Here is a 143,042-nt window from a genome sequence, read left to right as displayed (position 1 = left end):
TCCAAATTAAATGATAATTGTGATAATTAGTTGGTCTGAAAATGGTTACAAACGTTAAAACACAACCTCACAAACCCCAAGGAGATGTTTTCGAAAAGCTTGTTTTGTCCAAAAACAATCCAGTGCCCACTGATATCCAGGACTCTGGTAAAGTTGGGCATTTTATGTTTTAGTGAAATCACATAAATGATTAATGAATCAACAAATTCGCTTGCCTCATAATCATTTGTTGATTGATTAACTAATACATTTAATTTATAAAGCAAAACTAAGTATATCTAAAATGTCGTAAAAATGTTCAGGATTCTTTTGACTCAAAACCTGGTAACAAAGCTGAGCTGAGATTTCAAGGGTTCAACTGAATGCATAACATTCATGGTTGTTTTTCTCTCTAACTTTAACTTTGATTGTTTTTTTCATTTAATTATCAATATTTAATGCTCTAGAGTAACATGGAGAAAAGTGGAGTTGGAGATAAGATATGAAGTTGCAGGTTCTCTTGTGCTTTACTGCTGCATCGAGAATAAGAGCTGCTCAGATGCTCTGAATCAATTAGCATGTTTACGGCCTTGGGATGAATATTTATTCGGGATGCGTGTGAATTATTTAACCGTCTTCAAACTTTATCCTGTGCGATTCTTTCAAACCACTTGAGCTTGTGAAGTCCAAACAAAAATCAACAACATGTCCAGAACGCGGCACGTGTTGCTGCTGCACATGAAACTCACGTGGACATTACTCGCCGAGTGACACGAGAGGAGACGGACCCCACAAAAAAAGTTTGTGGGGTCAGAGCAAAGAGCGATCGTTCACACACACACACACCCACTCCACATGTCTCCTGTCAGTCAGCTTTTGGAGGCTTCTGATGGTGTACATAAAAAAAAAAAATCAGCTGTGGAATCAGCAGGGGGCAATGTTCTCACATCAAAGAATCCTAGGCATGCAGCATGAAGGCAGCACTGGAGTCAAGGACACATGAGCTCAGAATCGCTGGCTTGGCTCAATCCGATGGCAGCAATGCAAATATTATTCACATCCAGCACGGCGGTCATCATTGGTCATTTCTCTGCTGTAATATTTACTGCAACATCTTGTGCAAATGGTCATATTGTTATAAAGGGCTTGTGCAACCTAAATATTTTACAAAGGGCCAGACTCGACATCAGCTACACACACAGTCAGCTGAGTTTATGGAGCAAAATGCATCTGAGATCATGTAATCATGAATGATTAACGCTATTCTATCCTTCCCACTGTGAGTGTAGCCTGGAAATATTGTCAGTGTAAAAGCCTGTGACGGAGATGGGAGATGGCGATTTCGCAAAAACTATTTGTAATTCCCTCTGCGTAGAAGTGTCGGTTAAACTTAAAAGAAAAACGCATCGGACAGAAACGTCAAGATTTAACGATCCGCTCCACGTCTACTGGCGGAAAGCACACTGTGGCGACACTTCACTGTACAGGCTGCCTCTGCAGAGATACAGCAAAGGCCTGATATAATCTGAAATGGATAAAAGAGAATAGATTAATACATTAAGCAAATGAAAGTGGTGAGAAAGAGGAGAGGAGTCAGACGGGGAGAAGGGTTTGCCGGCTGAATTCTATGGGAAATTCAGACAAAATGTGCAGAACATTTTCTAGAATTTATTGTCTTAACGTACATTTGTTGCTAAAAACGTTTTATACAAGTCAACATGGAAACCTTTACGACCCAGCTCTGTGCTATTAATAAAGCGTGAACTGATAGGTCTCCCATACTGTGTGATACAGCCGAGCGTAAGGCAGAAACATCAGACATTTTAAATTCAATGAGATTTAGGGATTGGTTTCACAGACAGACAGCCCAAGTTCTCTTTTTCAGTGTATTAGACCAGGATTAGTTTAATCCATGTCTGTGAATGTCTTCAGTGCACTAGGTATCCACTTCTTCTTCCTCACTTTTCCTCGTACTTGCTGAGGAGAAGCGGGAAAAGGGGACAACACGAGTCCTTATGTGATGTTTTTTTAGCAGTCTGTTTTTCTAAATAAATGTTTTCCGGCATGTTTACTGATTCGGCGCATTGTCGAGAGAGGACGGGAAGAGAATAAAAGATCAAATGAATAGAAGGAGAATAAAAGAGGCAAACAGAAGGAGGAGAATAGAGCGAAACATCTGACATGCAGAGGAAGTCAGAAAATGGAGGCGAGGGGTAGCAAAGCCTCTGAAGGAGGAAAAAAAACTCAGTGAAGTTTTGCAGATTTGATTAAAAACTGTTTATGTGAGTGATTAAAGCGGGATGGAGCAGGAACCGATTTTATCTGGAGAGCGGAGAAGACAAAAACAATGCTAATTTTTTCTAAGGTGGAACAGGAGGTTTTTTTAGATACTGCACCTGTTTTCTCCCCACAAGCCCCTCAGACTGCACGCAGGGTGTAGATATTGGTAAACAGAATTTCCACTCTGGTCTAGATTCCTCTCACACTCAGGCTATTTTATAAAGTATACATCCAGCCTGCTCCGCATCACACTCCCTTTACTGAAGCTCAGTACGATCGCAGGCCGAGCTGATGGGATTTTCCTCACTGTTGTTTTCAGTATTTTTACCAAATTATGTAGTTATCTATAAATTATTGTTTGTGTTTATATTTCTTCCATTGTCTTCTCTCTTATTGAAGTCTTGTCTGGGGTTCGCCTTCAAAATCTACGATTGTTTACATCTGTCTGTTGCATACCAAGTGGTTTCAGAAAAAAACAACGTCTCGAAGGCAAATGAAGACGGAGTTTTCTTCAAAGACACAGAGGGAAATGTGACATCCTCCTCCACACACTGTTATTTGTAAGTTGTATTGGCAGTTGCATAAACTGGTGTTTGTGTGTGTTTGTGTGTGTGTGTGTGTGTGTGTGTGTGTGTGTGTGTGTGTTTACTTACGGTGTGACATTTACATTATGGAATAGTCTCCATGACAACACATTATAAGTAACAAGCTTTTTTAATTATGTATTCATTTGACTTAAAATGAGAATTGAAATGTCCTTCATTATTATTACTATTATAATTAGTAGTAGTAGTAGTAGAAGTAGTAATTCAAATTTTTGGAGAATTAGCACATATTTCTGCAATTACCCACCAGGTATTTCCCATTTTCCTCAAAATATTCCCAGATTTTCCTAAAGCGTAAGAGTATGTGTAACTGAAATTAGCCTTAGCCTTAAATTAGTGCGTGTGCGTGTGCGTGTGCGTGTGCGTGTGCGTGTGCGTGTGGGTGTGTGTGTACTTGCAGTCTTTTTCCGAGTAGTCTTTTACAGTTATTGTCTCCTTGACAACCTGTTATAAGTAGCAGGTTGAAAAAGTCCTGAATTCCAAATGTCTCTAATGTAAAATATCCAGCTGAAAAATTACCAAAAGTACCTAAACTCAAGTACTACTTAAACAGAATAACTTCTGTCAGATACACAAGATACAACTGGATTATAACTATTGATGCATTAATGTGTTGGTAAAGATGAGTCTACTTTGAACCACTTTGAAGCATCATCTGAAGGAATACATTTATACATACATGAATATAAAACATACATATATATATATATATATACTTTTTTTGTTGCAACATCTTCATGGTGTAACAAAAGCTGTGGAATAAAGGTAGTGGAGTAATATGTTTTCCTAAAAATGCAAATATTTAGAAATTTGTACTTAAATACAATACTTTTCTACTTTAAATGTCTGGATGTTTGAGTGAAAAACTGTTTCAGAGGAGTTATATGTTTTGCACAAAAAAAATGTGTTTGCAAATAGGTGTATGTTTTTATTAACTGCTTTGTTAGAGATTAGAGATTCAACTGAATACTTCGCCCTCGTAAATTATTCAGCTAATGAAAACATAATTAATAATTCTACGAAAGCCAACACAAAATGTAAACTGTAAGTGTGGGAATTCAGAAAGCTAGACTCATTCATGGTATCTGAGTTCTGGCTGTTAAATTGCTCTTTTCATTGACAAAGACTTTACACATGTGGAGTTTGAACGGACAAGAACATCTGCTCAGTGTTAATGCAGCCTGCACCTGACTGGAGGAATCGAGCGGGTTTCACAGAAAATAATGGTCTAATCATATCCATGCACACGCTCATGGAATAATTTCTGTCTGATTATAGTATTTAAGCTCTAATTGTGAATTATTTTGCTCATTGTGAGAGAGAAATGAGGCCAGTCCACCAGCCCGAGTTTCTTCCTGGGTAGACAAATGGAAAAGCGGCAAAAACAGATTTTAGTTTTGCCTTCGTAGTTTCTGAAACTGATACAGATGTGTTTGGAAAAGATTGAAAAAAAATATCCTTTTTAAGCGTGTATCCGACATCGTGCTGTTCCTGCATGTCAATGCCTCACTGTGCGGTTATTTGCTCGTTTGTGGTCTGCCCGTTCGCTCGCCCGATCCCTGCAAGTCTCCCTCTGTCTCGGCCATTTATGAGCTGCCGCTTTTTCCCCCTTAGAGCCATTGTTGACTGGAGGCTTGTGGGATGTCCAATGCATGAAAAGTGCAGGAGGGTCGTCTGTTTACGAGACACTGGAGCCATCATGCCTAGCAAGGACAATCACAGTAGCACCCTCTGTGCCGCTTGTTCCTGCAAAGCATCGGCTCTGCCTGCTTTCTTTTGCAAACCACAGCCACGTGCCTCTGATTCACAGTCTGTACATTCACTTTCATGAATGTTGTAAGGCGTCTAATGATATTCTCGTAACACTTTTATTGCGTTCAGTAAGGGTGTGCCCCAGTTACGAAAAATTACGTTTTTATTGTGGATAATGCAGATGAAACAAAAATAAAATAGTTATGTACGATCGTAATTTTCCATCCATCGCATGCTAAATCAAATTAGCTTCTTCCTCATGTTGAGGTGCAGGCAGCGCTGTTTAGGCTCTTTGTGCTTGGCTGTATTCACCCACTGTCAAGCTGTGGTTGATCTGCAATTCTCTTTGTAGCAGATCCTCTCCCAGCAACTACGATCCATACGCACAAGGGAGAAACCTTGACGAGGCGCATGAGAAGGAAACCAGCACATTGGGGTATGACTAAAACCTTCAAAGCATTCTCCATCAGCCAGATCTTTCTCTTTTTTTTGTGTGATGCAGCCTATGGTACAGATGAGTAGCACATGGGAAAGGATTGTCTTTATTTTCTGCAGCATGTGTTATTTGCGTTTCTCCGGACCATGAGGTTCACGGAGCCCCCGCAGAATGAAGTGCGAGCGCGCATGCAGCTGCCAGACGGCGTGGAGAGGAGAAATACTGGCTCCTCTGATGAGGTCGAGAGGAAAAGACACATTTTTGAAAGGAGAAAAGGAAATAAGAGGATTAGGCCCGATAATGTGTGTGCGACCTCCCACTAGGACAAAGTGTGCCCTGTTGCAGAATACCTGTGGTTCGTGAGGGGGGTTGTTTGCAATGCATTCACAGTCACAAGACAAAAGAGGAGGATTTCAATTGGTTTGTGGAGGTTGAGCTCGTGGCAGATGTGCTGATCTTCATTAGACGCACTCTTATTGCACGGACGGTCGTTGGCAGTCTGTAGTTTACAAAACATGAGTGACATCTGCTCATGTTTCCTTTCTTTTCTGTAGTAAATGCATATCCTGAAAGATACTGTCATTTAAAAAGAATTAAAGAAAAAATCATTACTACTGAATTGGTTACAATTCAAAGTGAATGTTGAAACCTAAACCTTGAACGCAGCTTGGCTGTTAAAACAGTTTAAAAAAAAGAGGAGATTTAATCGCCTAATTCAATAGCCAGCAAGTGTGAAAACTGATCTGAGAACTGTTGTTATCAAAGACGACTTCTTTCAGCTCTAAATCCCAGTGCTCGTCGCCATGTGCAAAGAATTTACTTCAAACCTTGTGTTTGGACTCCTTTCCAACAAAAAATCTCAATCTGTTAGTCTCAAGGTTAACTTGGTCCAAATTTGTGCAATTGAAGTAATTAGCAAACTTTGCGAACCACATGTTTATTTGCTTTAAAAGACAGAGTAGCCAAATGTAGTGGAGGTGAGCCAAGAAATCCTAACTATCTCCACATTTTGCGCTATTATGAAATCCAGGTAATAAAAGGTCTGATTGATGAAGACGTTGGCAGAGCAGTGCAATTTTCTCTCTTGCCATATTTACATTCGATAAATCACCGGCCGCGGAATGAGTGATTTAGCGTTTGTGCAGTTTACAAATAGTAATAAGACATAAATAAATAAAATGAGGGAAAGGTGATTATGAATGTCTGTTTGGATTTTGTAGCAGGAAGACTCTGTCAAAAAGATTCCAGCATTTGGTGTGAGCTCCCCGTGGCCAAGCCTCTATCTAAGTCATATCAGATGTTTGGGTTTTATTGGGACTTAAAATAGTTATTAGCCTGAGCACAAACTCTGCTGGATTTATCTCCCGCTAAATACAGAGCCACACAATAATGAGAGAATCTGCTCCTTCCATTAACCGCCTCTCCGTCTTTAAATCGAGAACTCTCCCTTTTCGATTTACGACTAGCAGGTGACATGGTCGTCAATATAAGACGCAGAATATCTCTTGAAACGATTTGTATCCTTGGATTTCAGCAGAGATACGATGTAAAGAAAATAGTTTACGGAGCCAGTTTTACTCAAACTGAGCTGTTAAAGTGTCTTCTCCAGTGGATTATAAGAAAATGAACAATACAGACACGGCAGCTCCCCCACTGCTGTGAATCGGTGCAGACGATTCGCTCAGACTCGACTGACAATCTCCAGCAAGAGGGATTATGGGGGAAGGCGGAGAATTCATGGCGTCTACTGCGTTTTTCCTAAATTACACCATGCGGGTCATTTCCATAGGGGACAGAAATCAGGCCTCCAGTGTATCTAATTTGAAAAGCACCAGAAATAGACCACCGCTGTCAGGCAGAACCCCAACTGCTGCCTTTGGTGGACATCCTCTGCTGCTATCGGAAAAACTCTGACAATGTCTCAATGTGAAATCTCTTAATGGAGATACAGTATGTATTCATTCTCCATCGCGGAATCGTTTCATTTAGAGCTGCAATGATTGGTTGATCAATAAGAAATGAATCGGCAGCTTTTTCATAATTGATTAATCGTTGTGAGTCTGTCTGTTCCTGGTTCCAGCGTCTCCAATGTCCCAGCTGTTCTACCTTTCTCTGCTTTATATGATTATGAACTAAACTTCTGTGAGCTCAGGACTGTTGGTTCAGATGAAACACGGCATTTGACAGGACGTCGACTTGGAAATTCAGATGAATATTTGTTTAACCCAATCATCAGTCAAGTTTTATATATACAGCCCATGTTCACGAATCACTCTTGGCCTCGTAGATCTTCAAAAGGTGCAACAGACTCCGCCTTTGACCCTTAATAAGGGAGAGGAAGAACTACCCCCCCAAAAGACGTATATAAAATGGGGGGAAATGTTTTAGTAACCTCTGTTTTCTGACGTTTGCTAAATGAATAATCAAACAGATTATCAATAATTTGATCAAATGAGAAGGATTTCTAGTTCTAATTTAATAATAATCATTTCTTCATGAATTTTGACTATACAGTATTTGTATCGCTGGCAGGGAATGAGAAATGTAGTATTCCCATTATTTTTCCATCCATTAGCAGAAAATGTCTTTAACATTTACAAAACAAATTAATCATGAAGGTTTTTCAAGACCTGATGGACAAAAACAGACGATCCATCCATTCATCATCTACAAGGCTTGAAGGGGCTGCACCCTGTACAGTGAAATACTGACACACAGTGAAAACAGTGAATATGAACGACAGTGAGGAGAAGATGTAGGTGTGTGAGTTAATATAGAAAAATATGTGGCGGAGATCCGCTGAACAGATCATTGCATGTGTGTTCAAGGATGGGTTAATAAAACAAAGAAAGCTGCTGTAGGAGCTTTCTTAAACTTTATTCGTCCCCTAGGAATTTTTGGTGTTACTTTTACATTCTATATGAAATACTATATGAAATAAACTCTCGGTAAAATGCTTTCGACGTACACATATATTTTATTCAAGGGCAAGCGTTGATAAATTGGATTACACTATAAATAAGTGACAGGAGCTCAGTTAAATGGTCTCTCTGCAGCCGCAGTGTTTACATCTCTGTGTTAAGTCTGATTGTATGAAAACATGCTCCTCCATTGTTGTGTGAACTAAAGGCTCCAAACATGTGCACATTTCTTTTGGTGTTTTTTTCACCTTCTGTATTCCTGCAATTGGCACAATGCCCAAGAGTCAAACACAAGGAACCTTGGACTCCATGGAAATTCCAAACAACAGAGAGAGAGAGGGAGAGAGCGAGAGAGAGAGAGAGAGAGAGAGAGAGAGAGACTCCTTAGGGTGAGGAATAAAAAAAAAAATTCAATTCATCACAGCTACAACAGTGTTAAGCATTAATCTGTCTTGTGTTTCACAATCACGGCCATGATGTTCACTGTCTCTGTGCTGTTGTCATGTGGGTGAGAAGTGACAAAAGAAGTTGGCAAAGCAAGTGAAATCTTCCTCCGAGTCTCAAACTGGATTTGAATCAAACTGCTGCAGCTGAGAGGCGTTCACCATTCAGGTGTTGGTCACAGGGTTCGGATGTGCCTGACGGTTGCAAACTGATTACAGGGTGAAGGAATGGCCTAACCTAAATTTAGGAAAAGCTTTCACGAGAGAGATCTGACATTTTATACTTTTTCTTTTAAGGTACAGGCTGCAGTCAGACGGCTCCCTGTCACACAGGGTTATGAGCTGCCTCTCTGCTAGTGTTGTAGTCGCAGATCACAGCTAATAGAAATCGACACGAAAGCCACGAGAATGTCAAACTTTTCTTCTCCTTAACGTCAAGTTTTTGCATTTTCTGCAATTTTGCCAGCTATGTTTAATAATCAGCGATGGTGCAGTTTTCTCTCATAACCTCCTTTTAGCCACAGATGAAGGTTAACCTTTGCGTGATGAGACATAAGACGGAACAGAGTTAAGACGTTTTTCTTTTTCTTTTTTCTATTTCCTTTGTGATAGTTAACATTTATATTATAATAAAAATAACCTTTGGCCTTTCACAGGTAAAAGAGTTAAACACATCAAACGCCTCTAGCAGACTTCTTTCATGCTGTTGTATTAGTCCTGGTATTAATAGCAGTTGGTACATTTGACATAACAAAAAAATGCCAATCTGCAAATCTTCTGATCTGAGAAGGGATAACTGTATTTCTACACTAAAATAAAAATGAAAAATAGTGTTATTATATTTTATTGCTGAGATTTTATTGCATTACTCATTTATAAATGTAGTTTGTGAGACAGTATCAAAGCTTATGTACATAACTCTATAACGACACATTGTTTTATTAGGTACATCGAGCTAAAACAGAAACTATACCAATAAAATCATCTTTTATGAAAGTTATGTTACATTTTGGTTCAAATTGTGTCGAATCCACTGAATGGCCCTGGATTGAATGGATGGATTTCATAATATATCACTAATATTATAGGATACATGTTATTTTTTTTGATCAGAAAAGTGCCTCATTGTCCACGTCTCATTTGTAGATGAGAGTTAAGTTGACAAAAAATTGTAATGCCATACCAAAAGTACAAAATATTGCAATATTGCAGTTACGTTTTATCTGCAAAAATTCTGAGAAAATTCGTAGTTCTTCTTAATTGTGAAAGGAGGTGTGGATAATTACTTATTGATCCAAATAATCACAAACCAGAGCGTCTAATAAGTTGGAATTCATAATAGCTTTAACAAAAACACGATTATTGTGACTGAAATATCTTTTGACACTTATGCCGGCGCTCCCCAGGACTCTGCAACATGATTCCTGCCCTGCTTATCATCCTAAATGTCGCTCTGCTTGTATAATTCACACCGTGCCACCTCCGTGCTACATGCCACGCTGATAATGACACAACGCATTCATCAGTTCACACCCTCCAGATCGTCCCTCCACCATCCTGTGTTTGGGCAAACATTGGGGCACTTAGAGACTGAGCTGTCAGTGGGTGTAAACCATACAGCCTATGGTGTAAACTGTCTTCTGATACTTGTATGCAATGTGCACTATGCCGCTTAACTTTGTTTAGCAAGTCGGGGGAGGGGGTTCGCTTTGGCCACATGATCAGTACAACACAACATCGCCCCAATTGATTGATATTAGTGTCAGGTATCTGGTTAAGGCAACTGTGGAGGTCTGTTACCCGCAGTGAGTGCACGCCCCAATGTTAAAATCCATACCGCTGCATGTTGTCACCACCTGTCATATTCCCAGTAACACAATTCCTGTAATGGGTGTCGTGTGACTCTCGGTGTTTACTGTATAATCAGTGCAGAAGCGGCCCTGGGTGCTCAGTTTGTCGTATACACTGAAATTCACATTGACGGGTCAATCTGGAGAAGTCCAACTAGGCAGTGTATCTGTTCAGATGTGCTGCTGGTGTTCATACTTACTTTCTGCGGATCACTTCGCTGTGGATTTGTGGAGTGGATTTCGTCACAGTGTGTGCTGCTCCAAAATGAGAGTTTAGGAAAAAAACTAAACCCGTCTGTCTTGGGCGATATGTTGTGGAAGGACTTCTGCTAATACCCGGGGCAAGAAAATCCATACAGGTGGAACATATCAGCCGCAAGAATCTGTGCCGGTGGGCGAAAAAATATCACATATTGGTGAGTGTGTTTCTGTGGCATGCGCACAACAGAGACAGACGAGAACACATAATGCCTAATCAGATAATTGTGTCCAGAAATTGACAAAATGAATTACCCGTCTGTGTTTGTCACAGCTGGTGATAACCGTGCGATTTGGATTTTGAAAATGTAATAACATTTTAATGCAGGGCTGCAAAGTGCTATCAGATGGGGACAAGCCAGCCATCGTCCGTGCACCACATTAGTTAACATAATAGATAACCCAGGAAGGGAGTGTCCTGCTCAAGTGGCCACTCTCGGCCAATGTTGAGTCATTTTTTATATTTTTGTCAATTTGCCAGAACACTAAAGCTTCTGATCAAATGTAGTAAACAGTTTTTCAAACAAAAAATAAAAAAATAAATGCATTAATAACCAGTTCAAAGTTTTATTAAATTAAAATTTTTCTCCACTAAAAATGTGATAAAAGTAATGGTATTTTATATTTGGTTTTATTCCTCTATTTATTTTGCTAGTGGCATACGTAGATTATTTCCCCATGAAGTATTTTCCAATCTACCTCAACACATTCCTAATGTTCTCATAGAATTCATTATATGTTCATGAGATGACCCATGTATCCAGAGTAGTGATTGGACCAGAGAGTGTGTGTGTGGGTAGGTGTGTGTTTTTATAATACTAGTTGTAAGCAAACACATGTTTATTAATGTATTTGTGAACAATTATATCACCTGGAAGAGAAAATGAACGACAATATATTACAATAGACACAATTACGCTAAAGTCGGTCTAAATTGGATAGGTGACATTTTAAAGACTAAAATTGTACAATCATTAATAAACGCTTAAAATATCCTGGTTATAAATATCAACTTGGCGGACTTAATGTTGATCGTTACTGTTAAACACATTGAACTCTTTGTTCCTGTCGTGGTCCTCAATAAGAAACCAGACACAAGCACCTGAGGATAAAGATTATTCCTCGAAGACAGACGCATGGTGTAGAACTTAGTAACGGGCTAATTGGGGAATATTGTCGCGTCTGATAAGCTCTTAAACTACATGATGCTCCACATCCCCCCCGATCCAAAGCTTGATGCGATAAAAACAATTAAAGCTAATAAAATATTTAACAGAACATACTTTTTAATTAAGTCTTTAATCAACCACTCAATATATGCAGTTGTGCCCATATCTGTTCGTTGATCTTAATGTGAAATTATATTTAAATTTAAAATCCACTCACGTAATTTTTTTCCAATTGTCTGCCTAAAATTCAAAACCCTGAAAAACACAACAAATGGTTGAATCCTGTTTCTGTGTTGTCAGACGTTCGTGCAGCAGTTGTCAACAGCAACGTTTTAATGCCGTGTGGAAATCTAATCTTGGACTGAAACTCTTCACTGGCTGCACTCTGATGCAGATTCATCCAATTATTTCCTTTGCTGTTTATTAATGAATTATGCTATGTTCAATATTGTACAGGGGGGAATGTGAAAGAGGGATTCAGCTGGCCGTGTCATTATATACGGCAGGGAGGATCGCTCGCAGACCGAAAACTTGCATCTCTGCACAAACCTCTGGGCATTTACATGGGGAGAGATTAACCCTGTCCTCTTCGGTTTGATGCGGCTGGCTGATGTAAAGCGGCACAGCCGAGTGTGTAAAGACACGAACCACGATCCTTGTTAACGCCCGGAGTTATGTGTGAGGCACTGGAACATGGTATATGAAGCATGCTCTCTGCTAGCCCTCCTCCTAACAGCCTCCAGCCAGGGATGATGTCACTTCTTGCCCTGCGGAGGAGTAATCAGTCTCCTGCATGCCCGAAGGGCCCCTCAGGAGTTATCAGTCTTTGATAGTTGTCTCTATTGCAGCTGATTCAATCTGTAACACCACTTCGGGCCCTGCGTGAGCATGGAACAAACATACTAAATCATTTCTGTCGTAAGAAGTGGTGAAATTCCTCTGCCAGCCTCCCTAGTTATGTTCTAGTTGGAGAGTATTAATATCAGAGCAGACAAAGTGCTACGCCTTGCAAGCGGTATGATTACATACATACACATGACAGAGGGAGACACAGAGCGACAGGGAACACACAAAGATTCACACACACACACACTCGCGGGCTAATACAAGGGCACAGAGACTCTCACACACACATGCTCAGTGTGTCACTTCCTCATCTCCTGCTGCTCTGTCCTTAAACCTCTTCACCCTCCGTGCAGGGAGCAGGCACTGTGCTCTTTTCTCTTTGTCATGGTAATAACACTAAGCCTAACTGTCCCCCACTTTGCCTGTCAACTTGCGTTTATTTTGTTTTCCTTTTTTCTTTTCTTTCTCCGGCATGTCCTGTCAGGTTTCTGGGGGTACGTTTAAGTCCCTCCCTGCATCACTCACCGCTCCTGGAACCAATTATATTATCCGGCCAGCCCTTCCAATTCCATCAGAGGGAATGACAGAGGGAATCTGCGTTTATTCTCTGCTCCAGCAGCATCACACCTTTACTAACCTATTCTTAAGATCCCACTCAAGAGATTTTCATCCCCCGCTCTGCGTTCCTCTTCCCCCTCTCAGACTCTTCTACGCGCAGTTTCTCATTCTTTCCATGACACCTCCCCTGACAGTGAGAATAAGGATCTTGTTGTTTGCTACACCAACATACTGCTGTGTGACACATTATCCGGTGTAGTCTGCCTTTGCTGCAGGATGCTTGCCTCACAGCCTCACCACACCATTGTCTGAGCTTTCACCTCACCCCTGGCTATCTGCTGTGCTGTGGCTTAGGGCTTATCCCTAGGCCTCTACAGAGCTGCCGGGCCAATGAACACTAACAACTTTCCCTTTGTTTGCTCTGTGAACCTCTCTACAACCGCACCGGCACATTTACGACTGTTATCCACCTCTAATACTGAGATTATTCTGTCTGTCTATTACGGGCCGATCAATACATTGCATTCTACCAGATTGTTTAGTGCAAGCCTCAACATTCAATGCGCGAGCTGCTCTAAACAATTCACCACGCGTATCTCCTGCAGAAAACACTTGTATCTGACACAGCACCTGCTGTTTCTGTTGTGCTATGAAGCGCTGCATTACGTTTTGTTGGATTTGCTGCTGAGCAACCATGTGAAATGAGTCACATCTGTTGTATACAAAATGATCAGCTGATTATGGTTAATGTAGCCAACAGCATTGTTTCAAAAGTAGCCTCGCCTCGACCAATGCTCATCTAAACTGACAAAGGATCCCTTCATCCCTCCACCCTTGCTTTCGAGCCTGGCTGCATTCAAGAGCATTGGTGAGTGGTGTTGAACGATATGTTTCTGGTTCCAGTCCATCTCAAACCTACTGGATGGTGTGAAGACGTCAGGGCCAGTTGGACTCTTACTCAGCAAACGCAACCATGATCTTCCCCCAAGCGGTTGCCTCAAAGATAGAAACAAATCCCCAGACCATCAAAACAAACATCTATACCAGGCTGTCGCATATAAGATGAAAACCAAAATGCCAGAGAGGAATCTACTTCTGACATGATGGAATCGAGCCACATCTTCGAGCCATCCTCCACGCCTCACCTCTACCACCAACCACTGACACAGGCATGATCAGCTTGTGAACAAAATGGTGAAAGAACAAGTGCATCTCTTCCCCTCCTCGGGTCTGTATACAGTATGGTATAAATTAATTAGAGGCAAGATGAAAAGGGACTCTTTGGGGTTGTCCACATATAGTTCAGCTCTTGGGATTAGTGCAGTCGACTCTACCGTCTCTGAAACAAGCCCCCCTCTCATTAGTGCCTGCACTGTTATCGATATTAAACCAACTGTTCATAAGATAGTAACATAACCTGAGCCCTGTAAATAACATAAATAGTTGGAATAGTTTGAACCAAACAGAACAGAATACAAACTGATAATAAGACATAACGATTGATGAGAAACTATGAGAAAAGGAAGAATCCATCAAATTAGATCACGTGGAGATGGGACAACATAAACAATAAAAAACAACCTTTTCTTACATTATTCCTACAGGATTCGGACAAACTATATGAGCAGATTTTTTCAACGATTGAAAAAAAAAAAAGAAGTATGATTTAAACCTGCCTTCCTTTATGACGTCACCAGGACATAGATGCTGAAACACAGCAGCCCTGAGCTGAGACCGACCCTGCTCCAGTTCTTCCTCCGTCAGGTGGCTTCCCTTTGATCTGCAGCCGGGGGCTTATTCCCCCTGTAACACGTAAGGGGAGATAAATTAGACCCCGATAATTACCGCGGCATTTGTGCGAGCAGAAACCTGGTGAAAGTGTTTTTCTGCAGCATTCCTTCTCCATGGAACACAATGCCCTGAGTAAAAGGCACATTTTCTTTTTACAAAATCATCCACCTGACCACGTTTGCATGCTACACAGCAATTAAGCATCGCCTACCCCAGGAAAGGAGGGGTAAAATATTTACATGATTTAGTGATTTAAAAAAATTCCGGCACGGTATTATATAAAAAATTCTCAAAATGTGTGAAGGAGATAAACTTTATATCGGATATATGTAGACGTATGAATGTCAGTAATATATTTAAAGGGAAAAAGGCAACAGCGCTGCACATCTCTTTGCTCAAGAGAGAGGGGGCTTATCTCCAGCTCGATTTAAAGCGCCCACATTTTACACTTAACCTGTTTTTCATTCCACTTTTTGACATCAATAAGAAGATGTATTTAAGGTTTACAGCACCAAAACCCATTTCCCATCGGTTTCACATCTCCTCGCTCCCACTTCTGAGTCGAGCTCTACAGCGAGAACCGGTCGCTCAGTCGATCTGCTGATTTTCATTATTTTCTGATGTGATGCACAGCCAGACCGACCACAGGCAGCAGACCTGCTGAAACCTGCTGAAACTCACCGGCAAACACAATTGGCAGCGGTCAGTCACAGCTCAAATGAGCCCACAACACATGGTCAAATTCAGACTAAAGTGCTCTGGCTGGAGCGTTGGGCCTGGTTTGTAGTGCAGAGCCCCGGGATCATCTGGCAGTGATGGGGTGGCTGTCTCTGTGGGTGAGGGGGTCCAGGTCCAAAGCAGGATTGGCAGAGTCCACTGCCCCTACCTCCAGCTCACTCCCCTCAATGTTAGCTGTTAGCCACACTGATTCTAAGCAATATAAAGGAACATTTATGTTTTTCTTACATCTAACCGAGTTTCATCTGTCAGCGGCTCTTGATCAAATCAAATCCAATACCCTCACTCCAGCAGTGCTTTCCAAACCACCAGCGAGAGTAAACCGACACTGATTGAATGAACAAAAGATGAGTATCTTCTCATCTGAGACACTGGATGAATCAAACCCTAACCCTTTAAAACAAATCACACAGTATCTCCTGAGAAATTATGACACAGCATGTCCCTGGTTATACCAACAAAAGTCTGTGGTCACTGCATGACAGGTGATGTAGAAACACGAGATGCACTTCCTCTCAAAACGTGACAAATGTTATATTATCCAAGTGAAATACTTTAAATAAATTGGATTTGCTAATCCCTAATATCGTGGAGCAGGATGACAGTGAAAAGCAACTGACTCTATGGGGACATTGACGTGCAGCACTCGCCTCACTTAGTCTCATTTTCGTCTCTTCTTTTCAATTCAATTAAAATGTGCTTTAGTGCCATGTCCTCTTTCTGATTTATTTCCAGTTGCAGTCGAGAATAACAGAGAACAGGAGACTGATAAATCCATAGCGATGGAAACAAAGGATGATTTTGTCCTTTTAATCCAGGGCTGAGGTCAAAGAGTCAAAAATCTCCTTTCCCAACCATTATCCCTTAACCCCAATGGAAATAAGTCATGAAATCAGTGAAAGATGTTAAGGGGAATTCATAAGGAGTTGATAGAAGAGAGCTGTGGTGCTAAGAGAATCTGACTGCTCTTACACTAAGCCCTAATTTTTCTTTTAAACCAACGAAAAGATAACAAACTACAATTCAGGTCCAAAACAGAAGGGGCCACTGAAACAGCATTCATCCATATAGTATTTTGTTATTGATGATGATGGTTGGAACAAGAAATTCAATATGCCTGCTCTTCAACATTGCTTCTAACTGGACAGATATGAAAGAGGAGAAATCTGTATTTATGGTTTGGAGCTCAGCCAATCGTGCGAGGATTTCCATAAGTTTTGGATCGTGCCACAAGCATAAAACAGCTGCTTGGTTGTTTTTACATTTAAATGGGTCTGCCTTCGTGCAACTATGGTGTTGCATCACTCTAAATGTTGGAATTATCCACTTTTTCTTTTTGTAAAGAAGGCTCCAGTGCTTCCTAAAGGAGATGGGAAGCACCAAAGCCACTTTCCTCAGAGAATCCCACCGGTTCTAACACTGAGCATTGGATCAACATAAAAAAAATATTCAATCATATAAAGTATTCAACTTTAACTCCATGCAAATAATGCATTTCCTGTTTAATTCATATTTTCTGAAGTTGGAGCAAATCCATTATTTCTAGTTTTCCTAAATTTAAAAGAATAGTTTTCTTTCTTAACTTAATGGGAATATTCTACCCAGTTCAACCTGAGATGTTTAAAAGTTATTAATCAACAGCCATCGTCATATCATACATCATTGTCCAGAGAATTCCAAACTTTCACTGCAGAAAACCACCCATATGCTTTAATGTAGTGCTTGCATATGGCCGTTTGAAATTATACTTGATCTATGATCCTTGTCAGTGGATATTAATGTCAACAGCTTCTGTAGATTTTTCGGTATAAAACTCTCATAACCAATTAAATATAAGCCAACGAATTCTTTAAGAACCACAAGAATAAGTGAACAATACCAAAATATGAAGTGACGTTACATCTAAAGTCTCCTTTGCTTTGCCCAGCTTTGCATCTGTCTCCTTACCTCCCTCCCTATATATACCAGTTAACTTTGCAGTCTTGCCCAGTGGGAGTTAATTTGCTACCTGACTGATGCCATAACGTCCTGTTTGACTCCCTGTCTCACATTCTTTGACACCACTTAAAGGCGAAGGCTATCGACCTCACATATCACATGCAATGTTTCAATGCGTTTTCAAAGACAGGTAGGTAGGCTTCACATGGTAAACCGGACTTTCATCTCCTCTCTGGCTGCTATTGCAATCGGACAAGGCTTTGCCCATATAATCATTTGCTTTGATATGGATGTGGCTCCACAGAGATTTGTGTATCATCAATTCTTTTTATGTTGTATTGCTCTGCTGCTTGACATGGGTTTACTCTGACTGCTAACATGATGCCTAGCTTCACACAAATTTCATAATAAAGTTTCTTATTTTCTCTTTCAAAGTTTCTGACGTATGATTCCATAAGCCTGACTGATGTTTAATGTTGTGTTCAGTTTCTGCTGAAGGCTGGTCCTATGTAATTAGCCCAATCACACTCTTAAGAGCGAGGGAGCTGTCAAATACATCCACGCAGGATAATGCACATATTGGCTAGAAAGGAGCCCTCTATTGTTGTTCGGTGACACCTGCGATTACCTTTTTAAAGACCGGATATAATTAGTTACTCAAAGAACGACAAAGAAGGGAAATATTCATAATTTCTTATTTTTGATTTATTTATTCTGGCTTATTATCTATTATTCTTCTAAGTTGTTGTTGTGTTGGTGCTGTCTGCAGTTGTTGTTCGGCACGTTAGAATAAAATGAAACAAAGCAGATAAATTCATCTAGCAGAGAAAGATGAAGAAATTCAATGTGGAATGAAAAGCAATGGAGGGGTGATGCAGAATACCCCAATCAAGCAATGCTAACCTCATATATAAACATACTGTAATGCCATTTCATAATGACGCCCTTACGATATAATTTATCCTATGTGATGGCTAATGATGGTTAATCTAAATAAGATATAGATCATGTGTCTAGTTGCAAAAGTGAAGGTATAACCGCACCTGATGAGGTCATTCCTACACCATATTATCACAAACATAAGCTTTAGATCGTGTGTAGTGTCGTATAGGTTCCAGAGATGCCTGAAAAACAATTTTGAATTAATTTTTTTTCATTTTTGAACAATTCATGATTTGTTGAATAATTTAATTTATCCTATTATCACATCTAGCTTTTTTTTGTTGAGATATCTTGACATTTTTTTTGTCAGACCTTATTTTTGTTGACCTTGACTTTGCCCTTTGACCAATCACCAGCGAAAGATAATCATCTTGAGATATCCTGCAGACACACACACACACACACACAACACTCACACACTTTCACACACACACACTAGCACACACACCTCTGTGAAAAAATACCCACTTGTGCAACTCCGTTGATGCGCAGGGGGATAGAACCAGTCTTAAGTTCTTGAAGACATATTTACATATTTATTTCTGAATGTTAGAAGAGTGTTATTCATTTCACAACACCCCGGATAAAAAGCAGAAAGAGAACCAGCCACCCAGCAGCTCTGCGGCAACAATCCTCCTGTTTCTGGAGTTTCACTCAACTGAAGCTTTTCTGGGACGACGTTAAAGCAGCGTTTGGGCTGTGATGTATCTATGAGACATGGAGGAGACAAAGCGTAGAAGAAGAAAATCGCTCTCTTACAGCAAGTAAATGAGCTCCCGGCTCCAGGTAGGAAACCATCTACACGTGTTGCTTAGATACGTTCCCATGGTTGTTTCATTTATTTTTGTATGCGGCAACTAAATGGTGTTTTTTTTTGTATCTTGAACGTTTCTCCTGACGAGTTAAAACAACAAGTCAACCTGCTTGAAGCACAGGTCTGCACCACACGCAGACATTTGGGAATAGTGCGCATCAGCCCATCTACCAGGCTGCAGGCACAACCGCCCTCCCTCAATACCACTGCTGAGACATTTACATGAGTCATTAGTCAAAAACCCGCCCCCTGGTGATGGAGCAGTGGTTCGAGACTGTTTCTGATTCTAATCAGGTGAAATACTGACCTACCTGCTGAGAGTTAAAGGAAATATTTAACTCTTTAAATCTTTGTATGCACATCATTTAGTCTAACGCAGATCCCATACGTCTTATTCTACGCATCATGCTGCTACACAAACGTTAATTAAATGATATGTTATTGCGTTGAATCTGTTTAATTCCATAGTTTGCACTCATGTGTGTAAATAAGGGCTATAACTATAATATCAGTAATAAGAATATATTGAATTTGCACAGCTCCATCAACACAAACTAAATATTACGAGCTTCGTAGCGTTTAAGAGCTCATGCTGTTGTACTGAGTTGCAGCAGATTGCGCAGACGTAGTTAATAAAATGTTGACAGACTGTTTTTATATCAACATCTCTGTCTGTAGCAATGATTTCCTAACTGAATGTGATTGAGCCGTTTAATTTCGGGATCAGATTTAATGGGGAGCAGGGCCGATGACGGTTGTGCGCTAGGTGTTGACTGAAGCTGGCTTGCTCCGGCGGCGCGGTGCTGCTTGTTGCACAGCAGCCGATTGTGTATTGATCATGAAGCGAAAAGCTTGTTGGTGGTTGGTGTTGTCATGACAAGTTCAGAGCCAGCTGTCCTGACAGCATGTGGCAAAACAGGATCCTGGTGAGACTTACAAGTCTGATGTAAACACACACAGATACACACAAACGCTCCCAGATTCAGCAGGAGCCGCTCGCTGCTCAGGTCACTGACAGTTCAGGCTCCCGGATTTCTGTTGCAGCAGCGTGAAGAGTCTGCTTCCGCTGAGAGAGGAGATGCAGATCGACACTACAGAGCGCGGCAGGAGCAGCCTTATTTATATTCAGTGTATAGATTTACCCTGAGTCATCACGGTGGAGGAGGAAGTATTAAAGAGCGCCGCTGCATATCACTGGAGAGAAGAAAAAAAAAATCATCCATTCTGTCAACAATAAGCAAATCAATTATTTTACATAAGACAGTTCCAAACAGAAACCTGTTTGTTTGTATACAGACTTGACACACTGCTTACATTTATATTCATCTTTTCAAACGCATCCACATGAAATGTCGATCTGATGTCAGCGAGCACGGCTGCATATGTGCATTATATTTCTTTAACAACCACACGAAAACAAACGCAAGGTCACCAGCTCCGTACAGAACAATGTGGTTTCTTCATTGACTTTGCATACGGCCCTGTCTGTCTGCTGTCTTGTTCTCGGTGAGATGAAATAACGCGGCCACACCAGCAGTTTTTTCTTGATGCCGCAGTGGAAGAAAAAAAGATTCACAGCTGTGTGTGTTTAAGTGTCTATTAATTCCAGCCATGACTGCTGCTGGAAGATGAAACATCTGGCCCCAGACGCTCCTGACTAACGTGTATGTAGTGAGAAAGAAGGGAAAGGAAGGACAGCCGTGCTCAGATGCTCTTTGTGCCAGTGATTTTTTATTTCCTCTATCATCGCCGGTGCTACATTTCCCCCAATTCTGCCAGAAACATCACATCTTAAGAGGAAGGGCAGAGAACATATTTCATGTCTGAACAGTCCACTTAGGACTGTTTCCTGGGATTCCTCAAGGACTTCACAGGTAGTCCGTTTCTTTCTGGGGTTTAGTGCTCGGTCTTTGGCTGACATGAAAAATTAAAGGAACGGATCCTGCATAAAATAGCTGTGACTTACAATATGTTGAACCTCTTGTGGAGATCCTTTTTCCAGGAGCCGTAACTCACAACGCGACGCCGTTGAAGCCTGGGTTTAATAACTCGGGTCTCATCAGCCAAAGCAGACTTAGAGCAACATATGAGCCATTAGTGATGTATTTGAAGATTAGCCTTGAAGATGCTTCCCAGTTCCTGCCTGTGAAGCCAGCTCCTCTGGGGGGCAGTAGAGGCATCAACACTCCCTTTCATGGCATCCTGCAGCAGGAAAGGGGCAAGGTCAGAGGGGATTTGAGCTTGGCTCGCCAACACATGTTTCTTTGCTTGCCCAGTCTCGCTCAAGGCACAGATTATCACCATTCACCAGTTCCTGTTACAGGCTGTGGCCCGCGTGCCACGCCAGATCTTGATTGGCGTATCAGGAGACTCTCCTTTCCCTACCTGTCCTTCCGTATTTATGCAACCGAAGCCCCGGCTCCACTTCACTTCGCTGGCAGAAATATACACAAACATCAAGACATGGCTGTTGGAGGATTTACACTCAAAATATACATCCGCAAAGCAGAGCTGGAAGACATTTAAAGAGCTTGAGCTTGAAATGCTTCACCTGTGTAGGCTGCACGATTATTCTTTACCTCCTATTTTGTTGTGCTATTTCAGCAACTCAAATCAAAATGCCAGTGTCTTTTGTTTACATCTTAATTCTGCTCTTTCGGGAGCCATTTTCTCCCTGTTCATTATGTGATGTCAAGCTTGGCCTTCATGCGGACACTGCTTTAAGGACACTGTGCGTGATGAAAGATTAATAAAGCTTTGGGATTCCTTGCAGTTTCCCTTTAGCGGCGCATCCTCTACATGGCCCACATTTGTTTCGATTGAACAGTTGTATCATAAACACAATGAGGGCTCTCTGTAAACTGGTGGCGTGTGGCTCGGCTGGGCTGATGATTTGGGAAAGAGAGGAAGCGTCAGGCAGAGCGTGACTGAGAGAGAAATCTTCCAGTGAGTGGAAAATAAAAAGGAATTGAATTACGTTTCTGGGGAGTGCACACTGTGAATAGAAAAATATGTGGAATGGAAATGTCACCACTGATTTGCAAAATTAGGTTTTTCCACATATTTGAAACAAAGTACATTTTTACGATTGTGAGATATTTTATTTTACGCGGCATATCAAAGTAAAATATAGCACTTTATATTTTTTACTAAACTACATTTATTTGATAGCTGACGGTGACAATTTAAAAGCCTATGAAAAACAAAGCATTGTTATACGATTAAGCCGTCTGAATTAACTCGGCTATAATACATAATATATTTGTGATTTCATGTTTATACACAACAATAAAACCACAATATTATAACATTAATACAGATAACAATGACAGAGTCCATTACTTGTGTGTTTTTTGCTAATACTTGTTTTGCTTAAGAAATATTTGAATGCAGGTAAGTCTTGTTTTTAATTACCAATTTTATGAATATTAATTCCACAACTTTTCTCTGTAAAAACAAACTAACATGTGAACTCCATTGATACACACACACACACACAGACAGTGTCCCTCGCACAACTCTCCCCTAGTAGATACAAAACAAAAACGCATCAAACAGTCATAGTTTTATACATTTGCCCGAGTCTCTGGAGGCCTCGGGACGACTTTGCTCGGAGTCCCAGTATGGCGAGGTCGAAGTCATCCGGCAGTGGCCTCCGTCTGGCATTTTACCCAGAGCACATCCTGTGGGAGCAGGAGCTTTGGAGCCGGCTGCGCGACCACATCAAACAATGGCTTTTTGTTGTAAACAAAGCCAGGGCAGCTTGCCGGGGGCCCTCTCGCTCTCCCTCTCTCTCTTTCCCCCTGCCCGGATCCAGTGTGCATACTATAATTCCGGACCGTCGGAGAAACGTGTGCCAACACTCGCAATTCCATTTGTGCTTGTACACAGGGACCATGAACCTGGCGGCGCGGTGGAGAGGTTCAGATTCATCGAAAACAGTAAAGCAAGACGAAACACAGAACTAAAGGATAGTTAAGACTAAATCACCTGAACAGTTTGACTGCATGGCATTAAACACAATGTCTGCATGGTTGTTTACTGGTGGATGTGTCCACTGCTGTAGCTGCTTTGTCTGAAGGACAGTAAATAAAGCAGTTTAGGTGCATTTGTTTTCCATCAAACATGCACATATCACTTACATATGCGCATACATCTGTAGCTTAAGTGTATGATATGATTAAAACTCAATTTAAAGTCAATTATCATATGCGATATTGCTGGAACAGATAGTCTCAGGTCTCAGTTTGAACCAGATATGTTGAAGGCGTGTTTAGGACAGAGCGGATGTCTAGCATGGCACGCTGTGTTGGCACTTTGACCGGTCGAGCTAACAAGCCGCGCTCACCATGAAATTACACTTCCCAGGTACCCAGACGTGCTGCACCACGGTGTCACATTACATTGAAGCCCTGTTTCGGGATCAGGAGTGATTCAAAACGCTACCAAATGCTGCAATCCGCTGCAACCCCTGCTGTTTCATGTTAGCTCCGTTACCCCTCACGCATTCGGCCGCACTTGATCAAAGGTGACAACGCAGAATGTTTGCACAGTCGGGCCCGAGCTCTCCCCGGTGATTCACACCACGTTGTCGTCAGAGGAGGGTCCCTCGGCGGGGACCAGTGATCACACTTTAGCTATGATAATGAAAGATTTAAAACACCCAGCTAATTGAAATTCTGGTGCAGGGCAGCAGCTGGGATGCATGCTTAGCTATTATCACTATTAATAGTTTCGATCAGTAAGGGAAACAAGAAAAGGGAAGGGAGGCCCGTCCCTGTGTCCCCGGAGCCCCAGAGACCATCTGAGGCTATTAGCGTCTGTGTTTTTCTATTATGGCACCTATGTGTATTTTACTCAAAATGATATTCTTTCAGGAACTCATGCAGAGGAGAATGGGGAGAGCTGGTTAATTGCGAGGTTTGTCGATAATTGTTTCATTAATTCTCGCTGTCTCTCATTGTCCCTGGCCAGGCACATGGGTCCAAGCCTACGCAGAGCTTGGCAGTAGTTTTTAAACGAAGGGGAAATGGAACAACCTGCTTCACTGCCCCCGCCGATCCCTCGGGTTTCAGCTAGTTTTTCTTTCTTCTCTCATACCTCCTGTGTCAAGGGCATTCCCTGTTTCCAGGCTACTGGAAACCTGCAGAGGTCAATCATTGTAAAAGCCAGTGGAGGGGCACAGCAGGGGACCAGATTTACGCTCTCGCTCCATATTATCTTTGACAGAATGGCCACTGACTTTATTTTGAATAAATACTGCAGCTTTTACAGTCCTGTCGAAAATTTTCCACAAAGCAAATGTACGTGCCAAAGGTTCAGGAATCATTTGTTTGGTCTTTGGCAAAAAGGGGGATTAGCATCCTGTTATCATTTATATCCTGAATCTGTTTCATATGAATATAATGGACTGAATTCTAACCAAGTATATGTGCATGCTAATCACACGGCTTTGCTATTTGAAATCCACATGCTGCCTGCTGAAGGGGAAAGAGGCTCCTATTGACTCTATTTGAATCCATTGGTGAGCACATGTTTCAATCCAAACCCTGAGAGCTGGGGTTATAAAGGGTGGAGATAGGAAGTTACCATAGGGCAGAGGCCAGTGGCTGTATTGCTATTTGGGGCACTGCTGTGTGTCTCAGAGGTTTGAAAAGTTTGAATTAGATTTGCTTCAGCACCTCTCAAGCTGGGAACTCTGTAAATTGACAGAAAGGAACCTTATCTGTACAATCGAAAGAAAAGTTAAAGCCTCCAGCATCAGCTCTACAGCCGCAGGTAGGTTCCATATCCTCAGCACTGGATGACTAGTCTATACATTGTCATTGACCACCGACTGAATAGGCTCCTCTTCTTATCCTGTAGCCATCAAGAGCAAGAATGTAACCATATGAGCGTATCCTGCTGATAAAATCTATTTCTAGTCCTGTTCTTAGGGACTGTACTTTTTTCATTTGAGGGAATTGGCCCATCATGAAAAAACAATTTCCAGTATCTTTTTGTTCTCGCAAGAAAAACAGGATGTCGAAGCTCTTCAATTCATGTGCAGTTTCTCAAAATAAAAGAAGAATCCGATCCGTTCACTGTGAAGCTTTGAAGAATTACATTTCAGCTTTGAACCACAGTGTAAATTGTGTGTGCTGCTGCTGTTGCTGCTGGCTTCGTGGTCGTCTGAGGAGTGGTGTGGCCTGTGGACCCTGGGCAGGGCTTTACAGTGAGAGACAACAATCCCCCATCAGGGCCGGTGGCCATTATTTTCCTTGAACTACAAAAACATGTGAGGAGCCGAAACGCCTCTCCCACTCTCTGTGTAGCGGAGGGAAAAAAAGTCTAAAAAAAAAAGTCTATCATTTATTATTCAAATGAAATGAGGTCCGGCAGATGGTGGAAGAGGGGCTGCGGGCTCGCGGCAGAAAACCTCCTGCTCTCTACCTCTGTGATTTCAGTCAGCCCGTGACGAAATAAAAAGTTCAAAGGGAATCAGCAATCGTGACGGATCTCATTAGCATATTTCCAATGAGCAACATTGGAGGCAGAGTTTGGTTCCCATGCAGGAACTAATCAATGTGTGCCGATGTATACCAGATTCTGCTTGCTTCTCTTACATATTATGCACATGTACTGTATGACGAGTACACTAGAGGAGTCTGTACAAGTCCTGTTTCAAAAACACTTTGAGTTCAGACAAAGATTTTTTTTTCAAAATGTTATGTTTCGTTTTTTTCTATTCACATTTAGTTTACAATAAAACACTTTAGTCTTGAATGGGTTGATATGGAACAAAAAGGGACTTGATGGATTTCTCAAAATTTCACAATTTTCTGTTTAGCTACTTCCCATTGTACATAATGTGTTGTGTGAAAACGTGGTTTCAGGGGGTTGCAGCTTCCAGGGTCTGATTATGTAATGAAAATATACAAAATTAAAAAAAAAAGCTGAATAGAGCCAAAAGTAGAGTGTATACACAGCTCGGGTTTTGACATGGATTTGCTTTTTAGCATTCTGAGAAATGCGCACATTGGCTTTCTTGCAGAGAGTGAGATGACAGGGTTGATACCACAAACATCGGTTCATTAAATATGAAGCTACAGCCAAGAAACTGTTAGCTTAGCTTAACACGGAGACTGGAAACATGGGGAAACAGCTAGCTGGATGTATCTGTAACAAAGTCAACCTACCACTATGAGACGTTTTGTGTAGTTTCATCCATTCAAGCAAACTTTTGAAATTGCTGAAAGGTTAAACCACAACTTTTCATTATAACCCTGTTATGTGTTAGTGAGCGTTAGAGGTGCTGGTACTTTCAGACAGACCCAGGTTTGTGTTCTCCCCCTATTTCCATCATTTATGCTAAGCTAAGTTAAGCCGCAGCAGGTTCCAGCTACATGTTTAGCCTGCTGTGCACGAGAGTGGTATTGATCTCCCCGTCTAACTCCGGGCGAGAAACCAAAGAAGGCTGTTTTTCTGCATGTACACTACTTTAAAAAGCCATTTTTTTTATTTCAGGATTGACTGGATCGCACCTGGAGGGTTGAGCCCTCCTGCAGTGACCGCACGTTCAATTTCGACCCGGTCCTTTGCCGCGTGCCTTCCTCATTCTCTCTCCCCATTTCATGCTTATGAATAAAGGACGAGATCAACTTCAGTTTCAGTGTCCTTTAAGGTTTATTACTAGTTCTCCAGAACATACATAAACACTTGCTTAACGCAAAACTTCAACCCCCCCCCCCCATTTTTTTTTAAATACAATATAGTGTACTGTACAATATGCTGTAAGTGATTATATATATATCCAAACATCCAACGCGGCTCTGTTCACCCTGTTGACACTGTGGCAGTATGGATTGCAGTCGTGTCTCGCCATTTGCCTAAGCACTGTAAAACACTGCCATGTGTGGGGTGAACACACCAAGGCTGGGCTTGTAAAAAGGCAGAAAACTCTTAAGCTGCCCTTCAGAGACATAAGACTTTAGCACCTGTCAAGGGGTTACTGGAGTGTCAGCCGGTAACCATGTGCACCCACTAACACGCAGCCGGGCCTATCGTACGCGGGGGCTCCGTGTTATTTAGTGCTTTATTCCATGGGAGGTGATTCCCCCTTCTTTCCACAGCAGAGTACCACTCCATCTCTGATTTGAAATATAGGGCTGGGAGATGCTGTCCTCTCCCCCCCACCCCAGGCCAGACTGTATTTAAAAAACCTGAAATGTGAGTGAGTTTTTGTGAAGTTCCCCGCGGTGCTGTTCTTTTGGACCACATCGGGCCGCAAAACTGGCAGCAGCAGCTTTTTCTCAGCGAAAATACTGAGGATCGTAACCCATTAAAGCACAAGGGGAATTTGGTCATCGCAGGAATGCAATAAAAGGGCATGTAAAAGAAAGCCAAATTTGACTTTACAGAGAGGATCTAAGAAAGTCGCGGAACCGACCGAGGGACGTAAAGGAACAAATAGATCACAATCTTTTTATTTATGGCATATACAGAAAGCAGCGGTCACATCATGCAGCAGAGTTTGGGTTATCACACAACTTAGGAATGTTCTGTCTGCAGAGTAGAAAGAAAACCGTACAACTTGTAAGTTCTAATTTGGAACAGACTGTGGAGACAGCCCTATGTTGGCAGTTTTACTACTTGTTATTTGCATAGGAATTAATCGTGTATATTTATAACATAATATTCTCATGTTTGAAAATGTGTTGCATTAAAAACTGAAATAATCACAATAGAAGTCTTTAAACAGAAACATTTGGACTTTTGGACTTGGCGTCTCTTCGCTCCTTTGTTTAGCGTGGATGAAAAATGGCTCAACATAGATTAATATAACAATAATCCCACTGCTGGGAAAACACCCAAATCTTGCTTTATTGGCAACAATCTTGGTTGTGAATGTCTGATTTAATGATAAATGACTAAGGCATTTCTAAACAGACAAAGACATAACAATAGTGTGGTAATCTGTTCATCTAGATCCAGGAGGGAGATAAGCTTTGGAGGCTGCCACGTCCTTGTGGCCACTTCCTCCTGCCAGATAGCCAGATGCTCCACTGAGGCTTTTTGCGGCTCACACTTGACCCTTGTGCAAAAATCAGTTCCTGAATACCACCCGTCAAACGGAATCGATTTGCGGCATCACCTTGTAAATTCTTCTGCGCCTGCTTCGAATGCACTCCAGCGCTCTGAAAACGAAGAGACCACCATGGGCCTTGAACATACCTTTGTTCGCAACAGGTTCATTTTCTTTTTTAACTCCCACCAAAACCCTCAGCCACTTACTCCTCTTCACCCTGAGACCAGAATAGAAGCAGCGAAGCGACATTGATGAGCCCAGGGGGCCTGCAGGACGACGTGAGCCCACCCTGCGATGGGGCTGGTGCAGGACCACCCCAGCAGGCTGCCCAGCCCAGTGTGCTTTGGCCAGTTTATGACACCTACAGGGGGAGATTGCACTGTAAACACTTCAGAAGGCAAGTGACTGAGTCATACACCTGCTCCACCATTTCCTGCTTCCATTTAGGGCTGCGCTTTTCACCGCTTATTACACCTCAAGTCAGCCTGTCTTTCTTAGAATTGCAATCTTGCAACAGTCACTTGTATATCGCATAATAATAATTATTATAATATCAATGATATATCTGAATAATATTATCATCACACACTGACTCATCATAAAGAATGTATAGGTTATAAGTTATATTTTGCATTAACCATTCAGTCCCATTGGGTTTTTTTTATCAGCAAGTGTATAGCCTACAGTATCAAATGTGTTCTTATTTCAAATTATTCATACATTGCATTCTTATAATATTACTATTACTGTTATTGTTACTATTATTATTGTTATCATTATTATTATTATTATTATTATTATTATTATTGGTTTTGGACCGAGCCTTCAAAGGAACAGACAGTAATCAGAAGCACCCCTGCAGTCTGACTGCACAAAAGCAGTCAAATTAAGACCAGACCGGGCTGTGGACAGGGCTTAATCCACAGCAGATTCTCCCCTCAGCTTGAATAAAGATTTGCAGCGTGGCTCTCCACCATGTCGGCTCGCTCTGGTAACAAGCCTCTTCTGTGGCCGAGGTAGAAGAAAAAAAAAAACTCATAAGTGAGGCATGGTAGGGGTATACCCTCTACCCCCTTCCTCTTCAAATCGAGGCATGCTGAGCTTCACTGAGAGGGTGGCAGTGGGAGGGCATGGGGGAGAATTCAGGCTCCTCTCCCACTCATGCTCAGTTTTTAACCATATCTTTTCCACGACCCAGTGTGCACGCATGGCAAGCCAAAATAGATAATGAGGAATGTCCGCCTAGAAACAGAAAATCACCTCTACCAAGACCAAGCTGTTCCAGAGGACTGGCTTACATTCCACAGCAACTCTGAGTGATTTATTGCCACCCCCCCCCCCCCAAAAAAAAAAGTCTCCCGAAAAGACATTCAGCTACACAGCTGGTTAATGCCAACTGGTTGTGACTTGTGATGAGTAATGACAACCCTTTGAGTCAGTAGCTTTGTTCTGCTGTGTCTAGATGATGGATCATTCTTATAAATCTGTTTTCAAGATGTGCAGATTATCTCTTTCATAATTATTATTTTTTTCTTTATTATTATCAGAAGTCCTTCTCCTTCCCGGGGCCTGGTCCGTTGTGTTATCACATTTTCTGCAGAGCCCGAGTCGAAGCAGGAGATGTCCACTTTTCACAGTGCTCATCAACAGTAGATCCAAAGTCCATACAAACCCAATTAGGAATCAATTTGAGCCAGTGTCAGACAGGCTGGCGCCCGGAGAGGGGTAAATGCTTTTAATATGAACATTTTATCGTTGTCTCACAGTCTTCTATCGTCTAACAGTCTGGCATGTGTAAAGTATCTGTCATGATGCCTTGTTCCTGTCTCCTGGCACAGTAGTGCCTCCACAGACCTCCACACATGGCATGGTTTGGAGAGAGATGGAAACACTCCCATCCGTAACATCAAAAGATACATGACAAAACAAAAATCTTTTTAGGGGGTATTTTTATAGAGCTTTTCTAGTCTTGCTGACTACTTAAAGTGCTTTACAGTACAGTTTTGCCATTCACACAGTGCATCTATTAGCAGTACTTTTTTGCTCTATATTGGGCAATTTGGGGGTCAGCATCTTGTCCAAGGACAGTTGCATATGGGGAAGATTGGGGATCGATCTGCCGACCTTCTGGTTGGAGGAGGACCGCTCCACCTCTCAGCCACAGCAACTATCTGCTTGTTCTTTAGATAAGGACTTAAATTCGAACTTTCATAACATGCAAATATTTCAGTAGCCAATGATGCTAACTCATTAGCTTCCACTCAAATGCTTTGCTATGAAAGTAGCTACAATTAAATAACAAGACTTAACTACAACAGCAAAGGCGTTTTGTAGAAAACGTTAATGCAAACAGATAAACATAGATTACACAGATTTTATGTTTTTTGTTTATTTATTTGGCAAATCACAAATATGTTGATACTTATCAGTAAAATGCTTTCAGTCAAAATATCCGATCAAACAACATAATATCCACTTTTAGTATTATTCAATACATTTGACACTGAGGGAGGGATGGGCTGGTGTTATGGAGTTTGCAGCAATTTTGGACACAACGTGTTTATTTACAACGTGTTTACCTTAATCAAGACTAAACAAGATTCCAACCCCTGGTGTGTCAGTTGTTCGCTCTGCACGCTAACCCATCCCCCCCACACTGTGCCTTAACGCATGCTAACTACCCCCTGGTGTCTGCATAGAATGTAACGCTTCCCTCATAAAAAAAAAAAAAAAACATAATCCAGCCAGCGAAAACTTTTCCAACAAAACATATTTGATGTTGCACTTGTATTAAAAACATAACTTTCTTTGAAGCATGGTTAATATAAGGTGCCCCAACCATGTTCCCTTCACATATGCCATTAATAACGGAGCTATCAAATCAATATCATGCTGTACCTCTGCCGCCGCTCGCACCAGGTAGCACAGTGTACCTGTATTTTCCATCAATTTGTAGCATTTCAGATAACAAGAGCCTGCACTTAGAGCACACACCGCCTGAAACCTGCGTGGCAACAGCCTCTTTTTGGCCACTCTCTGCACGCTGACATACCTGCGGCTGTGAAATGCTATCATTATCATTTGTGTCAACGCAGAAAGGAGCAGTGCAGAGCTGATGGCTTGTAACCACTGAGTGGCAGGCAAGAAATGAGTCCCCCCAGTTCCCCTCGACACATTCACTTGAGCATGAAGGTGCTTTCTACACAAAGGTTGTCAAAGTCGGTGGATGACAGTGACGTGTCGTGCTGTTCTAGATTAAACAATTAGCTCACTTATTGTTTGGGTGGATGCACTTTGGAACAACAAAGGTGGAAAGTGTTGGTGACAGTTGTGACTATGTCCTAGAAAATCTTAGCTGTCTCACTGCTGCTGCCTCTGATGATATTATTTTTGATTACACCTTTTCTGGTTGATAGGTCTTCTTCTCATGTCAAAGCTGCATGACGCTTGGTCGGGAGTAGGCCTTTGTCACGGTACTTATGTTGACTCATGGGAGAAAAAATGGAGGAGAATAGATGTTCATACTTGCATCTTATCCTCTGAGGGTCGCAGGGGGGATGGACCTAACCCCAGCTGATATTGGGCAAGAGGGATGGATGGATGGATGGATGGATGGATGGATGGATGGATGGATGGATGGATGGATGGATGGATGGATGGATGGATGGATGGATAAACAACCATTCACAACTATGAACAATTTACGGTCTCCGGTTAACCCAATGTGAATGAATCAACGTAAAACAGGGAGAACACGCAAATGTTATGCAGAAAAGTCCCCAGTCGCTCGCCAGGTTCAAACATGGAACCTTTTTTCTGCGAGGCAACTAAGAGAGTGCTCTATTCATTATATTTCAGTGCCCAAATTCTGAAAGGGAAATCAATGCTCAGCAAGGCCACCTCCAAATGTTTCTGCAAGTGAAACAAAGTGTGATATCTGTGGTTTGTACGCCAAACACTTACATCACACCGGTCAGTGGTGGTGGTTTAGAAATGTCCCAAAATGTCTTATTTACTTCCCACCACAGAATAAACAACGGAGTATCTGTTACATAAGTCACAGTGAAGGAGTAAACAAGGGCATGATTTCTGATGTGGCCATAGAGTCTGTGCACGCACTCTAATTGAGTATAATAAGTGAAAACACATGTGTTGTTGTGCCAAAGGTTTCCAGGCCCTTTACACCTCGTATCATTTAATCTTGATTACGATGACAAGGTGTTTTTATCGAGAGCAATAGCTTATCTCCAAAAATTTAATAAAGCCCCATTTGTTTTAGGCTTCGGCTTTCTAGACAGAGATCTAACCAAGAGTATATCATGAGAACTGTAAGATGAGGTTATCCTAGAAAGGAGGTAGACATCCCACCTCGATTCTGTGTTTCTGCTTTAAGGGTTTATTTCACCCCATTTTCCTTGTGAGGTGCTTTGCAAATTAATTACTTCCAACCAACCCATGAGAGGATAATATCTCCCTGTTTGGCGGATTTATTATTTATCGCGTCTGTGTTTGTGTCAGAGCTAAACTGTATGGTATGCGTCTGAGCTGGAGGTACTATAAATAGAGGCAGTCCCAGAACTCCGGCCTGACTGACAGGATTCCTTTTGCTGGCACGCCAAGATGACCCATTTCTTTTTTTATTTCCTACAAAGTTAACCACCCTCTTTATGTTGTTGTTTCAACAAATTTACTGCTTTATTCCGCTACAGTATTTTCTGCCAGGGTAATTATTTATAAGATGTTTTTAGTGGTATATAGATTTATTCCGCTGTGTGTATTTTTTCTTGAAAAAAAAGGTTTGACTTGGCGAGTGAACAGAACAACAGTGTGAAGAAAACCTAACCATCAGCTTCCAGTGAGTGGAATCACTAAACGCTGTAAATCAGTTTTTTTTCCTCCTGTCCCTTTTTTCGCTGCCTTTTCACACTGAAACAATGAGCATCTGTTTCCATTTTTCGGTGTTTGAGCCTATACGTGGAGGAGGGTAGACTCGCTGCACAACAACAACGTTTAAAACTACACCCTAAGATAAACATTCACCATTGGAAACTGCGTTGAAACAAATGTTCCGAGTGCTTTAAAATGCTCCTGCATGGATTGAGATGCGTCCTTCAGATAAGCGTTTTTTTGGGCTGAGACGCACCGATATTTTTGGAGCAAATCACACAGTTGGGAAGCGGCGACTCTGGTGCATTACATTTATTTGTTCGGTTCTTTTTACCCATATAAGAGCATTTTCACAGCCGTCCCAAGAACGGAGGAAAAACACGGTTTGGTGAGCCGAAAAGATCTAGAGAGCAGACAAGTCTGGATCCATGTTGCTTGTCAGATTTTCTGCTTGATATAACTTCTGTCAGCAAAGTCTGCAGCCGACACAAGTCTCATGGGGGGGAAAATGGAGGACTGCATACCTTCCAGAATGGAGAATATATCGTATGGTCCTGAAAACTAAAGCATCCTCCACAGGAACTTTAAAGGCCTAAATTAATAATTGAGCAAGCTATTTATACTATGGCTGACAGTTTATACTGTGGCTGTTCACGTTGTATTGAGGGAATTTTGCAAAGAATAAAAAATATGTGTTTCCCTGCTCGGGATATTGAATTTATACATTTTGAATGAAGTATATCTTCTAGTTAATTGTCTCACAGACAAACACGGATTGTGGTTGTGCCAGGCTTAGCCTGCTAATATGCAAATGTAAGCATTTAGGGAGATTTATAAATCACTTAATTAAAACAGGTTGTGCGGAGCAATTACTTTAACAACTAGTTCTTACATAAAGATAATTAAAAGAGATTTTTTAAAGTGGCCTAGATATTTACAACAAGTGTAGCCAACTGTTGAAGAGCTAATGTTAGCTAAAACTAGCATTAGCTAACACATGCTGACATATTAATACTTTTATCACCTATTCATTCAGGAGAAGAAAAACATGGTCAACACATGTAAGCTGACATGTGATTAGAATCCCTGTCACCTAGCTTAGCATAACAATAATTGGATAATTTTCCCTAATTTTAAACTGCACAACTTAGAAACAACTCTCTCTCAATGCATGTATTGGTAAAATAAGTAATACTCAGAATTGGTTGGCAATTATCTATTTAGCTTGTTTCCTAAATCTGCTATTCTTGGAATTTACAATGCATATGTTGAACTCTTCTGATTGGATGTTGGATACTAGAGATTTTTCCTTACAACAGTTTTAGTTTAGATGGTGAAGCCTGATTTAGTAAATATGTTTGAAACTATAGCTCCAGTAATAACTGAGGATGTATAGATGGGACTGTACAAACAATCTAAGGATTTGAAGAGCTGGTGCAAACCATTTCTCCAGGCCCTCATTGAATTAAGGCATCGTCTTATCATGACTGTGGTGGAGTACACTTGCAGCTGAGCCTTGTAATCGAGCCTGGTCCTTCATGGGAACCAGCATGTCATGACTATAAAGATCATGATACTTCCCACCCTTTTTCAGGCTTCCCTATGATTACAAAACTTTAGAAAACTGCTCTAACCAACAGGCTGGGAAATCGTTGCAGCCAACAATCGGCTCCCGTTTGGTGCAGGAAAAAAACTTTGAATTTGTTTGTCTGCGTAAGAGTAGACATCAAATCCCAGAGAAAATCCTCAGGAAACCCGGTCTAATTCCTTTTGATTTTTTTTTTCTCCCTCCAATAAATGGCTTCTCCCCTTGAAGGTCTGAGATTGCCTTTGAATTTGCGGCTTTTGATCTTAATGAGCAAAACCACCTAATAATGACTCAGGACTTACAGTATTTACCACAGCAATCCCAGCTACCCTCTTATTTACCGCATGAATGTTTGTTGAAACACCACACGTTATTACATGAGGTTTTTTGTCCGTAATCTGAATGGCACATTTGGTGGGGGAACACACACAAAGCACGAGAGGACTAGAATCAAAGGCACCATGTAGAGAGGTGAAGGAATTTGAATGCTGAGGCCGTGTCTGTCTGTGGGGTCGCTGTGGCTGCAAAAAAAAAACTCTGCCATCAAAAAGAAAATCTAATTATCACTCCCATAATCCATCGTAACGTTTGAAGTCTGGATTCAGAAGAAATGGAAATGACGTTGCGTTTAAATGCATGTGGCCTGTCGTCGTCTGGAGATGCTGTTGCGAAGAACAAGCAGCATGAATATATCAAATCATTGTGTGTAGCATTGCCATGTATGAGACACTGTAATAGATGAATAACTAATGAAGCTAACATAAATCTTCACGTGGTGCTGAACAGGATAAACCAGTATATGAGGTTTCATTTTGTCTTTGTCTAAAACTGGGCGCAAAGAAAAACATAGCAATCATTGTCAATTGTAGGTGACGTAGTTTACATACATGGTCATTATCTAATTAACACAAATTAAAAAAGCAAGCACAATGGTCAAATGTGGGATTTAAGTGTGAGGGAGAAGAAACAAGGGAGCATGCTGTTTCGTCACTGCTATAACTTCAACATGGCTTAAACCGTAGCTTCATAAAGAACTATAATTTACGGCATGAAGTTTCCTCTTTCAATAAAGTCTGATCTCACGCGGTAAAATGTATCTATACTCTCTACACGAGTCAGCAGCAGAAACTGCATATCACTTTTAGTCCTTGCGTGCTGTCACTGCTGGGTTTTGATTGCACGGCTGAACACAGGCAGGAATGACAGGCTGCTGCGAAAGAGCAGAGCCAAGCGTTTTCTGAGAACTTCATCAGTCCCTCAAAAAAACAGAGACAAGGGCCGGCTGTGTGTGTTTACATATACACTGAACTGACCACAGTGAACAAAACCCCAGCGAGCCAGGCCCTCCTGGGTCAGTTCGAGTGAAACAGAGAGTTTACACTTTCAGTGGTAGGCCATACATAAACATTGTTTTTCTAAATAGGAATATGTGCCAGTGGATCAGCATCATTACATCTGTTTTCTTTTACTTGGATATTCTTTATTATGTAAAACTACGCCACGGAAAGCAGGCGAGCTCTGCACTATAATGCTCTCGCTTTCCACCTGGTGAATTTGACCCAAATTCACATTTCCCCTGTGCGGCCAGGGGACTGTTTTTTATTGAAGCCACGTGTAACAGAGACCACTGACCTGGCTATGTGCTTTGGCTCATGAAGGGACGAAAAGTGAAGTGATATTTAAGATATTAATATTTCCAAAGTGTTTGTTCTTAGATGGACTTTTCTCAGGCAAATATGTCCTTCGCCTGCATTTGCTCCACCGAGGTGGATCTTTTATTACAGCGCTGAAAAGTAAGGATCTAAAAATAGGTGTTGTGTTGGGGAAGAGTGAAAGCTCCGACTAACAGTAAAATATCATGTTCAAAAGAAAGCTGCATGGGGCTGAACTTACAAAAAAACGGAGGAAAATGTTGCCATAAACCTGCTTCCAGCTGAGCAGATCATTTTCCTTCCAGTGGGTTGATTGTCGACAAATGACGACAGAAAGTTCGCAGGATATTTAGAGGCTTAATGACGGAGCCCAGACAGCTCGTCAAAAATGTCCTGTTTCCCGAGCAGAAAGGTGGCTGTGCTAAGATCCCTCTGCTCACAATAGGGACACAGCTGGTAGCTCAGCACAGGTTGACATTACACATCTCATAAAGCATTAGTGTGCGGCGCGGCGATGGCATATCAGAGGTCTAATGATTTCTAATGATAGCCTGTGCGTAGTGACACATAAATCAGAACACTGAAGTACATTTTTTTTCTCTTGTTGCTGTATTTGTGAGACAGAAGTACCGCATGTAGCCCGCAGCTGTCGACAGTCAACAAATCATGACTGAATTATTAAAGATCTTTACACAAACATGTTGTTGTCCACTTTGTCATTAAGATTTTATCATATTTGTTCAAAAATGCCAATTTGATGCTAATGTTTTGCAGCTTACACTAAAAAATCCTAAGGGGCTTTTTGCAGCTTTGAAGTGTAATTTTATCGACAGAAGCCGAATCTCAGCCAGTAATCTCAGTTTTGGTTTTTATATTTTTTTGGGGGGAGGTTTCGAGTCAGTCGCCGATCGGGTCTCCATTCACGACCGTAAAATCAGGATTCACTTTGCCCCCTTTCCATTGTCACCGACAAAGGAGCCATGGTGGGCTTCAATAGAAAGAAGGAGGCCGCGTCAGTGCAACAGAAAATTCCTTTTTTTGCATCTGGATAATTTTTCTCACTTAAAGCCAAGAGCCTGTGGAAACTGTGGCAATACCTTATACGAAGATATTTTGCATAACAGTGTTGTTTGTGTTCAGTAAAAACACAACGACCGAAGATAAAGACCATGTGGTTTGAAAAATGTGTGTGTCATTTTCCAAATATTCTTATAAGGACTTTTGTAGCAGGAGATGGTGACTTCGTTTTGGCCTCAACACACAAACGCACACATGCACAGCCTTTTTATCCCCCGTCAAAATCTTGGAATTTTCCAGTGGGACATTAAGCAGTTTATGATTTATTTCCTTTTGCCTCACAAATATCAACTAGGCAACATAATCCAGCTTCAAGGATGACTAATGCAGATTGTTTCACAGAATATTCACAGCACTAAAAAGATCATATGAGGATATAAGCCAGAGTTTTGAGCAACAAATGTGAAATCAATGTTGTTTTTCATTTTATAGCCCATTTGCTGCAAAAGGTTTATACAAGCTATTCAATTTGCAACCCACTCTGCAGAATCCAATAGTTAGAAGACAGGAACAAAATAATGTTGAATTTAGGTCAAACATGTTTTAACAGTTTGTCTATTGATTTTCATACCACACAGAGATTAAAAGAAATCTGCTGCTTGGAACACGAGGAAAACCACAAATCTACATTGGGACAAAAAAATCGGTGAAATGTTTAAATAGAAGTGATTGTAGGAGATAAAACTTGCTAACGCTCTGAAGGTTTTTTTAAGTTTTCATACGTGAAATATAAAGTCATATATATACATTAAAATATCCATACATTGCAGGTGGGTTGTGACAGAAAGTCTTTTCTATAAGAAATATATATTATAATGTATAGAAATGTGTTCACATGCATGCTGTGAAATCAAAGAGAGGTTTTAACATGTGACACTTTTACAAGGGCGTAAATGAAATTACCCATATTTAAATATATCAATGACTATGTTATAAGCAGTATTATCCAGGGGTTCAGGGAAGGATTGTAATGCGCCGCAGTTTAAGTCCCGCTGCAGATGCTTTTCCATGTCAACAGGAGTAAATTTCAAAGGGAGGCGGTGAATATTGCAATATCTTTGCCACGAACATATGGATGGATGTTTACACGAAACGTGTGTCAGCATCTGCTCTGATGAACTGATTATACTGGGACTTTAGGTGCATGTGTCTGATTATAGGACTTCTGGATTTATTTATTTTTTTACAAGGTTGAGGTTGAGGGTTAATCCCTGCCATGTTCCTCCCCAGGAATTATATTACAGTGAACATATTACATACTCGCTTGGCAGTTATACTGTACATGACATAGCCGCTGTAAACACCATTCATCGGCTCTTTCCATGATATCACACGTAAGTCACTGACGTACATCCGCATTAAGTCCTTCTGCACATATTGTAGCCTTTATTACAATACTACATACTATACCTCACCACTTCTTTATTCTTCATTCTTACTTTCATTAGTAATGAATGGTTTTTGACCAATAGATTCATAGATTGATCTATAAAAGACTAGAAAGTGCACATCATTTAAAGCTAAATGTGACATCTTCAGCGTATCTAAAAATATTCAGTCTATTGTCAAATAAGACAGGAAGTAAATCCTCCCAATTAAAAAGCTGGAACTGGACAATATTTGCATTTTTTTCTTAAACAATGACAAAATATTGATAAATCATAATAACTTGTTAAAAATAGATGCAGCAACGTTTGCAGGGTTTTCAGGAACAAGCGATCCTTTTTAGTAATAGACGTTTTGTTTGCCCTACACTTTTTATTCAGTTATCTTTACATGCGTTTATATTCACTTTGTTGCCGTTTGCGCAATGGCACTAAAGTTGATTCTAATTTATTAGAATGAGTTTCAAGTTTCCCCTCTGTGTTAACCCGGCCTTGTTATACAGAGTTCCTCTTATTTGAAAAAAGTAATAAAAGACGAGTTTCTCATCGTTAGGAGGCATTTTTGCATTTATTACTTTATCCACAAAGACTTTGGAGTCACCCGATTAAAACAAATCTTCTTTCTGCCCCAGTACTTTGTTTTGTTTGTTCTCAGTATTATATTACAGTAATTGTCCACATACAAACTACTGGCTGCACTACTGATAAGAGAATTAGAATAAGTGTGTCTTTTATATGAGCTGCTTTCAGTAACACGTTTTTGCTAATGAGCGCTCTCGCTCTCTTTACACTGTTCTCCTGATTAATCAGCTGGGGATTCAGATTTCACGACGATCAAACATGGATTGTTAAAGTCCAGAAGCTTGGTTTTAGATAAAGGATAAAGGTTTTAAAGGTTCAGTTAGTAGAAGTTGCATGTTGCAGCTGAACACCTCTCACCTCCCCCTCCCCTTCCAAACATGACAGAGAACCTTTGGTAGCCTTCTGTTGTCATTAAAACTCAAAGTGTTTAGTTTGTCCAGTCTGGCCTACTGTAGAAATCATTGTGGCCTCAGTAGAAAGGACCCACACCCAAATTAATTGTAAGTATTTAAATATAAAAGGGGCCTTTCGAGGGTAAAGAAAACAACAATTAGTACACCTTAGATAAAACACAATAATGAAACATCACAAGGATTATTTTATATTCAATTTCTGCCAATAGATCCAATCCACCTAGATCTTACACACTAAACCTTGAATATCAGGGCTTAAAGGGACAGTTAACCCAAAAATGAAAATTCACTTATTATCTGCTCACTGCTATGGCGATGGAGAGGTGAGTGAAGTGTTTGAGTCCACACATTTTTTGGGGAGTTTCAGGGGTAAACATCGTTGCAGCCAAATCAAATACAATTGAAGTAACTGGGGACTCATGAATGCCTCCAGACTGCTCATGTGGTGTCACCCAAGTGTCTGTAAGCCCCGACATTCATATTCGACTGGAAACGGCATCATTTACACCATGTCTGCCCGTCCGTCCACTGGTATCCTCCTCTGGAGCCGCGGTCACGTACGCACGAACACAATGCACACCAGCTCTCGCCCAGGGGCATTTACGTTAGCATCTCTACTTCTGGTAGAGGACATTCAGGCTTAAGTCATGTTGAAAATAAAGCCGTTTTTTTCGATTCAAATTTGAATGTTGGGGCTCACAGACACTTGGATGACACCACAGGAGCAGTATGGGGTGGGAAGTAAGAAGTGGTCCCCATTTACATCAACTGTACTGGATTCGGCTGCAACGCTGAAACTCCTAAAGTATTAAGAGGACTCAAACACCTCCCCCCCAGTCCCCCTTCGGCATAGTGATGATCAGATAATGGGTGAATCTTCACTTTTGGGTGAACTATCCCTTTACTGGGGAGCTGTCATAATTAGCACCCAGAGGCTCCGGTCCGCGCCCTGCTAGACGATCCGCTCCGGGTTTTGCGAGCAGCTCCACAGCCAGCTGCTGCAGAGCAGGGGACCGGTGCGCCGCTTCTCTCCGCCTCGCTCGCCTCCAGTCCCGGCTGTAGCTCCGACTGTCTGCACGGCGTGTGGAGGAGGCGCGGAGGGAACCAGCAGGAGCGCAGCTCGGAAAAAAGGGCCGACCAAACAAGTCCTATCACACCTCGGTGTGAGCCAGGCCGCCGGAGACTCGGGCAGACTTGACAGTGTGTGTCTGTCTGTGTGTGTGTTTAGGAGACGTGCTCGGAGTTTTTTCGCAGGGGCGCATCTCGTCTCCTTGAAGTGATCCCGTGTTTTTATGCAGTCTGCGCGTATCGCTCCCGTCGGAAGGAGCCCGGGCGCACGCACACATTGAGGAGAGGAGGAGGAGGAGGAGGCACCGAGCGTTACTTTTGAACAGATCCACCTCGACATGGAGCTATCGGCCCGGTGTCGGACGTGCCGGCTGGAAGAAGCCCAGATACCTGCCACGGGAAACCCCGCCATCCGTGCGCAGTGAGGAACGTGGAGCATGCAGCCGAGCCCCAGCCGTCTTTGTGCGACCCGCCGCTTAGTTTCTGGGGGCCTCTTCTGAAAAGGAGGAGAGGAGACCGGAGGAGGGGGGCTCCTGGTGTTGATCTAAAATTCACACTGCGAGCCGGCATCCATATTTTGGCACGGAGCACCCGCGGTAAGTAGCCTTTAAAAAAGCGGATGTTTTGAGTGTTTCCAGAGATGCTGGCTTCTACCTCTGCGGAATCGATAACATTTATTTACACTCCCGAGAAAGGACGAGGCAAAATGTCAGGGAGCGGGCCCACGGACTTCTCCAGCAGTTTAAAACTGTTGCGAGGGAATCGATCCACAGCCCTGTAGTGTATAATGTTATGTCTGGGTCTTTAGCCTGCAGACTTTTAATTAACATGAAGTTGCATTGGCCACAAGGATCACCCCAATGTAGAGTTGAGTTAATCTGTCTGATGCAATTTTAATTGAAAGCCTTGGAAAAAAAGTGCATTTTCTTCCACATGGCAAATTTAGTCGCTATTCTCCAGATTTCATGTGTTTGCAAGGGACTCAAATGGGATTATGATTTATTGAAGTTGTGCAGCTCCTGGATGTGAATCTAAAGCCTGTGCAACCGAACGGGACTTGATTTGTGAGCGATTCCAGCATGATGATGATGATCAGCGTGATAACATCGGGCGAGAAATCCAGAACTCACACAAACAACCTCCACCCAGCCCAGGACCAGACCAGGAGCTAAGTAGCTGCACGTCAGTTGCTGTCTCCATTTAGTGCTCCATTTTGCGGCTATAAAATAAGATCATTTCACAGAGCATGTATAATTCACAGACCTGAGCCAGCCATGTGTGATGATGGGACTAACACACACACACACACACACACACACACACACATATACACACACACACACACACACACACATATACACACACACACACAGTTTTTACAGGCTGAGGGAGCCATATCTCACTCTCACGTGAGGCTTTTAGAAATAGGGCCACATACACTTCACCTTAAAAAAATAGGAGGCCCAGGACAGCAGTGCACGGCTCGTGTTGGACGGAAATATCAAGTTTAAATATCATTAGCACATAATCCATACTGTCAGAGCCAAGGCAGTACAGTGCTGCATCATTATATAAGTCATATACTGACAAGTTTGGAGACTGGGAGCATCTTGGACCCGTCCTTATATAACAGGCTTCACGCAGGGAGGTACAGGCGACGGCTTCCCCAGCTAGTTTTTTGATCATGAAAGCAAACGAGCACCATTGTAATGACCGAAAGCTGCAGCATTATATAAGGCGCAATATGCAGGTCGTGACAAATTTGTCTCGCTGCCATATTTTCCAACAGCGGCGAGCAAGTTTCTGTGTCAGAAGGCAGAAGGACCAGAAAGTGCTCCTCGGCCGGGGATGCTGGTGAATGTGTGTGTGTTTTTTTTTTGGGTTGTTGAAATCCTGACATACCCATCAGTGGTTCCCGAGGAGAAAAGGTCACTTCCTCCCCTGCCTGCAGTTTATAATGGGATGTGTTTTTTTTTTTTTTTTGGGGGGGGGGGGGGGGGGGGGGAATTTAGATGTTGGTATTTGAAAAACCCTGCGTTTCAGCTCAGGCAGCTTGTCGACACAACTGCTGGGACGGTTGGATGGTAGAAATTCGAAGAGAGAGAGAGAGAGAGAAAGAGAGACGGGTGGAAGGAGGAGGGGGGGGGGGTCGCAAATGTTCTGTTGCCTCCCACCCCTCTCCCTCTCTCCCTCTCTCCCTCTCTACCTCCGCTCCATCTCTCGCCCGCACCCCCCAGAAGTGCTGCCTTGGTCCATTTGTCTGCGTTGTCTTGAGAGGAAGTGCCATCACATCTCACATTGCGCAAATGGTTTCAATGCGAGCCAGTGTGAATTCTCGCAGGTTTTTTGAACTGCCAATTTCCATATCAAAGTGTCTGCATTTCAATGGGGAGAACTTGAGCTACCAGCCCCCTTCCTCTGAGCAGTTTTGTTCTGATGGGGAGATGCTGCTAATGCTGCTGGTGGAGGCTAGTCACAGGATTGCTGGATACTGCAGTTAACAGTGTGTGTGTGTGTGTGTGTGTGTGTGTGAAGCAAGTGTTTGTGTTGGAAGCAGATTTAGTGTGGATGGGGAGAATTTGTTGGCCATAATCTAGCACCAGAAGCTGTGTGTTTAGTGGAGATGTAGGACGCCACTCAGACGTGGTCATGTTAAAAAAGATTTCTCGTCCGTTTAAAACATCCCCCCCCCCCCCAACAGTTTTTCCCGGGGTGAGCTCAGCGTAAAACATCAACCAGGTTCTGCATCTCTCCAGCGTCTGTGTCCTGAGGAAAAAGAAAAAGCATAAATAAGTTGCTGAATTTAAAAAAAAATCTGTTTACACATTTTGACTGGTAATTTTGACCGCATGCAGCACTCCTCCTCTAAAAATGCTTAAAAAATAATTTGTTTTTCGAGGCTGTTTGCCCGCAGAAAAATTAAATGCTTGAATTCCACATTCAGTGAGTGCATTATGTAAAGACGCAGAGGATCCGAGCCCCGTGGAGAGAGCGCCGACTACCTACTGGTGTCTGATTGTTTTTTCTGTCGCAGAGATAATATTTATTTCCCATTTTGTGCAGCTGTTGTTTGTCAGAGAAAGAATGCGACAAGATGCTGTTTATGTTGATGGATCTTTTTTTTGTTGTCTTCTTCTTCTTGTGATGCATGACCCTAAGGTTCCTTGCAGTCTTCAGTTTGATAGAAAAAATAGTAAACACTTGCACACATTTTTAATGAGCGCAAAGAGAAACAAAAAAAGAGAAGCACTTTCTTACTGTGTTTTTCGCCCCGTGTTCGTGCCCTCACTTTGAAAATAGGAGCAGGATAGGTTAATAGTGAAAGAAAGTGCAGCGTGTGACATGTTATTACACAGACACAGGGAATGTAAATGCCAATGGGAGCGCAGGAGGGGTCGGTGGCCCCTTCATGGTCATCCCGCTCCTGGGTAATAACACGAGCCAACTGCTCCCCAACCTGCCAGAGCGGCCAGCTCGCTCCTTCCCCGTCTCTCTTCCCTTTGTTCCGTCAAAATAACGTCACGAAACTTAGGGAAAGAGGGTGGGAGAGCAGGGAGGAGAGAGAGAGAGAGGGAGAGAGAGATAGAGAGAGAGAGGGAGAGAGGAAAAAAAAACAGGACCTCACCTGCCATCTTCACTCACGACGGGCGGGTTTGACAGCTGTCTTGTTCAATTCCTCTGACACGCTCGCTGTGAAAAAAGTTGGACAAACAAATGGACAGAAGGGGGGGATGGATGGAGGGAGGGAGGGATGAGTAATGGTACACGGGGCAGTTCTGATTGGGTTTGGTCTTAGCAGAGAAATACTCTTTACATCTGTTAGAGGTATTCCGATGTTAAGTGCATTTTCAGATGAACGGCGCGATTCTTCTTCTTTTTTTTCCTCCTGTTGTGCTGACCTGACATCAGTCGACGGTTTCCTGTGTTTCTTACAACACCACCTGACACAAGCCCAGGTAACCGGGCTCTTTGCATCGTGTATGAGGAGGAGGGGAGAGCAGGGGCGATTCAAAATGGAGAAAAAAAGCAACCCCAAAAAAAAGAAGCAAGTGCAGTAAGTTTGTCGAGTCAAGGAAAAGTGCAGAGGGGAGTGGAGAGCATGCTGTGGTGTGCTGAGGCGAGGCCTGGTTGTTCAGATTATTAAAAGGCTGCTGAAGAGGAGAGGTACATGCATTCTGCTCTGCTGAGGCCACTATCCCTGGAGAAATTGGCATCGGGGCTCCTTCCAGGATGAGTTACTTCCTGGGTAAGAGCTGCTTCTACAAAATGGTCTAGAGTCTGGAAAGGAGTATCTGATACGGAGGGGCTGACACCAAACCCTGACATTTCCCACTGAAGCTGAGGAGAGGCCTCCACCAAACAGACTCTGAATGGAAGCTGCACTCTTGTCGTTGTCATTTGGCCCGTTAACCAGAGGAGGAAGAGGGAAAAGCAGGAAAAAGACCAAGAGAGGAGTGGGAAAAAAAAGAGGAAAAGGCCATTTTGTTTATTTAACAAAGTACTTTGGAGCGAGTATCTCATTTAACTCCAAAAAAACCCATCGTAGCTCTTTTGTGGCTCGCCTCAAAAATAAAGAGACAGATGACTGAAACGAATGATTATGCGTTAGGGTAGTTAACCCCGATGGATGGATATATGGTCGCGCTCCTTTTCACTGAGATAAACCATCTGAGGGAGGAAAAAAAAAAAATCCTCTCCCATCCCACCACCTTCTGTGTTTAAAATGACAGTCTACTTTCCCCCACTGGTTTAAAATGGATGTTTAATGATCAACAGAGACTGGGAGCTCTGGTCTAGCACTCACGCTGGCTCCTTGCGGCCGAGCCTTCGCTAAAGAAAGCTACCAACGGTGTTGTTAAAGGACGCTCTGCTCAAAGGGAGGCTGGTTTCTTGAGTGATGGATCATCAGAGGTCTCTTTGGGGGTGTGTGTTAACCCTTTGGTGCGTGCAGATCTCTCCCAGTTGGGGAGCCGTCGGCGGCGTGTGATGGATGTGTCCCGGGTCTTTAGGCTCCATATATCAGAAGATTAGCACTGACCTGTGAGCTGTCTGGGCCGCCCTCGCAGCTTCTCCTCCAACACTGGCGGACATTAGCATATGAGGACACTGCTCCGTCTCGGGGGGATTCGGAGATAGTGTGCTTTATTTGGTTCTGTCACAGTCCAGGTCAGAGGAAGTGTGCAGATTAAAGGCTGACGGCTTTGTGTTGGTATTAGGTGTATCGGACAGGTCATCAGTCTTCAGCTTGGAAATGCTTCTCTCCTCTTCAAATTCCTAAATAGTATCATATAATTATCCCACAAATGGAGGCCGGGGCCATGCTTCACTGCGGAGAAACCGATCCCTGTCCTCATGAATCGTATAAAAATGTAAATCACCTTTTTTCTGATTTCATGTAACGTTGTTATTTTTCATTTTGCACGGCATAGAGGGAAATGGGAACAGGTACTCACTGACACCCATTTCCAAATAAGTAATGTACAGGGCGTCCACATGTGACAGGCAGCTTGAACTCTGAGAGCTTCCTCATGAGAAACTAGTTACTTAGTGCATTGAAAGGCTAAATTAAATATATTTATATATTTTTAAGTACATTTACTTACTTCGGCTTTGCTGCAAATTCTTTTAAAGGATCATAACAGCCCTCCACATTTAGTGCTCCTCTCTTGCAGTACTCTTTTTCTCTCCAACATTTAAATGTCACCTCCCACGGCATTGCTGGCATTTGTGGTTCCTGTTGTTGTTGTTGTTGTTGTCGTCGTCGTTTCTTCACGTAAAGAAAGAATACTTTAAAAGCCAATCTTCAGGGAGCTGCACTAGCTGCACCTGTAGCCTGCCAGTTATTCGAGTGCCTCGTCTAATGGCTTTTCTTGATGCCTACTTGGTGTAACTTGGTGTCTTGTGATGAAGTCAATGTGTTTTCAAGGTGAGGAGATATTGTCAAAGCCCTTGAACATTCCCCGGGCTTTGATTGGCAGGCGTTGTCACAGAAGATGCGAAGCGGTGGGAGTCGCGCGGCAAAGAGAATCTATTACCTAGGCTGGCGAGGCACGCTTTCAAAATGTGTCAGTGCAGTCAGCCATCTTGCTCTCTCTGCGCGTCTGTGGAGCGGTCCCTCCTCGACGCAATGAGGGAGCGGCTTTCAACTTCCATTTCTGCGGCTGCCATAAGTAACTGTTCCTGATATTTTATACTCGGGGCTCATGCTATGACGAATTATCATTGTACAACCCAAAAAATTGAAGTTTTCATCATTGGTGGTGTGTAATCTGTTTCATGATTGCTGGCGCTCGGCGATTAGAAAAAAAACAACAAATAAATGACATCCTGGCAAAAAAAAACAGAAATTATGAGATATAGAAAATTCAGCCGAACCCTTTCTCATGGAGTTGTGCTGACCCCCCCCCCCCCCCCCCCCCATTTCAGGGGCCTTATTAATATACACACACACATACACGCTGAGAGAGAGAGAGTGACTGCGGACCCTGTGAGATGCGGCGAGAGAAGGACGGTTGTTGTGGATCAGCCAAGCAAATCAGATCGTGATATTTGAAGAGTGCAGTTGTGATTGCTAATCACTTCACCGCTGAGTTTTAATTAGGAGACCCATAAGCATCCTGTCATTTCTCAGCAGAGCATAATCAGAAATCAGAGGTACTTTAGAGAACAAATAATTCGTTTTCGTTGTAGTTGAGGTCCACCAAAAACAAGCACAGGTTTTCCTTTGTGTTGTTAGATGGCGAACGCTTTATAATTGTACTATAACGGTTATTGTATTTCTTGTGAGCCTGTGCACTTTGCACATTATATAAAATAATATCCTGATCTTATAAGGGGATTTAAAAGCATTATTGGTGAGCACAGCAGCCACGCTCGGACACCTTTTGTGCTTATTGCTGCAGAAAGCCTGAATTCAATCTCAAACTATTTTCCTGGAGATGGTGCTATAGATTGGACTGAGCTTATTTTCAATGGGCAGGTTTCTGTCCTGTGCTCCTAAGACCTTTGTTGGGACATTTTAATTACAGCAGAGCTGGGTGTAATTGATCCAGGCTTAGAGGGATTTCACTGTCAATGAGAATGAGCCTGGGCGTTAATACAGCCAAGCAAACGCTTCCACCTCTGTGTGCCGCACAGTCGCACACACACACACAGTCGCACACACACACACACAGTCGCACGTACACACACACACACACACACACACCCACACACAGTCGTACACACCCACACACACACACGGTGGAGTGCAGATGTGTCTTCCCATTGACTATCACTTGTTTCAGAGAGGAGTCTGTCTTTCTTGTGCACTGGTGAAATCAGCCTTGCAGACGAGTCTCCCTCTGCCTCCACTTAAACATATCCGTTGCCACCTGGCGTGGAGCACTTTCTTTCTGGTTCTATATTGTCACCCACAAACTTTAAAATTTTCATAAGGCCGTTAGATAATGCTTCCCGATGAGGGGTGAATTATTGATGGTCTTGTTTGTGTGAGTGGGACAGGGCAGGCTTTTAACTCTCTGAGCTGGTGGGTCTCTTATCCGGTAACTAAGGGACACTGCACAAACACCCAAAGGAATGATGTAGTGGAGGAGAAGGAGGCAGGGGGCTGAAAATAAAATGAAAGAAGCATGCATCCTCTACAACACTGTTGGGTTTTAGCCACAGCACAAGGGAAAGTTGGCAGCAGAGAAAAGCGATGCATCCACAGAAGCCTTTTCTGTGTTTTCAAGCCCTGAGAAGTGCAGTGGTGGCTGTGTATTTGTTGTATGAGTACACACAGCACTCTGACTTTTTTTTATATGAATATATTTTGTAGAAACAATTGTTTCAAGTCAGGTACTTTTATTAAAACAGGATTTGATGCTAGTTCAGCTGTCGGGTGAAGGAACAGAAAGTTATTTTGCCGGAGTTTGAGCGAACGCTTAAACTTTGTCGACAATAGAGCTGAAATGAAATGAACCTGGAATGGTTTTGACAATCAATTAATTGTCTGTATTCTCTGATTTGTGGATGGATTTAATTTGATTTCTTTTTTATGCCTTAATCTGAACATCTGAGTTTTGGACTGTTGGTCGGACTAATAAAACAATATGTAGATTTAATGATTGATCAGGTAAACTTCTCTACAATTAACTGGATGAGTAATGCACAGCACTCATAGTCAGATTTTATATTTTGATCGTTTAACAAAACTTAAATAGATTTCTCAGATATATGAAGCCTCTGCAGTGGCGGATCTAGGATTTTTCTAAATCTGGGGACACAGTTTACACCGGGGGGGGGGGGGGGGGGGGGGGGGGCAATTATACAAACCAACATTCATGCACAATCCCTGATTCAGAAAGGTGCATATTTAAGCCATTTCTTGTTTTGAATATATTTTCTAAAATTGTTCAAGCACATTGTGTCACCACACCTTACAATATGTAAATTCTGCCCCAATTCTTGGCCCAAGGCAGGGGTGGTCTATAGGGGTGGCACATGGGGGGCACCAGGGGGAGGCACCTGGCTGCTGTCAGTCTGACATTGTCTAACACTTTTGGATCACAGGGCTGTATGATTTGTGATGTGGAATCAGAGGAGAGACACTCCTCGCCACAGACCACACGTCGCTCCTCTTGCTATCAACACATTCAGTTATATATATTTTGAAGTATAAGCACATGGGATGTTGTCTGTAGCAATAATAGAAGTCGTGAAAGGCTGAAGACAACCCCTCGCAGGGCCCCTGGTCCCCCCCCCCCCCCCCCCCCCCCCCGAGCCGCCTCATTGTAGAAAAACAAAAAATACTAGACTCGCCCCTGTTTCCTGAAGGAAGAAACCACGCAGCCACAAGCCCAATCTGTTTCTAAAGGGAGGAATGGAGGTTTGAGCTGCCCCTCTGACCCTGAATGACAAACTGTATCACATGCTGCAGACAGAACGAGTGTCTGTGTCTCTGTCTGCTGCACACATAGCTGCATTTCATTAAAATCTCTCCCCTTAACTGCTAAATGTACACCCTGACAGCTGTCCTGATTCTTACAGCGGGCACTTTCATCATTGTTCCAATCCATTCTCTATGCGCTCGTATGGCCCTCCAGTTTGCATTACAATGGAGCGAGCAGAACCAACTCATTGAAATGAGGGTAAAGCGTATAATTTGGTGTGCCCGAATTGTCCTTTAGGCTTCATTTTAGGTTCCATTTTAACATTCATTTAGAGATGTGGACGCCGTTGGCTGAGATTCACCGTATTGGATTGAGAGAACTGTTCGTCTTTGGCAAAATCGCACAGAATTGTTGTATTGATGGGTTAGGGTTGGCCAATTTTACCTCCTGGGATTGGACTTCATTATCTGGGAAATTGTGTAGACGTTAGAGATATGTTGTGACATTATGTTGTAAGTTTTGATTATTCTGGCTGGTTACAGCTTGCGAATATTTTTTTTTTTTTTTCGGGACGCAGAGCGGATGAGTGTGTCTGTTGTGAAGGAAGAAGAAGACATTTCGGGCCCACCAGTGCAGTGGTCCATCTTTGAAAATGAAAACGGAGTGGTTTACAGCCGGATCATGGGTAGTAAATCTAAAGTAATAACCCTGAGTCTGTGTCAGTGAGGACAGGAACAGAACAAAAAAAAAGTAATTATGTGCAATGGAACAAGAAAAACAAGTCCAGCCAGCTGCCATTTCCCACTGGAAACGCTGCAGATTGATGCCAGTGTTTTCAGTTTCCAGAGGAACAGACAGAGTGGGTGGACAAATTAATAGAAACCGATACTCGGGGAAAAAAAAGCACTTTGAATTGAAAACGAGTATGAAACCCATCCAGGCCTGCAGCATGTGTGTGCATATTAAGTCCATGCCTTATTTCCAAATCACCACGGCCAAATGGTAAAACTCTCAATATGGCTAGGAGATGTTAGCTTGATATTTAGCGCTGTGGCGAAATGCTGTATCTCTACAGAGGGATTTTTCTAATCAGAGCAATGATTCCGAATAATCAGCCTTTAATTTGTGTTTTTTTGGATTTGAACAGCATCAACATTATTAAGCGTTTCAATAATGTTTTAGATAAATTGAATTATAGAACAGTTTGAGTTGAAATAGTTGAAATAATCAGACACTCTTGGGGTTTTACACACACACACACACACACACACACACAAACTGCAAAAATGTCACCAATCACACCTTATTTTCTTCTATTTTTTACTTAATGAAGTTGAACTAATTTTCATTTGCCTCTGTAATAAATGATATCTGCCTAAATGATCAGTCGTGGGTCAGTGTCTAATCACGACATTATATTAGTTTTTTTGCTTGAATCGCTCTGTCTTGGCCACAGAAACTAAAATAATTACAATTAGAGGGAACTGTCTTAAAAATCGCGACAACATGTCAATCATAGCGCTGGGTATTGTTAATTATTTCATAGTGATGGCTTCGCAACAGCAGGTTGTGGGTACTAATACTGTTTTTGGACATGTAAAAATACTTTTTTACCACTGCGTAAATCAGGTTTTTAATATAAAACTGCATAACATCAGCAAATCTGCAATCTCCTAGAGCTCTAAGAAAATCCCGACAGACAGGCCCAGTTAGCAAGTAGCTGGTCAACACTCATTAAGCATTTAGCAGCTGAAGAGCGAAGTGCATTGTCAGACGTGAAGCTCTCAAATCTTAGTCTTTCACCTCTTTTTTTCATCCTGAGATACTTGCGTTCTTTTGGGGGGAGTTTTTTTCCGCCTGCCTCTGACTGACTCGGACATTTACTCTCTCACATACGGTCCTTTGGATAATTACTGGAGAATATCCGGAGTTCCGTTCATGTCTGGAAGCGGCTCTAGACTAAACCCTCAGGAGAAGAAAGTGAAAAGTAGAGGGAAAAGTAATATATAAAACCACCAATGGAAACTGCATTAAATCACAAACTTTCCAATCCAATAACTTAGGATGAGTGTGAATCTTTCAGTAATTGACAGCTGTTGACAGCTGTGCACTCCGCGCCACAGACACATTTCGATTAGTTGGAAAAAGTCTCAAAAGTTCCAAAAATAACAGCGGATGAGACTCAAAGCTCAGCAGTGCATATTCACACAAACCTGTGAGGACGAGCAGGTAAACACAATGAAACGCTGACCTCAGAGTCGAGCCACATTTGAAGTAACACTGTAAAACCTCCTCAGCTAAATATATATTCCCGATCACAAAGCAGGAATTGATAATGCAGGCAGCCTCAGGATCACTTATATCCAGGGCCTAGTCCCAAGCTGAAGTAGGTGACCCGACGTGAGAAGCAAGAGCCTGAGAAGTGGAAAATGAATAAAAAGCCTTTCTCACTCTCCTGCGTCCTGATGGTTTTACCTGCCGAGAACACAGGAAGACGCCTGCTGCCGACGGTTAAACGTGGCGGTGGGTCCTTAATAGAACTGGCAGCCCCCTCGCGGGACTCATTAGGTTTGATGATTACTTCACACGATTGTGTAATGGCTGAGGTATATATGAGGCAATTTTTTTTGAACGGGCCCACTACTCTGGTGCTGCTGCGGTTTTCGCAAATTAAATCAGATTCCTGGTGAGGTTTCCCCCTTCGCCAGATTTGAACATCATTTAACATGGCTGGGAATCCTGCAGGGTGGAGGTTGGAGTCGATTTCCAGCTCCTGAACCCCTCACACAAACCGAGACTTAAGTTGTCAAGGAAAATCATGCTCCTCAAGACTGAACCACCGCTTCTTAGTTTATTATTAATTATATTATACTCACTTTAGCCAATCACCAAATCAATTTATGGTGACACTCCTTTAAGGGATTTACAATTTTGTGTGGTGTTTGTCATGTATTGTGAGTGTGAAGTGGAAAGTAGTTACTGATTATAAGGCACAGCACTAGAACACAGCTAATTGACTTTGCCTACGGGTTGCAAGATTTTTTTTATTATCGATGTTTTTAGATTTTTTTTTTTTTTTAAGTTAATTGGTAAATTATTTGTTTTAATTAAAGTTACAAAATAGGGAAAAGGTCCAAATTCAAAGATTTAGTTTTCAAATATATTGCGTTGTCATTGTAAATTATTAATTATTATCAATAGCTGACATGGATCTAAGACAGATTAAATTATTAAACCAACACACTTACACGTATTCAAACACACGCTATATCATGATATAAACTAAGACTGGGCGACAGCACTGTTCAAGGAACACTCAAGAGAACACTCAAATTCACAGTGTTTTATTGTCATATATACATCAGTATATCGATAATTTTCACGATAAATGTCCCATTATCATTTAATTTTTGTTCAAAGTCAGATTTGTTCCTTCTGAGTCAAAGGTTTCGGTTTTAAACTCTTATGATCAGAGACACACTTCACGAACAACAGTACAAATCTGAGGTAGATCAGTTATGTGTTAAACCTCACTGTGTTTCCGCACTGCATAAGCAATATAGTGAACTTTTGTTAGATCCCTGCAGATGAAATTATATTGTAGAATATTTAAATTTTTAATTTCTGAGCCCTAACATAAACTTAGTAACCAATTAAGTGAGTATGTAAACATAGCTGTATATACATTGGCCCTGCAATGGTCATAACGTTTATATTTTGAGTTTTATGTTGAAGGAGCGGTTACTTCAACTCTGTGGTCATTATGGAGTCTGTAGTTCATCGTCCAGAGTTCAGTCCCAATGCGAAGTGATGCGTGCCTTGGCGTCACGCACCAAACATGTGCTGATGTCATTTAACAAATGGTCCCCTGATGATCTGTGAAGAAATGCGACACTCGATAGCCTCTGCCTCCGAGGACACGTTACAGCCCAGAATCAAGGCGCCTTAATGCGTGTCCGTCACCTCGGACACCGAATGAATAGAGACCACACAAACCGCCCATAGTGGGAAAGCAGCCCATTTACTTATCGTGCATCGGTAATGTGAAGTTAAATGAAGCCGCTTTTCTGAAGGTGAAAACCAGCAGGATGAATGTATCCGTGTATGTGAAGGGAACCGTGCAGTTGTGTCTTTGCTTAACAGGCACTGCATTCAAATGAAAGCGATAGGAAAACACAGCGAGCAGGGAGAGTAAATCGGGACGTCAGGACGGACGCTGGATGATGTAAATTATCTGGTTAACAGCTCATGTTCCTCCAATAAAAATAATTTCTCACTACACGACACAAGACACATTGACTGGTAACCTAACAGCTGTGTGGCTGAAATACAAGGAGGGAATGGAGATGCTTATATTACTGGCAGATGTGAATACACAAGAGTTAGTGTTACAGGAGTTTGGTCCAACGATGATTTGAGCGAACTTTAGGAACGGTCTAATTTATGTCTGTGGCGTAATCACTCTGCCAATAAAATGTCAGACACTTATGAAAACGCACAATTTCCTTGAGCCCACGCTGACGTGCTCAGATGGCCTTTGTCCAACACACCAAAAAAATAGTCACTTTAGATATTCACATGAGAAAAGGAGAAGCAGCCAGTCCTCACGTGTTAAAAGCTCAATCAGAATCCATTTGGCATTTTCACAATTTCACAATTTTATGCGGTGTTATGTTTAACGCCGATATAAACATATAAAGAGAGGAAGCAGCTCCTCTGACTTCATGTTCCTCCCCACTCCTAAAAACCAAATCTACACTGGGCTGCTTATACAATTCAAATATGTTTCTCTGTGTCGACTACTTACCCCTCACTCGGATTAATGGTGTTTTGCTCAATTTGCATATATTTCTGAGTGAAAAGTCTTTGCTTTTGGCAAAAAAAGTGGCACTTTGCCTATTATGTCATGAGCCCTATTTGGATGGGATTAGTTTTTTTAGGGGGGGGGCAGATGTGAACAGATGTAATTGAAAATTGGGGCCATGTAAATTTTAGCCCCGTCGGAATCTTGCCGTGTCAGTTCCCGGGTCCAAATCGGAAGACCTCCTGCTTCCCATCAGAAATGATAAAAACCCACAGCCAGTCCCAATCGACAACCCTGAGATAGTTTACAAATAACGTGTCATTTTCCCTCAGGGGCGGAAAAAAGGGAAAAAAGACTTTCTGGCTTTCAACCCGACCTGAGATCGCTGCGGTCCAGATGCAACGTTTCATCTGCTGTTTTGTCTTTGTTTGAACAAGTCGCTGTCAGATGCGGGAATTATGTTTGATTATTACGATACATCTTTTTCTGTTGCGATGGCAGCACATGAATGGATTCCTGTAACGCTGGAGACTCGATTGCACGGATTTCTCCTCGTGGGCATGTTGTTCATTAACATCCCAGATGTTATGTATTAGCAGTTGCTTTATGTACATCTCGCCGGAAAGGCCTGTGCCCTGTGAAAGGGGCTATACAGTGAGTAAAAAGTTTTATATGGTGTCGATACAATTTCCGCCCCAGAAGGTGTGAACATCTACAAATTTGTTGTGTGCATGTGTGTGTGTGTGTGTGAGTTAATGCGGGGTAAATGTTGCCTGGCCAATTGTGGGTTTTCTCCTTGTAAAAATAAAAGCATAGTGCCTTAACGACAGAGCGAGCTGGAGGTGAGCAGTGTGTGCGTGGGCGTGTTTGTGGACAAAGAGCGTGGGGGGGGGGGGGCTGGAATTATGCGCAGCGGAGGCGAGAAGTGCGGCTTTCAGTCGATTTATGAAGAGGCTGATTGAAAGGAGAAACCAACGCTTTCCTGTGTCAGTGTCGAGCTGCTCTCTGCTCCTCTCCGGTGACCCCACTGCTCGACCAACTGCTCTGAGGTCAGCCTATTCATTTCAATGCCAAGCACAAACGGCGACTCGGCTCGGGTGAGGCATGCAGCTTGAATATTACCGAGTGACATCTCAGCCCCTCTCCCCTTCATTCGGCAGATTCTGTGTATTTGAATTTATTACAGGCTCCAACAAGGTATCGTCTATTACAATAATTCAGCTGAAATGATTAGTTGATTAGCCGGCGGAAAATTAATCCTCAACCACTTTGAACCGGTATTAGTCGCTCGAATCAAAATGCCAAACATTTTCAGCGTCTCTAACAGTGATTATGATGAAATAAGCAGCGCACACTGACTCATTTGAAGCATTTTCCACTAAAATCATGCACAAATACCCCTCCCTAATCAGAAACATGTATACTGGGCCGCTCTGGATGTTGCTCTGCTCTTACGACTGCTCTTAACTCTGATTAGAAATGTAGAAATCTCTGTTTCATCATGTGCAGCGCCAAGCAAACCACACAACCGCCTGCTCTCTGTTTTATAGGACTGACTGTTGGTCGGACAGAAACAGGCCTTTTGAGGATGTCAGTGTAAATTGAAAACTCGAATTCAAAATTGAAAAACTCAATTATTCATTAGTTTTTGCTTTTGGCAGATGATACATGTTGAGTCTTTTTAGGCAGATTTCATTAACTTCAACCATCTACACAAACAACTTTTACTTCTCTTTTCAACTTGTCTGCTCCTGGACTGGGCTCCTTCTGAAGCCTCCACACCTCCGCCGCCTCATTCTGCTTGACACTAACCTGGTTGTTCAGCAGGAGTCTTCTTTGTTCTTTGTTCCCTTCACTTAACTGAGGCTCTCTGCTCGTCCCTCTCCGTCTCTCCATGTCCATCTGCCCGCTGGCACTATCTTATCTCCAGCCTCAATCTTTTGGCCAGGAGCCGCTGAACACACCAACTGTTGTGTGTACTCAACTAGATAGCTTCGCACCTTTTCAGGGCTTACTGTTCTTTTTGGGCCCTTTGAGCTGCACTGAAGAACATTTCAACTTAAAAGCATGTTTTTTTTTCCCCAAGGTCTCCTTTTAAGTTTGTGCCATTAAAAGATAATAGAAGATTCTATAAGAAGTTATATTAATCCATCAACCCTCTTCTGAAAAAGGACCTGTTGACATTTGGCGCTTTCATTCACACGCTGCGACCCTGAACTCATCGTAACGTCACACGGACGAACTGCACGTGTGGACGCAAATGCCTGACTCAGTGGGACAGGACATTAAACAGACGTTACCGGTCTGTTGATTGTCTGGTGCAACTGGTCCAACTGTTGATGAAGCTGGTCATTGTCCAGATAATTCAAAGAGAGAGAGTTGATGTGTTGATGGTGTTTCCATCCTGCCTCCTGCTCGCTTTACCCCATCAACACATTGTAGTATTCCCAGTAGCTGAGAGCACGTCTGTTGTGAAAGGGGCTTTATGAAATATGTTTTAGGAAGTGAATCAAGCCGTAAGTGTGATGTAGTAGCTAACACTGGCTTATAGGAAGTAATCCAATGCTATCTTTCCCTAAAAGTCTGCAGAAAATATTACAAACTTTCAGTAAACTGCAGCTCGGTAATAATTCAGCAACTATTTTTCAGTCAGTTGTTCTTTTTGAAAGCTAAGAAGCAAAAAAACTCATAGACTAAAGCCTTGTTCTGATTCCAAATGCGAATATTAATGGTTCCACTGTGAGAAAAGCAAATTAATTTAGGTGGTGCACATTTAAATTTTGAAGATGTCTCTTTCGACTCTTTGAAGCAAATGTTTTATTTTTTACTATCTAATGACATTTGACCAAACTTTTCTTTTAGAAATATATTGATCATGAATGCTAGTGTTGTAGGGCTGCAAATAATTACAATTAATGAATTGCTTCAGGTTACTGTTTTGTTCTTAAAAGTAAAAACAGTTTTTACTTCTGGTCAACACATAAATCATATATAATATATTGTAAAATGTCCATCAAATCATACATTTATTTAGTCAGTTGTCATTTATGCCCAACCAAGAGTCTTAAACCCCAAATTATACATTTTACCATCACAGAAGAGCAATAGACAAAGAAAAATTCCCAATTGAACACAGTGGTTTTTGTGTCTTTAAAGGAAATTACCCTCTTTCAATCATCAGATCTTATTGATGAATAGTTTTAGCTGAAACACGTGTGTATAGTTGTAAAGCTCAGTTAAACTCTTAAATCCTGATAGTCGTACATCCCATCAGTTGATGAAACGCTGTCTGTTTGCTGCATGTGGTGTCGGCCCATCACCGTTTCTGGCTGTTGATGGCAACTCCTCTGCAACACTGGTGGAGCCAAGGAAATGACATCATGTCCCTGTTGGGCGGGAAAGCCCTGACAGGACCGACATGACAAAAGACTTCCTTGGGAACATCAGGGTGCACGAGGACAGAAGAAGAGTCTGGGGGCTGTATTTTCTGAGTTCCTGTAGATCCCGTCTCCCCCTTCTTACCCATCAACCATTTTCTGATGGTTGAAATTCTCACTCTGCCAAATGCAGGGCGTGGAGGCGGAGCAGAAAGTTCTCCAAATTGGTGGTTATTCAAAGGCGAATCATTGTGCTGGCGAGATGCGGCTCAACAGATCCACATCTCTATTTCACTTGTGGGTTTTCAGCAAACACTTGGACTTGGGCATTAGTTTTGTTTCAGTCTTACTTGATATGTATGTATGCGCTCTTTATCTCTCGCCTCTCTCTGTGTTGACAATTGAAAATAAATTAACATTCCTGGGCTTTATTTTTGTCTTCTCTAAGCCTGTGGAGAAAACTTGGAGGCGAACCCAGGAGGTCAGGCCATACTCACAGGCTGTCAATCCTCCGCGGTGACCCTCCCGCCCCCTTCCTTTCTCCCCCTCCCATTCTTCTCCTCCTCTTCTCTCCCTCTCCCTTCTATTTAGTCCCACTCGGCTTACAAACTCCCCAACTCCCCAACTCCCCCCCGTCTCCCACTCTCTCTTTCACCGGACTCCTCTCCAGCTTGAGTTGGGCAGACACAAGCTTTGTCAAAGGAGCCTCACATTCATTTTGCCGGCTGTTGCACTCAGCCTTGTATTTCATGTGAAGACATGTGGGCTGTCTCCGTCTATCCATTTATTTTAATTATGTTTTAATTGCTTGCCATCCTCCTCTAAATGCTTGCTTATTATTTCTATCAGGCTGATGTGAAAAATTTGCTGTGGACTGTGATTTTCTCCATTATCTTAACTGATGATAGATTTCTCTCCTCGGGTTTCCACCATGTACACGTTGGAGACAAAAGAAAAACAGATGTCGTGAATGTTTGCGTATCATTTTTCATTTCATTGCTCGATTTTTTTTTTTTCTCGCCTTGTTTCCAGAAAGACGTACTGTTAATAGGGAGAGAGAAAAATGAGCGAATATATATGTACTTTGCATTTTTTTTTTTCCGGGAGAGGAGCAGATGGAAAAGGGAAAAACTTTCTAAACGTCTGCGGTCTTCTCATGTATGTTACATGTTGCTGCACATTAGATGGAGTGTAGGTGGTGACAGTCATAGCTGCGTACTCTTTTTTTTGTACACGTCTGCGTCAGTGGAACATGATGATCATTTTGTGAAAATCGCTGGACGCGTTACAAGTGACCTCGATTCCCAGGCTCGAGGAGGGTGGAGGCTCGGTGTACATATCTCTGGAGGGGCCTCACTTTCCTCTTCAAATCATTTTCTGCTTGAGAACATCTTAGTTCCCCTCCCACAACAATCCTCTCCCCCATTTGTCCCCTGATGTGAAATTAAGATTTATGTGATAGTTCTTGTGCAAAAGCATCTTCATCTTAATCACATAATCCCTTTATCTCAAGTCCGGACCAATTCAGTGCAGAAAGTCCACCAAACAAAACAGTGATTTTAGGAAGATGAGCACGGCTGTGTCCTCCAGCGGCTTAGGAGAGAAAGGAGACGTGTTACTCAGCGGGGCGACGGCCCATCAGGAGAAAGAACCCTGGGGTGGCGAGGGCAGGACTTCCTCTGAGAGGCCTGGCAGGCTCTCGCCCCCTGGTGTCCGAGGGGGCTGAGTGGTTCAGAGGGCCCAGCAGGCCACAGGGGCCAGGGGATGTGCCCCCAACAGTTTCCAATCTCCTCCTGTCAACCACCATTATGGTTACCCCATGGCCCCCGTGGATGATAAATGGCTGAGGAAGAAGTCATATGTGTCTCTGGAGATTTGGTGCTCTGCCCAATATTGAACTGGTCAAAGTCTTGTTAGAAGACTTAAGAGCATGTGCAGCCTCAGTGGATGAGGTGTGAGGCTTCCCATAGAGGAGAGTACGAGAGCCCCCCCCCCTACAGTTCCCTCTTATCTGATCTGGTCAGGCGCCACTGGCAGATAAACAACTGGAAGACAAATAAAACCACGATTCCTATAAAGCCACCCAAGTTCAAGTGATAAATTATAAATAAGCCGTATGTGTGTTTCCTTGGCACAAACTGTGCTGCACGACCGCTCGACCAGAGTGACCTCAAATGAAAATAAATACTCCCAGGCTGCGTCAGACTCGCTGGAGATCCAGTGGGCTTTTATTCTAATGTTATGTCCCGGCCAGCCACTGGTTACGTATAGAATGAATCCAACAGTGACTTAAATTATTACTCAGCATGCTAATGTGGAAGCTTCCCATGTTTTGTGGGTTTTTCGTGTTGCCAAAAATATCCAAGCACATTAGTGAGGCCCGGAGAGTGATCAGAGCGGACTGCTCTGCTGCTCAGAGTTAGGTTCATTATAAAATAATCAGGGTGGCTGACGAGAGCTGCATTCAGAAACTGGAAACATTCACTCTCCGCTGCATAGCGGTGGCTACCAAGTGACTGATCCTGTGGACAGTGGGAATATGTGTGTGTCGCTGTGAGTGTGTGTGTGTGTGTTTATTGAGGAGATGCTGGATGGCAACCACAAGGGAATAAACAAAATGCAATATATCTGTGTGTGAGTGTGTGTGTGTGTGTGTGTGTGCTCGTGAGCCTCCTTTCTCTGCACATGTGTGTCCATGCCGTCAGGAGTGTGCATGTCCTGGCTATATGTCTGTGCAGGCATGCATATGAGAGTATTATGTGTGTTTGTGTGTGTGTGTTTGTGTGTGTTTTTGTGTGGCATTTCACATATGACACAACACATCCCTCCTCTGTGTTTGACTTTGGTAAGCAGCTTATCTGTCTGGGGTGCTAGTCTGTCCCAGGCTCTAACCTTTTGCAGCTTTCCGCAGACAAAGGACTGTTTTGCCATCCCTTGATAAGGAAGGAGACAAAAGTAGCTCACAAAGCAGCCGTGTCTCTAATGGCGTCCTGCGTGAACGTGTTGCCGGAGCGACAAGCTTTCTCCCGCGGGGATCTGGGAGTAAATGGGGAAGGTGGAACAGGGACGTGTGGAAGAACGAGGCAGAGTAAACACTCAGAGTGCTGAATAAGTGCCGAGGAGCAGGCACGCTATCTGCTTTGTTTTCGGTGCCCTCATAAACCTTTGAGGGGAATTTTTGGGGGATATTTGGGTGAAAAAATGCTTTTGTTTAGTCAATCAAACGGCAGCCAGGAGTTTTTGTTCTCATGGTGTTCAGATTTACACATGATTTATTTTATTGCAATGCACACAGCCAGAGGAGAAACAGAATCAGCAGCAGCAGGGGTCTAATGATTCTCCAAATCCACGGTTTGGTTCAGACCTTGATTTTGTGCCGGGGTTTGGTTTATACCTCGTTTTTTTCTTCTTATTTTACACTGCTCACTTGAATTTCGGGGTGATGATCCATCTGGAGCTCAGGAATCTGGCCAAATTAATTTTTTAATTTTTTGTGAACCGAGTCAAGCTTCACGACCTTTGAATAAACAGGTGAACATCTGTTTGTGCAGCTTCAGGGAGTCTGTGGACCGAGTCCTGCAGTGGGTCTTAAGTGGCACAGCTCAATAACTGCAGGTCACTTCTACAGTGTCAGAATGAAAAGCTGCAACCGGCACAACCAACTTCAAACAGGGGCTCTGCAATAGTATTTACCAAATAATATAGAATCAACTTATTATATCATATGTTCTAGTATAGACTGTGAAATGTATCTTGTGAGGGTTGTGTCGACAGTTTTGATCTCAGCTTCAGAATTGTTAGACTTCTAAACTGCAGCAAAGCTTCAGCTACGATGATGCAAATGATGTGCGTCCGTTTTCTAAATTTGTACACCCTCTCCTCTCTCTTTCTTCCAGATGAGAAGATGACTGGTGATGCTTCTCCAAGAACTACTGATCGTTGACACCGCTCCAGCGTTCTGCTCGCCCTCTGCAACACACTGAACGACTATTATTAGCCAACAGGCTCCAGGACTGTTTGCACGCAGCACACAATGGCCTCCGCACAGGGGAGGTGTCCAGTGCTCCACTGCCTCCTGCTCCTTCTCGTTTGCTTTCACTGTTCTCAAGGTGAGTTACCATGGAGGTGCTCAGCAGAAGTAGTTTTCATGTAATTTTGGTCCACCTTTCAAGAAGCCACTTATTATTCAGCTTTATAAATGCTGGGAATTTATAAGCAAATATTGTCGCTGCCACAAAAGAAGTGAAGAGCTGTTATGCAGCAAGGCTGCTGAGTTCTTCTTCTATGGGTTTACCCTTGGAGTTTGAAAAAGGTATTTCCATCAGGAGAAACTTCAGGGGTAAACAAATGAGAATCAGCGAATTAGAACAAAACTCATTTTATTATCAACAAGATGAATAGATTTCTGCACCTAGACCCTGGCGAGGAAAGCAGAAAATGAAGGAGACTTCCAGGACTAGCGCTGGTGGTGGTGATGAAGAGTTAGGACGTTTAACAAAAAGCATCTGGTCGGCGGGTGTGATGCGAGATGCAGATGTTCTGGTCCGGTGGTGCAGGGGTGGAGGTGGCTCATGCAGCGATCACAGGCTTGAACTGACAGCTGAATGACAGGGGAGAGAGGGCTTTTAAAAGTTAGACAGCTTGCAGGTGATTGGCTCAAGGCTTATGTGTCAGATTGTGATTGGATGAAAATGAGAATAAGCTGGTGAAGCCTAGAGACAGCAGGAACCGTGCTTAGGATTGAGGAGGCATGCGCAAGAATCCAAACTTTTGCCAAGCTTAATTTCAAATGAGATCATTGTTCTTGGTGATCCGATGAGAAAATGTCTTCAAATCCAGAGCAACACACATTGTTTCAGTATCCTTCCTCTAAAGCAGGAGCAGTGGCCCTTTCACTATCTGCAGTTTTAAACTGTACACCATTTTTTTAAGGCAATACTTAACTTTTGTGCACGTATATGACCCTAACCTCTCTTATGTGGTGGCTGTTACTGGGAAATAGTAGGTAGTTTTCCCAAAGTCATTATTGTCCAGGGCTGACGGTGGTATTGCCAGTCATGGTTTGCAAAGACCGCAAATCCTCCCTTCTGTTAAATTAATTAGGAAAATATGGCTGGTTGGGTGGTTTTTGTTTTGGTCGATCACAGGCAAGGGAGAAAAACTGACAATTTCTGTCTTTTCAATATCTTGTGCCATATCAATTATTCACTTTGAGATTGTTCTTCAAGACAAACACTTTGAGACAATTGTACTTTGTCTCATGCAAGCAGCTCTGGAGTAACAACAAAGGACTCCTTCAAATTTCCCTGCTAAATTAGGCTTCAGCTTTTCATGTATTAGCTCTCTCAACACAAAACTTCCTCTCAGACTTTATCTCATCCTCATTGTCAGAATATAGTCCTGTGAAGGCTGTTTGTTTGGCCATCAAACTCCACACAGGAGCGATACTTTCATCCAATCACAATCCTGCAACTCCTTCGAGGTTTAGCTGCATGTGGTCTCTGTCATTCCTGCAAGAAGATCCCTGCAAACTAGGAACATTGGTTTGTCGTCAACAAACAGTAATCACCTTGACCGTCAGCTGGACAGGCAGGCAGCTGGAGGGCACATCCTTGAAGGACGTTAGTCTATTATTTTTGTTACTTTCTTTTATCACAGCAAAATATAATTGCCCCCAATCTGTTTTTTTTCTTTCTCGTATTTCTGTGCTGCTATTTTTGTATTTATGAATTACCTTGTGGGCAGGATCACAGTGTATCGCAGGCTGCGTACGGCCCACAGGCCAGGTGTTCTGTTCCCCATCCCCACGCGAGAGGAACTTTGCTGCACCTTTTCTGCAAAGTGAGGTTTTTCTAACAGATTTCCTCTGTGCACTTAGAAGCACTGGAGCCGCAGAGAATTTATGCATTTTTTATTTGCGCCTAAATCTGATCCTTCTGATCAGTCAGCACCTGAAAGCATCAAAGGCAGGGCACTTGATTCAGTTCCAGACTGAGGCCCTGGGAAGGAACTTGGCGCCGCTTTTAATTGTCTGCAACGACATCCCAGAGCTCTTTTTTGTTTCCCTCCCTCGCTTTGGATTAGTACATTTGGCTATAATTACAAGTATTGTCACAAAACACTCCCGTCTGTTAAGGGCCCATCAAAACCACTGATGTTGGTATGTCTGCTTAATGATGATTATTACATTTTTCCCCTTTCAGTCCCATTGTACCAGAGAAACAAAGTAACCCCAAATCACATGCTAGTGTGCCAAGCATTGATTACAGATAGATGTTGAAGCACATCATTTTGCGGCGGGTGTAGTGCGGCTTCTTTTCAGTTTGAGTTTTGTCTTTTTCGCTCTCTCTCGCTGTTTTGTTCTGTGATAGATTTCTCCTCCAGTTTTATTCTAGGTCGGGATGCAGTGTACAATTTGTTAACAAAGACAGATTGCCATGGAACAGGCTATCGCAGCATTCTTTCAAGCTGAGATGCGTTGTTTTTTTGTAGATTAGCAATTTTAGATAATATAGAAGAGTCTTGCCGAGGCATTTGAAGAATAGCCCTCTGATTTACTGTGGCTCCGAAACTCAGTTGAATAGTCTTGCTGGCTTTCTTTAAGATGAATACTGCTTTGGTATGCAGAAAGTCCAGGTTTTGGGTTTCAGTTGATGTGAGGGCTCTCAGAATGCATATTTGCACATCCATCAATAAAGGAATGTGTGTGTGTGTGTGTGTGTGTGTCAGTCTGAAAACAATATCTGGTTCTATCCACACGCCACTCACCTTCAGCCTGTCCAGCCCTGAGGGCCTGCATGGCAGTGCTTATGATCTGCGTTTCCATCCGAGTCCCCGCAAGGAAAGCTCCCTACTTGATAATTACCTTCTGTCCCTCACCAGGAAAGAGTATAATCAGGTTATCATCCCCCCCACCCCCACACATTCCTCACATTTGAAATGCTAATTGACATGGCTAAAAAGAAAGTGATTTTTCTCTCTCCTGGTATTGACTTTCCCTTCAGTGGTAAGAATGAACTCCAGTCGGGTCTCTGTTTTGACAAACTTCATCGATCGGTGCAAAATGGAATGGAGGGAACTGCTGTATCGCGAAAAATTATACTTCAAGGACATAGTGGAATCAAGTCATCTTTTCTCATTAACTTAATGTAATTTGTAAGTTGTGTTGATTTCATGTTAATTCAACTGGCCTCATTTCATTTGTTAGATGACCTTAGAACTGCTGAGGTCTGTTGACTGGAAATAATGAATGAAGAACTTGTGAAGGATTCATGAGTTCATTGGATATACAAATTAATTTTCCCCAGGAATTGGGAGAGAGCTAAAAGAGGGTAAAAAGGAAGACAGAATTTTGTACGCACATTTGATAGGTGGTCAGAAACATGAATTAATGTGGATAGCACTGCTGCTCCATCCAGCTGCTGATGTGTAAATAAGTGTTTGCTATAGGTTTCATCGTATCGATTTTGAAAGGTTGATAAAAGATCACTAATTTGGTCTGAATGTCTCCAAGTGGCCAGGAATGGCCATTTTTTACAAGTTGAATTAAAGTTAATTAACTATTCTTTTTCCAATTACATGAGCAGCTGTAATCTCATTTCTCGCTGCACATGGCGCAGCAGCAGGGCACAATTAAGTTGGATATCAGTGACGTGTGATTACTTTTACACAAGGAGAGCTGCACACACACAGGCACCTTCAGCTTTCTTCACTTTTCCTGTCCATAGAAGGATTAGAATTATTCTTTTAAACCAGAAAAAAAAGAGATTTATTATAATCTTCTAAATATTTACCATTAACTTATAATGACACTCCTGTGAGATCTCAATAATCTCTTCAAAACCTCCTACAGATCTGTGCACAGAGAACCCTCCACTTTAATTAGCAGAGAGGAATAAGATTAATGTGATAACTACGCAGAAGACGTGGATTAAAAGACCGGGTATTTTAAATTCAGAGAAGGTTTAATTAAGTCCAGACCTTATAGAGTATCTAACAGAGGTGATACAGACGAGTGAAACACTTATGATAACATATATATATATATATATATATATATAATATACTGTATATAATGTCACTTTCATATGATGGGTTAAAGCTAGCAGTACTGAGTAAAGGAAGGATTTCACTTTAACTTCTTGGCATTTTGTCACCGCCATATTTGACAGCAGTTGTTGATGATGGACCGTAGTATGTGAGGGCAATTATTCTGTAGCCATGGTATATATGAGCAGTGTTGCAGACGAGGGCGTCTGACAGCAGTGAGAGTATGGGGTGCTTGGTTTTGTTCTTGAGGAGTTGTAGGATTTCTTTACTGACAAACCGCCCAAACTGCACATATATATTCACTGGTATTTCCAAGCCATACTGGTAACTCTCCAGTCGCCGGCCCCAGCATCACACTCCTTTTCTCTCGCTCACTTTCTATGCTCACAATTTACGCTCGGAACTGTCTCTCAAAGCTGCTGCACGACTCAAACTCCCCAAGCCGACTGCAGATCTTGCACACAGATGAGAAAACCAAACCGGATTTGTTTATTAACCTGCCACTGCTGCAACTTACCACCTAAGAAGAAAGTACTTTCTTTTTAATGAGAACATTTTCCGCACTGTACTTGTACTACATGAAATATCATATAATACAAAGGAAGCTTGACAAGCACACTTGTCTGCAGCTACCTATAGCTAATCACTTGTCAGAGCTTTCAGAGACAATGGCTGGCTGTCAAGTCGGAAGTAAATTGCTAAATACAAACAGGCAATATCCTATTCAGTAGGAGAGATAGAATGTGAGATCAGATGTAAGGAGAGATGTCATTTCCACCTTAATATCGTCTAATTGATGTCTATTTTGGGCTTTAAAGGGTCATCACGCTCGCCCTGACTGCACGCCACTGTCAGATACCTCGCTGAGGCGTCGCAGATTCAAAAATGACTGTTTTCTAGTTTTGTAGATGTATTTTTTTTTTGTGTTAATTAACAGTCGCAGTTAGTGCTACTACCAGTGACAAATGTGTTGCATTTATATCATGACTGCTGCATTATTGAAGTCAGCCTGTGTATCCTCGGTTAAGCACATCTAATAGAAAGCGGCAGCAGCAGTAGTTTGGGAGAGTAAACACTAAATGCAGAAATAGAATGAACAACAGTAACGCTGGATTGCCCGATTCATCATTTCCTGTGAACTTCTCGTTTGTAGAATGGGTTTGTGTTAATGAACATCTTAGGATATAATATACCTTTTAAATTAATACTGAGAAGCAGCAGAGGCCTCACGCTGGCATGTTCTGTATATGCTCCGTACATTCATTATTTTTATTCCATTTCTTCCACATCCTTGCGTCGTTACATAACACTTCATATAAAGTTATTCCCCTGCTAGGATAAAGTAGGTCACGTAGGTATCAGGTTTGTTTTAGATGTCTCAGACCGCCCAGTCTGCAGATCTGAAAGCAGATGACCCGATTCAAAGGCAGCGTCCACAAAGGCGGGCCAAGTGCACGGACGCCTACCTGCTGGGACAGAATGAGAGCTGTTATCATGATCCTTCAAAGTAAAGAGAGCCAGATTTAGGGGGCATTATATCGTGCAGTCAATGTCAACACTTTCAGTTGGCTGTTGTGTTGAAAGGATGGCGGGCACCTCGCTCCTCATATCTAAATATTGCACAAGGGGGGGGGGGGATGTAAAAGATTAAGTGGTTGGTGTTTGATGGCTGTGTCATATCTGCAGAGACGGGGATCAGAGTGAAGAGGCTGTGTTTGTTTAGGCACCACCAAGTGTTCCAGCGTGAGCAGACTGTGTGAATAAGAGACATTCAAATGCAGTTTTTATTAATGATCTAGTCAGACGACACGAGAATCACGTTTGAGGAAAGCGCAAAAAGCAGCGTGAGATTTCCTGAAAGATGTTCTCGTCTTCTTTTCCTGCTGCTCTGCAACACTTTGTAGGTTTTTTCGCTAATTCATGTTTGATTGTGAAATCTTCCCTGCTCCAGCGCACCAGCAGCAAAGGTTAACCACACGTCCCAGCACAACATTTGTCTCAAGAAAATGCCATACATTGTGCAATGGAAGACCCTCCCTTGTGCCACACTGGTATTTCCAGTCCTGTGGTTGAATGAATGGTTTGTGTGGGGGGGGAGCTTTTGTGCTCTAACTCCTCTCTGGCCCCGGGCCATACACATCCAGTCTGTCATCCATTGATATGCTTGGCTTGCCATTTTATAATTCATATTGAAAGCTGCGGGTCCACTGCAGTGAGATCATGAATTATCAGCTAAACCATGGGAGATTCACAGATGACTGGTCAGACTGGGAGCGGACAACAAGCACAAAGGAAGGGAAAACATCGGATACATCAGTCTTGCATGGAAATTCTGCCCAACTGAAACTATGTCGACAAATAAGGCAGTGGGTTCATCATCTGGATTGAATAGACTTCACCATTTAATTCCCCTACTGCTTATTTACTAATACAGTTTTGTCCCAATCCCTGAAGTTAGCGTGCGGCCATTCAATTTGTGTTAACGCATTGCCGCAGATATCTTTCTGTACATCGTCCCGGTACAATATGCTCTTTTAATAATATCCGAGGACCTGGGAAGTTTTGAATCATAAGAGAACTTGAAATTGAAATGAGCCAGTCCCATGAATCTCCGGGATCAGTTTTCACTCAGAGGAAATGAAATACAATATCACCCTTGATAGGCTCATCCCAGATTTATTGCAATAGCGATTTCCTGAGTGCATTTTTTTGGTAAAGCAAAAGCAGCAAGAAGACGTATCTGTCGAACATGCACACGTTAGAAAAACCTGTTTCCCCTTTAGGAGAGAGAGGGTGCTTCAGTGTGTGCTTGGCTGTGATTGTAAAAGTCGCTGTTATATGTCCAGCTGATGAACAATCACTTCATTTAATGGGCTAGGAGTTCCTGACAGTTTGATTTCTTTTTTGTTAAGCATGCTTTAAGTCTCACTCGCCCGCAGCATCTCAGAGCCGTTCGATTCACACCCCTTATGGTAACAAGTTGTATAAACACAGCACCAGAGGCCTACCTCACTCTTTCCTTTCTTAAAGGCTGTCTGCACTTGCTTTCTTTCTCCGGGGCAGCCTAATTCAAATAATAGATGAGTCCAGCGTGCGACCACAGAGTAGTTTACACCAGAATCTAAACTTTTGGATTTGCTCGGTGTAAGTCACTGCTTCACAGGAGGGTTCAGCTGTCATAACAAAGTAATGCGTTTAATCTTGAGAGGAAGCAGGAGGGTTTCAAATAAAATCAAGTCTGCACTTTAAAAAGATGTGGATTTTTTTTTTTTTTCTTCTTTTCTTCCTTTCCCTGTGTGTGGGAAGGTGAAGCCGACAGTATAAATCTGGTTTGCAGCAGGGACAAAATTATTTACAGGGTCAACAAGAACCTGTTAAGTTTTTGTGCGGTTAAGTGTTCACCAAGAACTTTAAAAATAGCTTGAAGGGCATGCCAGAGCTAATTTAATTTGACCAAAAAGCACAAGAGCTAAACAAACACGCAAAAACAAAAGCAGGCATATAATATTTAACACCAAAGGGAAGCTGGGCGGAGGCGATCAAAGCGAACTGTAGCTCTGGAAAAAGCACCTGAGGCCAGAGTGAAGCCAGACTTTGAAACACAAATGTCCGGGACTGACTGATGGATACGGTTTCACCATTGATCAGCTGGATGCCGCATAACTGAGCGATACAGCTGCACGATTGGCTGGCCAGGTGCTGGGGCACGATAGTCGCCTGCCCAATACCTCATCACCGCTTCCAGAGTGTGGGCAGTGCAGGAAGCAATGCACCTAGAAACAACTGTGTTTGGATAGAATCCGTCCACTTCTCATAAAAGAGAGTCAGCAGTAGAGCCGAGCAAACACGAGATTCAGCGTTCCCCTCAGGAGGCTCACTCTTTAATACATCTTATTCACTTGACCACATGGCAGCTGACATAGAAGGGAATGAGCTTGTAACTGTCTCGGTGAGTGGTCATTTTACTTGTAAATATAGCTGAAATCCCAGACCAGCCACTCGCTTTAAATTTATGTGTATGGGGATCTTCTCAGATGACGTTGTGGTAATAAAATCAGGATTGCATCCGTGCCGAGCAGCAGCCTGGAAAGAGTCGTCTAGCCTGTTATTTTTATACCTCATATTACAGAAACAGAGAAATGTGTAAATATGAACAGCTTTATTGGGAATTTGCTTGATTTAATATAATGTATATGTGAGCACAGAGTGCAGCAGAGGAGCTAACAGATAAAGGGCTGAAACCGGCTGACACCAGGCAGAATGAAAAGCCGATTTGAAGCCATGAATATTCTTATTAGCTTGTTGCGTCATCCAGCGACTTCTAGCGACTTCTTGAGCCAGCTTTAGCTAATTTCCATTAAAGGTACTTTGCGACTGTTTTCGACGACATGCTCTATATCACACATTAAACCTACACAGAAAAGCCATATACTAGCTCCTGCTATTTCCTCTCTCATTATGACTCTCTTTATAAATCTCTGGTGGTTTATCTTTTATGTCAGCTGGTGTCAAAGCTATTGCTGACAGTTGGCAGTGGCTGGCAATCCATAAAATAAATCATGATGCATTTGGTAAATGGGCTTTTGTGCGCTTTCTTTGACTCGTGAGCATTTTAGCGTGTGCACAGACATGTCTGTTCGGACAGAGAGGGACTGACGTGTAAATATAAAGTAAGACTGGTTCCACTTTGTTTCGTCTGCCAATGCTTTCTTGTTCATTTCACTCACTTTTGCATGGCTAGTGCTCATATACGATTCAAATCAGTGTAATGATGTGTGCTGGGTCTCTCTCTCTCTCTTTCTGTGCCTGCAGGCCAGCTCTCGCCACAGGCAATGAATGCAGGTCTGTTGCGTTCACTGTATTAGTAATCTCCTCAGGCTGAGCCTGTGCCATAGAGCATGACCGCACATTTTTTTGTGCAGGAATTAAATGTCACCTCAGGGCGGGTCACCTGCAAACAAAAGGCCACCAGGCGATTTGCAGGTATAAACAGTCCAAGATAAGGAAGCCCTCTCCTGCCGTGCAGGAAATTAAATAAGTGTGCAGAAAGAGGAAAGTCAGTAAAATAGCAAAGCACAAAGAACTCTTTTGTTTGTTTTACACTATCGACATCCCCCCCACCCCTCCCCCTGTACTGCATATTCCCGCTGGGTGTGTGAGGCACAATGGTCTCATCGAAGATGAGGGGCAGGAAACTGTCTGTCATCAACATCTCTCCATCTGTGCATCTCTTATCAGCGCTCCTGCTTTCTGCCTCGCATTGACCAGAATTCTGGTGGAAGGGGACGGGGCAAGGTCATCGCACTTGAGTCAATCAAAGTGGCCGGTGCTCCAGAGATAGCAGCAGGCTACTGCGAAGGAATGTGCCTGGGTGCTATTTTTCACCGGCCTTCCTGGTTCGTCTCCGAGACACTCCAGACAGAGCTGTATAACAGATCCAAATGCTTCCCCCTGACAGACTATACAGCATGTGTGTTTAATGAGAGGCTAAATCTTTGCATGAATGGGGGATTCTCCACGGACCACCGCGGCCTGAGAGGCGAGCTTACATGTTCGATGGAGACAGCCACCAGCAGGCATCTGTCAGCTGTTTCACGGTAGCATTGCAACCGTGCCTGCCACTGTAGAGGAGCAGCATAGTGCACTTCAACTGTGCCACAAAACTACCAGGGGAAAAGTGCTGTAAAGTTTGTTAACTTAATTCTTTCACCTGTATACATTCTTGACCTTTTGAAACAATTCAATCACATGATAAATAACAGAGAAACAAATGAAAGGCTCATATTAGAAAGTCAAGTTCAGTGAGAATCCTTTCAAAATAAAGTCACAGATTTTCTAGAATCCTTTAATGTGAGGTTATGTGGCCAAACCAAAGAATTCCACCAGCATTGTTCAAGAAAAACCCATGAAAGTAAATGACACTGGCTCACACAGGCAACAGTAATCACATGTAAGCAGATTCATTTGTCAGTGGTAATGCTCACTCAGCTTCTCCTGTCATGCAACATTCCTTGAAGGTTGAAGCAGTCTCTGTAAAGTCTCCCCCGTCTCCAGAAAACCTTTATTTTCCTAAAGTTGCGACCGAGAAACGTTTTTAAATGGAGGGTCCCGATTTAAAAGTCAAGTCCTGGTGCCTGAATTCTAAAAAAAAAAAAAAAGGGATGCCGAGGGATGGACATTGTTAGCAGGAGTTCAGGATGTGTCCTGAAGACATCCCTGATAAGAATCTCCCGTTAATGTAAGCCAGCAAAGAGTCTTCCTTAATTGAATAAAAAAATAAACATTTAAATGTTCACTGAAATGTGCGCTAGATTAAAAACGTATGTCAGAATGAAAGAGGAAAAACTAAATCATTAATTTTTGGGTTCTTCCGTGCACCGAGTAGAATCAAGAAAATGTCTCTTCCTCCAAATGTTTAACCAAAACCGGGCTGACCCTCCTCATCTGCATAAAAAAACAAAACCACATCTGTATCACTCCAACCTCTTCGGCACAAGTGGGTTTGTTTAGACCAGGTTTAGAAGGCACGAAAGCACCAGCATGATTATTGGTGCCTGTGGCTAGTGATAGCACCATTGTGTTAAAGGTTACTGCTGGCCTTGCACGAAGATAAACCCCCTTATCAGAATTGTCTCAAGGCCTCGATCTCCGTTCCCAGTCATCCCGAGTCTCCAGCTCATTATTCATGTAATCCATGTTCCAGCTGCAGCTCTTCCCTGACACCCTGTCTATGTGACGCACTGAGTAAGCCCGGGCTCAGCTCTGTTTGGGCAGGGTTGGGTGGAGGAGATGCGGGGTTGATTAGGAGGGTGAAATGGGGAGGCTTTGCCCCAGCAAACAAGAACAGAGGCACAGGCATGTGATGGAGACGCATCCACGTCTACTCCCCCCCACCCCCTTTCTCCCCTTCATCCTCCTCCTCTTTTCTTCTTCATCCCCGCCCTTGGGGAGCCACCTGACTTATTTCGAGACGTTTTCCCTGAGCGGAAGATCGAGACGGTGTTTCGGTGCAGGGGTAAAATATAGGCTTTATGGGGGGTTAAGCATCACTCAGGGTAGATCAAACCTGTGAAACTGTGCCCCTGCTGCACACAAGAGAGTTTTTTTTAAACTCCCCTCTTTCTGCCTGTTTCATCAACTCCCCTGCAAAAAAAACAAAAAACGAGAAGCAACAGCAAGTTATACATTGAACGAGCAATGATCTAATTCTGTCAAAATGGCACTCCCCCGGGAGCATATATGTTCGTTTCATCTTCCAAGTTGAACATTTTTTTTTCTTTCAAATGTTTAGCCCCTGTTGACAGTTATTTGTATCACTGGGAAAGGGTTGTTTCCTAAGTAGACTATACAAGGTGTTGCATTATACTATTGCTTTAATCCGAGTGATGTGTCCATGGACCAAACAAATGATGTAATTTCATCGAGTAATGTCTCCTCAACTGAATTATTCCTGTCGTGACTTATATATTAACCACCCGCCCCCTTTACATCCAGAGGATTATACGTATCAGTAATATAATGATGCCCCTCTCTCTCTCCGTGCTGGCTTTCTTTGAAGTGCGCGCACAAGGGTCAACGATCATCCAACCAACTTACGCAGAATAAAACCTTGATTCCTTTGGTCGAATTAAGACCCAGTCATTACAGCCTCCACTGTCTGTTTTCTTTTTTCCCTTTGGTTCTTCCTCCCATGGGAGAAATTCTTCATCTACAGTCTCATGCAGCTGAGCGGGTGTTTTGGATGGAGTCGCCAGCCCTGTTGTAGCAATTCGAGGAAACAAGACTCCTGCTAAACAGATTAGGGCAAATATCTTCATTCTTTCTAAATAAATGTTGATCTTACGTTAGTATTTTCAAAACCTTGTCGTTTAGCAGAAAAGCGGCATGGTTAGCCCAAATGCCTATGTTGTTAGTGACATACAGTTTGCAGTTTACAGGGATAAAGGTGGAAGATCTACCACATGTCATTTTTTCATTCCCCTGACAACTATGGAATTTTGGGAAAATAAATGGTGTTACTACTGTGAACTAATACTGTTGCTAAAGATTCATGAGATGGTGTGATATTTAATATTCCCATGAAGGCTGCATATTCGATTTAATGCAAAAAGGCTGAGGCTTAATGTCAAAAAGTCCAACATCCTCACCAACTGATGACCTTTAGAGCTAATGTGCCCACATTTAAATTTATGAATTCTTTAAACCTTTGCTCTGGAGTAACAACAACAAAAAAGACACCACTTCCCCAAAAAAACTCTTAAAATGCCAAGTATTGCATTTATTAGAGAGAGAACTACTAAATGCAACCATTTACTGTTGAGGGGAGGGTTTTTAGAGGAACTGCAATTATGAGAATAAGGTGGGAAATATTTATATTTTCCCTTTTAAATTCACGCTGCTTCTCAAAAAGAGAAAACATTACATGCCTGCATCTGGCATGATAGGATCTGGCTTCCTCTCCATGGACCCACCTGAGGAGTTAAGAGGCAGCGACAGGGCCGATCACACTCAGTCTCGGCAAAATGACGAATGTTTCCCCTTAAACCCGTTCAACGAGACATGCTTCAACCCGTCACTTGTGGTTCCCTCCTCCCACCGTGTTTTTATTTTAATAAATGAAATAAACAGGAGGTGAAATACAGAACAGTCCTCCGCCGTGAATACAAATGATAGGTTTGGAATTCGAGGTGGCAACACTGGATTCATACATCACCAGATAGAAGGAAACGGATACGACTTAGAGCGCTTTGTCTAACCACAAATGGACTCGGCCCTGTATTGCCAGTTTCTATTTTAGCATCCTTCTATCGGAATCAAGAGTCTCTGATAGCAGCTGTCTGGGAAAGGCGGGTGTAGCCCCGGGGTTTGTGGTTATGTCTGACACTGTCTTTAGAAACACTTCCCAGCAAGGTAGACCAGAGCTGGGACTAAAGTGTCATGGGGAAACGGTGCCATATGTCAGGGTAGATTTTTTTGTCAGTGTTTCGCCCGCGCTCCGGCCGTTGATATGAAACCGGAGCCGTTGTGGCATAGTGAGGAGCTTCGGGGTGTTGTCTGTGTTTGAATAGAAGGTGTTATTTTGTGAATCCCAAATCTCCTTTTCTCATCTCCCACCTTGCCTCCTGTGTGTCTCACATCTGATGGGCAGTCAGGTAGCGCACGTGTCGCACGTTCTTTCGGCTGCAGCACTGAACTCCCTTGCACATGTAGGGATGTGGAGCTGTGTGTGTGTGTGTGTGTGTGTGTGTGTGTGTGTGTGTGTGTGTGTGTGTGTGTGTGTGTGTGTGTGTGTGTGTGTGTGTGTGTGTGTGTGTGTGTGTGTGTGTGTGTGTGTGTGTGTGTGTGTGTGTGTGTGTGTGTGTGTGTGTGTGTGTGTGTGTGTGTGTGTGTGTGTGTGTGTGTGTGTGTGTTGTGAATTAGTCCAGTCCAGTCCGTCATTTTAGAAATATGTGCATAGACATTTAAAGAGTCCCTTTGTCTTATTTTCCACATGAAAACTTTACCGCAGTGGTCTCTTGAAATTTATTTTTAAGGCCTTTTTTTGTTCCTTTGGCCGGCAATCAAAGTGTCTCATGGAACAGATTAGAAATACTGCAGTAAAGAACAAAGGGACTGGGGGGAAAGAAAGAGGCACAACAATTATGAAGCTGTTCCCTATATTGGGTATTATATATGTTTTCATTTTTTAATATTTTTTTTTCCCACTCCATAAATTCCCATTGAAAATCTTTACTCCACCCGAGCAAAACATCCTATATGGCCTCTCTGTCAGTCCGGATATTGGATTATGGAAGCATCCCCTGCTGTTGGAGGAAAAGCTTGACTCTAAGATCTTCTCTTTCTTCCGAAGATGTTGGCTACCAGTAATATAAGGAATAAAACAACACAAAAAGACAACAATCCTGAAGTACTCCTGCTGTGACCACGGTGGGGGCACTCTTATTTGACTAAAGGCTACACCCTCCTTTATGCTGCAGAGAAAGCGTCCCTGTCAGACCCAAGCCCAGAACAATGGGGGCCAGCCCTGGGCAAACAGGGCCATTTGCATGCAGCTGTTTGCCGTTTCCAGAACCACAAAGGCCAATCAAAGGAACCTTAATGGAGGATGACAAGCGTCAAGCAACGCCTTGGCTCTCTGTCTGTTCCAGCCCTCTCCACTCTGTCTACCCTCCAAAAGTGGCCCAGTTTTTTTCTTTCTTTTTAAACACTGATCAAACATTCCTCCACTCCCCCCCCCCCCTGTTTTATGTCCTTTACAATTTTAAGGGTTAAAGGTTGATAAGGACGCAGACCGGCAGAGATTAACCCAAATCTATGTGTACCGGTCTGGCACGGCCACACAATTAGAAATATCTCACCACAAAAACAAAAAGAACTCTTTTTCTTTTGGTTTCATCTCCAGGGTTTCGAAAAGGCACCAAGTGTAACTCTGGATGTTTTCAGATGTGTCCACATGAGCCGCAGTGTCACTTTCCAATTTCGAGGGTGTTGATAGAAAACAAAATATGCACGATGAGGGATTGGAGGGGCGGGGGTGTGGTGATTGGGAGTGAATTAAAGGCTGCCAACTGTAGAAGACGGGAAAAACTCCCAGAATGCAACATATTGAGAAGTGGTCCTGGCCTTTGCTTTGCTCTCTTGAGCTCAATAGACGGCTTAGCAGGCAGGTCAGGGGGAGGAATCTGAAAAGCTACTTTCCCTCGCAGTCACTCACTGACCAGAATACATGATAAGGCTCCGTGTCAACAAGACCAGGAATAGGGATCACAGCCAATTATGACTTAGTCCAAGTGGTTACCATGGCAATTTTGAGTAAATGCTCTCAATAACGCATTATTCAATTCCCTGACGGATCGTGCAATTTCATGTTAATCTGAGGCACAGACACGGAGAGAGCAGCTCATTTTCTTTCTTTCTTGAATACATATACACACACACACAAGCATCTTGTTGGGGCCTATTTTTCCCTCTCCCAGTTTTCTTGACACTGTTTTCCCTGCAGCTGGTGCCCTTCTGTCGCAGTATTCAACTGCTGCAAAGTTGAGCAGTCAAACAAAGCGCCGAACGTGAGATGAAAAGCTTTTCATACTTCCTTAAGACACTGACACTTGTGCACACAAACAATCATCCCCTATTTTCCCGAGATCTCTCGCAAAACTTGTCTAAACCCAGAAAATCAGCACCTACATCCAGAAACCTTTTGTTGTCGCAAGGCATTTCCTCCATAGCTGCGCTTCAATCCGAAGATCTCAAGCAATATCCAGTTAAGCCGACCAAGAGTACATTCCCTTGAATTCAGCTCCCCTCCTCTTCCCCCTGCACGGCATGAAAAACCCCTTTATACTTATACATATATATATATATATTTGAAATTTCTCGACAGATTTGTCATCACTTGCACGATTACAAGCTGACAAGACAGTCATTAATGAGACGGAGACTATATGCAGTTTGGAGAAGAGGCAATTTGTTCTTAAGGCCGCCAGTACAGTCCAGATACTCCCCCTAATTGATGTAGTGTTAGCCTATGACCAGAGAGATCTATGCAGGCGAGGGAGGAGGAGGCCAGCGAGGCACAATCCTAATCAATCGCTTGGTCTGTGTTGACAGCAGCATGCCATCATGCCATAGCGAGCTGATAGATAGGCAGAGTCGGGAGTGGACAGCCAGGGAAAGAAGGTTATGGAGGCAGATGGCGTGTGTCTGTGTCTGTGAGGGTGTTTTAGCCGTACGACGGTCTCTCTTCTCAGAATAAAAAAAAAACTAAAAACTCCATGAAATGCATTCTTTCTGTCTGCTCTCTGTAGCTGCCGTGATAAACCCGTCACTCCCTCCATGAGGAATGGCAGGCGGAACAATCATTAGTCTTCGCGGTAAAGCCGGCGACTTCACTCTGTGTTTTATCATCCGCCACCCCGGACAGGTTTCCTGAAAGGTGCGGGTAATTGTACGGGTTATTGGAATAGATGGAGTGACCCCACAGCCCTCCACTTATGGCGCGGCTACACAGCGTCTCCTAATGAGGTGATAAACAGTCCGGCTAAGCAGAATCTACTGGCCATTAGATAGATCATGGTATTATAATGAAATGTCTTGTGGCCGGGTGCCAGGGAATTTATACCATTAGATTCATATTTTGTTACGCTGCCACCAGGACTAGTGTGTGCAGAAGCGTCTCCTAATATGCGATGACTTCAACCTTGTATTTCACAGATGTCTGTGTCTGTGTTTCCTGCGTGTGACGTGCAGACTGACACACGCTATCATTACAAGTGAGCCAGGCACAGCGGGCCGAAATGACCAGCAGCCATGTGGGTCGGGGGGGTTTCAGGGTACGAATTTCAAGTCCGAATCACTTCAGCTCGGAGCGGCTCAAACAATGCTAATTGCGTAAGGCCCCCGGCTGTCAAAAGTGTGAGCATAATTAGAGTGAGGGGGCAAAGTGAACCCGGGGTGGTAAGTGTTTCGAACATGACAATGCTCGGCAGCCAATGGGAGCAGGGAAAAGGTAACCGGCTGAAAGGAGGGCTAATTAGGAGAGAGCAGTGCAGCAAATACAAATGGTTGCTATCCCCTCAGGGACCCGCGATTGCTCCAAACAATGGCGATTATTGGCGGTTCATGCCGTGCTCTGCTTGCACTTCTCAAATGGAACACATTTGCATGTTGTACTTTTCACTAATTGTTTTCTCCGATTCTCCACGGCTCCTTTCTTTAAATGTTAGATCACTTTAACCTCAGATGATGGATTTCTCCTTCCATCACTCTTTTGGGGTTTTTTAATGACATTTTTCTCTCTCGCCCCCGAAATCTCCACATCCATCTGTGACAAGACATTTTATTGCTTAGGGGTCAGATTTGTGTGAAATAAGTAATTTTCCCCCCCAAGAGGAGCGATTTGGCTGCACTCCCATCTGCTGCGCCCCGTGTATAGATTTTTCCCGTGTGGACTCCAGACTGTCCCCTCTTCGATCGCCGACACTGTAAAATAGATTATATTACACTCCATTGTGCCAGGATTCTTTTTTTTCTCTCTCTTACTTTCCAGAGCGAGTGAAGCAAGAAGAAGCGAAGGGCACGTCTGAACAAACTATTCTCAGTCCACATAGGTTTGGGCCCTCCGTGGATGTTCTCTAGGTGGAGGCCTTCCTGGTGCTCTGTAGCTTTTTTCTAGTTGCTCAAGAATTTATGAGGTTACCACTGGTCTCCAGTGACTTCCGATTTGATGTCTTAGCCAACATCCGAGACCACAGAGAGATGGAGAGTTGAATTGTTTCGTCTTTCCCCATTCCTGTATCGCGTGTAATGGCCCGTCTGTTTAAAACTGTGGTAAACATTGGACTGCTGCTGCCTATTTACTTTTTGCCAGTGGATTTTTTTTACTGCATGATGTGTGGCCTTATTGTCTCGAAGCAGTCATCCTTCAAACCGATTAATTTCCTTTTTTTATTTATGTGCCTAATGATTTTTCTCCGTCTCTTGTGTACGTCAGGGTTCAGCCGTGCAGCCCTGCCTTTCGGGCTGGTCAGGAGAGAGCTCTCGTGTGAAGGATATGCAATCGACCTCCGCTGCCCGGGGAGTGACGTCATCATGATCGAGACGGCCAACTACGGCCGCACCGACGACAAGATCTGTGACGCCGACCCGTTCCAGATGGAGAACGTCAACTGCTACCTCCCCGATGCCTACAAGATTATATCACAAAGGTAAAAAACACGCAGGGGAGGGATCTTATTTCAAAAACACGACCAGAGGCCGAGGAGCAGTCGTGTGTTTGCTTTCCCTCTGCGACCAACATTTCTGCACACAAATTAGAAATGTTGAAACCATCGGCCTGCCCTTGTGTCCGCCCACACGCCGGACAATGAATCAACCACTCGCCACTTTTCACGTTTTTTTTTCACGTTTTTTTTCTTTCATTGACTAGATTATGTAGGTGGCATTTTGAAATTCAGAAAACTAGGCCACAGATTAATCCTTGACAGGCAGGAATCGACGTCCTTGTGGCAGAGCTCTTCACACCAGCTGCGCGTTGTTGCTGCTGTTTGAGTCATAATCAGCATAGCTCGGAGACACAAGTCACATAGACACCCTCTTAATTCCCTATATGGAATATCGGGCTTACTTTGTTCAAACACTTGTACCGCAATTGAAGTGGCTTTGCCTCAGGTAGTGAGCAGTGCCCATCATCGTGCCTTTTATGCCGGTTACCATCTCGAAGGATGCTGCCTCTTCAGCTCGACTGCTGCATGCCCCTTGAGGTGTGTGTGTGTGTGTGTGTGTTTGTGTGTGTGTGCGTGTGTTTGAAGGGCACTGGATGAACTATTCATGAATAGTAACCACTGCAGTTCATCTTCTAATGCACTGCTCTGTCCTAACATAGCCCCGAACCCCTTTCAGCTAACTTTTGAGCATCATCACCTACCATCATACTCCTGTGGGGGTTTCCCTCCTCGATTCCCTTCTTTACTCCCATGATGAGGTGCAGCACCACCGAGTAGCTCAGGAAAAAACAAGATCCAGCCCCACTGTCTCACCCTGGGTTTCTGAATTCACAGCCCGGTCCCAGTACACTCATACAGCAACGCGCCGCTGACTGTGCCCATGTCCTTCAGTTTCACTGCAACCTGCTGTTGACGAGTCTCACTCTGTCTCGCTGGAGCCGCACTTCAAACTCATCTCCACAGAAGATTCCCTGGAGGCAGTGTGCGAGCGAAACCAGCTTTGAGAAGACTCTGCACCACGAGCTGCAGCGCAAGCCCTTAATCATTGGAATTATTCTAATGAGTCAGATCAGAGGAAGCCGATTCCTGACCGTAATGAGGGTTGATGTGATAGCCGGGGCTGTCAGAGCAGTCACAAAGTTTTCGGGGGAGACCCCAGTCCCTCTTCCTTCAGGCTGAAGTCAACTAAAACAAGGGGTTTATTTAAAGTGCACCACAATGCCCTGTGAAGATCGACAAAATTCAAAAGCACTGCAGGCAGATACAGTAAACACACATATTAACCAGGATTGGGGGAGATAGGCACAGTGGGGGGTCAGCCGCACACAGTGGCAGCTTTGTTGGTTTGGAAATTGCGACAAAAAAAATATTAATCAGCCGCCAGTTTCTCCACATCAAAAACAAGCAGACTGGAATCAAGCTGCTTGATTTTCTACAATGTCGTCATCAAAGTGTTTATTTCAAGTCAAACATTTGGTTGTTAACAAAAACGTGGCGGGATTAAAACTACATGTAGGGACTGCAGTCACTGGTCCTTCTTCACATTCAGCTGGTCTCTCGCCCTCAGACATGGACTGTAAATGGAATCTATGTATGACCTCTCTCTCTCTCTCTCTCTCTGCTAGCCTTGATGTTTTGTGTCGGAACGCAAAACTATTCACTCACAGAACGCTCCAAAGAAGATTGCTTTGCTCACTTGCATCGCCTTATTGAGATGGCCACCTGTCCCCTGACCCAGTGAAACTAGCAGAATACTGTTGCAGTTTTTAGACAGAAAAAGAGAAGGAACCTGACACTTTAGCACCTTGAGATTGTGCTAAAGTGTTGAAGCGCTTTGCAACGACACTTCACTTTTCTCCAAGGCAGGAGTACATGAAAAATTACTGTAGAATAAATGCCAGAGTGAATTGTTACAACTTAGGAAGCCAGTGTCGGAGTCTGTGGATCTTTTAGATCCTTTTATATTTACCACAGATCAAAAGAGGTGCTCTGATCAAAAGAGACACTTCCCACAGAAAACCAACTCCAAACTCTTGCGGATCTTTGAAATGTTCTAGCGTCTTTCAGCTGGTTGTTTCGGTTGGAGTTACTTCAAGTTTCAAGTAAAAGGAAATGCTCAGTCAAAATAAGCTTTTCATAGTTTTACTTAAGTAAATAAAATTACTGTGCTATGGTTTACTGAAATGAATTTTACCCCTTCAAATTATATTATTCTGTGTAATTCATTATTGGATCATTGTCAGTGAGTGTGATATAAGGTGTGAAGCAAATACACTTGGGCACTTAAATCCATGACAACGTTGTAAATAAAATCGTATAATCATAGCTTGTATGTGAAATGTAACTTTAGCCGTCAGGGAGATGTGGGGGGGGGCAGAGAACATTGTTTTCGTCAGAAATGACGTGAGCAGAAGCACAAACTGGGATGAAATGAAATATTTAAGTGAGCGACAGGTATCGCAAAATTATTCATGAGTACATATCTTGAGTAGATGTGCTTTCCATAACTGGGGACTAGTGTCCGTCAGAAGAATAAACTCAAAAAATAATCAATAAAATAATGAAATAGCATATCTCTCTCCGTGCATTTAAAGCGATGCCATCAACTGGTTTCAGCCGGTTCACATTGTCATGCGGTGGCCTTCCTCCCTCGCAGCGGCTCTGCCTGTAGTGAAGCCATAACAGAGAGTCTCTTAAGTGCAGCTGGCACACTATTGTCAGTGATGCTTAAACCAACACTGATGATGCTAATGCTATTTGTTAACTTCATAATGCACTCTGCACCTTTTTATTCATATTTAATGGGAAATAATCCATTAGTTGCGAAGGATGGGTTTTTCTGACTAAAATGCAAAGCAGGATTTTGAATGTGGCTCTGCCTAATGTACACACATTTCCCTTTTTATCCTTTACCTTAAAAAAACCTGCACGGTGTAAAGTACGCGGTCGAGCTTTTGTGTTGTTGTTGTGAGGCACGAACCCATTTTGCAGCCACAGAAAGCCTCTTAAATTACTAATGTTTCTTTGAATGTCATGTCCGATGTTAAAATGTATGTCCAACTTGCATGAATGCTACTGACCTTCTGAAATATTTATCTCAAGCTTGCAAATTGTTGAATGTCCTATTTCGGTGTCCGTTTTCTCCTTGTTTGCCTCTGCTTCTGCCGACTCTATCCTCAATCCCTCGGCTTCGAGAGAGCGTGATTGAAGCGAAGCCAATTTCACCCTATACAGTATTTACACAAACTCAGTCCTCTGCTGTTCCCCCCCCCCCCCCCCCCATCTCCCTCTTTACTTGAACCTGTTTTAGCACCCTGAAACATCTGCAAACACACACGCACACGCTCTGACTTTCCAGTTCACCTGTCAGACCGCTTAATCGCTGAGGGAAAACATTTCAAACTGGAAAAGACGAATAACTTCATGGAAACTACACATTCACGCCGCTGTTTGTCGCGCACACGCAGCGGAGCCGCTCCGTCTCAGCGGAGGTCACTCATTCCAGTCCACTGCACGTCACCGCCACCTGTCGTGTGTGTTTTAATGAATGTCTTCCCTTTCAATAGCGGCATAAGGACGCTGTTAAAGGAAATACCATCGCTAATGCCCAACATGCCTTTAGCTGCTCTCTCACCTTGGTTATTCGTTATCATTCCCATGCACATCCATCTACTCTGCCTTAATGTTTTCATTCCTCTCTCTGTTTACCAAGGTTTAGACTAGAATGCATATGTGACAGGCCCCGGCCACAGCGATGAACTTTCCCCCCCAGCCCTGTGTTGTTAATGTTGTCTTTGTCGAGCTCCCTTTGCTGTGGGTAGTCATGATGAAATCTCTGGTCAATCTTTTCTAGGTGCAACAACCGTACGCAGTGTGTGGTTGTCACTGGCTCTGATGTCTTTCCTGATCCATGCCCTGGCACCTACAAGTACTTAGAGGTCCAGTATGAGTGTGTTCCCTATAGTAAGTATCACCATCCTAATCACACTCTGAACTCTGACTGTCTGCTATTGAAGTGTCTGTAGAATAGACGGATATGTGCTATAACTGCCGCCTCTGCAAATACACTGTACTGTATGCCTGCTTTGTTTTACAGATGACGTTTCAACTCGTGGGAGTGTTTGGAAGGACACTGTAGCAATGTTAATTATACATTAAGTTGTAATATAAAGTTACATTTAAATCCATTCACCCAAATTATAAAGAAACAAGTTTTCTCAGTTACCTCGTGAGGAATCGAACCTTCCAGGGAGTTTTGATATTAATCTTAAAGATAAATGTCTTTAAAGGTCTGTTTTGCTTCCCGATTGGCAAAATACTTGGCTAACAAATCTTCTTTTACTTAATTAATGTTATTTCTCTAATGGCTGTCAGTGGGCTCTCTGCGAGCCGGTGGCTGTACTCTTAAGAATCTTAGAGAAAATAGGAGTGTGTTTTTTTTTTATGATTCAACAAAGACCAGATTTTACTCATTTAATCCACACTTTAAATTCAGTTAATAGTTCAATGATGGGATGAAGGGAAAATATGGTGTTGAAGAACATTGGTTCACCTGCTGTGACGATGGAATGATGCTCATTGAGTAAACATTTCATTTATTTTCTGGTTGTAGCTACAGGCCGTGAATGTTAATTAGGCTGGACCACTAAAAAGTGCAGAGTTGAGCTGATTGAGTCTTTGTTTCACACAACTTAAGACTCATTGATGGAATTTGATTCGAAAAACAGACCTGTTACTTGATTTGGACGAACAAGGCTGGGATGCCAGGTCTGCATCCCTTCCCCATCAATCTGAGATATGTGCCTCCACCTCATTACGGCGCTAGTTTGTGCATTTTTTGCTCGTGGTGCTAACAGCATGAGAAAATATGACATTTCGAAAAAACAACAGCAAAATCTGTCTCCAGAAACCGAGGTTGTGTTACTCCACAGACTCAGACCTCACTGTGAGCAGTTTCCTCTGGAACTAACTGAAGATACCATCCCTGTAAAAATATTTGTTTTCTCTGCTGTGAGCACCTCAAACAACATTCCTTCCACATCTATTGTATTTGCTTGGTGAAAGAAAGACAGAAGTCTCAGATATTTCTAAAAACCAAAACTATGTGCATGTGTAATGATGACCAGTGGTAACTGGGATAAAAGCATCAGTGTAGTTTGGTTGAATTTACTTTCTGAATGGTTTTAATTGCAATAACTACAGGTCTGTAGTGTTTTGCTGAGATAATAACGGAGATTATGAAGAAGGGAGTACTTAATTGGTCTCATATCAGTACAGCACATTTAGTAATATCGTGTGGAATCATATTACAGAGGATATTGGAGTTAAAATCCTTAAACTGGGAGATGATTCTGCATCTTTTTCTCAGATTAACCAAATCTCTGCAGATGGCCCTGGAGCGGCTCTCGTCTCCAGATGATTTAATTAGACGCACTGTAGAGTTGTTTAAAGCCGGCGTTAGTTTAAACTATGTCTCTGGAATCGGATTTGAGTTAGTCTACCTCAAAAGGGAATTCGAGAGTAGTGTATGAGTGCAAATCTAACCTTCATCCCCGCCTGTTGAAGCACTTAGTATTTAAATTGATGAATTGTAAACATGTTCTGAAATATTCATCTTTTCTTTTTCTTCTTTCAAACAGACCTCCCTTTCACCTCCTGCCTCCCCCCCTACTAACCTCTTTGCTCTCGTTTTTTTTACTTCCAATCTATCACAGATCCCCCCCCCCTCTCTCTGTCTCTCTCTCTCTCTCTCTCTCTCTCTCTCTCTCTCTCTCTCTCTCTCTCTCTCTCTCTCTCTCTCTCTCTCTCTCTCTCTCCCTCCACCCTGTGTATGCAGCTTCAACATGCCTCAAAAGAAAAAAGACTCCTATTAGTCCGACTGTTCATCAGTCATCTAATGTGCTGTTGCTGTCTTTGGCTCATTTAAGTCGAGTTTCTTTCGGTAATATTAACACCGTGTCATGTTTTTCGTGTGTGGGCGAGCGAGTTTGGAATCCAGTTTGGATTTGTGTTTATGGAGTTTGAACAAACTCCACCCTCAGTCAATACAAGCCAAAAATAACTTTAATCCATTGAAGTATGACCGGGACTCTCAGATATCTTCCCTCTCTCCCTCTCTCTCTCTCTCCCCCTCCACTTAGCAGATGCATTTTTTAGAGGGATTTATTCTGCTTTCGGGTGGTCACTGCGTTAGCCTGTCAGCAGTTAATGAGCGCAGGAGTGAAAGGTTTGAACGCGCTGAGGAGCATGGCACTTTGCTTTTCTCCAGTTATAACTTTCCTGTCTTTTGGTATCCTGTAGGACGAGAGGCCATTTCACTAACAAACACCGCTCTCTCTCTCCTCCAGCTCCTATTCTCTCGGCAGCACCGCAGTTCACCTCTCGCTCATTTCCTCCGACTAATTCTTCTCTTTGTACCTGGTAGTTGTCTCATGATAACCTTTCTCTCCCTTTTGCACTCTTTTTTTCGCTTTCTTTTCCAATGCCTGAAATAGAAGTGGAGCAAAAAGGTAAATGAGTGGTCTGGTCCCTCCCCCCCATCCCCTCCTTCAGCTCCTTGTTCTGTGATGTTGAGTAAAGGTCCCCCCCATGCCCCCCCACCCCCCCCACCCAAACCCATAGGAGGATTGTTTGCACCCATGGAGTCCAAATGAATTCCAAAACGGAATTTCAAATGACATCCACGGTCACTGAATGTAGTACCGCCTCCCCCCCGCCCCTCCAAAAGAAAACACCAACTGTTCGGTGTTGATTTGTTCCAGGGACTCCTGCTTAGCACTGTATTAACCCTTGAAGAATGACTAGTTGTGTTTTTATATTCTTAGTTAGCACAGTTTGTAGTTTGCTTGGCGCAATTTCTGCTGCACCCATATAGCACGTGATGTGAAATAGCAGTGATGGTTGAGTGAGATTGGCACAGACAAAACAAAACATAAAAAAAAAGTTTGAAAAGAAAGCAATTCCCCTGTGTTCCTTTCTTTTATCCAGAACCAATTATTTTAAAACCATCCAAATGGGAACCTTGCCATGGCCTCCCTCACCCATCAGTGGTTACTCTTGTTTATTTGCCACTGAAGTAGCGAAAATCCTTCAGCACTGTTCGATTCTATTCCCCAAACCTCCACTTTCATTTTACCTCTGCTTTGCTGCCACCACCACCATTTGACAACCTGTTGTTCACTCTTATCACAAGATGTGAAGTCTGTTCCCTTACCATTTTGGTTTATGACCTCAGTCATGTGATTATGCATGTGCTGTGTCTCCATATTCCCAGTTCCTCATGTGACAATATACGACAGGGACATGCTGGTATTAGAAAAAAAAAAAACTACCTGTGAACTCTTCTCCCATTTCCCATGTCTTTCATTTGCAGGATTTTTTTTTTTTCGATTGTCATTTTATTTTGTTTTTGTCCCTGTTAGGATGTAGCAGCAGACCCTTGAGATGCAAGTCTTCTTAACGTCACGTTAATCATTCTGAAATAATCACTATGACACATTCATTTGTTTTCTTTTTCCCAATTTGCATTAGCGGTAGTAAAACAAGCACTAGTTAAAGAATTCCTCCAAAATTCTCAGTCCCTGATCTTGAGTTGTACAGCAGCAAGAATGATGCGTTTAAAATGTGCAGTATTTGTTTAACTTTTGGCCTCATTGTATTTTGTTTCACTCTCTTTCTGCCACTAGTTTTCATTTGTCCCGGGACTCTGAAGGGCGTGGGCGACGCCACCTTCCTGTTCGAGGCAGAACAGCAGGCGGGGTCGTGGTGCAAAGACCCGCTGCAGGCTGGAGACAAAGTCTTCTTCATGCCCTGGACGCCGTATCGCACTGACACCCTAATCGAGTACGCCTCTTTGGAGGACTTCAAGAATGGTCGCCAGACGACCACGTATAAACTGCCCCACCGCGTAGACGGGACCGGCTTCGTAGCCTACGACGGCGCCATCTTCTTCAACAAGGAGCGCACCCGCAACATCGTCAAGTTCGACCTGCGCACACGCATCAAAAGTGGCGAGGCCATCGTGAACAACGCCAACTATCACGACACCTCACCCTACCGCTGGGGGGGCAAGACAGACATTGACCTGGCAGTAGACGAGAGGGGCCTATGGGTGATCTATGCCACCGAACAGAACAATGGGCGCATTGTGGTGAGCCAGCTCAACCCGTACACGCTCCGCTTCGAGGCCACGTGGGACACGGCGTACGACAAGCGCTCTGCGTCCAACGCCTTCATGGTGTGCGGCGTGCTGCACGTGGTGCGCTCGACCTACGAGGAGAACGAGAGCGAGGCGAGCAGGAGCCAAATCGACTACACGTACAACACCAAGCTGAGCCACGGCGAGTACACCGACATCCTCTTCCCCAACCAGTACCAGTACATCACCGCTGTGGATTACAACCCCAGGGACAACCAGCTGTACGTGTGGAATAACTTTTACACCCTGCGCTACGACCTTGACTTCAGCCTGCCGGATCCCGCCGAAGGTGAGAGCTGCTCCATTTCTCTATCAGCTCATTGTCTTTGTGTTATTCTCCGCTTGTTTGGCTGTAGCGTGGGACGTCACAGATGGCTGCCTTTTAATACTGGTCGCAATTCAGGTGTGATAAAGGAAAGAGGGTTGTGTTAGTCTTGGGGAAAGGGCTCATTTGCAGACAGTAAATTACAGATTCACCTTGGAATGAGGGATCGGTCCCAATGGCATTGCAGTGCTAGGAAAAAATCTGCTACTTTATTACCGTGAGGGAAGCAGAGGCACTCGCTCCAGCTGAATCTTGGACCCTATCAAATTCTTTAATCTCGGGCCTTATTCAAAAACCATTATGAACACTGCCCTCCCGAACTTCCCCCCAATGCCGGGAATACATTTGAGAAGTGTGATAGAGGTCATCCTCTCATGCTTACCATGGGATTTCGAGTTGCGTTGCCGTGGCTACCTCGGCAACCTCGCCGAAGCCATTTTTTTGAAATATATCTGGAGATAATCACCGTCCTATTCAGGTGCGATATTTTTATAAAACCTCCCGGCTAAAGAGTGGAAGACTTGTATGGCGCGTGGCGAGTTGGGGTAGAAGAATGGCAGGTAGGAGATCAATTACACTGAAGAAACTTGTCAGGCGTTCAGGGGGCTTAAATTAATCTGTGTAGTGCTGAGAGGTGACATACGTGTCATCAGACAGAGACCTTCCATCAGGCTGATAATGGGCCTAATTACCTGACTGCAGCCACCTTATCCCACAGAGCCGCGCTAAGTCTCCTTTACGAAGTGGGGAAACGAGGAGCGTGACCCGACTTGGCGTTATTTCAGAGGCTCGGGTTGCCCCCGAGCACTGCTCCGGATTAGGTTATGATTTTGAACCACCTAATATTCGGGAGGGGGTTTGCCAGGGGGGAAATCTGATTCTTGACCTGAGCTGTTGAGGGGGGGTGGGGGGTCGGTCTTGATGTCTCAATGGAATCAGTGTGCTCCTGAACTCTGGCCTCTTGTCAACACTTCTGTTTGTTTTCCCGCCGCTCACTGGAATCTCCCCACCATGATAACTCCTCACCCGAAGGGGGAGCTCAGAGTTTGTGTCTGTTTTACCGAACGGGCAAAGCCTCAATTAAGGGCGCGTTGGAATAGATATGAAAAATACTCCAAACTCTAATGAGTTCTCATTGCATGCAAACTGCCTGCTCAACTGTTCACACCCTGATGTATGGAAATGTAATTAACAGCGGAATTATCATAATTACCCTCATGTCTTAAAGGAGGCTCTGGGAGAAGTGGCCATCACAGAGCATTTTCAATGAAGGGTTTAATATGCTCTCTCTCAGCTACTGTAATGGCTCGGTAAACACAAATACCACATGGGCACAGTGTTGCTGCTGGAAAGGGAACAAGACCCAATATATAATAGTTGATGATTTTACTCTTTATTCTAAGTACCTGTTTCCTGCCCCTGTTTTGTTACTGGGATCCAATTTAGAAATAAATCTCTGCAGCGGAACTTGTCACCGAGGATCATTAACCGTGTTTTATTGGAACAGTTTCAAATGCTGGAAGTTCAAGAAGGAGAGAGAGAGAGGAGGCGTCTCGAGATGCTGCGACCAGCGGCAGCACCGCGCCGGCCTTCCTGTGAATGACACTTGAAAATAATTGGTTCTTCTTTATTAGCTTTTTTCAGACCTACACCTTTAACTTCTTTGCTGTGTAGCTATTAGGATTTATTGCTGCCCATGATATGGCGTTGAATTAAACAACCTATTCTGCAGGGTAATCTAATGGTGCTGAAATAATGTCTCCCTCTCTGAAACTGAGGGGCACTTGAGGCGTAAAGGAAATTAATTGTTCCCATTAAGATTCATCGACCGCAGAGTGAAGTTACCTCGAACACCAAACCCAGTATATTTCTCTGCTTTGTAGAACTAGTGTAACACGAGAAGTGTCGGTGTCCTTTTCTGTCAGAGGCATCAACCTTGGTTGTAATGCTCATCCCGGAGAGGCGCCGGGTGCCAGCAGGATTAGGAGTTTTATATTAAGAGAGTTTTTGCAAAGTGATCAAAGCAGAACATAATTGACCTTCGCAGCTTGTCGGGGTGATTCTCTTACCTCGCGTCGAGCGTTCGCCACACTGTGGGTTTTCTTTAATTCTGGCCATGCTTGAAGTGATTAGCTGAGAGCATTCCCCACATCGATCTGTCCGCTTATTGTTCCAGACAGTTCACACACGTTTAGAGAAAACATCTCAGCTCCGCTAATGCATTGTGAACACAAAACAGCAATGATCAATATTTAAAGAGTCCGCCTCCTCAGAGGTCTCTCCGAAAGAGGCGCATGCCGATACAAAGCACACCCAGGTGCTCACAATTGCAAAACGTGGAGGGACAAAGGTAATGTATTCTCGGTGATGTGCAGAGACATTAATGGATTCAGTCCAATGAATTCAGAAAAAGAAACAATCAGAAGAGTCGGTAATTGCCAAGAGCAATTCAACCTAACAGGGAGAGAAAGGAGAAAATTAATTTGCGTTTGAGGTGGAATTGATCTGAGACCATAAAGACGAGAGGCATAAAATTAATGGCTTTGTCCGAAAGGCTGAGCCACTTTCAGAAACCTGGTATCTAGAAGTGAGCACAAGTGGGCTCCACTCCCGAGTGAAATGTCAGGATAAAACGCTATGTCACATCCTGCATTCCGCACATACACTATCTATCATCACAAAGCTGATGGGTTCTTTTTTTTTTTCTGCTCAGCCATTTTGTGGCTAAACCCAGCAGTGCACCTCGCCCGGTTGGGTTTGCTTTTATATCCCCGAACGACACCTCCAGGTTAGCATTCAAAACGAGGGACATTTATAGATGTATCATTTACTAAGCCTGTGTTCCACCCTCTGAGGCGCGATGTGGAGCAACAGAAATAGAGGCTGAAGCAAAGCAGAAGATTCGGAGGAGCCCTAATTGGCCCTCTTGCTGAATTACGGCAGGAAGTTGTTTAAGCGGACTTTACAGGCGTGTGTGACAGGGAGTTTTGCTCTTTTTCGCTTATAGCGTGTTTCTGTCAGCACATATATCTTCCTGTCTTCATGCTTGTGTCTGTGTAGCTTTGCCTCCTCCCTCTGACTCCGACTAGTTGTGACTGCGCTACGTCGGCTGCTCCACAGGATTCAGTTACAGGTCTCATAAATTACCCCCCACCCCCCCCCACACACAGACACAGGATATGTCCGGCAGAGGGTTTTTTCTGTCTGAGCAACTGTCAGTAAAGCGGCGAGGCCTGCAAACAATTTCACATGAACTTGAGTTTTTCATTTAGCAGGAATAATAATCAAATAGTCCTCCGTGTTGGATTGGAAACTATTGTACAACCAAGAGACAAAAATCTTCTTGTGGACCTCTACCTTCCAGAGCTGCGTGCTCCCAATGAAGCAGATAAACAGCCTAATGTAAAATTCATGTCTTGTGGGATTTATTTCCCTGTCATTAATTACCAGCACTGGCTCTAGGTTAAGAGGCGAAAAGACCAACTGGAGCTCTCACTCACTTCTCCTCCTCGGAGACGGTCTTGTAAGTGAGTTAAACTCAATGAATAAAGACCCAATGAAGACACATGGGCACGGCACACAGCATAGGCCCTGTATATACAGCCTCATTAGCATTGCCTGTTAGTCTGATTAAAGGTTAGTGCTGTTTGTTAGATTTGCACGTCCACTGTGTAAAAAGGACAATTAACTTGCAGTAAAACCCCCCATTTGAAACTTTCAGGAAAAAAAGCATTATCATTAAAATGTACATTAACTGCCAACAAAAGTAAAAGTCCTTATTATCCTATGTTGAAACAAGTAGATTCAAATCAAATGTCAGATCTCCTATAACCAGCTGACTTCTTGTAACTTCTTTTATGAAAATAGAAAATTTATAGCTCAATATTAGACATGGGTTACTAAGAAAGATGGAGGTTTCTACATTGTGCAATAAAGTTAAAGTAACTCCAGCTGTGGGATAAATGCAGTTCAGAAAGTGCAGTACAAGTACATCAACACCTTCATGGCATAATACATATCGGTATTGTGATCATTTCAGGTTAGTATTAAGGTCTTTCTCTTTCTGAACAGAGCAGCTCGACACCTGTAACCTGGTGAAGACATTTTGTGGGGATGACAACAATTTACGGAATCCAAAATCAGATCCATTAAAACTTGTCAGTTGTTTGTAATGGAAAAGGTTATATCTTGTGGGGCCCTGAGCCAGACTTGTAGAGAGGATTTGTGTATTTTTCTCGCATTATTATTTTTTTTCATATTCAAGGAGATATTAAATTACTGTATTTTCCTCATTGGAGACAAAGGTTTTATTCATTGTTCAAAGACGGCTTGTGTTATGCGCTTCTCACTGTTTTCCTTCTTGCTCGGATCTTTCAGCCATGTGACCCACATAACCCACCATAAAACAGTAAATCATTGTTTTTACACTTAGGGATTAAGCAGGCGAACTTTAGTGGCATATTTCTGAACTTTTTGAAGTCTTTGTTTCTTCGTGTTTCCATTCTTTCTGCTCAGCACACCAGCTGCACGCCTTACACTTAGAGGACCATATGGTTTACTCACTCTTCTTGCATTTAGTAATTTTCCTCATTTCCTGCTTTCTAGCCGAGCGCTGCATATTTCCCTTGCAACTAAATATGACTATTTGTTATTGTACTGGGAGGATTAGCCTTGTAAGTGATTCATCTGCAAAATTTAAACCAATTAAAACAGCTTATATTTGGCTGCCAGCTGTCATTACGCCTCCTTAATATTAGGTATTAGGTGGCTTATGATCCATCCATCCTGGAGTTTGTGTTGACAGGTCGGGATGTGTAATGTGAGATTATTTTCAAAAAGTGCAGCTGTGTAATGTACAAAAACAAGGCCAAACAGCCTATCAAAGCTTGTTATCGTCTGATTATGGTTTAATATTTTTTGTCCTCGTCCTCGCCGCTATTTAAATGACTCCGGGGGGGCAATAAAGTGATAAAAGCTAATCCTGCTTCATCTTCGAGTCTTGATTGACGATCCTCCGTAATGGCTCCTCTTTAGCTCTGTTTTAATTTACGCGCCCTGTTTGGACTCTTGTGACAGCCGTTTGTCAAGTGTTCAATCTCTGACTCTTCCATTATTTACAAGGAGGTATTATTCAGCATATGGCGACAGTACGCCGTCGGTGTCAGATTGCCCATAAAGAGTGACTTCACCGCCTCTTGAGAGAAATGGCAGCTAATTGGTGCAGCCCTCTCACAGTGCTATCAGAGGACACACTCTCACTGGAGGGGGGAATTTTCTCTCCGCAATCAAAAGGAAATTGCGGCGCATGGTACAGAGACATCAAAATAAGCCCACAGATGCATCTGACAAGCACATTACTTGATGTAGCATTGAATAGATATGTCGTGTATTTGATGTTCTTGATGTTAGTCACAATCCCGCTCTGATGTGGAGCCCGAGACATGCTGACTACAAACACACAGAAAGATTGAATCTTGTCTTTGATTAGAGGGGGGGGGGGGGGGGAATCACTCAGTCGACATCTGAGTGTGTGTGTGTGTGTCTGCTCATTAACGCCGTATAATTCCACGATTCCGCCTGAAAGTGTGAACATGCGCGACACACTGACCAATTGTTCCACAGTGCGAAGTATCTCAGTGCTTTTTTCACAAACTAGAATTCAACGTGTTGTCTCCGTGTTTCTAAGCCCTTCTCTCCGTTGGGGGTTTGTGAGTGATCAAGGGAATTAGGGCAGCGAGCGTTGATTAATTTCCTTATCAATTGATCTCATTAATTAGCCCATGATAGGCGACATTTTCCGAGTAAGACTCAACCACTTCAAAAAAGCACAGAGGCAAAAACAAATGCTCTCTCATGTGAAACAATAACCACAACCCACAGTTTTGCAGGAAATTGAGTTTTCATTTTTTCATAAAAAGAAAACAAGTAAATACTCGACAAAAATCTAAAAAATCCCTGCTTTCAGTCTTCACTCTGGCTCAAAATGTATATTCAATTACATTTTTACCCTTTGAAATAGTGATTAAGATATAATCATTTAAGTCATCAGTTTTTTTTTATATATATACTTAACATTCAGTATAGAAAACTACAGAGAGCCCTTTTCAGCACCAAGGCCCAGTGGTTCCTTTCAATTCATTCAAACTTCACCAAATTTTACACACTCTCAGTCAATATCAGTCCCCTCAACATGAAAGATCTTTTTCCTATTTACATCCATGATGTATTCCATTGGAAATAAGAATTCACAATGTTAACGAAAAGTGATTTAAAAAATCAAACAAACTAATGATGACACATTCAAGTTCGTGGTGATCCATCCTAAACTTTTTGTATAATCTTTCTTACAAAAAAAACACATACACCCACACACACACATATATATGTAGATATAATATATTTAACCCCTTCTCTAAATTAGATAGAATAGAATGTCCAATTTAAATCAATTCAAATATGCCTCGATGGATAAAGAACCATGAAAGAAAAGCAAACATCCGAACTAAACTAAACTTTCATGATGAATTTGTGATAATTTATAAATTATGACAATTTGTGCTTGAAATGTGTTTAGGTGCTTGAGCTGGATTACTGTAATCTCAGGAGCAGGTTAATCAGGTGATGAAAGCACATCCGGTTCTTACATCAGCCGGTGGAAAAGCAGAAGTTAGCTCAGGGAGGTTTTTTAATCTGGAAACCAATTCCACCCACCCTCCTATTGCATTATATGCAAATATTGAATCAACTGAGTCAGCGTATGAATCATGTCACTTTCCCAGAGTCAATATAAAATCTTCACCTCTAATACATAATATATTTGCAGGAATATTTTTTAACCTTCTATTTGTAGTCGCAGCGTTGTACTGTTATTGTAGCCTGCAGGGTTATTTGTCTGTTTCTTTTCAATTGAATTGACTCTATATGTTCAAAGCCAAGTGAGAAGAGGAAGATGGTTATTAGACTGGGTGCTAACCGAGGCTTTCCGACGTCGCACGTGTCAGCTGTTACTTTCGCGGCCACGCTGTCCGAGCCAACCTGTGAAAATGTAGGTGAAAGAAACACAATGACAGAATAAGTAGAAGGTAATTAGCCGGGGCTTCCTGCCAGTGGAAAAAGGTCACTGAGTAAAATGTCACAATTCAGCTGCAGTGCAGGGTGTTTCTTCAGTGACCATCACAGGATCCTCGTCTCGTTCCCCCCCGCTGAGGCCCCCTGACCCCTTCACCACATATCAGCTTTGTGACAAACCCAGATGTTTCACTGCAATATGATAAAAAATATAAAAACACCCTCCTCAGTCATTCCCTGAATGACTGATGAGTGCGCGATGTGAAATGCGGACTTTGTCACCATTCTCTCTGAGGAAATGGAGATATGTGTTTGATGATGGAGTGTCAGATAGCATGATATTGCGCTTTCCCAGAAGCACCCGGGGAAGCTGAGGACAACACTGTTGTGCCTTTCATAAAGGCGGACCTCATTGTGGGAAGGTGCTTTTATCTCCAAATACAATCAGGTAGCTGTGGGTAAAAATGTAAGATCATTCACGCAGGAGACAAGTAGCCCCAGTATATCCATGTGGACATTTCATTTTATTCATATTGGCAATTCATACTGTATAAAACGTATAGATTTCCTATTTCTGCTTTCATTTCCTATTTCTATCCGGGCTCTCGAAGCATCCATCTGCACTCACAGCGATATGAGGCTTGAACACTCTTGAGCGATGAGGAAAAACACAAATGCACTTGATCATGAGCTTGTGGACATTCAAACATAGATTTGCATTGCCGGGTCGGAGCGGATTGAAAACAGTGGGGTTGTGTTATTGCTGATTTATGGTTTTTGGTCCGGGGCGATGCAGTTCTCCTTCTGCGCGGTGGCTTTATCAAAGGGAGAGACATGAACCAGGCAGAAAAAAAGTAAGATGCAAGCAGGCTTTGTCTTCGTTGTTGACATTTCATCAGCCCAAGGTGCTGGCTCTGTGCGGGAGAAGTCACTGCTCTGTCGAAGGATGCCCGAGCTCCACTGCTTTTCTGAAATAATCTAAGAATACAGGGAGACAGATGGAGACTTGCATTGGCAGGTTTGCCTTGGTTTGGTGCAGCTAAAGAGCTGAAAAGAGGTAAAATTGCAAGTTAAAGCAGCATGAAGCTTTTCCTTTCCAGGTATTATGACTAGCAGTTACTCTCGTAACAAATAGCAAGCCACGGGAGTCAAAGCAGTTGCAGTTTCCCCATATCGAAGAACAGAGCGCGAGTTCAAGACGAGGACAAGTGTGACTTTGAGCTCTAAAAGCCTCATTCTTCTCTCTCTCTCAAGGGCCGACCATTGAAGATTTCTCCCTCGCGTCATCGATGCCAACGACCAGCACGGTTTTCACCACCACCGCTGCCTCCACCGCTAAGGGCCATGGTGACACCACGGTGGCAGGGGCCGATCCAAGAGACGGGAGAGATCCGTTTGAGGACGGCCGTGGCTCAAGTACAGCTGAGCCGACTGTTCCAGAGCTGCCGCCAACACCCAGGCGCTCCTGCGAGGAGACCAGGAGGAGAGCCATCGACTGGCCCCAGACCCACACTGGGACCACTGTGGAGAGGCCCTGCCCCAAAGGGACCAGAGGTAGGCCACCATCTGGTTTGACTCGTATCAAAGAAATGTAAAAAATGAAATCTGTGTTTTTTTGAACTGTATGTTCATTTATGTGACTGAATGCAAAGCTAAACTAACCAGCTATTGGCTTTAGCTTTGGTTTTAGTTTGATACTTTAGCCGAAGAGACACTGGCTGTGTCCGAAATCTCTCACTAATCACAGTTCAGTGAGTTCCCCACCTTGTAGTGGTGTCCAAATGCTCATTAAAATGTTTTCATACATAGTGCACTAATTGTTTCCCATAATGCATCAAGTAAAATTATTTACAGCCGAAGGTCACTAACCAAGCCATATATACCATCATGCATTGCGTTTCCTGGTGGACAGATGGTCAGAGAAAGGGCAGCAGGAGAAGCCCGACCTGCCGTACACATGTAAATACGAGCAGAGGATCACAGCCCAAACTAAAACAAACAAGATTATATCTACATTTATATCAAAACCGTATTGATACTAAGTGTAAAATAAACATTTAAAATGTGTAGCGGGATTTTCAAACGGCTAAAGTAATTTATTGTCTGACAGTTACATCATTACGGAGGCAGAGAAAATGCTGCGTTTATTTTCTTCTCTTATTCTGATGAGCTCACTTTATAATGCTCTACACAGAAGACCCTATATAGTACAATAGGGGTTAGTGAATGAGTGGGTGATTTCGGGCACAGCCACTGTCTTCTCCAACGAGCTCCAGGAGGCATACACACAACAATGATGTGTGTTGAAAGGTGCACAACATATAGACATGTGTAGGCCCAAGATTGTGTGGTAAGTTCTGGGTCGAGGGTTTGAAAAATACGGTCCCCACATGGCCTGCAAGGAGTGGATAAAGAGATTTAAATAAAATAGCCCCAGGTCATGTGGTGATGCAATCCTATACAACACCACCACAAACTGTTTCCTCATATGTTTCCAAACAGTTGAATGAACTCTTTTGAACAATAACTAGAAATGTGAGATTTCCCAAAAGTTCTAAGGCTATAGTCTTCAATCTTATTAGCCTGGAGAAGTTGTTTTTTTACAGTTTTTGTGTCTAGCTATTTTTAACCATCTTGAATAATCTAGTGTACTCTGCAGGGAGTAAACAAGTTTAGTCTTCCAAACAAATCCACATCGTCAGCGTACAAATGATCCGAAACAAAGCTTCAAAGGTTCTGAACGTAGCTGCTGCTGTACTTTTTCTCATTTAGTTGTTTTAATGTGCTGATTGCTTATATGTGCGGTGACAGTTCAGCTAGGGGGCATGTCAAAATCAAAACGAGAATCTCTGTGGCCGTCATAATAGTATGATGAGAGCCTTTTGTGGAAACAGGTAATAATCATCTTTTTCTATATATTATGGCGCAGGGTAGCTTGTTCCTGTTGGTAATTTTGAAATCCATTTCCATCCTGCAAAACCTGCCTGCTTCTCCATAGCAGAGCACCAGAGGAGCTAATGAAAATGATTGACAGCATTTGAGAAGTTATAATAAAAATACCAGAAAATTACCCCCAAAGAATCCAGTGTCGTCGAATTGTCTTAATCGAATCCGGACAACGCAGTTCCTCCCCGCAGTGGAAACCCCTCGTGCAGGAGTACGGGAAGTCGATAGTGAGGGGAACATTGAGCTGATGGTCGTTATGACAGTTCAGTCGACAATGATACTCACACAGGAATCTCTCACAAGTTACCTTAACACCTCACATCACACGGACTGACAGCGCTGTCAAAACACAAAGCAGGGAGACTGCAGGATGAAAGCCAAGAAGAAGACAGGGTTTTCTCTGTGAGGGGTGAAAATAGGAAAGAGAAATTCAACCGTGCTGTGTACGTAAAGCCACTCATTAGGGGTTTCATTTGTTTATTTGAATACGGTAAGTGTGTGAAAATATGAGGTGTTTACAGTTGTGAATTATTTAATGACAATAACAAAGCAGAGTCGACTGTTTCCGTTTGAAACCTGGTCGTCCTTTTCTTTTTTTTTGGAGTTGGCTGCTTTAAACTTTAAGGCTTTTAAATTGTTTGTATATTATTGTTGCTGCCAAACAGTTGGTTTCCAGCGACAGAGTGTGTACGAATGACGACTCAGCAGGAGAAAGCTTTTTGTGAGTTTGACTTTGGCTTCCCTCCAACGGCTGTGTTTACTCTGTGCTACTGCAGGCATCGCCTCCTTCCTCTGCACCGTGGCAGGGACCTGGTGCTCCAAAGGGCCGGACCTCAGCAACTGCACTTCCCACTGGGTGACTCAAGTGGCACAAAAGGTGAGCGGGCAATGTGTCCTTTTACACAATAAAGCAGGGAACAAGCGAGTTATTTAGCCAAAACACAGCAAATCCAAATCACAGAGTTTTACCTGTTTCCTCTGTGTATTTGTACTATTCCAGTTGAGAAATGGTCAGTGGTACGAATCCTGAAATAAAGTGCTTGAGTTAGTTACCCTGACTCAATGAGCCAGTCTTTCTTCTGTGACTGTTCTGCTTAGGCCTCGGTAACCCAGGTCCAAATCGAATGTAGAGTTTCAGTGGGCGGCACAGACTGGAGCGTCATGCAGAACACTGGAAAAACACAGACTCAATGCAGCAGGTTCATGCAGAGTTCATGGCTGTTGTCAATAGGCATTTAGAGAAATGCAGAAATGATAAAAGGAGCCTAATTCCATGCAGCGCAGCTAATTCTAAGCCAGTTCTTTCATTATGTTTTCCGTGTTTGAAATGTGATAGAATTTCGTATGCCTTTAAAAAATGTCTGTATACAGGTCAAATCTGCTTAGTGTTTGATTTGTCTCTCCGAATCAGCAATGTGCAAAAAACACAGCAAAACCCAAACGTGTGTATTCAGTTTTTAGAAGAAACCCTTTCACGCTGTTCCCGTATCATATCGTGGTTTTTCCAGTTTAGTCTTGTTCAGGCATTACTCCAAGTTTCTTACACCCATTACAGTGATAAAATATTTGCTCATTAATAAGAGAAACCAGATAAAACTGTGTGTAATTAGCTTAGCTGATTGAATTAGTGTTGATATTGGATTTTGTGTTAATTTGGCTGCCGTCGGTTGCGGTTCTGGAGCCATTGTGCCCCGGGTTTGTTCGCACACGTCTTTGTGTTCCTTCTCGCCAAGGGGGAGATATTGTAACTGTGAGAAATTCCAGATATCTCCGTCTCTGAATTACACCTCGGAGGTCGAAATTGTACAAACATTGACTTCCCACTCAGCCACTCGTAATTATGATGTGTATGATATGACGTGAATGCCGGATCGGCTCGCTCTATGCAGAGTTTAATTGACAGTGGCATCCTGGAGTCGCATTGTGATTGTTGTCTGTGCATCTTCATTTCCTCAAAGTGAAGAACGGACGTGGACTCCTCGTACATTTACTGCGGGAGCATCGTACAGTGATGACTGGTATCTTATAAACTGTGTTAAATTAGCATGTGGTGTCAAATTGGGTCGCGGCTCTGCCGTGGCAGATTGGGGGTGAGTGGGTGCCGCCACAAATTAGAGCACTTTATCATCAGTGCTGGATTACACTGATCGCAGATGATAGTGCCGAGGCTGGCATCTTATCATTATTTCAGAGTCGTGCTTTTTTTATTTTATTTTCTTAAGCCTGGATCAAAATTTATTATGTTCCCTGCTAAACATGCAAAGCCCTCTTCTCACATTATTTCCGTACATAATGACTTTTTCACTCTGAACAAGCTGTGTTGCGGTGAATTATGACCGAGGTGTAGGTGGGATACTTTATTTCAGGTTCCCGTTACGGGGCCTTCATCTCAGGCCCGCTTCATTCACACCCAACCACCCCCCCATGTTTTCCTTGTTGCTGTTTTTAGATCCGAAGTGGGGAAAATGCTGCTAATTTGGCCAATGAGCTGGCACGCCACACACAGGGCCCAGTGTTTGCCGGAGATGTCAGCTCCGCGGTGCGCCTGATGGAGCAGCTCGTGGACATCCTGGACGCTCAGCTGCAGGAGCTCCGGCCCAGTGAGAAGGACTCGGCCGGACGCAGCTTCAACAAGGTACTGTGAAATTCCTGTCTGGCCTATTGTAACCTCTCATTAAACTTTGTCCCCCTTTTGGCCCGGCTCAGTGCCAGCATGACTCAGGACGTTCATTAGCGGGACACCTACCAATGCACACAAACATCAACCTGTGCCTGCACCAGCTTACGTGCGCACACACACACACACACACACACACACACACTGGTGGACACACACAGTCTCAGGTGAGGGGGCTAGAGAGGCAGGTCCTGCCCTGAGGGGAAGCTCATTCCTATGTCGCTCCCTTGTAATTACCCTGGCTTTGGAAACACAGGCTCACCTGGCAGTCCCACCTTAAAGGAGCTAATGGCCATGAGCCCCCCCCACCAATACAGAGAATAACGCTTCATTGCTGTCAAGTGGGGAACGGCCCTCTCCTGGAGCTGCTGCCACAGCTTGAAGAGGAAGGAGTAGGCCGGATGTGCCTGCCTCTCTCAGCTGCAGGCGGTCCCATGGAGAGATGAGTGACAGTTTGAAAAAAAAACCTGCATTGTTTTTCAGACTTTCCAGACTTTCTGTTTTCTCTGCAAACAAGTGCAGTTTTTGATCCTGATGTTCTTTACCTTCAAGTGATGTTACGCGTTTGAAGATAACGTTCTACCGCTCAATTAATGACTTCTGCATATTTCTGTGAGATGAGGAAATGTACTCGCAATCACTTGACCCCTTTTTCAACTCTGCATTCATTTTGGTCCAAGTTATAGAAGTGTAAAGGTCTGATCTGCTTTGCGGCGATGATCACAACTCTGACAAAAGTTAATGCAGACTTGACATTAGTGTTAAAATTCACAATTATTCAGTGAAATCAGCCTTAGGAGGGAATCAGGTGATATGATAACACACGCTGTAGTAACCTGTTTACTGTAACATACACAGGCACCAGGTCAGATTTCTCCCCCACCACTGATATTATTTTGAGTTCAGCTTTCTTTAGAGCTCGGATGTGTTAGTTGTTTAAACCTGTTCAGAGATGAAAGCTTGTTTATACTCATAAAGAGTAACTAAACACTGAAACAGTGACGTGACGTCCATACTACGTTTAGTTTTCAAACTAAAACAATATCTGTTCACGCAAGCATTTTGGCTCCGTACCAGTTTTAATCCCCGTACACACAAAAAAACCTGGAAACACAGGAAGGCCTGCCCATGCCACTGTACACAGGATTTACTCGATGAAGAGTCATCAGCGTCTCCAAACTGTTTAACGGCTCTTAAACCAGAAGTATGAATGCCGGGTGTATCTGTAGAAGATTGGAGTTTTCAAATGAAAACGTAGTAGTATGGATGTGGAAATCCGGTTTCTCTAATCGACTGCCCAACCTGCTGTAGCTTAATTCCCATGAAAAGTCGAGGATGGGTTAGACACCTCAAATTACTGTCATGCTATATGGAAAAAAAAGGAAAATCAATCGGGGGCCTGAGACACAGGGAAATTTACATTTTAAAACCTAAAGCCTCACATTTGAAAATAAACTGTAAAAATATACAGTAAACTATTTGTGATTTAGGAGCTAAAGAACACTGGTACGGTCGTTAAAGTTCCATGCAGCCGTTTCCCCCAAATCAACAAGTAAATTGAGGTGTCCATGGGATCTAGCCTGACTGGGTTAAAGAAACATTTTGGTTTCCTCTGTGTGTTTTCTTGAGGTATTTGTGAAGTGGAGGTTGTAACCTGGTTAAAAATAACATTTTATCTATTTGTTTTCCTACTCGGTGGGAGAGCTGCAGTATATGCTTTTCTCCAGTTTGACTCAATTAGGAGAATAAGGCGACTTCTTTAATACCAAGAGACCAACAGAGGCAGGTTTTAAAAAGGAGCTAGGACTCTATTATTCTCTTCATGCCATGCAATACAAATGACCTCATCTCACATTGTTTATCTTATCAACATATTCTAAAGCATCGCTAATGGGGAGCATCAGAAACGAGTCTCAGCATCTTTTCCCCCACTTAGGCTCTGCTGTGCATTTCTCCTCTCTTCTCTCTCTCTCTCTCTCTCTGTGTTGGGATTCACATTAGTTTCAAGACTTCAACTGTCGTTCCTCCCCAAAAGCATTAAGAGCTGTCGCATCATTTGAAGGTTGTAGTTCACAGACCTGCTGCTTTTCTTCTATTCCATTAAATCTGTAATTTGATGGTAAGTAGCATGATTTAACGCTCCCTGTTTTCTTACTGCCTCTCTGCAATCTGTCTCTTGTGCCTCGATCCTCTCTCGCCGTACGGAAAAAGCTTCAAAAGCGAGAGAAGACGTGCAGGGCGTACATGAAGGTACAACCACCAGGCTTTCCATGTTGCTTTCTGTTTTGCCCGATCCCTTAATGTCCGACCAGCAGCATGCAGCACCGTCCCCCTCAATGTCCCCGATTGTTTGGTTACAGTATGTGCCCCGGTGATCCCGCTCCTACAAGACATGGCTGCTTCTCCATCTGACTCGGCTCTCTGTCCTGCTGTCATTCTGTCCATCTGAGGGTGCCGCCGTCAATATCACTCCGTCTTCGTCCAATCCCTCCCCCCCTCCCTTCCTCTGTGCGCTATCACTTGTATATCTCTCCTTCATTTTTTCTCTCTCCTCCTTCCTTTCTTCCTCCCCCGGATTTTTTTCTCGCTCTCCTCGTCTCTCCTGTCAGCTCTTTATACGTTGTGTGAATAATTGCCTTCCCACGGTCGTAATTGCACCTCCCTGTCAGCCAGAAGTGTGATCAAAGTGGCAGTGTGCTCAATTTTCACTTGCTAACATTGTACAATTTTTAGTCTCCCTTGTCCCCATAGCAGGGAAAAAAGAATCTCCTCTTCCATCGCAGTTGTGTTTTATCTGAGGGATTAATTTCTCTGCCCGTTATTATATTTGTGGACCGTTTGAATTTTCCCGTTTCGCCCCTAGACATTTAGCCTTTCTCCTCAGACATCATTGGTTCTTCTGAAAGACGTGATGAAGGACACGATGGGAGGAGTCAGGAGGAGACGTCTCGCAGGCCATAGGACAGCTGATCAGATTTGGTATTTCTCAGTGGCTCATGGGGCAAAGTTCAGTTGGTGGTGGTCTTCATTTTACTGTTAGAAAAGGCGATGCATTTCCCTCTTCAGGGGTAAGGAGCAACGTAGGTCGTTTTGCCAATTGGTCTACCATTTGTATTCTCACTGAAATATCCCAACAGACATCAGATGGATTGCTGTGCACCTTGCTGCAGTCATTCATGTTTCCCAGAGGATGACTCCTAATGACTTTGTCTGTCCTCCGATCCCCCCCCCCCTCTTTGAGTGTTTGATGTCCCGTTCCCCGAGTAGCTTGCGCTGCACTAAACGTTGCCCTATATCTAAAGTGAGTCGCGGGTCCTCCTCTTGCAAGTGCCCCTGTGATTTGTGAAGTGACGTCCACCCAGCGAGCGTTAAAGAGGATTCATTGAGAACACAGATCCCCCCCCCCCCACCCCCACCCCCCTATGGATTTCATGGCTCCTGTGAGGATGGCTCACCAGGAGAGGAACACCATGTAGTGTCTGTGTGGTTATAATGACCCTGGTCGCCACCACTCTCTCCTGCACACACACACACACACAAACACACACACACACACACACACACACACACACACACACACACACACACACACACACACAAGACCCATCAGAGTCACAGCTTGCAAGCTTCCAGTTTGCCTCCAAGGTCAGGGGCGCAGAGATAGAGGTCTGTGCTCAGGCCGGAGATATGAAGACACACTGAGAGCCCTGTGTCATCATCGCCGGGGTTAACGCGAGCTCAGTGGTTAAATGTTGCGGTTAATCACATATTGGTGCCGACTTTTGTTGATCCCATTTCTTGTTTTCCTAAGCAAACGGATAATCCTGTCCGTGGTCAATTAGTGTTTGGGATAATCATAGCTGTGACTAATTGGTACAGTGAGCAGGGGCTTGTTGTGGTTAATTACCGTTATTGTGGCGGCCTCGCGGTGGTTAATGACACCTATGGTTAAATTGTCACTCTGATTTGTCACACCACCAAGGGGCAGCCCTGCATCTGTGTGCAGCTGTCTGCCTGTCGTGGGATTTTAGCAAAGTTCGTCGTGGCTTAATTGTGCCAAACGGTCATGAACCCACCCATGCCGGGGTCAAGGGGGAACTCTTGTTTTATCAACATGCGATACTTGTGTGGGTTTTCTGGAATGTTTGACTTGCTTACTTCTTATCTGAAAGCAGGAAATGAAAGGATTGCCTCTGAAAACAAACAGAAACCCCCTGTTCCCCCCGAATCTTGACTTCGACTACCACTCAGGACATAGATTTCATAATGATTCCCCCCTTTGCCTCCATGAGAATCGGATTCGGGACCATTAGGAGCAGATCCTGTTATGGAAATGAGACTGTTCTTCATGGAGATAATTGTTATTTTGGAAAATACCCGCTCAAATTGTGAATGCAGCATTGTAGACAGCCTTATTTGGTAAAGGGAAAAAGAAAAAACATTTGGTTTGTATTTTTTTTTTTCCCTCAAGCAGTTTGACATCAGTATTCAATAAAGAAAAATGGTCCAAGAGAGACTTCCTCAGATTAGACGTATTTTTCGTAAACAGAATATTCAAATGTCCATTCGGCATTTTTTATCATCATTATTAATTGAGTTACTCATGACGTGCTTGAACCCTCATATCATCATTGGCAGTGATCTCGATATTTCAGATTCAGTCGATGTCGCTGCCGTCACTGTCGGCCATGCATGCCCGTGCTATCATCTGCTGCCCAGTCCCCACTTTGTTATCCAGCTGAAGTTCTAATGGGAAGGAAGCGGCACACTGACATTTCACTTGTCTCCCTGGATACAGGCCATTGTGGACACCGTGGACAACCTCCTGAGGCCGGAAGCCCTGAAGTCCTGGAAAGACATGAACTCCACGGAACAGACGCACGCCGCCACAATGCTCCTGGACACCCTAGAGGAAGGGGCGTTCGTCCTGGCGGAAAACCTGATCGAGCCAGCGATCGTAAAAGTACCTGCAGAGAATATCAGTAAGTTCCTCTCAGATAGCTATAAAACAGATAAACACATCTGTCAGTCACAATTCATGATGTTGTTTTTCCTGGCCGGGGCCAACGAATCAGTAAAATTGTTTCAAACTGAGTGATACAAAAAATTGTTTCCCCAGATCTGGAAACCGGCTCCTGCAGAGGAATATCATTTAAAAAACGACCACATCTGTTCGACATCATAACAAAATATGCATCTTTAAAGAATCAAGCCAACGCGCCCTCACTGTGCAGTTTATCAGCAACACAATCTCTTTCATTTCGGGCAGCTTTGTGCAGTGAATTTTCCACATTTCTACCCACAACGCTTTGTTACCATGGTTATGGTCTCCCACTCACCCTTTTGTCTTATACCTCATTGATTTTTAATCTTTTCCTCGCATAGTAAAGTCACCTCATTGACAGTGCGCTGCAGTGATGAAGTGTCCGGCCCTTCTGGGGGAAAACAAAGAGCCCAACTGAATGGCATTGTTCCATTCACGCAGCACTCTGTTCCCTCACAGCCTTTCCCATTAAGTGGTAGTTAGCTAAGCTGATAAGTACTAGTTGCCCCGTCTCTACGAAAAAAAGCCCTGATTAATATATTGTGTAATATGCTGTATATTTGCTACTTAATCACTGCATTCAGGAAGACGCCTTTATGAGCTCTTGCTTATCTGCACAGTTGAGATAATTCTCTCCAGTGGAGCAACGTAAATGCAGTTATATGAAGTCACGTACTACCTGCCCTCCCTCCAAAATGCGAAAATGATTGTTGCTCCTAATTAGCAGTTTGTCATCGCCCAAATGGCGCCTCCGGGCGAGCATGGTTGGGGGAAGACGAGGGGGAAACGAGGGAGGAAGCGCTGAAAGGGGGAGAGCTGAAAACTCAGCAGAGATGGAGAGCAACCGGAGAACAATTCCACGTCTCCGTCTGTCAGAAGCCATCTATCTGAGGAAGTGGGGCTGTTTCTGGCGGGAGGGAGTGTGCTGATACGTGTGTCCTCCTGACCCCACCAGTAATTTCACACATCAAAGGGAGCACCACCCGGCAGCTGGCATACCGGGGAGAGTGGCTGCAGGAATTTGGAGGATTTTCAGAGATTTGCTTGTCGAGCCAAGAGTTATCTGAACCCAAGGGGGGAAGAAAAAGTATAAGTAAAAGCTCAATGATATTTTTGATCCTGCGAATATTTGACATTCATGCCGCAGTAAGCTTCGCGCTTGCCTTTGCTCATCCGGTATCGCAACCCTTATTATTTTCTCCTCTTTCTCTTGCCTTAAAGGCATCCACAATGGCAAGCTACCAGCATAACATGTTTTTTTTTAAAGTGAATGACACTTCACAGGGGCCAGTAATGCTGGATTCTGTTTCTGGTGCAGCAAACGTCGAATCCTAGCACACACTTCCCACCAAGCCGTAACTTTGGAGTTGTGTTAAACACCGTGTAGGGCTTTTGAAATGCTGCCTATGTGTAACATCTCTCTGTTTCTCCCTCCCTCCCTCCCTCCCTCTCTCCGCCTCACCTTCCACCTCTCAGTGCTGGAAGTGTACGTGTTGAGTACCGACGGTCAGGTGCAAGATTTCCGGTTTCCACAGACGAGCAAAGGTGGAGCGTCCCTTCAGATTTCCTCCAACACGGTCAAAGTCAACAGCAAAAATGGTGAGAAACACACAACCGCTGCAAAAACATGTAAAGAAAATGAAGTTTTGGTTGTTTTATTTTCTTTACCTTATTGGTTCGTTGCGGTTACTGACACTGATCATTTAAAATCACATTTTGGGGGATGTTGAGTTTACTAATTGTTTCTCCGTTCTTCCTTGGAGCTTTTTCATTAGAAGTTTTGATAAGAATAATATGACATTTTGTGAAATTCACTTTCCTGCTTTCTTGCTGAGAGACAGATGAGAAAATTGATTTCTAGCATTAAGTTTAGAGCTAAAGCAGGCGGTGATTAGCTTAGTTCAAAGGGCCCAACAGTCTCTGAAGTTTAGCAATTAATAAAATAAACATACAGTTAATAATCCTTTGTCTGATCTACAATACATTTAGAAAGTGTTCTTATCCCTTCACATTTATTTTGATGTGTCCTTCTGCTAAAATGGTTCAAATTCATTCTTACAGTCTCAATCTGCAGCCAAAGCCAGCATGACAAAGCAAAAACTGATTTTCTTTTTGCAGAGTTATTGAAAAGACATAAAATTGAAATATCCCGCTGACTGAAGTATTCAGAGCCTTTACCCAGTGCTCAGTTAAAGCACATTTGGCAGCAATTACAGCCTCCAGTCTTCTTCACTATGATGCGAGCAGCTTTGCACACCCGGATTTGGGGATTTTCTGCCATTCTTCTCTGCAGATCCTCTTGATCTGCGGGGTCGGATGGGGACGATCGTGGACAGCCATTTTCAGTTCTCCCCTGAGATGTTTGATTGGGTTCAAGTCGGGGCTCTGGCTGGGCCACGTCAGGACATTCACAGAGTCTTCCTAAGCCTCTGCGTTGTCTCGGCTGTGTGCTCAGGGTCATTGTCCTGTTTGAAGGTGAACTTTTACCCCAGTCTGAGGTCCTGAGGTTTTCATTAAGGATATCCCTGTTTGCTCTGTTCAGCTTTTCCTCAACACAAACCTCGTCTCCCACTCCCTTCCTCTGAAGAACACCCCCACAGCACCATGATGTGATGATGGGGCAGGTGATTAGCTCTGCCTAGTTTCCTGCAGACATGGCGCTAAGAATTGAGGACACAGTGCAGTCTTGGTTTCATCAGACCAGACAATCTTGTTTCTCACTGCCTGAGAGTCCTATAAATGCTTATTGCCAACTCCAAGCAGACTTTCATGTGTACCTCAGCGAGGAGAGGCTTCTGTCTGGCCACTTAAAGCCCAGATTGGTGGAGTGCTGCAGCCTATCAGGATCTCCGGAGCTGAGTCAGAGTGACCGGTTGGCTCCTGGTCACCTCTCATACGAAGACACGCTAGCTCTCAGAAAGGTCCTGTTTGTTCCAGACTTCCTCCGTTTAAGAATTATAGATCTCACTGTGTTCATAGGAACCTTCTTTGCAGCTGAACTTGAAGCCTTCCCCAGATCTGTACCTCGACACAATCCTGTTTCTGTGCGTGGCAGGAATATCCTTCAAACTCATGTTTTTTTTTTTTTTCTCAACGCTGCCCCCTGTGTTCATTGTGAGACACTTATTTCCTCCGCCATGGAGCGTTTGTTTGCCTGTTATTTAACAGCTTGACACTAAAACGACCAGACGGATTACCATGGGTCATGGGAGAAGCAAATAAATTCTGATGGTGATCAGGGGGCAGGTGTAGGAATGTTTTTCACTTTCTTTAACAAGGAGAAGGCATATAATATAATAATATATTTCACTGGTATCCCAGAGACTAATTCATGGATGTTAAAGAAAAAATAGAAGTTATATTTAGAGGATGTATATCTACGGTATGAGTGTGTGAAGTCTGGTGCAGCTTGACTGAATTTAATGTGACTATTTGTCCTTTAGGGGAGGTACGAGCGCCTTTAGCCAGTCTAGTTACAGCTGTGCTCTCAGATGCAGGGGCTGCAATTAGCCAATTATGTTTGTTACATTGTATAATACCGCTGAATGAACACTGAACCCTGTGGGTCTAATGACTTTATTGTTGCCGATTGCAGGTGTGGCCAAACTGGTATTTGTGCTGTACAAGCATCTGGGTCAATTCCTCAGCACGGAGAACGCCACGCTGAGGGGAATGGGGGACCAGAGCAGCCGCAACCTTTCCCTCACCGTCAACTCCCACATCCTTTCAGCCTCCATCACCAAGGAGTCCAGCCGTGTGTTCGTGGCCGACCCCGTGATCTTCACGCTGGAGCACCTGGACGTAAGCCCCCTCCTGAGACTCCCCCAGAGCAACACTGTCACAGATCCACAGAGCTTTTAATGTGTTATTGTTGTAGAGAAAACATCCATATTATCCATTTTTTACATGGGTTGAGATTAATACTAATGTAGAACTGGGAAAGTAAGCGGAGCCTCTTGTGTTCCGTGTTTCCTTTTGTGCTTTGAAATTACCACAGTAATCCTTCTCACAAATGAACATATTATGATTCCAATTTATTTTATGTTCTTCTGATCTCCTTCATCCCTATTCTCCTCGCAATCCATCGCGTCTGAGGAATTTCAATTGCACAGACACTGGTATTAAGTCTGCACAACACATATATTGACATACGGTGACTTACAGTTAGAGATATGAAATATACAAGGTGTGTTTGTGTACCGTCATGCATATTTCAGAGCACGTTCATGTATGATTAATGTTTGTTTTTTTTCTCTGTGTTTGTGTTTTGTAGAAGGTGCACTACTACAATCCCAACTGTTCCTTCTGGAATTACTCAGAGCGGAGCATGATGGGATACTGGTCCACGCAAGGCTGTAAGCTGCTGGAAACCAACAAGAGCCACACCACTTGCTCCTGCAGTCACTTGACCAACTTCGCCATCCTCATGGCCCATCGAGGGAACGTGGTGAGTGGCCCTCGCCTCTTGATTACTGGAGGGTGTTCTCCCCCCGCTTGTCTCAGTTAGTTGCTCTCCTTCCATCTCGCTGACAGATTTGTGCACACACGGCAGGAACAAGAATGGCATTTCAGTGGAGATAATTAGATTATTGCCGGAGGAGCAGGTGAGGGTGGGGGTAGGAGGGGGTGAGGTGGAGAAGCAGGCTGTCACTTTCAAAGAGCGAGATTGTGGATCAGGACAGGAAGCACCGTACCATCATCGGAGGTAATTATATTTTACCTGTGGTCCTTGTCTCATATCCCTCCATGCATATGTCCCCGAGAATCATGGGAAGCATCGCTGCAGAACCTCAGTTCTAACTTTTGTTTCCACCACTCTTGAAGTGGTGTAGGAACCATTTGGTCGTGAAACGCAATTATAATCCAATTACATGATAAATAGCATGTGGAGCATGGACCCAGCCAGTAATAAATGTGGAGGATAAGTTTGTGGTCTGTGTAATAATACCTCCCAACTCATGAACTCTGTCCCTGTCATCTGTTTTAACCTCAACCTTAACCACAGCTTGAAACCAGAGCCTTGAGGCCGGGCTTAATCTCACACCAATTCCCTGCACATCACCTCAAATGCAACTCCTGCCCTCTATAAAATTACAAATATCACAGGAAGAATTGCCTGACTTTTCGGGGCCACCATGTCGTTGAACGATATTTTTTATGGTCAAGTCTGCTTTTTTTTCCCTTCCACATTTGCCTGCTGCCCATCTTGAAACGTGCTCAGTTTTAGATCTTCTGCAGCACAGCGGGGGATTGACCTTAAAAGGCAGAACCCACATGTGGACGTCACTGATGTCACTTTCTGCAACATGGGCGTAGCGGTGTGATCCAAGCGTGTTGGTCGGGAGTGCCAGATGTCATCATGTACGAACAAGTGAAAGAACAGACGCACAATTTTTTGAACGTCTGTCTTAAATCAGCAGTCAGGTGCCTGGATGAAGATTAAAGCAGATTTTGCTCGCTCTAAGTATTAAGAAATCCCTTTCTCACGTGTTTTCGTTGTAAGTGATGAGGGAGAGAATCCAGCACTCTTGTCTGTGCGAAAAATCCACTATACGTTAAGACAAAGTTGTTGTCGAGGGATAAGACTTTGGAGCCAGAAGCCTTCTGCTAGCCGTTTGAAGGTTAGGCCAATCCTATTTGAGCAGGCTCGGGTTGCCCGCAGGTAAACAGTCCATGTGGAGAGCAAAAGAGTTGGAACACATTGACTGAAATCCATAATTCATCTGCATTCATATGCATGGGCTGTTTATAGAGAATAGCAAAAATGCTGTCTGGACTGAAAATGGCATTCAACTCAGACAACGGAAGCCCCAAAACATTGGCCTTAGCCCCCAGAGGCTAATCAACCATCAGGCGCTAGCCAATGGGCTCTGAGATCGAGCTGAAGCTAATACGAGGCCTCTGTAGTTTAGCCAGATGAAAATGTTGTCTTTCAAAGTGACAGGCTCCTTTGTTTAAAAATGTCTCTTCTCATTATTATCCCTTCACTTCAGGTAGAAACAGAGGGAATTTCATACTAAAAAGACTTTAACCTTAAAAATTTTGTTGCTTGATTTCACTTTTCAAAGTTACTCAGACTTAATATTAGCATCAGCTGCAATCGTGCTCAAAATGACTGTGGGCTTTTCCTTCCTGCTTCTCACACTAAAACAGCATGAGGCTTGTCATTGCACATAGTGTATTTACATATGATAATAAATTATGACCCCATTTTAACAGCTTTAATAATATTCTATGTCATTTCAACTGTGCATATCAGCGTTTCCATCTGGTCAGTGTTCAGTCCAGTTTTATTTATATAGGACCAAATCATAACACGCATAATCTCAAGGGCACAATACAGAGTAGAAGGTCGGGACCTGACGAGGTTGTAGAGGGAAACAGTTCCCACCATGAGCGACCACTTAGTTGGTGCGAGACAATGAGGAAGAAAAAAACTCCCTCTCAACAGGAAGAACCCTCTCAGCAGAGCTCGACTCAGGGTGGGCGGCCGTCTGACCCCACTGGTCGAGTTGAGAGGAGAGAAACTGGGGAAGAGGGGGAGAGGGGAGATAAAACGCAGGAGCTGTATTTATTGTTTTACTCCAGCAAGCACTCTCGTACACGTTGTTATAATGATAATGTTAACAGTAATACATATGTGTGTCATAAGCAATACTAGCAGAACCAATTTACACATCGGAAAATATATCTGCATATATCCATTATCTGCTGTGATGCCACTGATCGGTGTGGAGCTCACTCCCTGGATGTGTGTGTCCGTGCAGGGGGAGGGGAGCGTCCACGAGCTGCTCCTCACCGTCATCACGCGGATGGGCATCGCCGTGTCCCTCGTCTGCCTCGCCATCAGCCTCTTCACCTTCTGCTTCTTCCGCGGCCTCCAGAGTGACCGCAACACCATCCACAAGAACCTCTGCCTGAACCTCTTCATCGGCGAGCTTATCTTCCTCGTGGGCATCAACATGACGGAACCAAAGGTACCGTGGAAATCGCACCGCGGGGGGCTTTAAATGTCCTGCTGCCGTGATTAACCTTCTTTTAATGCTTGAATTTCTCCCTCAGTTGCCTTTAATGGCCTCATTAATCGCCAATCTTGTCTGTTTCAGCCTGTGCACACTTGACGATATATGACGATGATACCGAGTGAAATATTCAAACTCGGGTTGATGTTTTTTTCATGACTGCGCCATTTTATCAAATACAAATATTCTATGCATGATTTTGAGACCCACTTCTCCGACATCATTTGTTTCTTTGGAAACTTTGGGATCGTCACTAAAACGGAAAAATAGATTTCCAACCTAACTTGAGCTTTTTATAAGTGGAACCCAAAAGGGTATTGCTCACTGAAACTGGGTAAAAATGTAACTACTTTTTCGATTAATTTTATGGAATAGTTAGAGGATCAGAAACATTAAGGATATTCACACATAAAAGAATATGAATTTCACATTTCTGACTTATCAGAGACATTTTTTATGTGAAAAAAATCTGTTTTCAAAAAAACTATTTTCTGGCCATAATAAAATATACCAAAATGTTTTATCACCTTACATTGTTAATATGAATATCTAGTGTTTTTGCCAACTCACTGAATGTAAAACCCTTATCCATCCTTGTTTTATCTCATGTTTGTCTCTTAAGCTGCTAAATGATCCTCTTTTTACACAAGCTGGTCTTTCTTCTCTTTTGTCTTGACCAGGTTGTGAACAACCTGTTTAGCAAAGGTTTATTTATTTCTATAAAAACAGCAACCGGCTGTGTTCTAAAAACCGGATCAATAAAGTCGTCGGCCATTAAACCAAAATCCCGAGCTGAACGGTGCTCAGAATCTCAAACAGCCTGTTCATATTACAAGAGGTCACTTGATCCTTTGTTGATATTCAAATATTGATTGGAGCAGCTGTAAGCAGAGCCACTGCTTCATCACACAAATACTCTCATCTGACTTAGCTTGTGTCACTGGTCATTGAACATTTAAACCTTTAGTAAGCAGTAAATAAGTCATCCTTGGTAACTGGTAAAAGCTGATAAAAATGGAACTGCTTGTGTGTGTGTGTGTGTATTTGTGTGTGTAACCCTCTGTGTGTGTCCTTCTCAGCTGGTTTGCTCCATCATCGCTGGCGTCCTCCACTTCTGCTTCCTGGCTGCGTTCGCCTGGATGTGTCTGGAGGGCGTGCAGCTGTACCTCATGCTGGTCGAGGTGTTCGAGAGCGAGTTCTCCCGCAGGAAGTACTACTACGTCTCCGGGTACCTCATGCCGGCTGTGGTGGTGGGCATCTCAGCAGCCATCGACTACAGGAGCTACGGCACGCAGCGGGCGTAAGTGTAACATCTCTGCTAGGGGCGCTTCTATTGTGGGATGAAAAAAATAAATAATCAGGGGCCTCAGTCTTCCCCTCTCCCCATCGAGACACACCCACACAGCTTGCACGTGTGTTCTGATGATAGCAATATCACAAAGAGTAATCCACCTCTGCCTCTGGAAAGTTTACACACTGTCACTACTGAAATAAAAATAGTGGATATAAGCAAGGCTGCACCAATAATGAATATGCTGGCTAGATGCACTGGCCTGCTGGACTTTTATTCTTTCCAAGTGGATAATTGCTAGTTAAAAGTTTATGCACTTCTCCGCTGGTCTGCATCCAAGCAGCAAGCTTTATGATTTGTTAGACTGCAATCCTCTAATTTATGGGATTTAAGTAAACTGACTCTTTTGAGGGCCATTTTTTATTCCTATGGTCCTCACTTCTTTGCTGTTTCCTGGTGATTAACACAGACCGGGATGCAATTCATTCTAGAACTGTGTACAACACACTGTTTACAGTTCAGAGGTTTGCACAGTCAGACATCACACATTTGTAAGCATTTGCAGACTGTGAAGTCATGAGTCCAGCAGCCACTGCCTCTCCCGACTGCAGCTTCTCATGGCACGAGGCCAACGCTCCGTCGAGGTCGGCTTTTCTCCTCTGTGGTCGGACGAGTCTCTCTCCTGCTGCTGCACCTGATCGATGAGACACAAGTTTTTGTTTTGGCATTGAGATGATTTAATGAACTGAATCTCACCCTCTGCTCCCTGCAGATGCTGGTTGAGGGTTGATAACCATTTCATCTGGAGCTTCATTGGGCCCGTAACCTTCATAATTGTGGTAAGTTGTAATTTTGTGCACGAGTGTGATATATTTTTGTTCCTTTTTTCCCTTTCGATGAAAAGCTTTTGAAAACAGCTTATAGATTTTCTCTCTTTGTGCTGGCTGCCTCTTGGCTCTGATTTCTAAGATCAATTTGCATGAAAGGAAAGTGGTCCCATTACAGCTGACAGAAGGACATCAGTGTCCACTCAGCCATGAAATCCTCTGAAATCAGAATTGGTGAGCGGCAACAGCTTAAAGCTGTTGGGCCTTGCTGTACATCTCGATAATACTCCCCTCCTGCAATCAGGAGGAGAGATCGTCTCAGGCATGAAGGTCATTTGCTCACTGGGAATACAAGGGTGATGGTGGGGGGGGGGGACATGGAAGTAATGAGTGGGTGGGCCAGACAACCATTACCACAGCTCATAGCCCTGCTGAGGATCATGACACGTCCCCAGCCAATCGCAGCACACGGACATCTCCTTCTTCACCTTTTAATATTTCATGTGGTGCACTGGGTGTTCACAATGCACATTGACACATTGACACACACACACACACACACACACACACACACACACACAACACGTGCAAGAATGCATGCACACAGCCCTGAACAAACACGCTGCATATCCATACAGCTGCCTACAGTAACACACGTGTAAATCCGTCCATGGGCTGTAAACACAAGCAGAACCCGGAGAGGTGCTGCGTCAGCGCTGGCAGTTTTTTTTGCGTCGTATTTGGCAGCGGAGTGAGAGACCTGAATATTGTAGAGGACGGCCCCTTGGAGACCGGGCATGACGGGGGGGGGGGGGGGGGTCCATATGCGGTTTGCCTCTTGCTTTCTGCAGAGTGCCTCCCTGCCTCCTCGCCTCGCCGTCCGTCCCTCTGTCTGTCTCATCGGATCTGTGTCACCACTCGCAGCTGTGTTAAATGCATCTCCAGCCACTCGACTCATGCGGACGTAAATCGGCCCCAGTGGCTGAGAGACAAAACTCGGCATTACTCTAAGCTGTGATCTAAAAGCCTCTTTCTGTCTTCTTAGCCACTCCTTTTTCTTCCATCTCCCCCCCCCCCCCCCCCCTGCTGTCGTTGGTTTCCGTGCGCTTCCCTCTCACGCTCTTTGTTTCCATTCGGAGACGCTGCTCTGCTCACATCCGTCCACGTTGGGTAATAATGGGGGGATCCTTCTGCTTATTTGTTGAGGCGCATTTAAAATGGAGTGCTCGATAAAGTGAGGACACTGCGTTTAGATTATTATGCTTCGTCCGCTCGCCGAGTTAAACTTTTCATCTTTTATTTTCCTTCATGTGCTCGCAGATTAAAAGCAACTTACCAAATGCTCACTTGGAGCAGACACGGAATATATGTTTGTGAAAATCTGGATATACTTAATTCAGTGAATATTTACAGAGCCGCATTTGAAGAGGTTTAATGTGGTGCTGGACCGAACTGAAACACATCTCCTTCCTTTCCCTTGGTGGAGACGAACCCTGCCGTGCTTACAGCGAGACATCCTGAGAGCACGGAAACCTCTCTGGATGTATGGCTCCACTAAATGTTTTTCCTGGCCTCGGTAAAATTATTTTCTAAAATATGGCCCTCAGCTCCGCTCATTCCTCTGTATTTTTCTGGAGCCTTTTTTCGTCAAGCGACCTGCTTGGACGTGGAGAGATATACATTCTCATATTCGAGGGGAATTTGTACTTTTGGGCTGGAGCTTAATGTCAAAACAAGAGAGAGGGAAGAGAGAAGTTTCAGTGTGAAGGCCAGAGCTGTGTGAAGCAGACCACAGCAATAACCTCTCACTGTTGTTTTTCCTTTTTGGAAGTCAGCATGCTTTATGATCCGCACTGAGGCAATACATTTTCATATTCCTCTCAGTAAAGGTATGCTGGTGTTGAGGCCATAAAGAGCCAAAACCACTGTGGATTAAGCAATACTCACATGTCACCGGGAAACATACCAACTGTTTGTTAGCGACCAGAGGGGAAAATACATTTTACACATGTTCAAATTCTAGGTACTTTCTCGTTTTCTTTTAAAGCACCAAACATGTCAGAGTGAACACGGCACTTCTCCCTCTTTTTGACGGCGGTTTTTAACTATACAAACTAGAATGACACTCGGTAGAGAGCATCAGCCTCAACAGGGTCCTTTTGAAGCCACATTTAAATTCACTAGATCCAGATTTTTATTTGGATCTGCACCAAATTGTGCTTTCCTTGAAATCAAGGTAAATGTTGGAAAGCGTTCAATCTCGCAATTTTATTGAAAGTGAAAAGATAGAAATCCTGAATCTGCCTCCTGAACTAAATACACTCCAAAATGTAACGAGCAACCAAGTGTCATGTTAATCCGTACAGAAGTCTTTGGGTAATTTAGTGTACAAACAAAGAAACGGAAAGAGGTGAACACAGAATCTGAATGAAGTAAATTAAGATTCTACTTTAAAAAAACACATGAAAAGGATGGAACATATGAAAGATTAACTACAAATAGAGATGAAACAATTTGTTTTCCAACAGCACAATGATTTGCAACCGTTTCATGCTAAAATAAACATCTTATGCTTCCGGCCTCTTCAAAGTAAATAATTGTACCTATTGGTTGGACACAAAAACCTTTGAAGGTTCAATTGAAATGAATCTGAATATTCATATGTTTTCTGATTATACTATATCCAGGATTTATCTCCTTAATTTTCACAGTGTGGTTTTGGAACATTTACCCAAGTGGAGGATCTGAACGTTCCTTCTAGCTCCTGTTAGCGGCAGGAATCAGATTCCTTTCTAAGTGCAGTCTGTTAATCCTGATACGCGTCTGTTTTGACAGGTCAATGTCATCTTCCTGGTGGTGACCATGTACAAGATGGTGAAGCACTCCACCTCCATGAAACCCGACTCGTCCAGGCTGGGGGGTATCAGGTAAGGGGGGTCACTCCAGGAGATTAGATGACTGCTCTGTGGTTGCTGGATCTGTGTGTGTGAGAGAGTATGTGTGAAAAGAAAAATAATATGCACCATTACTGCTGCTGCCTCCTTCCTGAGATTTCAATGGCTGCTTTGGACCTGCACACTTATTTGATTTTCTCTTAAACCCCGAACAGACCAATATTTTTCCCTCTCAGTTGAGACTTTGGTCAATAGTTGATGCCTTTTTAGCTCATTTTATGATGTCAGTATTTACACAACCCGGGGTTATATGGTCTTATTTTTATTTCTCATAACTGCCTTTCTGACCTCTGGTATCTTTGTGCTCCTGTGCTGGCATAGTTTACAGGCTTTCTTGGGAGATGGATTCCACCACATGCCGCGTAGATTTAATGATGGTTAAAACCAGGAGAAAGGGGGGCCCCCGTTTTCCCCGCTTCCAGTGGGCTGCGTCTGCGCGATAAAAAGACGTGTCCCTCTACATGTCTGTGCCTGGATTCTTCTTCAACAATATGCCTGAGAGCAGGCCAACATATGTTCTGTGGGCGTTGGATTTTTAGGCAGCCACAATGATTTTGGTCCAAAGTAAAGAAATAAATAAATTAAAAAAAAAAGGCATTGACTTGGCTTTCAGGTTTGATTAAAGCTCAGAGAAAAACCCACGTTTGTTTGCACTCGCACGCTGGATTTCACACATGATCATAAATCGTCAAAACTCATTAAATGCCCATAATTAGTCCGTACCTGGAGTCCCAATTCTGTCAAACGTCACATGAAGTGAAATAGTCGGTTACTCAGCCAGTAAAGTGTTTTTCTTGTAAAATAACAAGAAATGTGACACAGAAACTGAGGAGAGGCTCTAATCGCCCGTCACTCTCAATCCTGCCGCTCATTTTTCTGTGTGTCCCGTCTCGGTGGCATGCTGTTGTCCCATTTCTTCTCCGCTCGCCGCCTCTCTCTCGGGGCGGCTCACTCCACTCCTGTGTATCAATAACAGCCAGCCATTGTCATTGGAACTGACTGCTAAGTTATCTTATTTCCACTAGGCTTAGTTCCTGGAAGCTGCCAAGGAGAAAACCTGCTGTCTCTGCAGTCTCTTCAGCCCTTTACTCCCAAGGAAATCCTTTTTGACTCTGTGTCAAATACCAAATGCACTTTAATCCAAAAACCTTTTGTAATTGTTTCTACACACTTCACCAACAAATTTTTGTTCTTGAAGTAAATTGGTGTGTTTTCTTTTTCTCTTTATGTTTAACAAGGTGTTGGCCAGGGAAGAGAGAAACTTCCGCCTCAGCAGATTCTCCTTCACTGGTTAATATCCCTCCTCTTCCTCCCGCAGGTCGTGGGTGTTGGGAGCCTTTGCCCTACTTTGTCTGCTGGGGCTCACCTGGTCCTTCGGCTTGTTCTTCCTCAACGAATCCTCCATCGTGATGGCGTACCTCTTCACCATCTTCAACACTCTGCAAGGGATGTTCATCTTCATCTTCCACTGCCTCCTCCAGAAAAAGGCAAGATTAGGTTTTCTGTGATTCAGGGTCAATCAAGAGCTGAGAAATGTCACAGCTTCCAGCTTCTGAAACGTGTTGACTTGTGGTTTTTATCTGTTTGTTAACTGGATATTTTTGGTTGTGAGAATCTTGTTATTAAATTAAAACAATGTTTTACAATTTTTGCATATTTTAAAAGTTTATAGACCCTAATGATTAGTAATGATTAATCTGGTAGAGAGCTGAAAGGATAAGTCAGTAAATAAATGCAGGTCCATGACAAGCAACTGGCAACTGTTCAGTTTACGAACAAAAATACCAAAACAGCTGTTCTAGCTTCTTAAATCTTTTTCTTTTTTTCTTTTCTTTATTTTATGTGATAATAAATTTATTTTGTTGGACATTTGAAGATATGATCTTAAACTTAGAAAACTGCGATTGGAGTTTTCTAAATAGACTCAATGAATCAAGATTCTAATCAGCAGATTAATTGATAATGAAAACGAGAATAGGACTCATTAGAGGGAAGCAGCACATTTCAGTAGTTTACAATCTAACAAACGGAGAGCAGGGAAAACACAACCTCTTTGGTGGAGGTAAATATTAGCAGCAGCTTTTGCATTTATGAAACAAACGCAGCGGGACTGAGAATCTCCTCTTTCTTTCCTTATGTGATTTATATTGCAGGTGCGGATCATTTTCACTGTAACATGTTGAAATTTTCCACACGGCATTTCATGACATTTTATACCTTCTCCTTAGAAACAGCCATATCAAAGTGCTTCCTCTATAAATGTTCAACATGTTGTGACAGTGTTGGTTATCCCTGTCCTTACAGATGTGCCATTTAAACTCCTGTCAGCTGCCATTTGATAAAGATTGGGATTTGCTGGGTGGTGGTGTCGCCTGTTGGTTTCTGATCCTTTATTCCTCCGCAGGTGCGCAAAGAGTACAGCAAATGTTTCCGCCAGTCCCAGTGCTGCGGCGCGCTGCCGGCCGAGGGCTCCCACAGTGCAGCCAAGGTGGCCACGTCTCGATCCACGGCCCGCTACTCATCCGCCACACAGGTAGGAGAGGTATCAGAGGTATCAGGGTTTAGGATGAAGCAGGATTTATTGTATATGTGTCAGTGGATTTTATTCTTGTACCTGTACTTTATCGGCTATTGTAGCTTTCCTTTTCCTGAAAAGACTGAAACCACCAATGGCCTGATCCTGTTAACAAGTCTTGTTTGTGTAGCTGTAGCCCGGTATAATTTATCTCATTATATTTGTGCTGTGGAGTCATTATTGTCCAGAGCCACATGTCGCAGTGGGTGATATGAACAGAGGCACTGCAGTTGAACCTGCCTGCCGATAAATGCTATATTTACTCCTATTTGATTGATGCTTGTTAAAAAAAAAAAATCTTGTGTGTTTATAGATGGGAACACACAGCCTTGGGTGCTGCGAGCCTTAGGCAACCGATGTTGGTCTTTTCAGCAAATTCATTGACAAAAAGAAAGTAGAACATAGTTACAGTTCTCCTTCAGTAAAGACTCAAGTGTTTTTTAACCTTTTGCTCAGATTTCGTCATCCTAGCCTTGGAGAACAGAACAGTGTCACAGTGCACTTATTGCTGTGCTGACATGTTTTACGTTGTTATAACCTACATCTCGTTATAGCACAGTGAACTGAACAGAATAAACTGAATCCAGGCTTCACATTGTTTTCCGCTGAGGCTCCGTTATCAAGTTATTAGACAGCAAAGGTTATATAACAGAGGTTGGGATTGAATTTATTCATAAATCAAAAAATGTTACAGTGAAGTTTTACACAGTTGTTTCTTCTCCTGCGAATGTGATCAGGGCTGGTAGGCAGATCCTTTTTCAAGAGACGGAGACAGACGAGAGGAGTCTGTTGAGCTCCTCTCACCATCTATCTTAAGAACGCTTCTGGGAATATGGTGGCGGCTTCTGCTTCAAAGCGCATCTCTCAAATTACAAGTTGAAGGGATTGTCAGTGTATCCCTTTTTGTTTATTTCTCTTTTTTTCTCGTTTTGGATCAATAGCCCATAGGGTCTTTTTTGTTTTACAGTAGAACGACCATGTCATCAGGCAGTGGGCCGACAGACTCTCGAACACGAGTGTAGGCTCCTTGAATCACAAACCCACTTAGCCACTCAATCCTCGGGGCCAGAGGGCCTTGAATAACAGCAGCCCCATGTTGAGTCCTGATCAATGGCTGCTTTTCTCTCCACCCAGAGCCGCATCAGGCGGATGTGGAACGACACGGTGAGGAAGCAGTCGGAGTCCTCCTTCATCTCAGGAGACATAAACAGCACCTCCACGCTCAACCAGGGTAAGCTACCCTTTCTTCCACCACCACCACCGCCAGACGCAGCACATACGCTATTCTCTTTGTGACGAGGCTCTGAATTCACAGTAAACACTTCAATGGATGCAGCCTACGTGGCTCCGTGGCAGCTCGGGAACAGGGAAGAGACAGGGCCTGGTTTAATGTTGCGTTTTCACTTACCGCTAAGCAATCAAAAACAAAAACATTGCGTTAAATGCGGCCGGTGCATCAAAGTTCACGGCTTATATTCCCGCTCACTGCGATATCCTCTGAAGGCGGAGGAGTAAGAGACGAGGGAAGCGGCGCTGTCTGTATGCCTGGCATAGGAACGTTACTGATGAGAGTTCAAATCATAACAATCGGAATGGGGGGGGGGGGGCTCAGCGTCGCCCCGCCATCATCGTCAGGATGAAGGTGGAGAGACGAGTAAAGTCAGGCTGAGGTCAGAGCAGGCTTTTTGGGAAAGCTCCCAGCATCATGAAGCTCAGGCTCCAGACCGTGCCAGCGCAGATTTGGCCCGAGTTATGAATTATTATTTTATTTTTTTAAACGCACGCACAAACACACACACACACACACACACACACACACACACACACACACACACACACACACACACACACACACACACACACATACACACACTCACACACACATGCCAGCGCAGGGGCTTCTCGGCGATCCGTCCAAATGACCGAGGGCTAGTTATTACATTCTTGAGGATTTACACAAGCATGCCGGGGATGATAGGGATACTGTATTATTCATGGCGGGCCACTTAGACATGTTTGGTCTGGTGTCTCGACTGGACGAGTTTGTTTGGATGAAGTTGCTTCACGTAAACACTGCAGCTGATTGTGCTGCTGCGCTTTGGTCAACACTCGTCGCGGTAACGTTGTTTGTCGGTTCCATCGACAGACTGTTTGGATGATGGCTTTTTTTTTTTTTTTCGCCCCGACCAACATTTCTATGCCGGCTTTGTCCGTAATAGAAGTCAGACCGATCGGCGGTCATAAAACTTTAGCGGTGTTAGAATCCGGACGGCGCATGTCTGCGTTTGTTTATGTCGACCGACGAGCGCACCACCAGCACCACCGCGCCGCCGCCACAGACCATGAGCTACAGAACCTCCTGCTCCTTTTTTTTTTTTTTCCTCAACTGTTTATTTTCTTCCCCTTTCTCACTCCTGATTTTTCTCCTTTTCTCTATCTTCCTGTTATTTCAGGGATGACCGGCAACTACCTCCTAACTAACCCTCTCCTCCGAACCCACGACACTAACCCTTATAACAACCTGCTGGCAGAAACGGTCGTGTGCAACACCCCCTCTCCACCGGCCTTTCACTCCCCAGGTGCACACCCACCCTCCACCTTTACTCCTGCAGAGATTTGTGTTTTGTTCTATCTCGTTTTTTGGGGAAATACACTCATTCGCTTTGTTGAGGGGAGTCGGATAAAAACCGAGTTGATTCCAGTCCTCCTTTTCAGTGGGAGGTTATCTGCTAAGAAACAGTCCAGCACATCATTTTTTACCCTTGAGTCAGATCTAGTTAATTCATGAGCTTTAGAGGAGCTAGTCGCTGGACTTTGTTCCCATTGGACTACTCCCCACTCTTTCCAGAATTCATGCTAAGCTAAGCTAACCACCTCCTGGCTGAAACCTCAGTGGTGTCCATCTTTTCGTGCAGCTCTCCCGCAAAGAAGGTGAATGAGTCTATTTCCCAAGCTGTTTGTTTAAGTGTGTCAGATTTATTCTAAACATGCAACACGTGACACAGTGTGAATGAACATTTTGAGAATAATTGCACCAGATTTATCGTTTGTTCCTCTTCACTCACATCTTTTTTTTTCATATCGCTGCAGCGTCCTCCTCCATAAACAAGAGGAGATAAAAGTCTCAGGCGTTAATTCTATCTTATCTGCGCTACGCTGAGCAGACGCGTGGGAATTCCCCGCTGTCGAATATATGAGTTTGAGACGTTGGTCCAGATCGTCTATTCCTCTCCCCTCACGCCCGACACTTGCATCATACATGTCGAAAATCTTTACATTTTTCCACTTCAAACATGAGATAGTTTGGTTTAGATCATGTCAGTGTTTATGGTGACCTAGTTCCTCCCTGTCTCATTCTCCCTCCATCTCTCTCTCTCTCTGGCAGAGAAAAAATAAAACCCAACTTTAAAAAAAATAAATAATGATAACACAACCGCATGACGCAATGCGGGCAGAGTCGTAGCCCTCAGATATTCACAGGCATCTGATGATAAAAAGGGAATATACAAAAACGGCAGTATAGCGAAAATGAGTAAAGAGAGGATTCACAGTAACGTTTAGCTTCAACCTGCCGCAGTCATCGCAGTCTGGTGTCTGGTGTCGCGAGCTCGCTCACAGCACAATGAGAGCGAGTCACACTCTGAGATAATGAAGCAGGGTCGGGACCAAACAATGTCTGCACAGAAACTTCAAAGACATTCCATGATTGTTTTTTTACTTCTTTTCTGTCTTGCTGTCTTATGCGAGCTCAGCAGCAGCCGAGCCAGACGTACTAATGTGTTTGTGTGTGTGTGTGTGTGTGTTTGTGTGTGTGTGTGTGCAGGCAGCTTGTGCTTTATTACCATAACATGTTTACCTGCTTAATCATTGTAGGATAATTGCATGTTAACATTGCAGCACAGGAGATGAATTAAGACTTCCGATATTTAATTAGCAGGTTATTTCGAATGTCGGCTCAAACATCTCCTTTTTCCAGGGGAAGGACCCCCCCCCCCCAGGGGAACCTGCAGCACTCAAGCTGGGTTTAAGCACAGTACTTATTTAACAGCAGATCAAGAAGCAGTGACAAACATGGAAAATCTTAGGATTTGACATATGGAAACCAGTTTGTGCAGAGCAGGCAGCGGTGTGACACACAAATGTCAAAACCTGGTGTGAAGATCACCAACCAAGTATGAAATACGTGCGGAGAGGCCGTCAAGTTTCACATAAGCTCTTTGAAAATGTCGTCTGTTAGAGTCGTTACGTTCAGCTCCTGCACAGTGTGTGCGTGCGTGTGTGTGTGTCTCCTATTATGAGTGTATTAATACTAACTAATACTCTGCAGATGTTCATCCGACGCAGTCAAATCTGTGAGGAGAACATCTTGGACGGATCTCTGCTGGAGCCGTTCCCAGAGTGCAGCTGTCACCGTGTCCAGTTGAATTCTGTTCACATCATTCCCCCCCCCACACCACCACCACCACCACCCTTCTCCTCTCCCCGCAGACAATACCTGTCTGAAATAAAATAACCGCCTGTGCATAAACAAATGCAAATTTGGACTCGGGGTCTATTCAGAGAAGCTTCTAATAATCCCATCCATCCTCTTTTTTCCTGCCCTTTTGCTCTCTGCGCTTCTATCATTCTTTTTAGAAAAGTCTTTGATGCTGTTTTCAGAGGTGTTTGTTCCCCCCCCACTTGCTATCCTCACTTTAGTTTGAAACCCACGAATAAAGTTTCTCTTTGTTGTGTGTGGAAACTGGCTGTGACGACTCTCTACAAAATGTCAGCCTTTGCACTTGAAAGCCTCACGGTGTTCCACAGTAAATAAACCCCTCGTATCACAAGCTCATACAACTGGACCCCTTCACTTCCATCCTGCTACTTGAGCTTAGTCATTGAGCTGCGCAGAATTAGTTTACACTGTCCTGAGTGTGTGTGTGTGTGTGTGTGTTGCTCACATAATACTAGGTGTACACTTGAAAAAATGAAAAAACTGATTATGTGGGTATTAGAAACGTTCCTTTTTGAAGAAGAAAAAAAGGCTTTGCTTGCTGCTGAACCCTTTCACCTGCTGAGTCCAGGATTCAGTCGTCCTTGATTTGTCCTTTAGCTTCCTCTCAAACTGTTAAACACATCATTTCGCTGTCATTCTCCTTCCACCTTGGACAATTTGTGCAAAAGCATCCCACGGGCTGAATTATAGTTAATTGCAAGGACACACAATCTGAGTCGGATCGACTGAATCCAGGCTGGACGTTACAAGCTTCCACTTTTGTCTTATTTCGGTGATTTTGTTGTTTCTGCTGCAATTTAAAAAAAGGCATCTGTTTTACTTTTTTTGCACATCAGCTGTTCTTAGGCCAGATAGCCTGAGCAGACACACTTGATGTGAGTGGTGGCAAAGTGAGTCATTGCACCGTGCCTGTCTGTCGTGGTGTGTGGGGGTGGTTGCTGTGCTTGTGGGGCCGAGGTGCAGAGAGGTGGCCGCCATCTGTGTTCAGCATTACTCTCTTGTCTTGCCTTCTTTTTAACCGGTGGAATGTTTTTCTCATTGTTCACATCCTCATCTGCTTGCATCCATTTGTGTCTTTTGCTCTCATCCTGTTTGCTGCTTTCTGTGTGCTTCTGTGTTGTTACCTGCTCATACACTACATTACAATGTGATGCTATAGTATTTTATTTTTTAATATATATCTATATATATTTTAGGTTTGAGTCATTGCTTGTTCTCATTTCTACAATATTGTTCAGGATGATTTCTTAGATTTGGCCAAATAGATATTCAGCCAGAATGAGGATGGACATGTTGGAGCGCCAATTGGGTTCTCTTTTGGATTTTGGAAAGTTTCTGTATCTGGATGAAATTAAAATTAACAAGAGTGAAGTGTCCTGAGCAGTATCAAGTCTGTGTGGATGGTGTAGTGGAGACGATTTTTTGTTTTGTCCAATAGAAAGAAATTATACCTCACACGCTCCCTTTACCTTTCGTTGCAGGACAGCACTCTCTGAGCAACAGCAGGGACATCAGTGCCATGGACACCCTCCCCCTCAATGGCAATTTCAACAACAGCTACTCCCTGCGAGAAGACGACTATGAGGCCGTGGCTGTTCGGGCCGCAGGTGACCTGGGGGGCCTCAACCTGGACGATGTTGCCTTTGAAAAGATGATCATTTCAGAGATTGTCCATAACAACCTCAGGCCCCGCGGGGCCCCCAAAGGTCGCGCGGCCCCGAGGGACCGAGCCTTGCCTCCCCAGACCAGAGTGACAGTGGACCGAGGCGGGGGTGGGGGTGGGAGCGGCAGCGAGGATGACGCCATCGTGGCCGACCACGCCGAGGCCTCATCCCCGCAGAGAGGAGGTGGACGAGGAGGCCACGCCACCCTGGAGCTGCTCCTGCACCCCCACCATAAGGAGGCGCTGGAGGCCCCCCTCCTGCCTCAGAGGACTCACTCCCTGCTCTACAGCAATCAGAAGGCCCCCAGGCGCCTGGAGGGGCAAGGCGGCCATGGCTCCGAGACTGTTACCGCAGTGGAGGACACGGGCTCCCAGTCACCCAACAATAATAGAGACTCGCTTTACACCAGCATGCCAAACTTGAGAGACTCACCCTCTCCCTCTGCTTCGCCCTACCCCCCAGAGGAAGAGGAGGAGGAGGAGGAGCTCTCCCCCTCTCCTCGAAGCGAGAGCGAGGACGCGTATCATAAAAGCATGCCCGAGCTCGGCGACGCGCCGCAGCCCCTGTCCTACTACCACATACACAGAGGCATCAGCGACGGCTGCATCATCTCGCCCAACAACGAAGAATGTGCTCCGGAAGGAGAGGCGCCCACCGACGGACAAATGCAGCTCATTACCAGCCTCTGAGCGGCCCTCTCTGTTTGCACAGGTTTCAACAGATGGGTACTTTTCGTCGATGTCAAGCGAGCCGGCAGTCTGGCTCCGCACTCCGCACGCTCTTCCTGTTAGAACAGGAAGTGAAATGTTGTTGGGTGGGAAGAGGAATGAATAAATGACTTTTGCACACAGATCTCATTAACACACGGAACACGTCCATGCGATGCCAGACAAATGTGGTCTGTGAAAACTCTGCTGTCGGACTAAAGAGGTGCAGAGAATAACACACGGGCCGCTGTTTCACAGATAAGTCTGTCTCGTTTCTGTTGAAAGAACAATCGAACAACAAGGGATACAAAAAAAAAAAATACTCCGAGCAAAGAACTATGAAACTCCTGACATATTCCTGGGGGACTTTGCTGAACCAGGGTCTTTTTAGTCATAAAATACAGAGCTAGAACTAGTGTGGCTCCAATACACGGTCGGGGCTGTCAAGTTAAGAAACCACTAATTCAGACTCAGGCCTTATATTTTCTCTATTGCACATTTAACTGTTGTCAAAGTAACAGCTAAAGAAAATATATTTTGCTGTACCACTAGTGTAAAAATGTTAAAAGACAAAAAGACAAAAAAAAAAAAAAAGAAATGGCAACCATTCAGTAGTTATACCCTTTCAATGTTAATACGATTCTTCAGACAAGGTTAATCAAAATGGTGGAAATGTGCTTTTTCCTCTCACACTTGACTCGTTGTATGTTTGCATTTAAACAAAAAAAAAAAAAAAAGGTTTTGAGAGATATCAGTCCATATGAAGTCATGCTCACGTCTCTGCTTGTGAAGTGCTTTTGCTTTCATGAATGATGAGTTTTTTGCCAGTAGTATATTCGTTAACACCGGGCCATGCACAGATTTGGAGTGAATTGGATTCTTGTGTAATTTATTTTACTTGAAAGAAATTGTCAGGTTTTAAGGACCCGATGCGATATTGCCGTGTTTGCAGACATGTTTCATCCCTTGACACTAATTAATTTATTAACTGAAGTATTCAGAGAAAAAAAATGGCGGGGGGGGGAGGGGATGTGTTAGGAAAGTGTGAAAAGTTGTTGCAGCACTGATTAGGTTCATTTTTTTTCTTTTGTAAGAGCCCATCATCAGCTGATATTTAAATCAACTCCTGTTTGATATCAAATAAATGTGAAATTTTTTCTTGTTCGCCGATGTCTCGTTGCTTTTTCTCATTTTGCATTAGAAAATCTCAACATGTGGTAAAAGATGACAATTAAAGGAAAACACTGAAGATATTCTATATTTATTCCCAGCCACGGTCAGCACTTCCCTCTGGGGTCACTAATCTATACATTTTTCAGGTATTACACATATTCACACCATTTTAACTGAGTTTAGACTTTAATTAAAAGATGGACGACATGACCGTTCCCTAAAAGTGAAGCCAAAATGTCTCAATCGCCTCCTAGTGGCTGGCTGCACTGCAGATCATAAACCATGCCTCCTCCATGTTAGTGGATGGGAGACGGTCCAAACAATAAAGTAAAACGTCAAATGCTTTTTTCTTAAAAAAATCCTGTCATTTTAGTTAGTGCTTGTCACTGATGTTTGGTTAATTGTTTGTTTTTGGGTAATTAGTTATTTGATGCTATGTGAAACGTCATGATTGACAGCTGAGACCGGCTCCCACTGCTCCACTTCATGATCCGTACAGAGCAGATTCTGGCTCACGAAGCAGAAAAGATGGCAGCGTTTGAATCCAGGACATATTTCTGGACAGTTGGAGGATGAGGAGATGCCATGTTTATATTAAAAGAAAGTGGAAGATTTGATTCAGCTCACAAACACAGCATGTCTCAGTGAATATGATCTCATCCTCTGAACTTTTACGTTTATATAAATGTATGACTCAAACATAAAGATTGACCTCAAGCTATGCATCACTCGACTATTTGAAGACAGTTGCACATTTGACTTCTGTATGAAAACGGCAAAGAATGCATTTCACTTTCAAGCAAAGAATTACAGATCTAAGAATTGTATTTTGCAAAATTGCGATTTAAATGTTCTTACGATTGAGCCAAAGCAACTGAGGAAAAAGTGTGAAGAGACTTGACAGAACACTGGAAGTGTATCACAGAGGAACAAAGCTAATTCAGGCTTTGGCTGCAGAGGCATCACTGGTTAGTCATGGCTGCATTAATCTGGGCCCTGCAGCAAAACCTTGTTGTCGGGTCCTCACACTGATCCCCACTGTACTGTGGGAGTTTTAATATTTAATCAGGATCCCAGAAATGAAACCAGCCAGTGCTCAAGAGCTGGAATTATGAGTTAATTAATCAATTCTAAAATACCAAAAAAGATTCATTGGCACCAGCGTCGTCTTGTTTGTGAGTATTTGACACTTTTCTATGACAGCGAAAGGAATTTTTATTACTTTTCAAAAGATGGGATTTAATTCTCCCCAAAATATCCAAATTCAGAGGAATTTAAGAAAAGGCAAATTAAAGAAATAACTTGGTCCGTTAACGAACTGAAACATCACTGCCGACAATTTAGGACATGAACTCAAACATCTACCAAATGAGACATGGGGGACACATATACCTGGCTGATCGGACCATTTGGAAACAACCCAAACCTCGTACAAAGAAACCACCCACCCCCCGATGCTGATGCAGCACTTGGTCTTGTCCATTTCACTGGGCCTCTGGATTCAAACAGGCTCCACCCACAGAGTCACCTGTTGGCCAAACCAGGAAGAAGGAATGATGCAGCAGAAATCGTAAGGAAATTACATAATACAGCAAGTAGCTACTAATCAGTTTAAACTAACTGTTCACGCCTCATTCGGAATTCAATGCCAAACAAGTAGCAAGATTTTAACAAAATGTGACTGTGAAGAAAATAATCTAACTTGTGTGATAGTGTGTGAGACCTTGCACCTGAACTGAATCCATATAATGTGGTGACACAGAGTGAATTATACCATTTATTTAACTGTGTGGCTGTAGATTCAGCTACCACATGAATAATGTTTCACTATATCATACGCCGATGATGGATTAATGTTCCTCACCTGAGATTTGCTCAGTGTTCTGAGTGTCATGTATTAACATATTAACTCAATATAAAATAGAATAACTCTCAGTAGTGTTCACACCTCTCTCTGTACTACTTACGCAACCACATTTAAATTCACTCGATTTTTTTCATCAAGTACATGAAATAACAGAAAAGAACTGTTTTGGATCCGTCCCCTGAAATCTATTGTGTTCTTTCCTGACCCGTATAGCATCCCCTCACCAAGTCTCTGTCTCCAGTGGTTGTTGAATAATCCTGTTAAATTAAAGACAAACAAACAGATGCAGAAGAAAACATAACCTTGTCGGAGGAGTTTACGAAAACAATAAGGTCTTAGAATGAGGCTGTTGACATTGAGCCCCTCTGCAAGATGGAGGTTTTGCTATGTGGACCAAACTGATGTGTACTTAACCTTCTGAGGCCTCTGGACAGTTGCCCTGTCGCTAATCTGCCCCTCTTGCAGTAGCATCACTTCATCGTTGCTCTTAATTCTTTTTATGGGAGTTGTCAACCATAATAAATAATACAACATCACCAGGCTTTTATGACAGCAATTAATTACGAGTTTAACAGGACGGGCCGTAATCATTTTTGATCAGTCTCCGTGTCCAAATCACTTGGAGTGCTGAGGTGCAGCACATCATCCGAGACGGACTGAAGGAGACTCGAGTCACGGTCTCCTCCTCGTCTTTCGCCCGCCGCTCTCCAGGAGAGTTCGACTCCGAAATGACCACACAGACGCTCGGCAGACGTACAGTGCATGCAGTCACCGGAGGATCTGGGTGGTGCACTTTATGAGTTTGAGCCGGGTGCCAGTTTGCTGTCAGGAGACTGACGCGGAGGCCAAGGCAAAGCTCCGAGTCCGCCATGGCTCCCCCCCCCCCCCCCCCGCCTCGTTGTTTGAACATCAGCCTCTCGGTTTACACAGAGCCATCCAAAAGCCCGGAGAGACACCGAATGGGTCTGTAGATTATGTGGAAACTTGGCTCCCGTTCAGCTATATATCAAATTAAATGCAAAAAGTTGACGACCCGCTCACGGTTCACCGGGAACGGGTCCCGGCATTGTCTACCAACGCCTCCTTATTACAAACACTGGAGAGTCGACATGGCAGCTCGCAACCGACGGGCCCCGCGGGGTGAGTGTGATGTCACGGCGAGGGAAGAGGAGAAGTTCCCCCCCCGTCTGCATTTTCATAACAGACAAAATTGTGATGAATGGACGAGCCGGGCTCCCTCTCCCAAGCATAAGGATCGGTTTTGCGTGATGCATATATATTGGTTCATTATCACTAAGTCACCTGTGCTCTGTATTAGCTCTCTCAGCCCGTGATCTAAAAGAACATTGGATTCTGGAATTGAACAATATACAGTGTAGATGCTCACATCCTCTGCTCCAATAAGACCGGGGGGGGGGGGGGGGGGGCCTGATTCACACATCAGCAGATCCTGGGCTCTCCTTAGTTTGCTGTAGTGATTTGTGGCCATTCATCATCTCCCACTGATACTGCCCTCCACCTTTGACTCCTCCCGAGCTGCCGACATTACCGTCTGCGATTATCGGATCACGCTGCGACGCGGCACACCGGCCGTGCGCTGTTTGCTTTAGCAAATGAAAAAGTTGTCAGAGTTTGTTGGTCGAGATGAAAGCGCTTCATTTATCAGCCCATCTTTTATCTGCTCCCGGTCAAAGCTCGGCCTCCATGGGGCAGAGGCAAATGAAAAGCGCAATAAGGCTCAGTCCCGAGAAGACATTACCGTGGTTTCGTTTGGATCTGTTTGATGTTCCGGCCTCTGGTGATTTGGACATTATTTCATGTCCATCATCAAAAAGACATCAAACAAGATGCTGCATTCAAAATCAGATCACAGAGCCGCGGCCAAAATGCGGCGTGTGTGCATTTTTGTGCGTTTGTGTGCGCGTGCTGAGCCGACGCAGCTTATACTGTACATACTCTTGTAAGCAGGAGCACTTAAAAGGCGGTTTATTTATTCCTCGTTATTTATCCCAAACTTCTCCCGGAATGAGCATTATGTTCTGCATTAATACAAATCCGCTCTTTGACCCCGCTCCGCCGAGGTCTCGCTGAGAAACATACATAACGTTATTATTAAAATGAAATGGTGTTCCTACAGACAATGTTTATATTCGTGGATTGTAATCTTTTCGCTAGCTGGTGCAGGAACTATGCATAATTACATTAGCACAGCCACAATGGAGCAGCAGTATTATATTTCCTCAGGGCCTCTGTGAATGTACAGCTTACATTCCTCCGCGTCTCACTCTGCAGCAGGAAGATAAAGAACATCTGAATCGCTCCTGCTCGGCTGCCACCGTCCCACCGAACAACGAACACGCCGCCTTGGCTGACTCAACTTCCCTGTAAAGACCGAGACGTGCTGCCAGCAGAAAACGGCAAGACAAGAGGAAATCAGGTCCCGTCACATTTTTATAGCTGCGCCTCGTACAGGATGGAGCGCCTATAGGCTGTGTTATGGGCTGGATGAAGCTGTGTGAGCACAAGGAGAAGCAGCACAGGCCAATATAGAAACCACAAAACGTTGCTCTGAAGATCTCTGGTGTTAAAATTAGCTGTTTGCTGCTATTTCAATTTTTCTCTTTTTTTTTTTTCTATTTTAGCCTTTTGACATTTCTAGTTTGTTGTTTTAATGCTTGTTAGAATATCACCACAAACTCGCTCCATGCAACAGAGGGATATTTTTCCACAAGAAATCCAGGCCTCCTCCTTGACTTCCACAAAGCAGCCTATTATGAGAGATTTAGACTTTGGGCTTAAAATATGCTCAAGAGTCCTCTTCGAGTCTGGCTGAGGAAGGCTTGATATCGTTTCTTGCCTGTGTGTGTGTGTGAAAATGGAAGAGAGAAAAGCGAGCGTTTGAGATACATTGTCAAAGGAGGAAGACGGAGAGCAGCAGCAGCCGAACGTGTCAGAAACAATCCGAGTCTGAGCCCCGCGGTTGTAAAGCTGTCATACCTCGTAGGAAACACCAGCAGTGACCTCAGCGCTGGTCTAAGGTACCATGTCACACCCATTATACAGTAAACACTCAGCACAGGCCTCTGTTTTTGTTGGGTTGTGTCTGGTTTTGAAAAAAAGAAAAAAAGACAAATGGCAAAGCCTTCCCCGGAGACATAAACACAACACATGACTGTTATTAGTCAAAAGCTCTGGAGAGGAATTTCACCATATTTAAGCAATTGCTCCCACAGTTTTTCGACATTAGAGTCAAAATGTAATGATTGTAATTTTTTCTTAAACGCAGGACAGGGCGGGGGGAAGAAAAAGCGAATATGTGAATTAACTCCAAACGTGTCTGACGTTCCTTCAAACGTGAGAAACTCATATGAACATGAAATCCGGTCATTTCCAGTGTATGACCCACTTCAAAGTGCCATTGCATGTGTCCATTCAGAGGGACGCATATTGTCAAAGACAGCCTGGACAGAAAAGTCTTTGAAAAAATATGAAAAGCCCGTTTCTTATTGAATCACGTATAGCATGGGACATAAATGCTTCAAGAAAAAGCCCTGTTCTGGTTTTATTCAGTGGAATTTCAGAGTGATAATTACAGATCATTCACACAGATGTTTTCCATATATCTGTGAAACTGTACACCCATTATTTATATGAAAGCCCCACCATTACACAAACACATCTGTGGCGATTTTGCATTTCCAATCTATCACAGCAAAAGGGACAGCGAAAGACAAAACAATGAAATGAGGAACCGCTGGCGCGATTGGTTCTGTGCAACTCTGCTTCGGATTTAAAGTGCAACACAGGACAACTGAATGTTTGAGTGCGGCGGTGGGACCGTTTTTCCACCAGACCGACGGAAGCCATGTCGGTGTGCGGTGCTTTTTGCTGTCGCTGACCCACTGTCGGATCACTGAGGAAATTTATAGCATTAGACAGCGGGACGTCTTTGCCTAACGCTTCATTCAAAAGGCCTTTACTCACCGCTAACTAACTTACAGTTGCCATTATCACTCCGGGAGGATGTAGCGAGCCTCGGCTGAATGCGAAGTACAGCGCTACAGTAGCATGTGGAGATAATTATCAAGCTAAGATAATCAATGTCATGCTTGAGGTTACATTCAAAAGATGCCCAGAGCAATGTTTTTCCTGGGCCATTGATTTGAAATACAAAGCGGCGGGTTTAAAAAAAAAAAACAAGAGAGAAAGAAAGAAAGAGAAGAGAAGAGAGTTGAATAAAAGTTTGGCCTCAGCCTGAGGACTGCAGAGCTGTGATGCACTGAGCCGCTACACATGGTGACATGTTTTATTGTTGCTCTCATGTAGACACTTAATGACCTTTGCTACACACTACGTCAACAACGGTTCATATTTCCTCAAAATATTTGGTTTAGGGGTTAAGACGGAGGCGCACGCTCCGAACCACCCACAGACACATGGAAACAAAAGAGCCACGAGAACACAATGTTTCTGTGGGGGAGATTTCACCGTCTTCTTGAAGGAATCTCTTTGTTATCTTTCGAATTAGAAATGGTCGTCTACAGACTCACCACACGACACTAAGCAGAAGATGCTGTACTTTGCTGTTCGTTGAGACGAAGATTGAAAGGGAAGCTCCTCAGCTGGTTCAACCCCTATCAGATCAGATGTGCCCTGAAGCAAGGCACCTTGCTGAGCGGGGGTCTGCGGTCAACTGCGGACCAGATGTCTGGCAGACCTCAGGTCTCCGAGCCGATTGAAAGAGTTGAGTCTCCCGACATAAAGGTGCATCACTTCCTTTTTTTACCCGCAAAAGTATAAGCACAAACCAAATATCTGTTAATTTACCAGCTAATGAATTATGTAGTTAAAAGAATCTGCAATAGGTCAAATAAAAATCCAACAATAAAGACACAAAAAGGGAAATATTAAATAATGACCAGGCAGATTTCCACTTTTCATAAGACACTTACTAACGCGAGCATTTTGACATTTGCAAGGTCTGAATAAATTGATCTAAACTAATGTTGTGGTGAATCTTTGGTTGTTATTGATGTAACTTTACTTTTTCTTATATTTCTCTCTGTCAAATCCATTCATGACGAGAGGATAATAGTTTTAGTTTTATATCAGATGATATATTGACATCTATTAACATGGTTTTCTAAGGCCAACTTAAATGTTAGCTTGTCCAGCAGGCCAATATCACCTTCACTTTATGTGTATTGGCAGTCCAGCTGTATGTTTTCAAGGCTATTTAATATTCCTTCCAAACCTAACGCACCATGTAGATATGCTACTTTTTTTATTCTTCTACTAAAAGTCCTGGCCAGAAAAAGCTCTGTTCATGCCTGTGACTGACCTGAATGTGAATCAGAGGTCGTGTTGGAGAGAAGACTGCTGATTTTCCACCGATGGAAAAAGTGTAGGAAAATGTAAGAGTTGTATTGATGCCAAATAAATAATTAATACAGGGCAAATATCTGCCTCTGTGTTTTTCAGAAGCAATACCTTCTCTTCTCCTTTTTATTTCTTGTTTTTTTCCATTTGAGCAATGTAGGATAGAAAAGTCGTTCAGAAGTCATCAGGAGGCAAACTGTGATATTTGGTGGAAAGTCACTGCAGCTCTGTGTTCTCAGGCCTGTGAGAGATCAGACTGGGGAAAGCTCGAGGCAGTCTGAGAAATCTCCAAGTTTTCACCCCATGCCTGTGTTTGTCTTTAACATTTCAGTCTGTTGAGAGCACAATACAACACTTGTTCCCGCCTTGGTCGCGCGTTGCACCTTCTTTCTTTTCACTCCCATAGATACACTTCTTGAGGAGCTGCATTTTAAATGATAAGCTACATTTCAAGAGCTTGCATATTCAACTTCACCAGAGCTGAAAGGTCTCTTCAGTCAGTGTATAAAGGGAACTCTCTCACTGTGGCCGTGCAGAGCCTTGGTTCTGTGCCCTCTTCCCTTTCTCTCATCACTTTGTTGCTTCTAAATCGAGACTATTTTTCGAGTGCTGGGAAAGCGAATGAAATGTGGAAGAAATAAAAGACGCAGCAATGGTAATAGTTTTTTTCCCTTTGGGTGTATACCCATAAAATAAATAATAAATGTATTGCTATAAATATAAATCCATATCTTGTATATGACCTTGAGAGGGAGCTGTGTTCTAAGAACATTATGGCGTTATGACTAGCATAGAAAAAAGGAGATATAACTTCTAATGTGCTATCCATTGATCCCTTGTTAGTGATTAATTGAAATTATTGTATTTGTAAAATGTATTTAAAGTTCATACATTTAAATAGATGTGACCTTAAATTAATTTAACCACACTTTATAGGTATGAAACTATCTTGATGGTTTTTATTCCCCTCGACGGTGATGCTTCTTTACACAGCGCCCCTCAGACACAAGGCAATTCAAAATGATTTCCAGAGGCATTGAAATACAAATTCATTTAACAGATAATAAAAGCAAAAGCAAGGAAATAAATAGTTAAAGATTAGAACTAAAAGAGGTTATGCATGAGATTTATTGGTAAACTGCAGGGAACAATAGTGTTTTACGACCTGATTGAAATGAGCAGACAGTTTTAGCAGGCCTTGGGTATTCAGGAGGCTTGTTCCACTGGTGTACTGGGAGCACTGAACGCTGCTTCACCTTGCTTGGTTTTAATTCTGGAAACACGGAGTCAACCTGTTCCAGATAGCCTGAGGGGTAACCTACAAGTAGAGATGTATTTAGGCCCGGAACCATTTAGTGCTTTATAGACAAGTAATAGGATTTTGAAATCTATCCTCTGACACACAGGAAGCACTGAAATCCAGTGATTTAAGGAGCAGAGTAATGTGCTCCACTTTCTCGGTGTTGGTGAGAACTCTGGCAGCAGCATTCAGGATGAGCTGCAGCTGTCTGCTTGATTTTTTACTAAGACCTGTGAAGACATGCTTTGCAACAGCCTGCTGAAAATAAACACTAGAACATTTTCCTGGATCTTTCTTAGACAGATCCATTAATTTGAGTTTGTTTTTTTTAAGATGACAGGAGCTGGATTTAACAATTACATTATTGTATTATGTGACTGTTGTAGTTTAGGTTTGGGTCCAAAACTGTAAGATTTCTGGCAGGATTTTAGATTGGAAGTGTCATGGACTTTTATTAGGTTTCTTCTTTGTGGCGACAAACAGTAATAACAGTATGCACTCATCGATTTGTTCAATACACCCCCTCAATGAATGTAAGGGACTGTGGTCACACTGTTATATAGAGTTATGAGTCATCGCCATAGTTATAGTAAAAGACCATGTAATATTCCATAGTTTGAGATAGACAGACTATTTACATGCTGACAAGAGGAGGCCCAAGAATAGACCCTTGAGGAACTCCACATGTGATTTATGCTCACTCACATTCATAATTACTAATCGATACAAAGTAGTTGACCAATTGTGCATCCATTTCAGGTTTTATATAGTGAATTTTTCGAACATCGAATCTCTATTTAATATCAAACACTTAAGGAGAAGAACCAAACATGTCAGAAACCATACTTGACAAACAAATATTTGGTATGTAGCCACCTTACATTGCTGGGAAACAGCCATTTCAACAATTATAGGATGACAAAATTAATAACCAAGTTGCCGGTTCATCAAAAAAGATTTAATTGAACTACAGGAAACCGCTATTGCTGAGAAAATAGTGACTTACTAAAGGTTCAGTGTGTAGAATTTAGTGGCATCTAGTGGTGAAGTTGCATGTTGCAGCTGAATACCCCCTTCACCTCACTCTTCCCTTCCAATCTCGAGAGAGAACCTGTCGGAGCCTTCAGTTGTAATAAAAACTCAAAAGATGTTTAGTTTGTCTAGTTTGGACTACTGTAAAAAAGAAATAAATGGCGGCCTCAGTAGAGAGGATCTGCTCCTGATGGAAATATAAAGTATTTAAATTTTAAGGGTCCATTCGTGGGTAAAGAAAACATCAATTAGAACAATTTCTATGAAACACACTTGGGACTACATCACCTAAACATGTTTTTACTTTACTCCCTTGCTTTAGCTGAAGTTTAGTTTTTTTTTTTCTAGACCACGTGTCCTTGTTCCTTTAACATGTGTTTTCTTTGATTCATGCATTTAAAATAAGTCTGACTCCACTGTGAGGTCAGCTGTGGTGGTTTTTTTAGTGGAATACCATAGCAACTGTTGGATGGACTGAAAAGCCCAGTTTGGCTTACGTCAAAATAACAGTCTTAGATGTGCTTTGTATTTAGTTCTCATCTGCAAATGTTTCTAACACGCCAAACTCAGCTGCTGACATGATAAACAAACATGCTAAACATCATCATGTTAGCATTGCCGCTGTGAGCATTAGCAAGCCAACATAAGCAAAACAACACCTATCTGTAATTCCAGCCTTACAGAGCTTATAAGCTGTAGATGCTTACTATTGATAGGGTATAAATAAATATAAAGCTTAGACTGTAGCTGTTCAAAACTAAAATAAACACTTAAATACCCTTGTAAGTTTGCTTTACTGATGCATTTTAGGGATTGGGACTATCTTTTTCCAAGGTAAAATGAGTCATGACTCATCTGTTTTTTCTATTTGCACATCCGCACACATAAAAAAACAGTAAGGAAACGAAAAAGAGAGAGTAGTGCAAAAAAAAAAAAAAAAAAGGATTGTTCTTGACCCTCCCTTGATTTTCAAAAAGCATTTCTTGTTTTCCCCCGTGACTTTGTGGGGGTAACTGTCGTTTAATGCACCGTTAAAAGGCTGCAGCTGGAAAAGTGAGCAGGAACATTTTTAACAACCTCACAAAGCCCCTAAAGCCTAAACCCGGAGCTGTCTCTGACCACCTCACGCACAAGAGGAAGCCGTCCCTCAAACCACAGACTCCAAATGCTGCATGTCAATCTTCCACACCGAGCAGATGCACCGGCCATTTTTCGGTCCGAGCCTATCGTGTATTGATTCTGAAAGCTCTCCTGACCATGGTTGAATTGTGTTAGATATAATTCAAACTTGGACACGGTCTGTGTGTGTGTGTGAGATATAGCGGAGACCTTGAAGGGGTCCAGGAAAAATGGGGAGGCGAGGGCTTGTGTTTTCGCTTATTTCCAGAGGGGGTGAAGAGGGATCCGCGCTGAATGTATTTCCTGGTGGAACTGCAAATCTTGAAGCCACGGTCAGAAGAAGATTAATTACATCATAAAGAGGATATACACCCAGTCTGCATCCTGAAGTTGTAGCAATCGATAATGTATGTGTCTGAAAACTAAGATCCCATAAGAAAAAACACAAGTTCTATTACCGGTCCTTGGATTTGATGGCGTATATAATCTGCATGACTCCAGTCCGTAGAAATTGAGGACACAGAGCAAACATGGGGGACGAGTGAATGAAACATGCACACACATGCAACTTAATAAGAAAACCTGTTTTAAGTATGTGAGTCACCAGAGCAGGCAACTGGGTAAACGGCACGACAAGGGGTGCCAGTGTTCATATTAGATCCAGGGCCTGGGGGTATCACTGTGTGTTATGAGTTCAACATTAATTGCTGCCGTTGGGAACGTTTGTTCTTGCCGTAATTACTTGTCAGAGGGAACCCTGACTCTCGACGACACACGAGCTGTGAGGAAACATGTTTAGTGACAAATAACTCAGGTTTTTTAACAAGACAGAGCAGACTCCCCAAACCCTAAAGAACTGCAGAATTGCCGCTTCAGCAGGCTCGCGGAATGAATGTTTGTTTTTTTAAGAAATTACAGAGCCGAGACAATTAGTTGATCATCAACAGCAAAAATATTTGGCACCCCTTGTGATAATAGATTATTAGTTTTTAATCATTTTTCAAGCACATATGCTAAACGCCCTCTTATTTTATCGTCTCATTTGTGAGGATTTTCTGCTTTGTTCCTCTAATGCGATAGAGAAATTAAACATCTGACAGTTGGTCATACATAATAAGACATCTGGAGATTCCACTTCAAAAAAATATTATGGGCATTATTTTACAATTTTCTTATATTTTAACCGCCTAAAAAACGGACAAATTAAAAATAATATATTAACAGTGGATTTATAATGAAAATAAGTTGCCGTCCTACATTACATTTCACACACCGCTTTCTAAAATCCACCTAAAATGGAACACAAACAAGGTTCTGATCTCAGATTTCACTGTCACTCTTCGCATTTATTGCTCTGCTTGACCATTTGACATGCATGCACACCCACATCAACACTCTGGAACAGGCAATCACACACGTACACACACACCACACACACTCAGGCACACGCACGCCCTGTTGGACTCTGAAGCCCTGCGACCGCCATGTCCATCTTTTCAAACGCTGTTCAGACAGGAGAAAAACCTTGGCCATCAGCTCCCCTCTCTGAACCTGTCCATCACTGTCACTCTGGATCAGTGGTGCAGAACTCATCCTTCCACTCCCGCTGGTCCCCGCTGGACTGGACTTGCTCGGTCTAGGCCCTCATATCGCTGTCAGGAGTCCCAGCTGACAGCCTGCTGCTGCAGCTGATTCCAGTTTGTCGGCCATGCTATGGGCCGACTCCAGCAATCTGTGCCCTGGCAGTGGGTGGCCGTCTGGTATGGAGAAGCTTTGATAGGTACGATGATTGAGTTATTCATAAGGGCACCTTAAACACCCGACAAGCACCATCATGATGCATGGAATATTATCGGAACGAAATTCACTAACTTTGACACAAGGATGCTCAAATCCTGCAGTTCACAGGCAGAAACATGCTGCAGTGTCTCAAATGCTCGACCAGACCGGATGTCACACCAGTCCTCCGTCTGTGAACCAGCACAGGCCTTCCCCCCCCCCCCCCCCCCCTCCTCTTTCTCACTCTCTCTCCCACTCTCACTCTCTCTCCCTCTCTTTCTGCACCACATGTGTGAATTCTATTGTAATGGCCGGGGTTTCCAGAGATTTCTGGATCTCTCAAACAAACCACAACAGGCGGTAGAACCCAGCTTCTCAACCTCCCACGGAGATGGGGACAGTCGGCGGAGAAGTGAGAGTGGGGATCGGAATTTAATTACAGCCCTCAAAACCCTCAGAGTCCAATATGAGAGAGAGGGATGAGACATAAATCTACAGGGGTGCCTTTGTTTGTACGGTGGCTACAACAAGAAAATCATTCAAAACCCACTGTGGAGACGCTTGAGTCCGGAGAACAGTGGTTCAGAGTTTGATGGGTGAACAACAGGGGTTTTTAAAGACTGACGTTCACTCATTCACCACAGCTTTCTTTAATTAAAGTCTCCATTCTGATTCTACCATGGAAAAAACTGCACTTCAGTAACAGAGTGTAACTAAGACAAATATAGATTTGATTACACACCCCGGGCGACTCGCCAGATGATATATTCGACTGTATATTAAAATTATGGTTGAATTTCAACAACTGACAAAAAGAAACGAGACTTTAACTGTTTCCCAGCCCGAGGTTCACCAGGGAGTTCGCTGATTAACTATTGAGGAGGTTTACCGAACTATCTGCGTCTTGCAGTGCATCACTGGGGGGATCTGAGATTCATGGCTAAAATCATTCTGTCTTTTTCCACATTGCTGAACGTAAACGCAACGTCCTTGTGTCTGAGCGAAGGACCATGGATGTTCTATTACAAGGGAACCTATGGCCCTATGATTGGATTCAAAGCTGCTCTGGCGGACACATCAAGGGAATTTTCCTGGGCTGCAGATTGGCCAGACTGGCGGCAGAGCATAGAATCTGCAGAGTGAGTTAGAAGTCACAGGCCTGCTCCCAATCCATTGTATTTAAGCCAGGGTGGGGCACCGAGGATGAAAACCAGATTGGGTGCTCCACATTCTCTTCCACACACAGCATGAGGAAGAAGGCCTTAAGGACGCCTTCTGTGTCTCTCCCCCCCCCCCCCCCCCCCCGTGTCTCGTATTTTGTTGCAGAGACAGCAAGGAAGTGTTGTTTTAGGACTGCGCTGGACGCCGCTGTGATAGGTGTGACAGGGAGCTCTTAGATTCACAGTTGTGTGGGTTGCAGTGTGACTCAGAGCAAGAGCAAAAAAACAGGCTTGTGGTTCTGCGAGAGGCTGTCGGGGGGGCGGGGCATCCGCCAGTGCAGAAATCCAGATGTAGGTCACTGCCAAGAAATTCCAAAATCCTGATGCTCTGGCCAACGAGGAGGCTGCGAAACGCTCCCCATGTAAATAACGTCAGCAAATCACCCCCCTACAATCCCTTCCATGAGGAATCTGGAGCCATTTAAGCCGAGACAGCCATGAGAATACAAACCGCATGTCTTCTTCTGTTAGGGTTTGTTAAATCACCTAAACTCTGTTAAAACAAAATATCA

General features: G+C 43.3%; 1 protein-coding gene across 1 annotated transcript; it reads left to right on the top strand.

The window, feature by feature from the left end:
• The first annotated feature begins 41,094 nt into the window (after positions 1 to 41,094).
• Positions 41,095 to 128,269, top strand: LOC133968822 (adhesion G protein-coupled receptor L2-like). Its single transcript, XM_062405031.1, has 22 exons — positions 41,095 to 41,635; positions 61,990 to 62,202; positions 79,635 to 79,848; positions 83,720 to 83,829; positions 87,552 to 88,352; positions 96,711 to 97,010; positions 99,179 to 99,279; positions 100,852 to 101,037; positions 103,291 to 103,329; positions 105,878 to 106,061; positions 107,600 to 107,722; positions 109,719 to 109,924; positions 110,397 to 110,570; positions 112,891 to 113,100; positions 114,225 to 114,445; positions 115,209 to 115,275; positions 118,099 to 118,190; positions 119,536 to 119,704; positions 120,622 to 120,750; positions 121,927 to 122,023; positions 123,246 to 123,371; positions 126,772 to 128,269. The coding sequence occupies exons 2-22, from the start codon at positions 62,127 to 62,129 to the stop codon at positions 127,641 to 127,643; spliced, it is 4,497 nt and encodes a 1,498-aa protein (XP_062261015.1). The 5' UTR covers positions 41,095 to 41,635; positions 61,990 to 62,126; the 3' UTR covers positions 127,644 to 128,269.
• The last annotated feature ends 14,773 nt before the right edge of the window (positions 128,270 to 143,042 follow it).

The sequence above is a fragment of the Platichthys flesus genome, chromosome 14 (assembly GCF_949316205.1).
Source record: "Platichthys flesus chromosome 14, fPlaFle2.1, whole genome shotgun sequence".
Taxonomy (NCBI): Eukaryota; Metazoa; Chordata; class Actinopteri; order Pleuronectiformes; family Pleuronectidae; genus Platichthys; species Platichthys flesus.
Note: the sequence above shows the minus strand (reverse complement) of the source record. Positions and strands in the feature narration are given on the sequence as shown.

Coding starts and splice junctions, on each gene's coding strand:
- LOC133968822 (XM_062405031.1), top strand. CDS start 62,127: ATGGCCTCCGCACAGGGGAGGTGTCCAGTGCTCCACTGCCTCCTGCTC. Junction 99,280..100,851: donor TGACTCAAGTGGCACAAAAG/GTGAGCGGGCAA, acceptor TGCTGTTTTTAG/ATCCGAAGTGGGGAAAATGC. Junction 110,571..112,890: donor TGGCCCATCGAGGGAACGTG/GTGAGTGGCCCT, acceptor GTGTCCGTGCAG/GGGGAGGGGAGCGTCCACGA.